Source organism: Pempheris klunzingeri, chromosome 1, assembly GCF_042242105.1.
Source record: "Pempheris klunzingeri isolate RE-2024b chromosome 1, fPemKlu1.hap1, whole genome shotgun sequence".
NCBI lineage: Eukaryota > Metazoa > Chordata > Actinopteri > Acropomatiformes > Pempheridae > Pempheris > Pempheris klunzingeri.
In genome coordinates this window covers 4,848,883-4,993,061 of record NC_092012.1, presented here as the reverse complement: position 1 = coordinate 4,993,061, position 144,179 = coordinate 4,848,883, and the positions used below count along the sequence as shown (strand labels likewise).

Sequence of the window (144,179 nt, the reverse complement as noted above, 5' to 3'; positions counted from 1 at the left end):
AGAAGCAAAAACATTATTACCATAATTAAACATTTCACAGGGATTAAGTGTTACAGCAAAGAGATATTCTAGTTTTCTTTATTTATTTTTTTTACAGGCTGTTGTGTGTGAGTGAGTGAGAGTAAGCATGTAATTCACGGACTACTGAGGGTGGAGCGCGTGGGAGATTTAGTGATGATTTAGTGCGAGCAGTCATAGCTGTGGAGAAGTGGAAATGTTTTCCTAAGGCTCAGAGCACTTAACAGCCGCGGGTTACATTCACAAACACACACACTCTCACACACACTCTCACACAGACATACATAACTCTCATAAACACACCTGATTTTCCCACCCGTTCGAGTGCAGCAATAATGAAGTGCAGATTGAAAAGCATTTGATGTCAGAACCTGGCAATTATGTGCGTTCACACAGAGACGAACCTACTGTACATTTACTCTCACATGTACTGTAACTATACTGTATGCAGCATTTTTAGCTGTGGGATATCATAAACAGCTCACAGCATGCCTGGGCTAAACATGACAGCACTAACAGTGATGACAAATATACTGGAGAGAAAGAGATGCTTAACTTTTCCACTGTCAACATCTTTTAGTGCCGTCTTCTCTACGTCCACCTCCCTCTGGAACTCAGCTCCTGGGCGCTTCCACCTCTAATCATCTTTCATCGCTCCGTCACACTGCTAAAGGCTTTAACAGCCTCTTGAAGGGAAAAAATCCACAATAAAACTCTAACGTCAGCAGCTCAAGTGAATCTGATAACAGCAAACGCTCGTGTTTATGAACTTCTGCTTTAAATTTCAGGTTAAAATGTCTTGGAGTGGCAGAAATAATGTTAAAAACAGACACAAATAAATGGAAGGCTAAATATTGTATGCAGTATATGCACTGCATGGCTAGTGAGCGTGCTACTGAGCTAACTAGCTGCTGTTGGGGTTTTAGTTGCTCAGTGTGAGAATCACATTCAAGTCTGGCAGTCGTGGCGACGGTTAGATTAAACAGAAAACTCAAGTGCTCAAGCAAAAGCAGTGTTACTTTCAAATTAAACTAACCCGAGCAAAAGTAAAAGTACAAAAAGATAACAATTTGAGTAAGAGTAACAAAGTATTACTAACAATTAGTGAGAAACTTCATTAGATGCAATTCATTACATCAGTGTGGGTCTATTACATTCAAACAGGTCCAACATTTCCGGTCCAATATGTATTTGTTTTCTTCTAGGAACGAAGTCGATTCCTACATTCAGGCTAACCTCCACCACTTTTTTTAGCAGTTGCAAGCAGAATAACACACAGGAGCTTTACGTTGTTCTTGGGAAGCTGCAGTCTTTACTCTGCTCGCACCTCTGCCCCTCGCTCTCTCTCACACACTTGCCATCACACCTTACGCCTTAAATGTATCAGTAAAAGGAGCGAGAAGAGTGTAGCCCAAGATGACAGAGTAGTAGAAGTACATGTATTCTATCGCTAATGTGCTCCAGTAAGATTAAAATGTATTCTGATGAGTGGTTCATGACACTAATGAGGCTAATCTATGTCATTATATGACATATATAGGGAGTTTGTTTGTTTCTGGTCTTACATGTTACAAAAAAATACTATAAATAAAACAGTATTTGAGCATCTATATGGTGTAACTACCAGGTTAGCAATGGTGGCAATTATGGTAAGCCATCTTGGAATGATGCATGAACACAAGATGGAGACCTAATTACCGTTCTTCCCACTACCAGTATTGTGTGAATGCACCATAAATGCAGGTCACAGGTGAGTCACAGTCAACTTAGTGAGATAATGGTGGCTGTGTCCTCAGTGCACTCTGTGACGGGCTCGGAGGACCAAAAAGTAACAAGAGGATACAAACCTGTCTTTATGAAGTTTCCTCAGAAATCGACAAAATGATTTGACGTTTCTTTTCAAAGCACTTTCACTGCAGTTTAGGAATTCAGTTTACTTTTCCCTGAATTTATAGCTGATAGTATCCCAACATCCATTGTGAGCCAGCCTTGTGTTTAATGGTGCATAAAAGTGGTCCCTGTCCAATTGTAAAGTCGGGTAACATCACACAACCATCATATTTACTGTTTATTTGTCTTCAGGCAGTTATCGGTCATTTGTAGAAACATGACATGACTCATGAAAAGCTATTAGAAGATGTAAATATTGGAAGCTGGGCCGTTTGTTCAGCCCTTCACATCTTGTTAGTCGTATTCAGTTGCACGTAAATGGAAGTTACAGTGGATGGATATACTGTATTTACTATTACTACAACGTGAAACATTGTATGTCAGCTGTTCATCCTACGTTGCAGTGCCACCACTTACCTTACCTTATTTGGAAAGAGGGCACAGATTCAGTTTTCATGTTTTCTACAGGGCTCACCAACTACATGGAGGCCCATGTAGTTTCTAAACAACAGCTGATTACACCCCTTGGATGGCATTGTCGAAATACTCTCTGGAGAATCAGTAAGTGGAGTAGAAGATGCGTGCTGAGGGGTAAGCAGGTTTACCAAAAATTAAATTTCCAAATCATCAGGAAAAAATTAACTCTTGAAATGGACTGAACATCACAAGCTGATCAGATTCAACTGCATTAAAATGATCTGAGGGTGAAATTGGCTTCCCCAATGTGGATACCTATTTCCAAACCCCCTCACAGGTTTATACACCACTGGTTTGCCCACTGTTGTGTAAAATTAACCTGAAAATGTTTTCCCATCATGAAATTTGTTTCTGTGTTATTTTTCAATCAAAATGCGCGATGAGCAGCTAGAGGCGATTCCTGAATAATTTAGACTTGATGCTGCTCTATCACCTCATCACAGATTCAGTCACGGAAGCAGGTCACCAACCCTCATCTATAATCCACAAAGAGGGTTTCCCCATCCATTAACACCCTCGCTGCTGAAAGCATGCAGGCCTTAAAAATCCACATAAATGACATGAGGAGGTGGTGTGTATGTGTTTGTGTGGGAGGAGGTTGTTGTCGGGGGATGCGATAACGTTGGGATACATTCAAATTGGATTTTTTTTCCCCTTATTTTTAAGCAAAACTGCAGCCATTTCTAACGTGGGCTGTATTTTGAAATCTTTCCCGTCATCCTGGTCAGTTATGGCCAAATTCTTGTCAGTTGCTTCAATATAAAACTTCTTCAGTCTTGTTTGACTGGGTGCATTTCAGCACAACAAACCCCTTCATGCTCAAATAGAAGTGAAATACAGAAGTCAGCTCTGCAGGATATTGCACATCCATATAAGAAAACATTTTATAATGTTATGACTTAATGTAATAACTTTTGTATCCTGTAATTATGACCTCTAGCATCTGGCATCTACCAACTTTAGGAAAACAATCTCATAAGATACAAGATAAAGGTCTCATGATTATGAAATAAATCTTGTGATTATATTTTCCCCGCAATATGAGAATGATCCCATAATTACATACCCTATGTCTTCATTAGAAGATACAATAATCATGAATACAAGCACAGTTCCCAGATGTTGTTTTAAGTATAAGTAGCATCAGGATGTGTGGCCTGTTCAAGATCATTTCCTACAGGTCAAATTAAGACAAATAAAAACAACAGCAAGGACACGGTGTTGGTACTGAGGTGAAACACCACTCTAACATAGACAGCCTTGTGATGTATAATGTGGTGTGTATGTGGGCTGGTTGAAGTGAATTTTTCTAGATGAAGTAATGAAAGGCTGTTCCTGTTCAAACATGGTAGCTGCTCTGAGTTTAGCTGTGGTGCTGTACTGGATGTGGTTCCTGCTACACTGCACAGCTATATTAAGAATGAAGAAATATGTTGAATATTTCTGTTTACATAATCACTGCCTTTGCTACTTATGATATCAAGTGCCAACACCTTGATCCATCTCTCTCTCAGTCTCTCACTCACTCTCTCACTCTCCCTCCCTCCCTCTCTCTCTCTCTCTCTCTCTCTCTCTCTCATGCACACAGACTTCCCAGAGAAAGGGATAATGTTGTTGCCTGACAGTGCTCAAGTGCAGGATTTCGAAAACCTGACCTTGTTGACTCCAAGTTTCTATCAAGATAAGACTCATCCTGCAGAGGCTTTGGATGAAATGCCAGGAGATCACCAAAAATCATCAGGATTCATCCCCTCCCTGGGGACCGTGGATGTCAGCACAAAATTGCATGGCAATCCATCCAGTAGTTGTCAAGATATTCAACTGTGGACCAAAGTGGTGACTGACAGACCATTATTGGAGCCATTCTTCAAGAGTGGCTCTAAAAATGGTAACAATGGTGAGACACTGCGGCAACACAGCAGCACAACACCCTTTTTAAACACTGCAATTAGCAAACACACCCTCGTTTTGCTGATGACTTGCCAGTTGTGGAAAATCGACAACCTGCTAATCATAAGTCAGAAACAAACTTTCACAATATACCTTAAACTAAAAACTGGAAAAACATGGTAATAATCAACATTTTTCAATAATTGGTTTAATGTAGTTAATTTAGGGTTAGGCATTACAGCCCAAATTATATTAGTACATTAGTATTCCTATCACTCTCTTGCTCTACAGTAAGCAACCTGCCACGCCAAATGGTTTGTTTCATAAAACAACCTCGTGATTGGATGAGCCAAGGAAGATGGATATTCATGTGATGGTGATCTCATGACTCCAGCTGCCTGACAAGGTAACTATTGAGTAGAAAAATTAATGGGACTTAGTCAGTGCATTCTACTGATTATCCTCTTTAATTCTGTTGTTGTTCGTTCCAAATCTATTTGAATGGCTAGACAAACTGGAAATTGGACAAATTGGAAATCATGCAGGTTTAAGGCTCTTCTGCAGTGGCTTTGAAGAAAATGTCGACCAATCAGAGGTTCGTTGGCGGGATTAAGATCAAGCATGTTATCTTCCTACATGGATATTTTATAAAAATATTACAGAAAAGTGAAACTAAGTGGTAATTCTGTCTAATTATCATGGTAGACAGATCAAAATAGATTGGTTGGAATATAATAGTGGGGATACACCATTCAGGCTCAACAAAGGTGAGATATCTGCTAGAGCAGGGGTGACCAACCAGTCAGAGACTAAGAGCCACGATTTTCACTGTGTTACTGTGTCACACACGCACCCGTTTCTCCTCTTATCACTGTCTCTTCTCTCTTTTGCTCTCTGCCTTTGTCTCTGCCTGTCTCCCTCTCTCTATATTTTACCCTCACACACATGCAGAATGAAAATAAAAGAATAAAAAAAATCACAATGCTTGACACACACGCATAATCACAGACATAACCTCCCAGAGACACACACTCCCTCACACTATCACCCCCTTACACACATACCCACACTCTCACAGAGACACATGCCTCTGCTCAGTCAGATTTATTGATTAATTATAAATAAAATATTAATACAACACCTCAAACTATTTTGACAGAAATGGACTTGAACCTCTGCTGGCAGACCAGGGGACAGTCAATGTGAACATTGTGTGCACCTCTCACACACGCAAACTCTCAGTTCAATCAAGTCTGCACATAAAAAAAAAAAAAAAACTTCAAAAATTCTTTCTACCACGTCGTTCAGGCATTTTTTAAATAAACTCCCCCTTGTTATATGGCTTTTTGGCTCGTGTAATGTTCCACGACACTTGATACGAAGCAAGCGCCACAGTTTCTGTTTGCTTGGTAAATTTCACAATTTACCTGCGCTGCAGATTTGGAGCCTTGAAATGCGCCAGTGATGACTGGCATAAAAGGCAAAAGGGCTTGCCATTGCGTACCACAAACAAATACAAACTCTCCCACTCTGTTAAAAACGCCCTGTGTTCATCTTCGTACTTGCGCTTGGCCACGCATTTTGGTAGCGAGCTGTTGCTATGAAACAATAGCCCCGCCCCCCATCCTCCGAGGTGATTGGTTCACTGCTTCGCAGGTAATTTCCTGATTGGCTCTCGGCTCACGTCAATATTAGACGTGCTGTCGTGCTCTCACTCTGCGTGCAAGCAGGCAGCGTCACACACACTCACTCACACATACTGTCCACATAGACACACACATAAAATTACATGAAAAATTCTATGAATTAAATGAGTCAAAGAGCCGCACGAGACAGGGCAAAGAGCCGTGAGTTGGCCAGGCCTGTGCTAGAGCATCTGTAAAACACACCAATCAGTTTCATATTCTAAGCATGCAAAGTCCCCATTATAGCATGTGAAACATTCATTATTATATGAAGAAGCACAAAGCATGCTTACTGACACTTACTGCCACTATCAACACAATAATCATTGTTGTGATGTATCATCCGAATCACACACAGCAGGCGGACATCTAGTAAAATGTTCTGTCAAGCATAATGACTGTAAATAAGATCAAAGTCCATTTGATGTGATTTATTAACCTTTAAAGTGCATAAAAAGTGCATAATTGAACAGATCAAGGTGATTACTTCTTGTTCCTTTGATGTGCCTCACAGCTTAGCTCACAATGTGGATTTATGAAGCCTGAATACTGGGAGGGAGAGCTTAATATCTCTTTCTCTCTTTCTGCCTATTCCTCCTTTACAACAAATCGCTCCATTGAGGCAGGTTCAGACTCGGGTCTTGTGCTGCTTCTAGCAGAGCTGTCCCCTGTGTGTGGGACAATCACTGACTGTTAAGGGACTGCTGGCAAGAGAAAGTGTGTGATAATTTGTGTGTATTCGTGTGAGTGTGTGTGTGTGTGTGTGGGTGGGTCTGTGCCACGGTAGAAGTTGCAACGTGAAATCCATCAGCGTTGGAGAAAACTAGCCTGCAGGATTTTTGAGGCTTTTGTGAGCTTCCACCTTCAGAAAAAAAACTGGCAGCAGCAAACTTAATCCTACTCCTACAGGGCAAGAGGGGGCCCGACCAACAATAAAGAAAGACAGAAAGAGAGAGAGAAGAACAGAGCGAGGGAGGAAAGTGAGAATTTCTAATGTCAGGGGTTCAGCAATCCAGAGCTTAACAAATCAAGTAAAGTGCATAAGACACAGTTTGCTTTCCCATTTTGGCTTTGTGTTCAGGATGAACAAAGCAAACATGGGCATTTTGATTGTGAATAAAAAAAATGATATTGTAGATCCAAAAGGACAAACATTAGTGAGTGCAAGACATCCTCAAACCAAAGAGAGGATCTGTCGATTTCCAACAACTCCCAGAACGATATACAGTATATGAGCATTTTTAACTCCCTCTATTTGATGGATAAGGAAGCAAGCAAATAACTTAAGTCATGCTACGTACATAATCTAACGCTGTGAAACGGTCAATGTTTGGTTAGGTTTAGGGTTGAAATAAGTATGTTAGATATGAAACAGAGAGAAGTGATGGAATTGAGCTACGTCACTTAAAATAAGTGAACTAACCACTTTGGCCTCTTTTCTCTGATAACTTTATGATTAAACACCTACAAAACCAATAGCACTCTCATTAGTAAAAGTTGTGGTTTGTGTTTTCTGATAATTAGCATGCTAACATGCTAAACTAGGATCATGTTAACGTAGCCAATGTGAGCATGTCATTCTGCTGATTTTAGCATTTAGCTCAAAGCACCACTCCACCTAAATGAAGGCCCATAAAGCGGCTAGCGTGGCTGTAGACTCTTAGTATTTGTCATTCTACACGTCAGAGTGAGGATTCCCTGCAGGCATGCTCTCAGTTTCAGATTTCCTGTATGACATTGATATGACACAGATACACATGACATGAAAATGAAATGGTGCTAATTCAACAGTTTTGCCAATAGAGATGAGTGTTTGAACACATGTTTACAATGTCAGTGATCTGTGATCGGTTTGTCTTTGGGCTAATTTTGAAGTCGTCGTCTCGGATGAGGTGTTTTGAGTGAGAAGTGACAAGCAGGCAGATATTCCATCTCATCCTCACATTTTCCTTACATCATGCATTACCACTGTATGATAAAGTAAAGTAACTTTTATTCATTCAGGAGGACTGATAGGAAGAAAAGCCTGCACAGATCCAGAATGATTATTTACATCAAAATAACAGGTGAGTGCAACGTCTGAACATAAAGTAACTGTGCGAAAAAAAAAACATGAACATGCAGTCACTTACCGCATTTTACGGTGTGTATAGCCGTGTGTACCATTGCCATGTGTAACAGACTGTTGCTATCGAAGCAGTTCTGATAGAGGAAGTAATAAGACAATGAAGATCACGATGATTCGAGAGCCCTCCGCGTCGTGTCAGGTCTTTCATCAGCCTGTAGGGGTTCAATCTGCAATAATCACCAGCTCGCTGAACATTATTCCTTACTTAATTATTTCTTATGTATATTAAACATTTTCTACCAGAGCAAGTCCTAACCAGACTGGATGCACTATTCACAAACAAAGTAATGGAAAACAAAGTTGAAACATTTATAATGAATAGTGATAACATGAGCCTAAAGTATTGTTAAACCATCTGGCAAAAGCAAATCTTTTTGATTTGGAAAGATCAGAAAACACTGAAACACACAGAGACCTCACTGCATCTTTACATGCAAACACAACAAGAGAACAGCCAAGATGCTGTTATGAAAAGATCACTTAAGCAGGGACAAGAAATTATACAAATGTTCCCTGCACTCAGACAAAACCACATTGTAATCTACTGAGCAGTAGAGGGAAAAGTGATCATCAGAAGGCTTGTTTACCATTAACGAAAAAATGCACAAACACTTCAGAGTGCATTAAAACACTTCAAGATGTACTGAAATAACGATGGTAAAGTCTAACGCACACAGACGTGTGCTAAAGCTGCTTAAGACATAAAATCATTCATATTGCAGCCATTCACATAGTACTATCATTATTAACCACTAACAGGCACTCTTATGTGTTCCAATATAAGCACAAAGCCCAAAGACCATCATCAGCTATACATCCAAACAGGCTGCTTTATGATGCTAATTCAACACAGAGGAGCTGGGCGAGAGACCACAAGCTTGTTGGTTTGAAAGCAGAGTCGACGTGGTCTTGAAGTCGCCCTGGCTTCGCCACCGAGGCCAATTTGCAGACATTCATTTCCTCCAACCTGTCAGGGCTGGCGGTGGGAGCAGGGGGAGCAGGAGAGGACGGGACGAGGGGCGAGTAACGAGAAGAAATAAGACTAAATGAGACTCTGGGGGATTGGAGACCACAGAGCCGCTAGCTGTGTTCCTTCCACTTCTAAAGCTTGGATCTATGAGGTTCTTCTCTTCTTCCTCCCTTTTTTTACAGCTCTGGTGTCCAAAGCAAAACAACCTCTTCACACTCCCACTACCACCATGCTGACAGAGCAAGGATTAGCATTCAGGCACTGGTAGCAGTGCCCTTAAACTCTCTAGGGTCAACCACCGCAACTGAAAGCAAAACTCAGTTTGTGCTCTTCTTCCTCCTCGCCTCAAAGACCACATGCTTTTACCCGTTGGTACATACACAAAAGGTGTTACTGGACATACTGGCTTTATTATTATTATTTATTTTTAGAGGCATTTCTGACCTGAAGCAACAAAAAGTTAACTGCTGAAATGTCACCCATCACAGCAGTGATCAATTTATCTGTGCGTTCTCACCACCTAAGATATTCCTTTATTGGTCCCACAACAGGGAAATTTACATTTTTTTAAGGTAAGATAACTGTGGAGTTTTCAGAGCAAACCAGCAGCAACTAGGTGAGCGAGCTTCACAAGTCAACAAACACACAAAGATGTTGAATACCTGAAAATGTTGAGCATTTACGGGTTCCAGGCTCTAAAATGGGAGTTTTTGCAGCATTTCTTTTCATTTACTGCATATCTTCATTCTGAAATCCTTGTTGTCTGACATTTCATTGACTAGTTAGTCAATTAAAGGTGTTGATGTCTGCTTTGAAATGATGCTGACCCCCAGAGATTTTGTTACCTGTGGACAAAGTCATTGCAGATTTCACTCCCAACAGTTACATTAATACCTAAAGATTATGCACTTGCATAAAGCTGCAACTTAGCGTTGCTTCGGTCATTTGTTATTCTGTTTCCAATTATGACGAGTGACGAGTGTTCCCAGTCGTGTGACGGCCATAAGAAGCTGTATTCAGAAATATTCAGAGCTGATGTAAAGTCATTATTGCAAAACATGATCCTAATATCTCATACTGTAGCCGGACTACAAGCTACAGACAAGATAAGTGTTGCGGCTTATTCGTGGTATGTTTCATAAAGCTTTCATTCAATTATTTTTCATGTTTAATATAATGGCAGCACTAACTTGTTATTCAGAGGATGTGTATGCAGAGTTGTGTTGCGCTGACCTTGTGGTTACAGTAATGACATGTTTAGGAGGACGATGGCGCCAGACAGTTCAGTAGACCCCTACCACACTTATAATTCGAGAACAGAATTGTTTCGTTCAGAAGTGTTCAACACATAGTTGAACCATATGAAAGCAAACAGTCCAAACAAATGTTGTGGGCCACAGTGCGTGTTTATGAATTTTTCGGGAATTTAGGGCAACCATTTGCAATATTAGGTAGCGCAGACAGTGTGTAATTACTGTAAATGTTCCTCTGCAGTCTACAGAGAGGCAGCAACAGCAACACTGAAGCAAGCAGAGCTTCGTGTTTCAGCCGATACTCCTCATTTCTTGTCTTGCTCAAGGACACGTGGACAGGGAGTTTCAGGGATCAAACCTGGGTGACCTAAGATGGCCTCTCTAAGCTTCCCTCCCCCCACACTCCCTTAGATAAAACAAGTTCAATTTGACACAGAGGCTGGCTGTCCAACAGATTAATGTGTTTGTGCTACTGTTCGTATTGGCTTAATTAGATGCAATACCCCATATAATTCTCTTCATTTAGTGCCTATCAGATAATCTGTAATGAATTATGTGAAGATTCTGTTCTTATTTCACGCATTGAATTATGCATTAATAGCATTAAATGGACTTTTTAAACATGTTTGATTAGCAAACAGTGAATTATCTTGACCACTTGGAGGCAAAGGAAAGAAGCTCTGAGCATTGGCATACAGAATTGAGGCAATATATGAATTTGCTAGCAAACAGTTACTCATTTGCACAACACCCAGGCAATCATATCATACCATAGGCTCTCATTCAGCATGATACCCCTATGGTCTCTGTTTCATGGTTTTTACTTGGACAGCCATTGTTCCTATGCTGCATGAAAGACTGACAATCTTTCATTGCAAAGTGTCAGAGAGAGAGGCTCGGTCTTCAGCACATTGGTCAGGGGGTTGGTGAACAACTCGTGCTTTGGCTCAGAGGGTGCTTGCTTTGCGTTGGGTTGTTCACAGTAGGTAGACTCTCTCAATTAGACTTCGGCTCAGGGAGTTTGTACTCATAAACATATTGGATTCTATAGGGGTGCGTGCGTCATACTGAGTAGCTTGCTGAACAAGAGTCTGTCGCTGAGCAGGAGCTCTCACTCATTCTTTCACTCAGGGGGTGTATGCAAAACAAGCAAATTCCCGTGTCGAGCTAATTTCCAACTCAAAGAGACTGTGTGAGTCAGAAGTAACAGGATTTTGGATTCACTTCCTTTTATGAATCAAGTTGTTCCTCTTTAAGAGTTGTGCAAATAGAAGGCCTTCACATCAAACATCAATAGCTCCCATTGTGTCTGTTTACTGCTTTGGGTAAATATGTCTGCCCAACTGATGAGACGACAACTGTCATTATTGTATATAATATAAATAGTCACTGTTGATCAAAACTCTCTGAGATCTTGTGTATGTGTCTTGAGGGTGTATGTGTGTGATATGGATGTGTCAGCATGCTCGCCCGTCCCCACCCACCCCCCCAGACCCCACTTGTAAAAAAATATGTTTTGTTCACGCTGGATTCAGCAGCACAATTATTACTGCTGCCTTTTCTGTCTCGGCTCTTTAGGCCAAGAGATGAAGCATGAAATGAATTCTGTGGCCAACAGTCGGGCCAGCTGGATTTGGACTGTGCCAACACAATGGCTGGGGCCAGTGCCAGGACCTGTATTTGGTTTTGCTATTAAGTTGTTTCTCTTGGTGTTTAATGAGTACTGTCAGTGTAAACTTCAGGTTATAATGTCTTCAGGGCTTAACCCTCGATATGTCTGCATTCCAACATTTTTAATTGTTGGTATGCTCAGTTACAGACGAGCTAATCACAAATAATAGTTGTGCTTCGGCTACCAAAATATTTTACCATCAAAATATTTTATCACATGATGATGGTGAACGATAAAATAGAAATATAATAACTTGTAAATAAAAAATACTTATTACATCTTTAAAAGTTGCTTCACCTCTGTAATGTAGTTACATAAATTCAGTACAACAATCAAAGTATGGACATTTTATGAAAATTGTGGATAAGCTTTATATGTAATTGTGTACACACAATTGGAGCTTCCACTCCACCAGACTTGCATGTTTGGACAGTAGGAAACTATGAGAACATTTAAACTCCTTATTTCATATCATTTAAGAAAATTCACCCAAATTAAAAAAAAACGAATTATAATTTAATTTTATATACATATAATTGTTGTTTTATTTTAATTTGCCCAGGTCATATTTAAGTTGAAATCAGTTCCAAAGAAAAAAATATTTCTTCAATTTAACATTTGTCCTCTTTATCCATCATTTTGTCCTCATCAGGGAGAGGAAGAGCGGTATGATATGCAACAGAGATCCCAGCCAGGGATCAAACCAGGGGCACATTACACAAAAGAGCATCACTTACATGTAGATCATAAATAGTGGCAGCAGGATATTTCACAAAGGATTGCTGCTCGCAAATTGCAGATAAATATATAAGTAGTTTGGGGCTCACATATGCTGATATATGGGTGGTGAGGATGCATTTGTTACCAGAGAAAAGTGTCGAAATGAGCGAAAAGAAATGATCCATGTTGGAAATTGCAGCTCATATGTGACAAATTGTAGTGAAATACGCTCTTGGGACATTGGTAGATGTATCAGGCCACCAGAATGCACAATGGCTGCTGAAACTTTTAAATCAATTAAGAGAATTAAATTTTGATCAAAACTTGGAAATCTATAAAGCAAAAACCTGTGTGCAACATTAAGTGCAAGAATACATATTGTTTTAGTAATTTGGGAAAATGAGCACTTATCAGCTCAAATGTAATCAAATATAATGTGGAATATTATGCAATAATTAAACATTATAGTAGAAAGGACATTGAATCACAAAATGAATCATGGTTCACCGTACAGTGATGAGACTAACACTATCAGATGGAAAGAACTACTTAAATTTTCTTCTGCTCTCAACTCTTCCCATCTTCCTCCATCATTACTCTTAACAGTTTACTCGTTCTGCCAGAGATAAGACTCGCCCAAGTTCACAGGGTCCATTTACGCAACAGGTGCTGCTTGTCAGTCAACAGGTACACGCACACACCTTCACCACACCTTCACACCAAGCCGTACCAACCCCCCCCCCCAAACACAGGTGTAAGACCTTCTACAAAGAGCAAAGTGTAAACAGGCCTGTCTTTTAGCCAGGAGGCCAACATAAAAGGCAGTTTGCAAGGTTTTGAGGCTGCTTTAGGATTGCTCGGTAGCCTATTGACACAGCTGCAGGCCCCACCTTCCACCCATAGTGCCTAAAGAAAAGAAGCTTGCATGGAAGCCTGCATGCACCGCAATCTGTTATTTTGAAGGTTAAAAAAATCCAAGCGGGTAGAAGACATTCTGAAGAAGCCATACAAAAACCCAACAAGCCTACATAAGCCCCAGAGGATCTGGAGCTTTTGTAAGCAGAAAATTAGGATTCTCTGTGTACACGTGCATGCCTGCACACATACAGTACATGCATACATACTGGTGTGTGTGTGTGTGTGTGTGTGTGTGTGTGTTTTCGATTATGTGTGTGGAATCTTTGTGTGAACTGTCCCTCTCCAGCTGTTGCAGGGAAAGTGCTGTTGCCTCGAAAAGAAGCGGCACACAATTACAAGTTCCATTCGGAAGAGAACAAAGAGAACGCAGCAGTGGACTGCCTGATAGAAAAAAATACCTATTTATAGTGAACTCCTGGGCATTTGCAGCAGACGACCAGCTTTGTATTTGTGATGGAACATGTGGATGAGGGAAATTGTCACGTAATTACACCCTGTTATTACGCGTCTGACCTATCATTTTGCTGAAATGTGAAAGGGGCGATTCTGCGAGAGCTTTGTTATCAACGATGGCAGAGACTTACGAGCGAAAGGAAAAAGGGTTTAAATCAAGTGCACATCAATCAGTGTGTGATTTGAAGGACACACACACTTGTACACTGGAGTACATCTCTGCACTCTGAAAACACATCGTTTTTTTTCTGTTTTCTGCTTTCATTCACACATAGTGGATGTTTTTCCATCCCAGAAAATATAGCTTTTGGAAACAGTTCAACAGAGTCAGTATATCAAAATGCAGTCTGACATTGCATATGGAAAGCAAAATCTCAGATTCTTGTACTGTATGATTGTAATCTAAACCACTGCACCAAAGGTTACATTCAGTGGTTACAGGTACAGATGAAACAAAATCCAGGATGTCCAGTTTGAGTAATAGATACGTGGGAGTCCATTGATTGGCCAACACAATATGTTTCCACATGAAAAATTGAGCAAGGTTGATCATTTTTATTGGATGAGTCCTCATTGAAATTAGTGAGAATGCTGCATTTTTGATGCAGTGCTATATGTGCTATAGGTGCTATGTTCTGTTTCTGCTCTCAGACACTTGCATGTATATAAAATGGTGAGTTGATGGAACAGGTCTCAATGTAGCGATGATTGGTTGACCCTCGATCAAATGCATGCAGTCTTCTGGTAATTGAATGTCAGTATCAAGACTGAGATTGTGCCTTCAGCCACACTTCAGTTCAAAATACTCTGTTTATACCATCAGAGGAGACAGAGCACAGTTTCACACAGCTGAGAGCAAGCTCAGTAACCAGCCATATTTGTCTAAACAGGCCATCCATTCAGCCCCATCCCTTACGAGATGATGACAGTAATGCCACCCGAAAAAGAGAAAATAAAGAATTTAACGGCGCCCTGTGGATTTTTTCGTGTAAACAAACAAAAGTTGTGTTTGCATGGAGCGTTACGCACCAAAACACTTTGTGTGCATTGAATTTCCACCCTCATTAAACATTTGCAAAGCTGATATTTTGGAACATCTTAAAACCAGCATTGTTTACATCCATGTTTACTTGTTGGCAGTCCCATTCTTTACTCTGTCTACGAGCATTAATGTCACCTGTGAATCAGTGGCACAGTGTGAGACCACTGGCAATAATGTGTATCATGTCACCTGTGAACATACGTTTTATTGGTACACTACAGGCCTCAGCTGAGTGGAATCATCAGGCCCTGTTGCTGAAAGGTGCTCTGGGAAATGTAGGAATTTACAAACTGCACTTACTGCTGGGGCAGGTTGAAGGCATGTGGCTTTGACAAGGAGGGAACTTATAACACCACACCTAGAATGTGTCAAACACATATATATGTGGTGTGAGAGGGGATTTTCCAAAAACATACACTAACTGTAACACTGTAACACTACTGGTTCTGTTTAGTCAATATCTTTGTTGAAGTGGGTCTTTGGCAGGTTTGATGTAATGCGGCAGTGCTGAAGGGGTGAACTGGGATCCAGACTGAAATGCAGCTGAGGCTGCTGGGTAAGCAGGGCGAGCAGCTCAGTGGATGCAGGAACACTAAATCACCGGCGGTCCTACGGTAAACATGTGAGCTTTATAGCAGCTCTGGCTTTCAGAGCTGGATGTCAATATTTGGTCCCATTCCTTGTGGTTGGGGCTGTGACGCATTCAGCCAGAGTTGGATTTGTGCTGCAGCCCTCCACAGGCCGCCCAGCCAGCAGCGAACAAACAAGCTGCTCTACATTAACCAAATACCCATTCCAATAGCAAATACAATGCCTTATTATCTTATTGCCCCAAACCACAAGCCATTATGAAAAACACTGTCATAGCAGAGATGACTCTTTGTGATCTGAACACAGCTATGAAACGTCATTTCAATTCAACTGATGACGGAAATTCCCATCTTCAGTTTCTCTTTCATTGTTAAAGGTCCCATATGCAGCATTGAGAACATTTATATAGCAACAAACAACTAAAGATACAGAGCAGAAAATAAAGTCACACCCTCTGAGTGTGTTGTAAGCTGAGCTTCACTGTTCTCTGTTTTGGTAGCCGTGCATGTTAATAATGTGAGGGTCTGAAACTTTCGGCTGAAGGCGACCGTCTTGAATTACCTCCAACAAAGAGGTCTCGTTCTTCGTCCTAAAAGGTTTCTACTGCCTCCACTGGAGCTGCACCATCTGTGCACCTTGTGCCTCTTGCTGCTCTGCCCCTGACTCCTCTGCTTCTACCACCTCATCCCTTTTTCTTGTCCCTGAGATGCTCCTGGCTGCCAATAGCCTTGTAAAAATCAATATTCCAACCAATGAATTAATCGCAAAGATGTATGCCCTCTTGCTTGCCAAGACCACTTACCTCGTCACTTGACATCGGTTACAGAAGGGTAACTTTATTCCGTTGTTTATTTTGTTAGAAGTTGTATGATGTTTTGGTCTGAGATTGTGCTCTCGTGCAACTACCAGTGGTCAAATTTTGAACCTTTAAATTTCAATATATGGAGGCCCAGAAGTAACAAAATGTTTTTATTACCAACTTTTAAAAAAGTAAAGAAACTGAGTGAGTAAAACACTGATTGAAAAACAAATTAAAAGTTAATTTAAAAAAAAAAGATAATTATACACAGTTGATCAAGTAAATGTTAATTATAAGCAATTGATGAAATACATTTTAATGTAATGTATTTTTCTTTTCATGTGTTCTTTTTACAAGATATTTTTTTCTTTTCTTTTCCAATCCACTTTCTCAGTATTTTAACATGCTTATTAATTTATCTGTCTGTCTGAATCTGTCAGTTGTGGTGTCCTGTATGTACCCATACTCTCAGATTACAAACCTCCACATTTTAACTTAATTTCTGATTGGTATCCTGTTCCCTCACAGGACATCTGAGGATTCATTATTTCAGAGACAGCACTGCATGTGTGCATAAGAGCCATGTATGCGTGCAGTATGACACTTTGGGAAGGCACAGGATGATTAGCAGCAATTCATCCTACTTTAGAATCTTAATCTCACCCTCAGAGATAATTCTGCCCACAAAGCCATATCAAAGCTCTTAGCTTCTGTGCCCATCTCAGTGGTTTTAACAGAAACCCGGGCCCTGCCCCATCCAGAGCCTCCAGAAGTCACCATAGCTTCACCTCTTCTCAACCCAGGCCTTAGTGCTCTCCCTCTGGGTATGGGGCCTCAGAGCTGGGGCCTCTTTGGTAGCAGCGGCGCCCACGGCACTGTGAGTCATTGAAGATCTGATTTCTTTCTAATGAGCTTTTAAGACCTGATGCCAACAGGCCAGGTGCGAGAGCCTGTATAGGTGGGTTTTGCAGCATGTGTGCTTTGTGCTGGGGAGGAATGTGCGCGTGTTTACCTGCGTGTGACCGCGCGGATTCATTCAACTCATGTACACCTGCAGGAGCAAGTGTGTGTTTGCTTGCGTTGGTGCTGATTGTGTGCATTCATGTCTAAATCTGTCTTGCGTCTGCTGCTAATGTTAATGTTGGATCAATCATGTTGAAAGAAGTCAGCATGAAGAACTGATTCTTGTAAAATGCATTTAATGTCGTTGTGTTTGTATAGAACTTACAAACCAACCAAGCCCAAGTAACAGAGACTGAATGTTTTAACAGGTGAAAGTGATGCTTTGTCAAAGGGAGATATTGTCAGTGATCCAGGTTTAATGTGTGTGTGTATTCTTGTGTCTCTAACAGTAAGAGTTGGAGATATTAGACTTGAGATCAAGCTTCTTATTGTCCTTCTTTCTTAGTTCTTAGTAATCCTCAGGTCCTCATATTTAATAACAGAATGATTCAACCAGTGCTCTCCGAAGTGACGAGTATGACGAGTTTCAAACACCTCTGGTTTAACAATTTTCTGATCTTAACAAAACATTAAGTGTGGGCAACTAAAACTAATCCAGTAAGATTTGTTGAGCAAAAGCTGACGTAGCAGGAGACGAGACATAATTTGTAGACTAACATACGATCACCCAACCATCCACCTGACCTCCTCCCTGATTTCAGACCAATATCACTTCACTGCCATGTAATCACCACAATCGGTGGTTTCACTTGTTGAGGCAATGTAAATTTGAGCATAGCTTTGGCATGGAGTTAAATCTGCCCATTTAGGAAACTAAGAAAACCTTAGTGTTGAAAAGCCCTGAAAGAATTACATCTACCAGTTCTTATTTAGGGCGTCTTTGCTGACTAGAACAGCTGTTCAGTTCAGCGTTAAAAAAAAAAAAACAAGCTTCCCAAAATCTGATTACGCATGAAATGTAAGACAGAAGTAAATAGACTGTATGCTCTAAATAATACCAGTATTCTCCTTTAAGACAAGTTATGATTGAATCCAAAATAACGCGAACTTGCGAAAATAAAGGCCCTTCTCATTGCAACCAAGGACAAGCCTGTGGTCAAAACCCGAGTCTCCATGCTTCGAAAGGCCAACAACGAAGCGAGGCAAAAGCCTGCATCCATGTCAGCGTGTGTGTTTGATTTTGGCCACATGTAAACGAGCCCATTGTACGACGAGAACATGGAGAGAGCAGAGCATCCACGAAAATAAACCTCACACAGAAAAGCCCTGTAGTTAGACGGGCCACAGAACAGGCTGCTGGGCTCCGAACCACACCACATCAGGACGCACTGTGTGTATATGTGTCTGTATGTGTGTGTGTGTGTGTGTGTGTGTGTGCAGCCAGTCCTGGCTATGTGGACTGTGGTGTGGTCAGGTTCCCCTGCTAAATTTAATAAGGGTGTCTTTGGTTACATCATGGCCAGGAGAAACAGAGAGAGTGAGTAGAAAGGGAGACAGGAAGTAGAAAAAAAATCAGAAGTCAGCATTATAATATTTAAACAATCATTCTGGTGGTTTAGCGTGTTTAATGTAGATGATTAGATGAAAACCGTAACGTAAGTCAAAGCTGCATTCATATTTTTTTGGCCACTTGGAGGCAGAGAAAGTCCACACCAAAGCTTCTAGCAACGCTAGCAATAGTAAAGCAATAGTAGCATTCACTTGTAGTACTTTTTCTGTTGAACAGATGGATACAGTCCAATATCCACTCTCCTTTTAGCTCTATTTTGGTCTCCACCAACTCCTGAGAAGAATATCTGGGTGTTTAGTTGCTAGATGTTGCACCTCCTTCACCAGCTACTCACTAATCTTGTCTGCTTTTGTCTCCTGAAACTAGCTGCCGAGAGCGCTGAGGTTGAACCGTACAGTGAATGTGCTGCCAAACGCAATGAGCTAAAGGAGCCGAGAACCTCCTTAGAGCTGCAGAGTCGATGCTGATTCCCTGTGAGTTAATCACTGTGAGTGGCTGCCTTCACATTACACACGATCACCTGACATATATTAATTAAAAAAAACATAATTAATAATCCTGTATTCAATTATCAATTACTAATTAAACGTTTAGTTATTCATATAAAATATAAATGAGTAGCTCTGTTCTAATTCTCTGTGATTGCTGTCTGGTATATAGCTTTTTTGATATTGCCACTGGGGAGTACCAGTGTTGGAAATTTTCAAATTCCACACATAAAGTCTTTGAAAATTTTGGAGTAAATACATTTTAGATGGACTGTAAGGATTCAGATTTAATTCCCGAATAACTGATCAAATCGTGGATTTAGATTTGGTAAAGTACTATCAAACTCAAACTGCACATAAAAAGCCAGCCATTTGCTTAAGACGAACATAAATTGTTACATTCAATTACCTTCTTCATTCAATACAACATGAAAATTGGTGTATAAAGTTCTAACATTTGCTTGAAATTAGATTATTCACTTTTTGATTATTTACAAATAGAACTGACTTCACTTGAAGTCATCCACTTGTCTATTTATTGTCAGTATCAAATAAATGCAGTTGAGTTAATGCAGTTTAGACTATTTTAAACACTGCTTTAATTATTAACTCACATCAGTGATTGCTATTCATGCAGTAGCCAAAGTGACATCTTTTTGTTCATGTTACTTTTTGCTAATTTTTTATCCTCTAGGTTCAGCCTCCTGACAACGTGGACAAGCTCCAGATTGCAACATTTGACTCGGATTACAGAGAATCCTTGAATGCACCAACAATATTTAAGGTTACCTTTTAACAACTAATACTGTAACTTTAGCTAAACATACATACAAGACATTGTTCGCAGTGATAAATAACCACCTATCCCAAACAGGTTTCTCTGCAAGTTGGTTTTCACAATGCACTGAAATGAATGGAAACAAATGTCAGCCTGGAATGCAGGAAGTCAGTCTAAAAACATGGCCGGCAATAATCTTATAAATATATTAAGTATAAATTAATGGGCTAAACCATGCAAAACCACCAGTAGGGTGGCAGGATTACTTCTGCATAACTGAGCGTCTTTTTCATGCAAACATGTGACTCCTGTTTCAAGTTACTCCAGCTCTACACATGTCTATGAACTTGTACGTATGTGTGAAAAAGCAAGATGCTCAGGAAATTTATCAGATCCTGTGTTAATCCGAGAGAGGAATGCTCATACGAGCAAGTGTTGGGGAGGGAAGGTCATATCTATGTTTCACACACACACACACACACACACACACACACACACACACAGATATTATTGTCAATATACTACACATACAAGATAAAAATAAACTTCCAACACCTGCCTGATCTTCTATCTGTGGCTGCTTCCTCATCTCCCAGCACGCTTCTTTATTTATCAGCGGAGGCTAAAGTGATAAGTCCACAGCTGTTCTCCCAGCACCTACGGACACACACACACACACACGTGCACACACACAGTTATTCTGACAGCCATATGTTCCTCTGGCCAAAAGGTGTCGGATACTGGGGGTGTCTCGGAAAGAGACAGAACATAAAAGTCACAGGAGCAGTGGTGTAACTTTTTGATACTTTAAGTGATAAGGTTCTTCAATAAGATTGTTGAAACAATGCATACTAGCGTATACAAAGTCAATATTAGTGTGTGTGTGTGTGTGTATGTGTTTGTGTGTGTGTGTGTGTGTGTGTGTGTGTGTGAGGCCTGGACCGAAGCCCTCAGTGCTGTGCAGACAGGCTCCTGGCCCACTGTGGACACATTAATCACAGGTTATAATTAAATGTCTCCATCTCTTCACCCGGAGACAAGATGGGGGCTGAAAGGGGCCACAGCTGCTATCCGCTCGCGCTGCAGCCCGGACGGCCGCCCAGAGTTCAGCCCGTCTCGGTCCTGATCTTGGATCAGCTCGCCCCTCAGTCACCGCAAACCGGCAGCGTATCGCTCAAAAGGGAAAATATGTAAAACTCATCCTGTCCCCATTTTCATTCTCCACATTCTCCTAAAGCCTCAAGTGTGGGCTCTGTTGGCTTTGATTAGTATATATTTAAGTATATCAGATTTGATATTCTCACAGGAGATTAGGATTACTTATAGTGCATCTTAATGATCCCTGGAACTGTCATGACAGCAGTATAATATTGCTAAAGAGAGTTATATCGTGTCTGTGGTGCTTCATTGTGATGATCTTACATATAATACCTCAGTATGCACCATAGCCTCCTCCTGGCTGCATCACAATCACACTTCTTCCCCAAGAACTTTGTGTATTTTGTGTCTTTTTAGTGTCAAACTGTTCAAACGCAGATGACGGAGCTCTTTTCTGAGCGGTTGAATAAGGAATGGAAAGGAGAGCTTGAGAGAGTAATAGTTCACTCCTGGTCAATCACGGCAGAAAGTGTGAATAGTTGAATGCTACCCCTCTTCTTGTTCCACGTGAAAGGCACTTTGTTTGAAGCATACTCACGTCTTTTGGATTTGAAGAAACAATCCTTAAGTTTGTGATTAATTCATGTTTTGCCTGTCGTACGACATTGGCTCCTTTATTAAAACGATGTGGTGTGATGAATGCTCTCAGCCCGTGGTTTGTCTGGCTGGACTGGACAGATCTGAGACTTCCTTTTGTGTTTCTGGGAGGCATGTTTGTCCCCAGTGGCTGATACAAACATGATTTAGAAGTTAACACTGGGACCTTTATAATTAAAATGTTGTTGTGATCAGTAATTGCAATCAACCAATCACCCTTAAGGTATATTTTCACTTACAGTCCCTATTCATCAAGTATTCATAAAGAAAGTTTGTGTTTTATTGTACTCTACATGGGATTTGTCAGATATGGTTTGTAAACACAACATTCAAAGTTGGCCTATCCTTCCTGGCTCAGTGACATCAGAAGTGCAGGTCTCCTCTCCTTCAGTGCGTGCCAGCCAGTGAAAGCCAGCCCCAGATTTACTCTTGATTTGGAAAGAGCTTTGTCTGTTTGGAGTTTCGCCTCAGTATATGTGTTTTACTGCTTTCGTAGCTTCCTCACGGATGCGTGCTCACAATCTTTGAATCTGTGCTGTTATTGGCTGGGGGCTACACACCCACTGCCCAAAGGTTGACACCCAGAAATGTCCCAAATAACAGCAAAATATGAAAATGCAAGCAGAGGACAGGGTCTGTGTAAATACAGACAATACTACACACTTCCAGTTGGACGTAAGTGATGATAATTTATGGACGAGTCTATAAATTCTGCTTATTTGGCCTTTAATAGTATATTTGTGCCTCTTATTTATTATTCCTCTTAAGGGATCTTACAATCTAAAGGTATAATGACTAAAAACATAGATAATATAACGGTAAACTGTTCAGTGTCTGTATGATTTTTCATGGGACTGTACAGTCCTTTGTCCAAAGCATGGTTCATTAAAATGCTCTGTATCTTTTCAGGAATAAATGACGTTTGCACGCCACTTTTATTGGGATGAAATGTAATACTCTGATGGATGCACCACAGCAGCGTGGCGGGGAGGCGTGCCCTGAATGATGATGTCCTGTTTAGAGAACGAGGGAGCTCACATCCAAACTAAAGCTTTCTCATAATTAGAAAGTGGGGTCTAAAGCCTCTAAAGAGGGGAGACGTATGCAGACTGTGAAACAATGCATGTGTTACTGATTCAGTCATTTAGTGGGGACAAAAAAAATGTGATGGTACACTTAATATTATATTAGAATATTTTAACAATGTCAGTTCATTATCACAGCCTCATATCACACACACGTAATTTATTTTTGTTGAAATGCATGTATACCATAAAATATCCTGCAGTAATACCAGAAAGACCTTTATGAGCTTATCACTTCCAACATTTGCCAATAATCATGACAGCCAACAACATATCAGTATAAATAATCATCATCCACAGGCAACATTCACACTGCAGACCGTAATGCTCAGCTGTGATTTGTGAAGTCACAGCTACATTCTGCAAACCTACACACTCAAACGTAACCATGCGGAAATATGACTTCATAGGTTTATATGGTGTGTGACGTTATGAGACCTAAAGTGTTGTTTTAGTCTCTCACACCCTCAAAGCTTCTTATACGAGGTTGTGATTTACTGTACTTAGTTTATCCTTACTTTAGACTTAAAGTATGCTGCAACTGTGGTGCTGTTCCACTATTCCCGTAAGAACAAGCGATGAAGAGTTGTTTATGGCTGATGGAATCTCTATAATATTCCTTTGTGATTGTGTATATTATAGTTAAAAGTGAGTTTACAGTGACTTTTTGGACTAAACTGCATGCATAAACTTGCAGTGTAACCATACGAGCCCTTTTGGAAGATCTGGTAATCCTGGAGAAAAAACATCCATGTGTCCACAGTGACCTTTTTGGATTTAATTGCATTATAATATAACCATAATTTCCCTCCAGTAACTTTTTGTAAATCTGTGGTACTGAATAATCACTGTGTAATGACCTCATCTCATGGTCATTACACCCCACTGTGGAAACCACTGGTCTGTCATTTGCCTCCATTGACTTAAGTGACAACAGAGAAGTTTTTTTTCCCCCTCTTCTTCTTCTTTAACCCACATTGTGTAAAAAAGAAAAGCAGAATGAGAGGGGGGCAGGAAAGAAGTTTTTTTTTTTTTTTTTCCACGCCGTGAGGAGAGCCACAAAGTGTTTACTCATGCCTCCAGATGCTGTCTGAATTTATCCTTTGATTTGCTGACCACCAGCCTCTATTTAAAAAAAACGCAATTTAAGAAATGACACAACGAGAGCAGAGATTTTGGACGAGTCTATTTCTTGCGGGATAGGGGAGTGTGGAGAAGGGTTAGATGGAATAAAACGTGAAAACCAACAGATATGCAGATTATTTGCATTTTAAAATGAGCTAAGTGAGTTAACGTGACAATAGTTGCTCGTCGTTGCTGATTTGCTCTTAAATTATCTTAACAATACCGAGGAGGACACAACCAGCTCCCCCTTACTTTGCATTTGGTACGGCCCACAGCTCCTTTTGGTGGCTACAGCGCAGGGAACTGGAGCACAACATGTTGGAGACCGTAGCCGAGCTGCTCCCCTCAGAGTTAACTTTTTAATCCCGGTTTTGTCGCGTTATCGCACACAAGTGGAGGAGGCGGAGGAGGTCGGGGAGAGAAAAGCGGCGAGCAAAGTCAGTCATGGTATGAGGTTAGCGTGAGAGCCGGAGCTTCTTCTTGTTAATTAAACTGTGAGAAGAAGAAGGAGAAAGAAGAAGAGGAGGAAGAAGGGGGAAAGGGAAGCCCGGAGAAGCGAGAGAAAAGCGGGGTACAAGATGCAGCTCGCCGCGGTGCTGTGGGGCTCCCTGATAACTTTGCTGCTCAACCAGAGTCCAGGTAAGAAAATGTCCGTTTAAAATAAAAAAAAAAACGCTGCAAAGTGGAGTTGAAACTGCATGTGAGTGTGTTTTGGAAGAGGTGAACCGAGGTTGTATTTTTTTTTTCTTTCTTTTTTGCACCACCGGTGTTTGTTTGTTAGTATTTCTTTTTAATTTCCTCCTCATCAGCCCCGGGGATTGCTTTGACTCTGCAGCCAACTTTCCCCCCTTATTAGACAGCGCAATTTAGCTGGTTTAAATAGAAACTGGAGTGGGGAAATGTGTCCAGAGTGACAATGTTCATTCTTTTTTTTTTTTTTTTTTTTTAAATCTCGTTTGACAACATGCTTGTGTGAGTGTTGAGCGATGGCCGGAGCTCTCAGATCTGCAGCAGTTTGCTTCATTTCATTGATTTAAGTCACAGAAATGGGGCTTTTAATTGTATAGATTGATTTGTGAGGGCTTTGCAATCTTGAGGCTTTATTTGCACTATTTACCTTATTTATAGTGCCATTGGAAGTATATGGACATGACAGGCTGTGGTGTATTAAAGTGTGAGTTTTGCAGGTGTTTCTTGTGTTTCATGCAGATTAATCTGTTTGTGCTACAATATAAGGTTTAGGTTTGCATGCATATGCCTGGTGTCCTGTCAAACCTCCACCTTGAGGCAGATTGCTGTCAGTTCTGGCTGATGTGGGAATAAAACCCCAAATCCTTAAATCGCTCAGAATGCGTTTTTAAGCCGTGGCTTGTCTTAGGATGCCGAGAAGCTGAGAGTGACACATGAAATGTATGAAAGGGAATGTATGAGGGATTTTGTGCTCTTGCATGGGTTATAAACCGGGTCCGAAAAAGTTCTGTGCAGTCAAATGCACTTCTCAGTCATCTCGTCTGCTATGCAAATGATCAGCAAAACAGAGTTCTTGGGATATGACAGTGATGTTAGTGGATACAGCCTTTAGTTTTACATTCAGCAAACAAAAAAAACCATGCATACTGCTCTTGTTGTTTATCTATGATAACCTACATCCTGCCCCCTCCCACCCCCAGCAGCACTTGTAATAGGTCTGAGTGATTTCCACCACCCCCTTCCTATGTTTTCTCTAACACCTTGTATTTACAACATGTTAGAACAGCCGCTGGAATGCAAGGACCCATGGAAGCTATTTCTAAACACACACACACACTCACACACTCACACTGGGCAAAGCGTAAAACACACACACACACACACACACACAGTCCTACGCTCGGGTGCTGTGCCCTCTGACATGACATGAAAAGATTTACCCGACAGGATGGCAAAGACTGTTTCTGTAAATTGGCTGGTTGGACCTCAAAAGGAGGTTGCTGTAATTGTGACAACGCCTAAATGTCACCACAGGACCAACTCCAAAATGTCAACCAGATAAGGTTCGATATCCAATCGAAAACAAAAGCCCCCTTGGATGATCCGCATCCTATTTTTAGTTGCGTCTTTCATCCTTTCAGATGTAGTTATCAACGTTTTCCATCACCTCCCCCCTTTATCTGGGGCGGGGGGGTTGTGCTAGTTTGATTATGGACTTGTTCTGTCATAAAGCAATTAAGTCTGCCAGGCCTGCATCATGTCTTAAACACATCATTGTCTGTTGTGCATGAGTGTGAGATGCTGCTGCTGCTGGCATTGTGACACAAAACGTATAGCTCAACGAATGCTGCTTTTGTAAGGCCAGCCCCTTTTGTGGTGCTGAAGCTGCTGATAGGTGGTGTTTCATTCCAATTTTTGATTCAAGATCTTCACATTTTGTTCGGAATTCCAAACCTAACACTTTCCCGTCAGCGTTTTGTTATTGTCTGGGTGGAAAACCCTCATGTGACAGTTACAGTCAGGCTCGCACTAATGACACTATTTTAGGGCTAGTGGCTCTTAAAGATGGGATCTCATACCACAGCCATCCAGTGGCTGGGAAACTCCAGGACACATGAATGTGTCTTTGAACAGCTAATTAACTAAATAAAATGTTCAAAGCAAAATTGAAACTGCAGTGGGTCAAGAACGAAACCTTTATCATATCTGATCTGATGTATCTGAGCCTTACCTATCAGCTGATTGTTCTTTTTCTTTTTTCGACTTTACATTTCACATTGACATTGTGGGTTTACGGCAAGATGAATTAAGGCTGGTATACACTATAATTTCTGAGCTATGTACAATAAATGGCATCATAAAGGCCAGCTGCCAGTCCAGCTAACAGTTGATATCCCGGAGCTGCGATTTATTACTCCTCCTTTGTTTGTGTGTGTGTGTGTGTGTGTGTGTGTGTGTGTGTGTGTGTGTGTGTGTGTGTGTGTGTGTGTGTGTGTGTGTGTGTGTGTGTGTGTGTGTGTGTGTGTGTGTGTGTGTGTGTGTGTGTGTGTGTGTGTGTGTGTGTGTGTGTGTGTCCTAACATGTGAGTGAGGTCAAAATGCCTTCTCAGCCAAGTCTGGTGGCCTTGCATTAGTTGGACTAATGGTGTGTTGGAGAGTGTGTTATGCAGTTTAATGATGTCATCTGGGACAGGACGGCCCCTCACCCACTCCAGCGATCCCCACTGAATCCTCCTCATTTAGTAATCAACTATTGATTGGGCTCGCAGGTTAACTCAGAACCCCTACTGTGGTTCCTCAGTGGGGCTCTCTGATCATTAGATCACATTTGTACTTATACAGGAAAGCATTATTGGCAGGCAAATCCATAATCCAGTAGGAAATGGGATTAAATTTACAACTTGCATGATGATTCTTCTGCTGCAGATCTGAGCAGGACTAAACCGACACACTGCTGCTGTATCAGGCAGCTGGGCAGCTTTCCAAAAAAACTCCTTCCTTGAGTAGGGCTGGTTGGTTGTAACTCCTGCAGCCAAACAAAGACCAAGAAAAGAGAGGGCAGTAAAACACAAGGAAAGGAGGTGGGCAGCAATGTGATTATTTACATTAGTGTAAATGTCCATTAGAGTGTCTCAGCATTCAAAGCTACATCTTCAAATTGCTGGTTTTGTCCAACTAAATGTATTCAATCTAAAATGAACTGACAAAAGTGGAACCTCCCTAACATTTGACTTGCTGAAAGTGGTGCATGTTTGACATTTCTACTGAACAAATGGCCAAAATGTGTTTCCAGCCGTGTATTATGGTGCATGTACCTGAAACAAAGAGCAGTACGCTTTTGATATAAAACAGTAACCTTTGGGCTACAATCTCTGAGCAAATCCCTCATCCAGATTCATACTCAACGTTACTTCCACTTTCTTCTGACAGTTTGTGATTTGAACCATGATTCTGCTGTAATTCATTTAGGAAAAGTTGGACGGCTGCTTGGCCACACGACATTTGAGAAGTTTGGCTTCTTTTGATTAATGAAACAAAGGATTTGGTTGGAGAACATGCGTATATTAACTAAGGTAAAGGCACTAAAAGGGCTATTTAGATGGAGAACAAAGTAAGTCAGGAGAAGAAAGTCAGAGATGTGAGAGCAGCTTACAGTAAGAGCAGGAAGGACGGAGAGAGGCCAAGAGAAAGTGGTTTGAAAAAGGGGAGGTGGGGAGTTCAGGCTTGTGCTCGCTCTGCTGCCCCTGTGGTTCAAGTTGCTGCCGGCCTTTGTGCCCTTCCCTGCCGCCCGTATCCCCTCGTCGGATTGATTAGTCCCCTGACGTCGCCCATCTCATCCTGGACTAACACACACTGGCACACTCTCATTAGTGGCATTTCCACAGTTCCTGCAGGCGTGGTGTTGCGTACCCAGGAAGCATTGCAATGTTAATTTATTACTTTGTCTTGCAAAATAGCTCCTACACCACATTTGATTAAGTGTCCTCAGAGTAATTGTGCTGGTATTAATGCTGTTGCAGTGTTGATATTACTGAATAACTCAGCCTACAGACAGATTTATGGCTTACCATGAGTTGTTTTTGGTACAGATTCCACTCTGCAGGCGACAGTACTTTTCTCCAACAGGGTAAGGTTGCTTTGGAGGATGTGGCCGTGGCTCAACATCTCTGAAGAGGAATTCCTTTGTCTTTACTGGCAGAGTTTGATTGTTTTGGCATATACGCATATTCACCCTCCCGCTCTGGTGACTTTGTTGCCGAGGCTGGGGCTACAGGGGGAGCACGAGGGTGAAAGTTTCATTAATGGATCTCAGACTGGAGCTGCTGCACTGGATGAGTGCACATGATTCTTGTATCCTAAATGAGTGTGTGTGTGCCCTCCTCTGGTCTAGCTGGTTAGGTTGGTGTCAGCCAGTCTTTTGCTTTCACCAGGGGAAGGCAGGCTGGGCCACCCGATACCCCCGCAGTGCTTTGTGCGTTTCTGCTGAGGGGATGGAATTGCACCTCCAAGGTAGCAGTGGAGGTAACCTATGATTACTTGATTCAAACCCCCCCCCCCCCCAACATTCCCATATGTATAAATGTCAGACCTCAGACCCCCCTCCCCCCACTCCTCTCCTAACGTTCCTTCACCTTCCTATAAATCACCTGGCTCTCTCCTTACGAAGCCGACCTCTTCTGCGAGAGACCCCCGGGGCGGGCTCTCGTGTTTGGGGTCGTGTCTGATTTCAGAACATGATGCCACGGCCCCGGGGGCACACGTCAATTACGTTCACAGTGCTAATATATGTCACAAATGTCGGCTTCAAGAACACATTAGCAAGCTAGCAAACAAACAAAGTCAACCACTGGGAGCCCTCAGTGCAGAGAGCAATGGTCGGTGGTTTAGTACCAGACGATAGAATCTGTCTCACGGTTTTAGTTCTCTTCTACGGTTTTAGCTGACACTTGTACACAATACAGGGATGATGAGACATCACCACCTCTGTGTGTTTGTTTATTTAAATAGCTTAATGTTTGAGGGAATTTAAAGTGCAGTTAGTTCCTAGACCAAAGGAAAGCTAAAATAACGAATATGGATTTTAACAGGGCCAGGGACAAAAGTTGTCCAGAAAATTAGACTGCCAAGCTAATTCTGGGTCATTTACAGCTTTTCACTGGATCACTCAGCATTGGGTTGGTGGGCAGCTGTGGCTTAGGTTGTAGATGTGCTGTAATTATTTGTAGGCTTAGTGGTTTGATCCTCACCTCTTCCAGTCCACATAGCAAAGCGTCATTGAGCAAGACACTAAACCCCAAATTGCTGCTAACAGCGGAGCAATTGGCCATCGGTGTGTGTGTGTGTGTGTGTGTGTGTGTGTGTGTGAATGGGTGAATGAGAGACGGTGTGCTATATAAATGCAGTCCATTCTCTTCTGGGGACGGTAACACAAGTAACCTGATTTTCTTTAAAACGTGTATTATCACTTTGAGTCTCAGTTTAATGAAAACTTCTTGTTTGAGTGCTTGGAACAAAAAAGGCCCAGAGACAAAGTCCCATCACTTTTTGACAATAAAGTTTCTCAGAATCTGAAACCTCAGGTAACACAAGAGATACAGCCACAGGGTAGAAGTTTGTCAAATTACGTCATCCGTACAGCAAGTGTACTGTGATATTGTTACTGTCTAATGTTACTGTAAACTTTTTGCGACATGATGTTCAGGCCACGTCACTGCAGAAGTTTGGTATCGAAAGGGATGTTCGTCGTTTTTTAGGCCATGTAGTATGAATCTGGGTTCCACAGGGGTTTCAGATTATTGAAGACTGAAATAAACTCTGGTTCTCTGTCTCTGCGGGGGTCTGCTGTAGAGGACAGAAAGATAAGCAGGGCTGGAGACTCGCTGTCTGAGCACAACCAGGGGAGGGGGGCAGGGACACAAAGACATTTTGAAGGACACACACTCACACAGATCCATAGTAACTTAATTCTTCAGAGGCTTCTCTCCTGTCTCACTGTGACTTTGGGGGAGGAAAGCATCTGCAGGAACGTTAATGAATTTGGAAGGAGACATCAGTGTGAAACGATCGTGGTTTCGGCAGATTTTTGTGATGAAAGGCCTCTTTCCGTCCCTGAATGTGGTTTCAGCCATGCATTAGAAATAAGCCACTTACTCTTGTGTATTGTCTCGGTAACCAAGACATCATGGGATCCTCTTTGCAGACAAAAAGAAGACATTTGTCTGATGCCAGTGTCTGTATGGGTTCTGTCTTAACTGAGTGGCGACTGGGAATTTGTGCTGCCATATTTTCAGCGTGTCTAATGGCTGAAATTGCACAGTGGGCCACACACACACACACACACACATCAGGTTTGGAGCTGACTTTTGTCTCTGGGGCAATAGAAACATCTGAACTTTTTTTTTCAGTGCAGGGCAGCTGTCCTCGTGTCATTTCTTGAGGAAGAGGAAATGAACAGCAGGTTCAGAAAGTTTTATTTTTGAATATACAGCAACATGATGATCATAGCTTAACAACTGATAAAACCCCTTCGACTAAACATTTTTATGTTGCTGCAGTTACATTATGAACTTGATTATTTAAGATTTTCCTGGATGTTTCTGAGACTAAATGCAGTGAGGAAAGCTTTTAGAAAAGTTGAAAATATGGTGATATTTTATTATATATTTTTCTTATTGGCAACAAATAACATGAGAAGATCAAGTTGATCCTTTTTAATATTGCCTGTGTAGCCAACTATTAAAAACACACAAACAAGGCGACATTTTCTGTGATAACCATGAACACAGCCACTGTACTGTCTGGACAGAGTCCCACATACAACATTGTCACTAGACACTAGAGCACTGTGAGTGTGTGTTAATCTGCTGCTGAAAATGGTCCCTAACAAGTGCTCAGTCTTTCCCTGTTTGTGTAGTATTTGTTATCAAGTACAGTACGCAGCTGCTTACGGGATATAAATAACTACTGAGACAGACGGGCTTCTTTGCTAACTGGACATGGCCTCATTCACTACACAGAGGTCATAGACAGTGTGTGTGTGTGTGTGCGCGCGCGTGTGTGCATACATGTGCTTTCTACTCACAAACAGCCAGAACTTCTTCACCAGCATTTACACACACACACACACACACACCTACAGATACACACTTTCCATTGTATTTACCATGTCTTTCTCAGCATGCTTTTATTGTTAAACACTAGAAACTTTGGCTGTAAAAAGTTTGTAGCTTGCTCCCAGCTTGCTCTAGCTTCAGCAGCCTCAACGACGGCCATAATCGTGGCAAAAAGGCATCAAAACACAGAGAAAACCTTTCAGAACACTTCTACAGTACAAGTAATGAACTCATCCTGCGTTGATCCATAAGTTCCAAACAATTGTCACTTCACCAGAAAACTGCAAAATATGGCGGAGGTGGAGCTTTTGTGTTATGAGGAGGCGACAGCATCAGCGAGGAGCATATTTTGACATTTGTTACAGTGGTTTGTGCAGTGGCTCTGTCACCTTTTAGAATCCATTGTAACCGCTGTGATTTCAAGCTGACGACAAGTGCCAGAGTGAGCTGCAAACTTTTCAGAGCCACCTTCAAGCCCTCATGAGGTGAGTATTTGATGCTCAGACCTGCATAACCGTTTCTGTCCTCATGTTTCTCAGGTATTTCTTTGTTTTTTTTTTTTTTGTCACAGCTTCCTTTAATCTCACACTGGATTGTTGTTTTTGTGTTTCCAGATCATATCTCTGGTCCTCTCATGCTTCGCACCTTTAAACTCTTCCTGGTTGCTTATGGTCACCATCTTTAACTGTCTTGCCCACCCTCTCTGTTCACCAGTGGGGGTCCTGCAGATGGGGGGCCTGCAGCTGTCTCTTAGATTACCTCCAAAAGGTTCCTGAATGAAGGCTCCTCACCTCCTTCAACATGCCTTTTATGCAGGCATGCAGGCAAAAGCCTGTTCAGCCATATGTTCAGGAACACACACAAACGCTCACAGCTTCAGTCTCAAACTTCAGATAAGATTAGAGTGCGATATGATTTGACTGAGGCCCCCCCACACACTTAGCTCAGCACACTTTCTCCCAAGCACACACTGGTCAGTGTCAAATCCTGTAACACATCAACAAATCCTGTCTGTGCATTTACACTGTTAGCATCCCACTGGACTTAAGGTGGAGCCTTAAAGCCTCTAAGGCCTGACGTAGCCTATCTATGTGGTGAACAAATGTACATGGGTTATTATTTACAGTTGGTGTACCTCAAAAATGAATATTAATTTAATTAATTTAATGACAATATTTTACAGTACAAATATTCTATAGTTTTACTGTTCTTACTCTGAACTCCGGCTCATCTGTAGCTTAGTCAGCAACTATATCTTTTTCCTGCCATTTGACCTGTTTACTGTAACAGTCTACAGTAAACAGGTCAAACTGAACTGCAAAGCAGGAAATAAATAATCTTTGCAGCATTTCAATATACTGTGAAATGCTGCATTTCATACCTTGGGGTGGTTATCATTATCATAATATCAGTAACTCCACGGTCAATAGAAGAAGTTCACCAAGAAATGGGAAGCTTTGAATAGAGCTAATCAACCTCTCTTCCATTTTGCACCTAATCGGCAGAGTTGTGCTCATGAATTGAATCATACTGATTGCTACAAGAGGAGGCAAAGATATCTAATCAGTTGTTAATGGCTGATGACTGTGATTAAGTTCATCAGTGTCCAGCACTTTCATTCAATTCGCATCTTTAGCTGCTGTCCACGTACCAGCTGACGTTGATGTGTCACTCCGCTCTAGAAAAACAGCTGAACAGACTTGGGTGACTTTTTGATCACACTGCGTACAGTATGAGCACATGGTGTATCAGTGTCGCCTTTTCCTCCCACACCTCCCCGACTCCACAAGTGTAGGGAAGCACCTGCTACATATCTGATGTCCTTCTAGCTGTTGAAAAGAGTAGGAGGCACGCTGCTGCACCTACAGAATTAAAAACATGTCCACAGAAATCTCAAACACTCTCAGAAACCCGCTTTCGATGTGACACCGGCCACCAAAGGCTGAAGTGTCTGTCGAATATTTGGCAATCAAGATAAAAGTGTAAGCAAGGATACCTGACAGCTTTTGGCTTGATTTTAATCTGTGACACAACAATGTATACCTAATATAGTTGCAGAAATATACACAATTCAAAACAGTGAAATCTACCCATTGCTGTTTTCCCATTCTAGATTTACATACATAGAAAAGGGAAACAGCAAATCCTTACATTTGAGAAGCTGGAACTGAACAATATTTGGCATTTTTGTGATAATATATGACTTAAAATATTCATTGATCTATAAAAGCTGTTGGTCGTTTCACTACAAAGATTTAACATTTGTACACAAAGACAAAAATATACAGCACGATGTGCTTAAACGTGAAGCATGCATAACATAACCTGTCCCCATAGTAGTCCCAAGTTCATGATAACTGACAGACTGATGTGCCTCTGGTGCAGTATAGACTTGGCACATAGGGCCTACCCTGCCATAGGTAATTTACTGCTAGCTACCGGAAAACTGAGGTGTACAATCACCACACTTTTACTTTCTCACAGTAATTATCTCCAAGTATAGATCACATGTACGCTCACAGAGGCAGCTGAGACTTCCTCAGGGCTCATATGATCTCAGAGTGCCTTTGCCCTTCTAGAGTGACATCTCTCACTTTTGTCCCCTCGATACTGACGCACAGTGATGTCACCTGAAAGTGTGAGAGCTGAAACCTGACTCTCGACACACACACACACACACACACACACACACAATGCTTGACTTGAGAGAGTGTGCTTGCCTCACAGCTAATCGTTGATGCAGGTGAAGCACTGTTTATTTCATGGAGGGGAAAAACTGTCTCCCACATCTTCCATCTCTGCCATGTGTCTTCACGCATATGCCACTTCTTTACATCACTCTCTCTTTTCTTTCTTTCTTCTTCTTCTTCTTCTTCTTCATTTTCTTTTAATGGACCCTTACCCTACAGACATGAACTCAGCCAAGCTTGTGTTAAAGAAAATGGAGGTGGTAGTCGTGGAGGTGCTGAGGGTCTTTATTATACAAACAGTGAAGGGCTTTGGAGGCCCCATTGAGGCCTGGAGCCGGAATGGGGACGCGACTGAAAGCGCTGCACTCCCTAATGAACTCGAGTGGCCCATACAAGCGGGGCCTTTTCACAGAAGCCAAGGAGGACAAAGTGTCAAAACAAGCCCAGCCCCTCTTCGTTCACAGGGGCTAAACGCCGCCTTTTGACTCTGTGGAGTGTGGGCATCTGAAGGGGAGGCCATGAGGAGAAAGGAGGGGGAGGCAGAATGTACTTGTTAAAACAATGGCCTCTTAAATCAAGTACCCCTCCTGCCTCTCTTCTTCTCCTTAGCTCCTCTGCTCCCGCCTCCCTAACCCCCTCCTTGTATCGCTTCGACTTCCAATTAGACCTACTCTTGCACAAGCAGTTGAAAGAACTGTATATTGCAGGGGCCTCAAAGGAGAGGCTTTGGAGTTGCGTCTCTGTAGCACTGTTGCCTCTATGAAAGGTCTTAGTATTCAGAGGAGAGCCCTGTTTGGGCTCCTAAAAGCACTCGATCTGCCACTGGGGACTGTGTACCATCATGTCCCCTCCGTTCGCTACCTCTGCACTCCCTTTTTCCCTCTTTCTGAGCCACTCCACCCACTCCATTCCTTGTTTCTCCCTCTCTGTCCCACCCTAAGCCAAAACTCTTTCTTCAGTTTGTGACCCCTCTGTTCCTCCTCCATGCTTGGCTGCCCGCAGGGCCGGGGCAGGAGCCGTGCACGGCCGGGGCCCGAGCGCTCTCTGACTCCCTCCCCCTTAGTTGTTTAGCCATGGATGAAAAGCGGAGACAAATATGTCTGTGGTTCAAAGTCCATCCCGGCAATTACAGTGACTGATTAAAGAGTTGGCCTACACAGGCAGCTATGTATAATACTACAACTCCCACTCAGTGTTTCATAACAGCACCTTCAGAATAGAACTGAGCACAGCAGCGCCTGATAAGGGCCAATGGCTGGCCACTGTTTACGGTGCAGTGATCGAGAGTTGGTGCCATAAAAGGGGCCACGATTGTTTTATGGCCAGGGTTTATAATAAGCAGAGCAGACAGTGTTGTTAATTTTTCATGCACATTAAACTGACAAACAGGGCAGTAAACTAAAAACTGCAAAGAGTGAAAACAGTTCAGGAATCGATGGCTAGACTAGTGCTGCAGCAGTCAATCGATTGCTTCTTGAATATGCGCAATTTTCCATTTCACTGTACACTGTAACAACACTGTTATAACAGACTTAACAAAACAGTTTGAAGACATGTCTAGGATTGGACTTTACTATCATTTGTAACATTTTAAATGCCAAATTAATAATCAGTTGATCCATAGCCCTAGACTGGACTGTCCAGGAAACTTGTAAGTCTCCTTTTGTGTTCAGCACATAGTCACCATGCTATGGTTTGCTGCACTAAGTGTGAAATGTACATCTGTCCTCTGTCTCCAAACAACTGCATCAGTCTGGCAGCACTGGAGCTCTGTGTTATAAACAAAAGCCGTATTGTTTGGTGTTGTTTATCTGCGATGTTGTACTCAGATGTTTGATTTGCCTTGGACTTCCCTGTCATCATAGCTTCATCATAGCATAGATTACAACAAGGGGCAGTTTTGAATGTCAAAGTAAACGTAAGGAAAGCTTGCAAGATCTTTTGAAATTGTGAATGCTGTTCAACTATGTTCCAGAAAACAATTCACACGCAAATAATTGAGGCTAACATTGTGCAAAAGAAAGAAGTGATAATCTTGCAGTGCTTTCTATGTCTGGATGTGTTTGGAGAAGTTCAATAGTTGGATTTTCAAAACCCTTTAAAAATACAATCAAGAAGCAGTAGACTTGCTGGAAGGAGGAAGAGAGAGAGCAAAGGAAAGGAAAAGAGGATGAATAATGAGGGCTACAGTGTTACACTGACTTTGCTTGAGGATTGTAGTAGCCACTCCCAGAGCCCAGAGTAAGTCTTTATTCCCTTAAGCAAGCCTAGGGGAAGACAATAACAGTAACAATAACAACAAGACTCTCCACCAGAACCAGGGGAACCATCTGCCTGGACTTAAGTGAACTTAGGCGGGCCATAACAATACTCTACTGAGAGTCGGCACTAATTGGGTCAGCATGATTTTCTACTTTTGTTGCTAGGTGGTTGATCTATGGGGCTTCTATTCTGAGAAGCGCCTACTTAAGTTATTGTATCGGCCATCAAGAGACAAATCCATCTATGTTGGGCGAAGTCCATCGTCTCACATCGCCCTCATTTCCATTTAGCCCTCATTTTTTTAGAGACCTTGATCCAAATCACAGTCATTGCGCAAAATGAGCTCTCCATCAAAGGCTTGTTCCACTTCTCTTGTGATTGTTGTGCATAAATGGCATTTAACTGGGAGGCCTTGGCCTTGAGTGTCCGCTTTCTATCGCTGTCAGATGGATGCAAGGACACCGCAAGCTCATGGGGAGAACCAATGATGGGCCCTCTGGGTTGTGGGCCTGTTGGTAACATGCTCTGTGGTTTTCCTAAACCTAATCAATACAGTATGCCTGTATTTTTGTCTGTGATTAAAGGATATAAGATAGAAGGATAGAATTTGCCTGTCTTGTCATTGAAATGTTTTATTTATGCTGTTTCTTGCTCTGATAGGAGAAAGACAGAAATCTTGAGCATGTCTTCGTGTTGGTGACGGATGCTGAGTGTGCTCAGAGCTCCTGAGTTATAAGGTGGTTGGGGACAGAGCAGACAGGGATGTTTTTGTCCAGACCTGGAAGACTGCTTACAGATCCTGTCCAGGTGTTAGCCTGGGAGGGAGAGGAAATCTGGGGCACAGTTAAATCCGAGCCAGGCCTGGACCCAGGCCTGTAGGCTCTAGCAGCATGCTGGGGTTGGACTGGACTATTGAAAAACTCTGGTCAGCCTGTTCATTTTCTCTCTTTTACTATCCTTGGTAGTTGGATGATTTTAGTCGAATTCATATATATGCATATAGTTTCCATAAGAGCCAAACTATTTGCAGCATCCGAAATTTGCAGCTCACTTTTCAGTTTCACCCATTTATTGTGTGGTTTTAAAATGTTAGTGAAAAGCCACTGTTCATGTGATGATAGAGATCAAATGAAGGACCATGTGAATTAACACATAATTTAATTTCTGAATCCAACCAGGGAAAGCAAATTGGACAGGAAGTAAGCATGTTAGATAGCACCACCGTCAAATGTGGTTCAGGATTGCCAGAAAACTAATTAATGCGAAGCAAGCGAGGCATCCATCAATTTTGATGGACGTTGATAATATGAAAGGGAGTGCTGTGTGTCAGATGTCAGGATGCATATTGAAAAGGTATTGGAATGCCTGCTGCAAATAAGATTTAGCAACATCAGATGTCGGCAGAATTTGTGAATGACTTCCATGATGTTGACAGGTGTAAATTGGGTCAAAGCTTAATAAGATATGTTGCGCTTTGAGAATTTGACCTCATCTCTCTTGCCAGCCTGTTAACTTTTAGATTGACAATTGCCTTTTAGTCAACCTACACTTCTAAGGATAACTTACTGTGTATGTGATTTACACAGCCACCCTCCTTTTGTGTACTATACATAGACTGGCAGTTAGGGCACACTTACAAATACCTCCTGACAATGTCTGTCAGTGGCCTCTCTGACTACCTGTCCTCCTACAGGCTGCTGTAGATGCTCGATTGATTGCTGTAACCTTGGTAGCCAGCAGGAAGGTAGGGACACATTTTAGAGCAGCGTTCATAAAACACAGCCGCTTCTGAAATTGCTCACTTAATAGGATGCTGTGGATCCTGTGTGGGCTCTTGCTCGCTTAAGAGAGCAATACACGGTGCACAAGGATTTAAAAGCATATTTCAAGTTTTTTTTTCCCCCCCACTCTCCCTCTTGCCCTGCCACTCACCGGTGAAGCATTCATTTTATATCCACGTTTAGGGTCACGGTTAGGCTCAGAAGAGGCTGGCTACCAACTGGTTAGAGCTCAGTTGTTCTGAGCTGTCCTGTCTAAGTAGAGAACTATTAGTTTTAGTTTTAGAACAGGGAGGGAAAGGTCGTGACATGTGGCTTCAGGATATCCGAGGTGTCTCACTCCTATTTTTCACACAGTGATTCATGGTAAATCCTCGACAGGTGCCGCGGCTTAATCCGAGTTTCTTCCATACTACATGCATTTGTCTCTGTTGTGTGCGTTTTCATGTTGAGGGTGTGTGTATGTATGTGAGACAGGTGCCAGGGTGTAGACAAGTTGCCCAGCAGTTGCAGCAGCGGGCTGAAATAAAAAGGTTCAGCTGGCGCCTGGCGCCCACAGTGCTCTACTCAGATATGTGCGTCTGGCAGTGTGCCACAGAAACACACAGCAACCAGGAGCCACTCAGCTAACCCTGTTGATTGTAACAAATACACACATTTACTCCCAAACAATCACACAAATATTTCTCTGCTGATTTTCCTCCTCTCTGCACCCCCGGCTCTTCTGTCACCCTTGCAGGTTCAGGTAGACACTGTCATCAGGCTGAGTGGTGCCAGCCTGTTTTTTAATTGGATTTAGAGTTGGCACTCTTCCGTTCCACCTTCAGCCAGATAGCGGTGATTTATGGGGGAGGCCTGGGAGACTGTATGTGACAGAGCCCAACAAGCAATGTGCTGCGCTGAAGGCTTTGTTCCTGTTGTTAGCTTCTCCTCTCACTGAGCGGAGTGGTGCCATGAATACCTGGACATACACTTACTACTAATTTAGATTAGTGTGTGTGATAGCGGTTTATTACTTCTCCTTATCTGCTAAACTGATTAAAAGTTAGTTGCAGTTGGTCTGCTAGTATTACTTTTCTGACTGGCTGGAGAGCTGTGATGACTCTGGCTTTGACTTTGTAACTTGTGTGTTTGTCTCATCAGTACAGCCAATAGCGTTTGATTGGATTTTAATGCATTATCAAACTTGCTCATCAAATCAGAATCTTTGTGAATCCCATATAGAATATTTTAGATTTTAAAGAACTTAACCCTTTAACCTTCTGCTCAACCATATGGTAGAGCACATTTTGACTCACTATATCTTATTGAAAACATGTTTTACTTACGACATCTCAACCGTTTGGTAGAGGCCAATATTTCAAAAAATGTGGGGTCTGTTCATAAAAAAACATTGATTTTTGTAATTAGTGCCCCAAGGAACTAAAATATATAAAGAATACATTTTTTCATTGCTTTTTTCTTGGTGAGGACGTTAAAGGGTTAAACTCCCAGATATTTGATCTTGTGTTTTAGTACTTTTTTTACTAGTAGACGAGACTTTGAGCTTAACAAATCCAGGTGTTTCAAAAAACTTGGAATCAGATCCAAAATTGAACCAGCTATCAGAGCTCAACCTTCGTCACCATTCCAGTATCTACTTGAAAGCTGGATGCCACAGAGGCTTAGTTACTGTAAACCCTCCACACCCACCCTCACCCCCACCGTCCACTCAGTCTTTCTCCAGTGTAGGGTGTCAGCTCCATGCGTCCTCCTGCCTCGGGGTTTTGGGTGCTGGCTATTTTTGGCGGAGGAGTGTGCTTGTCCACTGCCGCGCACCCTCGCCCCATCCCCACAAAAACCCTTTCCCCGCATCAGATAACCTATTAGCCTTCAGAGGAGGACGCAGAGGTTATGTACCTCCAGGACTCACAAACACTGATTGTCTTACTACTTAAGCCACATAGAGGCAGCCCTGGAATGCAAACAGACACTCCCACTGCCCTTGAACTGCCTCTGACCTCTGTTTGTGTTCAGAAATGGAGTGATTGTCAGGGTAATGGGTGGATGCTGTACCTGTCGTCCACCGTCTGGAGCAGCTTCTCTGCAGAGCAACTGGAGTGTGAAATGTCCTTCGTCTGGTCCAGTATAGAACGGAGTCTATTTTTTTAATATCAGTCAGCTTCACAGCTGTTAGTCCAACACAAAAGCACACAGTGTAAAGGTGTGGTGTGGTAAGCTGTGGCGTTTGCCTAAATCTCACTTGATTGCAATATCTTGGACAGGCTTTGTGATATTTTGGTCCATCATAGCTGCACTCAAAATGACACTCATCAATCACAAATGCTCACAGATGAAAGCTGATTATAAAAAGTTCCTAATTTTGTGTTTCTGTATTTTTATCATTCTTATAACTGGTTTTTATGGCTGTATACCACAAGGATGCCAGTTCCTGAAAAGAAGGGTGAGAGATTCCCAGTTGCAGGTCAACATGCACATAAACTGTCGTTTTCCCGTTTGTACAATTCGTTTTATAAACTGGTGACCCCCATCAAAGATGTTAACCCTAGAAGGAATACTGAGCCGCTGTCAGTGGTGAGTCACATGATGAGACGAAGCTTTGAGATAAAACTGAGACAATGTCCAGGGAACATCAAGTGCTGACCTCGTGTTCCTGATCAGTCAGACGGCTCAGGGCTTGCTGTTCTGCAACAGAGCCACCATTCACTGCAGGGACAGACAGGCTAACCCAGTCGCTCCCAGATACAGACACTGCTGACACAGCTCTAAGACAAACACATGATGCACTCCTGAACCATCCTAATGTATTCAGATGAACTTAAAACGTGCACCGTTATATGAAGGGCATAAACTCTGCCAATCCAAAAAAGCCCTCAAATTAAAATGATAACTTTTTTGTCTTTCAAAGTTTTGAATCCTGTACTTGCTTGTCCTGTCCAGACTGGACTGAATGAACAATAAAGCACTAAGTGCCAACCTAGGAACTAAGCCTAAAAAAACCAAGCCCTGATGTCTTGGATGAAAAATTTGCACAGAAGAAACCACTAAAACTCTGAATCTTAGGTGAACAGAAACAAGGATTTTAGGTCAGTGGTTTATTTGTCTTTCCGCTAATCACTGCTTACTATGCACTCGCAACTTAATTTGCTCAACTGCAGCACTGACAATGAAAGAGAGGATGAGACTAGACGAGACTCTTGTAATCTTTTGTAATGCACACAACATATCATTTGCAATAAAGGGGCTAGAAAATTCCCACATTGGTTATTGGCAATAGTTAAAGGAAAAAAGTATTTCCGCCCTCTGATACACTGCATTTATATAACTTTATGTTAAACTGATTATTCTTTGAGAAAGTGTTGTAATTTACGACTCACTGTTCATACAGTTTTTTCCTTCACTCTGCCACATCTACTGCACAAGTTTATGGTTTTCTCAGTTTCCCTGAAGCATTTTGAAAACTCCCAGAGAAGAGGCCTGAACATGTTGCATTCAGCAATATTCTTCATGTCTTCTCAGAGAGAACAATACTCGTAGTGATTGCAATGATAGTGTAGTTAAGAGCAAGTCATTGACTTGCTCCAGTCAAGTAAAAAAACCCATGATCCCAACCCTCATTCAAAATGCAGATTGTTGAGACGCTGCAGTTTTTAACCCCATCACATACATCAACTCTTATTTACTTCTTTTAATTCTTTTAAGTGCCTTAGTTTGACCTTGTAAAATATACATTTTTCAGGCTGAAATCAAACCACGCTGCAGAAACGCCCCATGCATCAGCAAGAATAACAGAGCAGTGACGACTGTTAAAACGTTGACTGTAGCCAAGGCTGAGTGGGCTTATTTTCACATAAAAGCTACCACTTCATCGAATATGCTCCACGTTCTGTATTGAAATTGCTTTTCTATTTCTAAAGACAAGTATCCTGCTCCTGTTAAAAGCAGCAGCTCAGAATCTCTGTGCCAGCGCTGAGTCATGGACGTCTTAATGGTGTTGTGCCCCGTTTACTGTGTTTACAATGTCCTTGCAGATATTTCCATTCCTCTGGGAGATAGAAGCACTTCTTATCTGCAAAGCAATGACACTGGAAAGGGGGAGGGAGCGAGTGAGAGCAAGAAAGAGAGAAGCAGGCAGAGGGAGGAGAGGGGAGAAACATCAAAAGGAAGAGATGCTAAATATACTCATCCCATTTTTGGCTCTACATGTGCATCTATATCTCGCTGTGTGGGCTTCACGGGAGGAAGCCGAACCATCAGCATGTAACTGATTGACTCTGCTGGGAGGTTTTCAACACGTTCCCATAGTAAGATGCCTTTGGAATAGGAATTGATTTATAATTCAGTGTCAGATTCAATCCGCTGATAGCAACACTGTGGCACAACCTGGACATGTTGTACATTATCAGGCCATGTTGTGCTTTAATTATACCTCAAAGTAATATTTGGGGTATCGGTTTAGCTTCTTTCGTTCACTTAATAATCTAAAGCCAACTTTACTAACTGATATGTGTATCAAACTGTCAAGTACAGAAAGTGCTCGAGCTCTTCCTTAAGTTTTTGTTTGATTTAATATCAAGTATTATGTTTCTTAAAGTAAGGTATCCATTTATCACATCAGCAGTAAAATCAAACATTTCAAATTATACAGATCCCTACCAATATGTCCAGTGTTACTGAAAAGGTAAAAGATTACCAAAGCCATTTTTAACTTTATATATGTTGTCCTCACTATTAACGATCTTAGAAACTGAAACATCAGAAGATGGAGGGGGAAAAAATGAAAGCATTCAAGCTGATCAATCCGATCTTACAGTTTCTATGTGGTATCTTCTGTGTCATGCAGTTTTTGAGCAGGGACCTGTCGGCTCTGGCATACCCTATGGTGGGGCTTTATCAGGCTGATTCACAAGTCTAAATCCAGCTTTATGGCTGCATATCAATGAGGTAAGTATAATGAAAAGTGAAGGAAGGGGAAGATCAAGTTTTGCCTCACCCATGAATCTATACGCTTATTCACTTACTCTCGTTCTCTCCCCTTTGCCTGCCTCGCATCCAGCCACTTCATTACTTCCTTATCCATCACACACCCATCTCTCTATCACACTGTTGACTTTGCCAAAGGCTTATCTGAACTATTGCCAAACACCAGTGCTTTGTGTATAACTCTTTCAGGGACACTGGGACAGCGCCATTGATAGAGTAACATGAATGTTATCTGTCATGCTGGACTTTGGATTGAACGCGGCTCAGATTTTAGGAGCATTTGGCACTGCGAGGAAGAGGACTGGAGGTTTGCCAGACTCTCCCTTCCTCAGTCGAGTCTGGCTGTCTGGTTCTTCATGTAACCTTGACTGCACTGGAGATCGTTGCGCAGACTGATGTCAAATTCCAGATCTGCTTTGAGCCAGGACCAGCACGCCAGACTGTAATGCCCAGACAAGAGCCACTGTCTCCAGTTTGGCCTTACCTCATGCCCTCTGAGGCTGGATGCTGAGCCATAGAGCTGTGAGGACTGAATTTAGGTGCAATGAGTGGAAAGCAGGGGATGGGGAAACATTCTGCTGATGGTAGCTGAGGATCAAGACCTTGATACGCATCCAAAATGCTGTGTTTTTCATATTTGTTCAGATTTTGACATATGATACACCAAAATTATTATACACAGTTCTCACAGCAGCACCTTTTCCAATTTGGCTCCATTTTTTTTTATGCATGTTGGAAAACCAGAGTGCCCCTGGCAGTTGGTTCTTTGTTGTTCGTGAACGCAGCCAGCTGTTTATAGACTTTTTCTGCCTCTGCCTTTAGTCCTGTCAGAGGCCCGTTTTTCCCTCAGCTGCAAGGGCTCTGTGTGCTGCTGGCTGTGAGGCTCTCAGATCTTAAGGGGTTGACCTCTCAAAAAGGCTGGGCTGGACTCGGACACAGTTGTGGTCATTGTGCTGGTAGTTAATGATTCTGCCCCTCCATTTTCACCCTCAGTCTCCTTCAGTTCCGCTGCCTCCTTTATAGAGTCAGGAAATGGCTGCCCCGAATGGACGTAACTTCCAGGTCAGTGGACTTGGGGTGAGGGGTCACGGTTGGGTTAAGGCAGCCATAAATTGGATGACTGGGCAACTTTTTGTACTACTTGATAGATTTGGAATCTTTCTTGGTAAGCTCCCACAAATACACGAGCAGATTTGTGTGGCACGTGCATGAGAATGTATGAATATAGGTTTATAAATATGCAGCGATGAGAGAACACGTGCACCCAGCTCTCTTTTGCTGATCTCTTTTTTGGTTTTCTCTCCCCTGCTCTCTTCCCACTGTTCTAGCTTTTCTCCTGCTCACTTCTGTCTTCACTCTCTCTCCTTCTTTTCGCCTCATTGCTAAGCAACAATGACAGCCGTGACAGATCTGCGCTTTGGCTCGCACAGTGTCACATCTGACTTTAGCCAACCCCCTCCCACATAAACACACATACACACACATGCTATACAACCAAGTGCCCTGCTGGTTTGCAGTTTATGATACTGAAGCTCCCTCTAAAATGGATCCCTGGTCGACACCCCCTCACTGAGGTGACAGGAGGGAAGCGTCCAGCTGGATGGAGCTGTTGTGTTCCTCTCCTGAGGGCTTTGATCCTTTGCCCTTCATCCCCCAAATCAACGCCTGCCCTGCCAGCCTGGAGAGGGGGCTGGGTTGCTTCTTGATTTAGCACTGTTTCCCCTGCCCATGGGGACGGAGGCCTGACGAGGCCCGAGTGTTGGAGAGGTTCGATGCATACTTCTGTGGCAATGTGACAGCTGGGACAAGGTGGAGGCCCTTTCTCTAGCTCGGCTGCCTCCTGCGCCCCACCCGCCTACCTCCCTGCCTTAACTTCCCCCTAACCAGTGCTCACTCACAGTTCCTCTTTGCTCCACAGCGCAGACTCATTGTCTCTAAGCCCCTGCTCGTCTCTGGGGAGCTGAGGGAAAAGGCTGGGGCTCCGCACTCACCCCTCCCTTGGTACCCCCTGATCCCGGCCCCATTTTTTAAGGCTTTAAGACTGACCTGTCAGCCTCTCTCTCTTCCCCAGAGTCAATGCAGCCCGGCCCCCTCAAAGACCCATCCGCATCGGCCTTCTGTTTGAACAGGCCCCACCAAAAGACCCCTTGTGCTGCCCTTTATGTGCTCATAAATAAGATCAGAGTTAAAGTCCCTGTGCTCTTGTGTCCAGAGACGGGCCCTGTGGGCCAGGAGGACTAATGCTGCTTGGCAGGCCTATCGATCACAAAGCTCCTCCCAGAATGTTGACCAGCTCTGCAAATGCCCTAATGCCCAGCCTTTTACACAGACCTTATAGATATACAGGATTGTAGCAGGTTTGTGAAACTAGAAAAATATGAACGTTTTCTTTTAAAAGATGCACCGTATAAGATTTGGCCAGAATTTTAGTTTAAAAAAAAAAAAAAAAAACTAGAAATACAACAGATTGTGAAGAAATAACAGTATTGATGTTGCGCCATTGATGTTGTACTGTGTTGCAGAGATATCTACTAGATTTAGATTGCAAACCAGCTAACAATAGCCCTTCCTGCCTTGTAGCATCACTTAGTACCTAAGAAGCGATAGTGAGTCACTGAAATGTCCAGTCTGCTCTCAGTCCAACATGAGAGTAAGACGTAGTGCTGCCCTTGAGGCCTTGTCAGTCAAGTTGAGGTACTGCCCCTGTTTGTCAATCAATGGCACAGTAAACATAACAATGGTTGAAGTTCTTTTGTCAGCGATCATAATCACCATCCCAACTACCCGCTCCTGGCAAGAAACTGCTTTTGGCAGCAAAAAGATGAAGTGATATAGAAAGAAACAAAACAGGAGCTACTGTTGGCGTGGCTTTTCACTGATGGAAATAGCTCTTAGTGAGTAAAGAGATGATGTTTGAGGTCATCATTTCTGGTGAGTAAACACCAGCAACAGTTGCTATTATCAAAATGGATCGTTGGTTCAACTGATGACGACACAAACCATATCCAAAAACATTTCAAATGCCATGGCTGTTTGCTTTTGCTGTAGCTGTTTTATTGCCACTATGGTCCTGTTAAAGACTGAGCTAAAGAGGCTATAACGTAAACTATAGGCTGACACCTCGCAGGAACACTAGAAGATGGCAGTGTTATCTTGACTCTCAGAGTTTCAGGTGTTTGGTTGAAACTTACCCATTTCTGCCCTGCTGTGAGTTAGTGTTTGGTTTATTTTATAACCGTTGACTGTAATGTTAGATTGTATGCACCCAGTGATAGTAGTAAACTGAAAAAATAGCAAGCAATTCACCATTATTGTAAACACCATATTGTGATTCATATATTGAAATATAAAATGACATATTACATACGCACAGATAAAAGATTGTAACTACATAACCTGCCCAGCCATATCACATCACATCACATCATATCACAGCGATGCCCTTCTGTCTTTGACTCACTCCTTATATGACACCACTTCAGCTAAACCCTAGCCAGACCATCAAGCCCATCAAATCTCAGTGTATCCCCGCAGCTTCTGCCCAGTCCAGGAAGCTGTCTTTTCAGTCTAAATCAGCCCAGATTTATAGCAGGGCTTGGCTGGAGCAGAGCTCTGCTTAAACAATCGTCTGTCTTGTAACTTAAGAGGCAAATAAAAAAGGAGAGTCTCCTATCCTGGCGGCTGGATGAGATGTCCCAGAGCTGGAGGCCACCACATGTGCCACTGGAGAAAACCTGGCTGCTGTAAAATCTGGTCTCATTCTTTAATGACAGACTGAAGAAGAAGGAAGGAATAAGTGAGGAGGGTAAGAGGAAGAGGAACTTGAAGACTGAATAGAATAACAAATAGACTAAGGTTAAAGGTCTAGTGAATGCAGAGAGGAGGAGAAGGCAGATGAAACCAACCGAAAGACTGGAGAGGCCAATGGGCTGCAAAGAGAGGAAGGGAGCAGGTTATCAAGGCAAGCCATTACGAGTGGATTAGGTGAGGGGAAGCTGAGCTTTAGCAACAAACCGGATTACACAGTATCACTGGCAGCTCAGTTAACTATGCTTAAAGATGCCTGAGCCCTCAGCTGGATGGAGAGAAGCTTGTGGTTAGCTGGTTGAAGAACACAATAAGTCTGTGGATATTTCCCCCGGGACTGGATGATGAAGTCAAGACAGAAGTAATGACACAGTGTTAGATATGTTTCTAGCATTTTTTCCCCCAGCTTTTGAGTTCTGTTTATTTCCCACTTTGTCCACAACTTTGGGGCTCAGTACTCTTTGCTGTGGTGTTTTTGCACTTTTCAGAAATCACATGGGACAGGATGTGTGATTTGTTATTCCTTGGACTCTGTTGATAAAGTGTGGCTTTCTATTAGAAGGACATATTTTTCTGTCCAAGGACACTCACGGTCTGTACAAAATATTTCAGAATACAGTATATTTCACAGGGTGCTTCTGAAGAAAGATTTTTTTTTTTTTTTTTTAACGTGACCAGATGTTAAAAAGTCAAACCAAGTTTGCAGTGAATGTAAACCAGACGCTTATGTACATGCACATGTTGTGCACTGAGAGAGACAATTGTCTAGCATGATGTCAGAAGATATCGTATGTCCTTGGGTGAGAAGCTGTTTGCTCCAGGTCCAAATCCCTCTGTCATGATGATTACATGCGTGTCCATGCGTCTGGAGCCACTGGCCCACCTGTTCTCATTCCTTCTTCATCAATAACAGACAGCAAGCCTGGCATGGGGTAGATGGGGACAAGAGGTCACCACTGTTGTGGGGTTTTACAGTCTTGCAGCCATATGAACGCACTTAGCTGCACATTTAGGGTTTAGTAGCAGTCTGGACGGATGTGAAAAAGCTGACAAATGTAATTAAACAACAAAACATTTATACAGCACAATTATATAGCATAGAACACAGCAGTTATGAGTGCTACAGTTCTTTTGCAATATAGTCTGAGTTATAGTATAAAGAGCATTACAAAGTCCTTCAAATGTGTTTTACAGTTCAGTAAGTACAGAATCCGTCATTGAAATGAGAAAAAGTACAAGATAGTATCACAGAAAGGCTTTAAGGCAGGGAATAACAGGGAATACTGCAAAAGTTAGGATAGCCTTGGAGCTGAGGATGTGGGAACTACATAGGCATCACACTAATTGTGTGGAACATCAGCAGTATAAATGACACAGCCATGCAAAGCTTTAAATGTAAGGACTAAGATCTCGAAGACATCTAATTCTTACCGGCAGCCACTGCAGTGAGTAGGAGAGATCTTTGAGATGGGAATAAGAGCGACATACAGGGAGTTGCATTAATCAAGTCGAAAGGAAACAAAGGCTTGGAGACATTATTAAAGTAATCTCAAAAAGACAATGTCATCCAGTCACATGTTTAGCACACTTTCTCACCTCTGCACGTTTCAGAAAGTTGAAAACGTTGTTTGACACAGCTTCTGAAGTTAGAATGGGGTTTCAGACGCTGTTCGATGATCCGACAAGCACTTCAAGCATACTTGGGACTCAAGCTTTCTCTTGGTGACATGCTGTGTCATTTGCAATGGTGCTGCAGCAGAAATATGTGTTTGAGGTACTTAACTTAATATCAAAGTCAAAATCAGTATTTATAGTTTGCCCGCAAGTCAAAAGTTGCTGGATTCAGTCTCTGCTTTTTGGCTGGGCTCAGAGAGACGTTTGGTTTTGGGAGTCTTTATAGAGGAAAACTGCTTTCACCCTGACAAAATGCTTCTAGCAGCAGAGGAGTCACCCTTTTTCTGTTGATGTATGTGTGGATGGAGGCCTTTGGAAAAGGCTCTTTAACAAGTGTGAATAGAGTCATCTCTAGCTTCTTCTGTGTTTCATGTGAGACTTGACCATTTTTCCTCTCTGCCTCTAATCAATCATTGAGACCCTCTCCCTCCCTGCCCTCACTATTTTTCTTCCTTCTCTCTGTGGTATAAGAGTCTCTTTTTCCCCCCTTGTCCGTCTTATGAAGTGAGAGGAGGAAGGTGGTGGCAGTGGTGATGGGGGTTGAGTCAGAAAGAAAGAGAGGGAGAGAGTGAAATACAGAGAGAAAGGAGTGCATAAATGGGAGAAAGAGTTCCTCCAGTGTTTCTTTAACATGTTTAACTGTGGTGCAGGCTGCCTGGGGGCTTTTGTTTTGGACCCACAGATCCCCACCGGGCATTGTGGGAGTAGCTCAGGGCCGCAGGGGATTGTGGGGAAAATCCATGGATTTCCAGTTGGATAACTGATAACTGGAAATCCAGTTAAAGGGCTCAACGAATGAAACAGAATATAGAACTGAGCTGCACCATCAGCACCATCATACATCATCACCATATAGGTCTTATTCTGCGAAAAGCCTTTTAACGCCAACACTGGAGTTTCTTCAATTTCATGCTCCTCTGTATGTGCAGAAAAACAACCTTTGCTCTGAAGCCCATTTCAGAAGAAAGTTGACCAGTTAAGTGCGAGATTAACTCAATCAGTGAATAAGCCCTGTATTGCCATTTTCTATGTAACTACTGATGGTACATACAGCAGGGAATGATTAACTGTTTAAGAATTTACTGGCAATAAGAATTTTTGACCAATTAATACCATCAGTTAAACAGTAAAAATATTTAATTGACAAAAGTTTGTTGCATGGCAAAACAAAAGTAGGCCATACAAATGCAACTCATACGGACGACTTGTACAACCACATGTGCCTTTTATTGGGAACGCTGTACCCAAGATTATGTTTCGCCGAGCAAAATAAACTATGTGGGACCATTTCGCCCGAAAGGATCACAACTAGGTTACTTGTTATATGTGCAATGCAGTATTGTATAGCGGTTGTACAACCCTGATGCAATTCCACTTCCAAAGCAAGCATCCACAAGTACAACTGTCTTTTCCCTCTATGTTAGCAGGGAGAAAATGTGATGCGCAGTGGTCTGTGGAGATAACCTGGAGAATCAGTTTAATGGCGGAGAAAGAGATTATGCCCGTCAGCATGGTCTGTGGCAAAGGTTTTTAGGAGCTACTAGGCTTTACCAAGGCTAATTACAAAATCCCATCAAGGCAGACTATTACCAGTTGACCTAATGCCTGTGTGTCAGAGAGAAAAAAGAGCTTATAATGCAACTAGTGCTAAGTTTGAGGCTGTCACAACGGACTGCTGGACGCTGCTCACAGTGGAGAGTTACATGACGATTACATGCCACGGTATTGATGAGGACTTGCAGGTTCAATCAGCCGTCCTACAAACACAGAGTATATCAGGCAAACACAGAGCTGACAACCTCACAGCTAAACTAATTTATGGGATGGAGACTTGGGGTCTTTTTACTCCCAACACAGGTGTATATGCAGGTAATGTGGTGGTGTTTGGTTAGATGGGATGTTGTTGGTTTAGTCCCAGCTCACTGCCCCATGTTGGCCTCCTGTTGTTGGAATGCCTTGACAGGAGGAGGAGGAGGAATGGAGTATTATGGGGGATGGGAGTTTGGCTAGTGATCTCTTTCTTCCTCCCTTTTTGTCTATATATCTCACACACGCACACACACACACACACACACACACGCACACCCTGAAAGTGGCCGTGCGGTTAACTCTAGCTCAAGTTCATTGTGGCTGAGTTCCGGGAGGCGGTGGTGTTGGAGGGCATGGAGGGGGGGCGAGGAGGAGCAGTAATTAAAGAGCTTTGAGAGAGGGGCCCCTGCGCTCTGTTAGATGCATTTCACCTCCCCCCCAACCCCCCCATCCCATAATCCCCACAGGAATAAACAAATTGGGCTTTTCAGCCTGCAAGCTGGGCCTGGGGGCTCCTGTAATGGGATAGACATGAGGTGTATGCATGTGTGTTGGACAGGGAGAGATTGGGTGCGTGAATACGAGATATGAGAGAGAGAGAACATGTGTTTCTTGGTCAGTTTTTTGTGTGTGTGTGTGTGTGTGTGTGTGCCCCACCGCAAGTGCAGTAAGTGGCTAATTGCTCCCAGCTCAGTGGTGAAGTGTGCAGACGGACAAAGAGGCCACAGCTTCATTTACTTAATCCACGGGTTTGGTATCTGAACCAGATTATACTGGGATACACCTGAGCACCCTGTGTCTGTGTCTTTATGTGTGTTTGAAGCGTCTGCACTTAAGCAGACTTTATTCCTGTAATTCTGGCCATGAGTCCGAGTTATTATGAGGTTTTACCCGCCAATTTAATGGCTTAGTTGTGGGCAGTGCTACAGGACAATTTTCCCAAAACTTTGAACTTGTGGTCACTTTACAACCTTGTAAAGCCGATCGTTTGACCACTTCTGTCCCTGCTCTTTTTGATGTCATTGCAGAGCGGGCATTTCATCCTCAGAGGCTTGTTTTACACACCTGCTTCCTCTGCGAAACTACTTTTCCCCTTAATTATTTTTTTCACATTCACAACTTGAGGTATATTCCCCAACCTGAATCCTCAACTGGTACTAATCCAGATCTGATTGCGGCGGGCACCTCCAAACGTCCTAATCGGATCAGAGGCGCAGGAGCATGATATCAGGCAGGCAAATGAAATGAAGGAGGGAGAGTGTATCTAAATCCTCATCTTGAAGCTGAAATGTGCCCAGCGTCACATGGTCGGCTGTCTGTCGCTTAATAAGAACAACCAACACAACAATTTTGTTAACTAATGAGAGCTGTGTGTGTGTTTTGCCATCCACAGCTGATCAATTTTGAAGCGTGTGTTTTCTTTTTTTCTTTGGTAGGTAGAGAGAGGTTAAATGAAATCAGGCCCTCTCCAATTAATGAGCTTCAAGCACATCTCATTTCACTGGCTGTTGCACTTAAAAAAGAAAAATAGCCCCTTCCTATCCTCCTCCTCCTCTTCAGTTCCTCCACCTCCACTTCCAGTCTTTCAGGCGACTTCAGAGGGTTCTGCCATGCAAAGCAGCCAATGATTTACTAAAAGGTCCTTTAATCATTGCAGGTTTTATTCCCCTGGCCTGTCTGGAGGTCAGTAATCGTCTCTTTACTGCACAAAAGGAGCTCTGTTTGTCATCGGGTTGTTGACAGCAGAGAGAAGGAGGGGAGTCGAGAAGTTTCAGCTTGTCGTCTTACAGGTCTGATGAGGATCAGCGGGTTGTTCATTTAACATCACTCCAAATCTCAGCTGCTTTGTTGTCCCGGAATGTAGATACACAGATGTTGTTCTGTCACTAGGAAAGGCAGGAAAAAAGTTTCTGAGATGCCAACAACAGAAGAAAAAAACAAAACCAGCGCTGAAGCTGGCATCCTGCTGAAGCCAGTCCCTCTCTGCCTCAAAGCCGCCTTGACTAAAATATCTCTGAAAAACCTCATCAGAGAGGAAATGGCATCGGCTTTGACAGGGAGAAAGCACACTTCTTCACGTCCCCGTCCTCCTCTCCTCCCCTTCATCACCATCCTTCTCGTCCTCCGTGCAGCTCCCCCAGATGCCGGTTCAGTGAAAGCACGATGCCTGCCTACACCACCGGGTCACCGTCAAGTCATGAAACGCTTCCGTTTGCACACACACATTCCTCCGATTCATTCACTTCTTCAACTCTACATAAAAGTAGAGAAAAAAACTGGGCTGTGGGACGTGGAGCTCGGGTGCTTGCTGGAACAGAGGGAGAACAAGAAGAGGAAGCCGGTGGTTGTGCTCTGATCCGCCTTTAATCAAAGTTGAGAATATTCCATCAATCCTCCTCCACTCTCCTCTCTTCCAAAGCACTGTGGTTTGTAACTCTTTCTGCAAGTCCTCTTGTTGTTTTTCCCTTTTATTTTATCTCTAAAGTGGGTTGCATCTGCCTCTGTGTGAAGGTAAATATCTTCAGATGCGGCAGAATGAGGGAGAAACTTCACTGAATGATCCGTGACAGCTAGTGAGCAGGACGGGGGGGGGGGGCGCAGTGAAGTAAAGTGATGTTTGAAGTAGGGAAAACTGAGAATATTAAATTATCTTTCTCTGTGCCAACTCTGATTTCTCTGCTTGAGCAACGCTTGTGTTCCACTTTCGAATTGAATCTACTCTCTTGGCCTGTGCGATTAATCATAGATATCTTGGATTGGTGTCATCAATAATTTCTTACTTCGGGGATGCTGCAGTGATTGTTATATAAAAGCGGGGGCAAATATTTCTCTTTTTTGATGAGAATCTGTAAAAACAAAAAGCAGAATTAAAACAACTTCTTTGGCTGCTGCTGCGCTGAGAAATAGCACAGAGGGTTTCGATATTGTTCTCAATTTAACTCGTCAAATTCACTTTCCATCAAATCCAGGTGAAGGTAAAATTAAAAGGGGAAAAAAGTGAAGATGAAGATCTTTAGATATGATGGAAAGCTACAGAATAGCTACCAAATGGAAGTTGCAGCTTGATCATATTCTGAGCAGGATGTATCATGAATGAACTTTGAATCGCAGCTTATTTTGGCCACTTGTTTTTACTTTTCTTGGATGCGTCAGTGGACTGTGGGGGATTTAAACCGGTGACTCAAGAAGTCATTACTGGAAAAATATCGAAGACAAGATAACGTGGTATTCTCCCACAGAGATTTCATCTTGTTGCATCATTAAGACACTTGGTTTTATGTGAGGTTTTGCTCCTACGTATATAACAGAAGCTCAGTGGGTCTTTGCTTTCAAGCTTCAATTAGTGGAATTAAAATCTGTGTGCCTTGATGAATGTCCGCTTCTTTGAAATTTACAGCTGCCCTACATTCAGAACTGGTTTTCAATATGCAACGCAAACGGAAGTGAGTAGAAATATGTGAAGGTGGAATTAAAATAATGACTGACGGTCATAATTTATAACCCTGATCGCAGTAATTTGCAACATACTCTGTCTGTTAGAGTTGGATGAGGCAGGATGTCGGGCAGCAAGGTTCATGGAAAAATTATATTTACACCAACATTAGTTTTATTTATCAAATGAATCTTATGTAATGTTCACCTGACTGATGGCAACAAGGAAGCAGTGTGTGCTGGTCTCTGAGTGTGGGGGTTCTCGGTTGTCGGCCAGCAGCCTGCAGGCATCTGAGCCGGCAGACAGGCCCAAGCAGGCCCAACACTAAGATCAGACCTCAGGCAGCTCCTCTTCTGTCTTCTCTCAGTCTGGGCCATATCACTCTGCCCGTATGGTGTGTGTGTGTGTGTGTGTGTGTGTTGCAGTGGCCCAGACAGGTCCATTCTTTTAATCAAGGCTGGCTGAAAACAGACAGGAGTGATCTTAACATCACGCTTGCCAGGGGAAGAGCTGTCAGTCAGTGTCAGGAGGGGACAGCGAACAGGGCTGGAGTGGAGGAAGGAGAATGAAGAAGAGAAAGGAGGGATCTGAGGCATTAATAAAGCAAGCCGGGGATTTAGGGCAGTAAGATGGAGGTGTGGAGGAGACAGAGAGGAACAGATAATTGAGGCGTGTGTGCGTCAGGAGAGCGATTTACTCCGACCTAACAGTAAAATATTACACTGTCATTCCATTTGTCCGAAGGCAGCCGGTCTCTGAGGCACCGTTTGTTATGGCTGTGACCGAAACAAATTTATCTGAATGAAAGATGTGATGACTGCTAGACAGACACATCGTGCACAAAATGTCGATACGTCGTCAACAATAATGTGATAAAGAATGACCTTCATCGCCCCCCCCCACCCCCGGATGAAGACGGGACGGAACGTGATTTTGCAGCTGGAACTGGTGGAAAACTTATTTGGACGAAAATATCTTGTTTGGCATGAACGTACATAGCAAAATATATTCTCACAGCCCCACCAATTTCCCCGGGAAAGTCATACCGTGACTTCATGGATAAGGGAGCGCTGTCCTCTCGAGTTTCACTTTATTATAGCTTAGGTTTTATTTCCGTAGTTTTTGCCATCATTTTGATAACAGTGTTCTCACCAAAGTTATTGCTAAGATCTAAACTTAGATTCAAATATTTTGATTTGATTTGAGTTTGTATAAACTCGATGATCTTTATGACTGTGTGGCTGCTAATATTTCCTGCCCCATTAGACCTATTTTTTTTTGTGATATTGCCATGTTCCCAGATCTCAGCCATTATCTCTGTGAGTACGATGTGATTATCACTGACGGCAATAATGGCCCAAACCATAAAACAATACTAAAGTTGTAATAAACTTGAATTATCCTCGAAATGTCTTCTTTTGTATCACCCCCTCTTTGTTCTCCCCTCATTCTCCCTCAATAAACTCGGCCTGTTTTGGGTGATGACTTGATCTGCTGAAGCCGCTGTCATAGACCGATGGGGGGGCCACATGAAGATTGATGTCTTCATATTCCGAAATGCCTCGGGCCAAATTAACGTTTATTGAGTTACATCATGATTTTCCTCTTATGATGATCTAAAACAGGATACCAGTTGCATCATTCCAGGCAGTTATTAAACAGTAGACTGCGGCTTGGGAGTGAAAAATACACAAACACACACACCCTTGATTGTTTTAACTGTTATTGTTGATCAAGGTGGACCACTTAACTGGAAGAATAGGATTATATTGTTTTGATGATGGCAGCGTCTACAAATGAAACTTTGATGAGGGTTGTGCTTCCACCTCCTTTCTGCCGTCGATGATCCATTAGCCAAACTGTTGTCAAAACACCGAAGCATAATTATTCCTCAGCCAGAGGGGATACATAACTGCATCTTCAGTCCAACGTGATGTGAAGGCTGCGGTGCATTGAGCTCCTCAGACTGACACAGCAAATATTTGTGCTGTCTATTTAAGCATGAGGTTTATTAGATGCATCAGAGTGAGCTGCTGTCAGTTCCATTTGAGGACGTGTGAAAGGCTTTCTGTCATGTCTAATTTCTCCCCCGTACTCAACCTGAGCCGTGGAGCTGCAGAGCCCTCTGGCACCAAGAGCGAGGACAGAAGCTCAAGTGACTGCCATTGTTTCAGAGCCAAATTTACCAAAACCTCAAATGCTGTGTATATATTTTTTTAGTCTTTTTTTGACATCCCTGGTACACAGATAATGGATTATGTGCACCATAGCAACAAAACCAGTTAGAGACGGCCTATAATTAGCCTAAGTGAAGCTGTACCTCTCCATCCTACACACACAGTGGAAAATTGAAAAAAAGTATGTATAGTGGGAGCTTTCCATTGCCCTGCTGGGGTTGGAGAGCTGCACATTTACTGAATTGTCTCTAATTTAAAAAGGATTGAGATTAATCTGTCAGTGGTCTATGATGGACTGAAGATTGGACTGGTAAAAATGCTTTAGTTTTTCTGTTTCTGGACTCATTCTGTTGTGTAAAAACATGTACGCTGCACTCTGGTCCTGGCTTATATGAATTTAGGTGCCTTGCTCTTGAGTTTGAAATTGTGTTGCTGGGTTTAGTATAAAATACAAATAAGAAACAAGGAGAGCAGTAACACTTTTCGCCCATTTTATGGCCAAAGAAAGGAGGAGGATGAAATGAGGAATTTTGTCACTGCTTGTTGTCATCCCAATTTAGATTTAGATTAGAAACGACACAAAGACACAAGACTGTATAACTACACCCCAAGTATGCAGAGCTGTGTCCCTCTGAACTCAGAACTCTTGACTTGAGGAAATGATTGATCCAAGGAGTTGCCCCTACTCTCTTTGTCAGACCTCCATGAAGCTATGCGAGACCCTGGCATCTTCTTAGTTTACTCAAATTATCAATCAGCCGGACAAGGTTCTGACTCTGCAGACGCCTCTAATTTCCTACAGCGCAACAGATCTCCGGCGCTGCCCTTTCTTTGCTCCTTTTCTGTTGCCTCCTTCCTCAAACAGACAATTGGTTTGTATTGATTTCCTGAGCATCATTCCCAGATGACTCATCCTCTCGCCTTGGGAGTCTGGCTCTGTGAGAAAACGCTTTCTTCACATTTCCTGCTCTACTTTAGATGATGCTTGTCAAGGTGGAAGGTCCTGTCTGGGCTTTGAGGCTCAGAATAGTTGCTCATGATAGTAGGTGGGAAAGATTTATAGTGTATTCTTTCTTTAAAAAGGAATAACAACGTCTTTAGTGGGGCCAAGGCTGGCAAGAGGTGTGCTGTGGCGCCCCTGAGGAGCAGTTGGCCTTCTTCGACTGTTTTGTAAGCATTTGACAGGTGAAATAGTGTGGGAACTGCGGGGAGTGTTTCTTTAAAATGCTTTTTGTTGCGCTTGTCGGGGATGTGGAGGTGCCTGCTGAATGCTCAATAGCTCTGTAGGAGCCACTGGTGAATGGTTGAGTGCTGGGGGGAAAATGGCTTCCCGCAAGAGCTGTGCAGATTGTTGCTGGGGCTCCTTCTGTGGGGAAACTGTCCACATTTCTTTCTTCCAACTTCTGACTCCCACAGAGATGTGCAGAAACAGTGTTTTTTTTTGTTATTGATTGATCAGACTGGCATGTACTTTGCCTGTTTCTCAGCCTGAACCAGTTGGAGAGTCGCCATGCGAACTGATGAGCCACATGTTCCGCTAAACCCCAGCTAGCTCTCTTAACATCCCCCGCCTGGGGAAAGAGACATGCTATGGGGTTTATTGTAATGGCACAAAGCTGTCTTGCTGTCTACACTCATTTTCATTGTTTTCACTGTTGTGTTCCATGTGTGTGGAAATCACAGTCAGTTGTAAATTCGTCCCTGACAAATATGGTATTAATCAGACCAATAATTACTTTGTTCACCAGCTCTCCCGGTTTTGGTCCAAACCCCTTCAGGCGGTAAAGATCCAGTAGGGCTTTTTTCAAAGATGGAAAGATGGTAGGGGTGAGGCATGGTGATGGAGGATGAGTCATCCACGTTTTGATGATTGGGGCAATGGGAGGGTCAAATGGGGTCCTGAGAACCCAGAAAAATGTGGGGGGCTTCGTGCTCCCCTTCACCTTGATTCAAAGTGTTTGTCTTAGTTTTACCAAAAAGGAAGATGAGAAGAGTTGAGGCAAAGAAAAGGAGAAGATTTTGAGGTAATAGAGACGGGAGAGAAACAAAGGGGAACAAATGAGAGAACCGTTTACGTTGAGGGAAATGGCTGCTGACGGACGATATTGGATTGGTTTTGCGGGAATAGCTTGTGGTTGCTTTTAGAGACGGAGAAAGTAAGGCAGAGAGTGAAGCGGAGCGAAGGATTGTTCAGAGCCAGCGCCTGGCGAGGGCCATTGTTCATCCTTCCCTTTTGAGCTGAAGGAGACAGGAGAGTTTCACACGCCACTCGCAGGCATCCTGCTGGGCAGCCCCGGAAGGGGGCTATTGCAGCCGGTAAAGAAGGCCTGGCCATAGGGATAAATTACTCTGAATGGAGCGGTCTGTGTTTGCCGTTTTCTCCTCTTTTCTAAAAGGAGCCAGAGAGGGAAAGAATTCAACCCCAACCACAGGTTGTCCGCTTCGCTTCTGGAAAGGCTCTGCCTTCCAAGTCACCAATTTAACATCCCTCCACCCACATCACCCTCCAAACTCTCCACTCCCACCTCCCCTGGAATGCTTCGGGGTTTTGTTGTCCTGCAGGGACCAGGGCGTGTGCGTCTCATAAGGTTTCGTAACTTCAAGATGTGCATGTATTCTCATTAGAGAAAGGGATACGAAAGGAATCATTCTAATTACCTTCAAAGGAATGAATTCACAAACATTCTTGGTTTAATATATCAATAAATCTATGACACAGTGTCCCTCTTTAAAAGCAGAATATAAACAGGCTATAATTTCTCATGTCTTCTGTCCAGTTTAATCATTTCATATTTAAATAGACTTCTCTAATTCAAATGTTTCAGCATGAAAGCCTGTAAAGAAGCTGCTAGTCCAGCTAATAAAGATGCCCTGAATAAGTAGAGTGTCACAGTGGTGTTCACTGGGCAACTTGATTTGAATGGATTATGTCCCGGTAAAGAATTTGATTCCCCAAGTGTCAGATGATCTACAGGGATGTAACTCAGCACTAATATAGAAACACACTGGAGCTGTTTTCACTCCCTACAGTCATAGAAGAAAAGTAGTTTTTCATTTTGACAATTAGAATCCTTGATATCTAAAAGTACACTGATTTTGTATAGACACCATCTTAAGAAATGGAAAACTAGAGAATTGATACTGTTTTTGTTTTTACAGTCAGAGCCTGACTTGTATTATATTTGCCCCTATATTCTATTTGGAATTGTAAAAAAAAAAGATATGTACGTTTGGTGGTGTCATTGAGAATAAAGATTTACTGTGTGAAATATCTTTACAGATATGTAGCAGTTTCTTGAGGGATCAGTTCATGTTCTGTGTCAAAAACCACTGCCCAGTGATGATTGCTTTTGGGGGAAGAAATGATTACATATAACTATCAGTACCGGCCTTCAAACTCCATTACCTGTTTCTATTCTGATGTTTCTTGACCAGTTTGGCTGATTATTAGGAAGGCTTAGATCCTGTAACTGCCAGACAGTGAGTGCACAATGCACATTAAACCAACATGATTGTGTTTCACGTGTGTGTGTGTGTGTGTGTGCTTGTTTGAGCCCTCCTCACAGTTAGCAGCTCATTTTAATGGCTGGCTGATGTAAAAAACAGAGAGGTCAATATACTAAAACTGGCAAAGTCTCACTTGGAGATCTGAAGTTTACAAGCCCGGTTTTTGCCCCAAATCCCAAATGTTAACATCATAGAGCGTCTGGTGCCAACATGAGGGAGGTTAGAGCTGCGGAGTGGAGCCCTTCATGCTGCGTCAGTTTATAACTGGATATTATAGAGCTGGACCTCGGTGCCTGTTCTCCTCATCCAGTCAAAGCTCATAAAGTGAGTTACAGCTCGCCCGCATGGAATAATCTCCTCTTATTACACTTATCCCTTCGCTGTGAGTTCACATTCACAGACGTGGCCCAAATGGAGCTGCTAATACTGATCTGGCATCTGGAGCTGCCATGAGGCCTGTTCAGGAACACCGTACTTGCTCATGTTCAAAATTTGACCGTTCTGGTTTTGGTGCCTTACAGAGCTCAGACAAATGTTTGTACAGGTGAGAAAACAGTTTGCACTGGTTACATTTGTGATTGAGGTAAGTGTAGATAACACAGTTAAATGTAGATAAGGGTATAATGTGATTTGGGTGTGAAATTTAATGATAAGGAATTTGATAATGACTACATTTTTTCACCTTAGATTCATGACTTGATTTTGAAATTTACACTACAGTTTGGAAATAAAGTCATCAAACTGTAGATTTAATTGTTAATGTGTGTTCAGTAGATTCAATGTTACGTAAGCACCGATATGCTTGGGAAGTAGATTGGGAAACTGCCAGTTGTGACCAATCAGATACATTAATTCAGTCAAGAGGGACATCTTTCTGTAAACTTTTAACTAGAAGAAGAAGAACAAGAAGTAACAGGATGTGTCATAGCTTGTTAGACAATTTTTGCCACCAGTGAACAAAGCTTCAGAGCAAAAAGCCACAGATTTTGTCACCGACACTGAGGAAGTGCGCTCACTTTATCTGGAGGATTCTTTCATGAAGATTTGTTCATTGTTTCATCATGTTTATAACTAAAGATAGCAGTTAGGATGATTATTCTTAACAGACTCATGCTGCCCAAACGAAATGTAAGACGACGTTGATGCTGTTAGAATGAAAGATGCAGTGCTTGTTTTTGTAAAACGTATTCTGCTCTCTGTCCTGGTTTGCGTTACCTTCGCCTGTATGCCGCCACGGTCTGAGTTTAATTTGTACGTGAGATGGATTTCAGTCTGTCAGCATGCAGCCCAGAACAGGTGATCGATAAATCCCAAGGAGAGGTGCTGATCCCTGGGGAGGGGGGGTGGAGTTCTGCAGCATGAAGAGTCCAGACTGGAAGTTTTGGCTCAGACAGGCGGCTCGTGTAGCACTTAAAGGCTGACTCCACTGGACTGGACTCGATCCAGGCACCAGTAACACACTTACAGAGTAAACATCTAAAACTTCACCAGCAGTCCACTGTTGCTGCATAGACGTCCGGCTGGAAACAGTAATTGTCCCACACACACAGATTTAAGACTCCAGTAGACGACCAATTCATTTTCCCTTCACCTCTCTCTTTTTCAATAATTCTGCGTTTTTCTTCTACTGTTCCTGGACTCTGGTACAAGCCCAGCCATGTTGACATTCTTGTTGGTTCAGCTAGTTTAATTTGAGCTGAGGGAGGTCCACTCCTTTACAGCCCAGAAACATGGTTTTGATTTGCCTTCACAGAACAATTGATGTTTGCAGTGGAAACGGGTCACTTAATTTGGGTTTATTGGGCATTTTTGAGGTTTGCATCCCATCGTGTGGATGCAGGATTCTGTTATTTTTCCACTTTTTGAACCTCAGTGTAGAACAGTAATGCATGAATCATGGAGACCGCAGTTAAATAGACAACTGTTTGATCCATGTGCTTTTAATTTAGTTGATATCTGGTTCAGGAACAGCATTGTTTACATACTTTGTGTTTCATCAAGCATATCTTCTGTAGTAGTTTTGCAGAGTGATGCAAGTCAAACTACTGCTTTTCATTGGTAAAATGTCAGAAATAGTCGAAGGTGTCGTGTTTTAAATTGCTTATTTTGTCAGATCAACAGTTGACGGTCTGTCTGGCTGAAACCAAAAAATATGAAGTATCTTTTTCTTGATAAACGACTAAAACCAGTAATTCCCACCCTGTCAGCTAAACAATAGCTGGAAGGCACCAACTCTTGATTGACTGAAAACCTCTTTTTTTTTAATCTAATCAGGTGTGGACAACTCAGAAGAGTTGGGAAATAAGCATCAGACTGTGGGGAGCTGGGTGGGGAACCACTGACTTAAACAATTAATAGATTATAAAGACAAAAAAACGTGGTAATTGCGGCACCCAGAGTCCTCACTAACACCAAGAAGGTGGAGCATATCACAGCGGTTCTTAAATCCCTCCACTGGCTTCCACTGTGCCAAAGGATAGATTTTAATATCCTATTGCTTGCCTACAAAGTACTAAACGGTCTTGGGCCCAAATACGCTATGAGGCATCCAGAACTCTCAGGTCATCTGGTGCAGGTCTACTCAGTGTTCCCAGAATCGGAACCAAGCGAGGAGAAGCAGCTTTTAGCGTCTATGCTCTCCACCTATGGAACAAGCTCCCCGAGCACCTGAAGTCTGCTAAAAGTGTTAGCTCATTTAAATCAGGTCTTAAAACATTACTGTTTGTTGTGGCTTTCCAATAAATGAGCTATATAACTTTCTTGTAATCTCCAATTATTCATTCACATGCTTGTCTTTTAATGCACCTTCTCTTAAGCTTTAACTAGTTATTTGCTCGCGCTTTTATTATCTTTTATATGCAATTTTAATGTTTCTGTGTCTTTTGTTGTGTTTTATGTCCCTGTAAAGCACTTTGAATTGCCTTGTGTCTGAATGGTGCTATAGCAATAAAAGTGCCTTGCCTTGCCTATTTAGTTTACATAGAACATTTAATGTTAAACCACACATTCACTGAGAGAAAGTACAGATGGAAAGATGGATCTTTAGTTTTTAAGAGTTGACACCTCATAATCATATTGAAAACTGGAGAATCAGCTCACTGCAGCACTGAGCTCTGGGCTCAGCTGAAGCTCTGACCCGTGTATCCCTGACAGAGGCCCCTGTTGGGGGATTTTGGGGGTTAAATTCGGGATGGTGGGGAGTTAGGGGTGTGTGTGTGTGTGTGAGGGGGGGTCAGCTGGCCAAAGAGACAATCTGTGGATTAGAGAAAGCTTGGACACCAAGTGCTCACTCAGCACATTACCCAGCAAGTCTAGTGTTCACAGCCAGAGGCAGAGCTCAGAGCTCCTCTGTGTTTACACTGCCAGGCCTGACACACACACACACACACACACACACACACACACACACACACACACACACACACACACACACACACACACACAGTCACAATCCTATTCACACTAAAGCCAATACAGATCTGCACTGAAATGCTCAAAGTCTCACATTCTACTGTAAATCTGCAGTGACGCTCTTTGAACTCTAGACACAGAAGAAGCAACACTAAATGAAAAAAAAAACAAATTTAAATAATTTAATAAGGAAGTTTTCAAATGTTTGTTTTCCAAATGCAAGAAGTCACACAAGAACCCCACCAAAATAAAATAAACCCAATAACTGGTCAAATTTGGAACTAGATAAGGATCAAAGCCCAAGTTAAGTCCAGTCATCTGACCAGGCAGTCAGTGTCAACTTTTGATCTGTTGATCTTTTGTTTCTGATCAAATGTTTGTTTAATTTGTGCAATGGAAGCATTGAAGTCGAAACCACCTCTCTTTCCCAACAGCATCTCTCTTTATCTCACTGATGCACGGTCATCGCCCTGCCGCCTCAGCGGCTGTTGAGCAAATACACGGAGCTTTCACTCTCCCCATCTCTTTTTACTCTCCCCAACCTTTCTCTCTGACTCTACGCAGAACACTTGCTTTCCCACCCACACTTCATAAAAACACCACAGGAGTTCTCTCACACAGACTTATGACAGTCAGCCGTACGTCTGCCTTCACTCGCCCCACGTGCAGCCCCCATCCTGTACGGCGGCTTCATCATCAGCATCGACATCTTGTATGTCTTGAGTTTGTCCCTTTTTTAACATGCGTGTCAACTTGGTGGAAAAGCAGTCGCAGAGTTTCCCATTCGGTCATTAAATCCTTAAAACTCACGTCCAACACAGAAAACAGAGTAAATGGAAGTAGTCATGATGGAGCTTTTATGTGTTTTGTCTTTGATCATAGTACAGAGTCATTCCCTCATCCACATACTGTATACAGTTCTCACTCACATGTTCACATACACTCACACGTATTGAGTCCCAAAGCCACATAAGTACAGTCTGTGGAGGCCAGAGTCATCACAAAGGGCTGACAGTAGTGGAAAATGAAACGTCGTACGACACACTCACCCCTCTCCCTCCTTAACCCCTTCATGGCCCCGTGACCAGACAGACCACACAGCATAACGCACACAGCATGACGCGGCCATCCAAACACTGACCTCATGTGCTATAGAGGTTTAAAATCCTTTTCTTTTTTTAAGAAAAGAAGTAAAAGTTTGTTACGCTGGGGGAAAAAGTTGTACTTTTCCCAGTGTGAACCAGTTTACTTGTGATCGAGACATCCCACAAACCTATAAATGTGTTGGATGCATCTCCTTTGGGCTAAAGATATTTGACAGCATTTAGGATTGTTATTATTTGTCAGCAGTTATTGGTTTTAGCTCTGTTATTTATTTAATGAAAATTAGCTAAATCGAAACTAACTCTCATACAATTAATCAAAGGACAACGCTTATGTTCACATATATTGTACATGGTACCACACAGATGCATCAAAATTAGCACATAGTACAGTAAAAAAGACAGTTGTACAAAACACAACCAGTAAATGGAGACTAAAAAATCACACTAACTGCTCCTGCTGAATAGTTCAAGTCCTAAGTTGCATGCATATATTTTCGTGTACACGTCTGTGTGCTAGCATGAACAGTGCTGCATTCACATGCTACTGTTTATCATCCAATCTAACACGGCAGGTAAATGATGAGGAAATATAAACAGGCTGCAGCTTTGCACCTGTGTGGGTTTTTCCAGTGTTGGTAGAGGTTTTCACTGAGTGCATCCTAGTTATTATGTTTTAGTTTGAGATTTAGCCACTTTGCAGAGAAAAAAATAGATTATATTGGATTATCTCAAAATGCTGGCAGATGTTTTCACTTGTTTTTAGCAAAATACACCAAAATAGTTGCACAGTCACTGTATGGATATGTCTGCCCTCTTTCTCTCTTTCTTTTTTTTCTTCCAACTCTGATGTAGTCCCCCACACCTGCCCCCCACCCCCTCTGCCAGTGCCAGCCCACATGCCCGTCCAGCAGCCATCCACTCATCCCTGGCCAAGTCAGTGTTATCTTTGAACTGACTTCAGAGAGACTGCTGGCCAGCCACGGATGATGGCTGTGTGTGTGTGTGTGTGTGTGTGTGTGTGTGTGTGTGTGTGTGTGTGTGCTGTATACAGCTCCATAGCAGCACTATCCTTTCATTCCCCCCCTCGTTTGATCTCTGAGGCCTTTATTTTTAACCCTCAGCAGCAGGACGATGATATATCACTAAGCGTGTAATTATGTTGTTTTCGCTCATTTCAAGAGAATAAAGGACAGTATCCTCCCACATGCTTTCGGGTCGCACTTAGTTAATAGGCAATGACTTGGTTTGTGTGTGTGTGTGTGTGTGTGTGTGTGTGTGTGTGTACGTGCCTGGCACTGTGTGCTTGAATGAAGTACTGCACCAATCAGGTTGGGGGAGTGTTAACATGGTTTGGCCTTAAAGACAAGCCAACAAAACACACACACACACACACACACACACACACACACACACACACACGTCCCTGCTGAGTTGCGTCACAAGAAAGTGATTGAGTGCTACAGTGTGATAAGACTGGAGTTTTAATGAAAGTCTGAGATGAGCAGGCGCGAAAAGAACCCCGCTGCTGACCAACTGCTGCACATTTCAAACACTCCTGTGTGTGTTTTGTGTGTGAGTGAGCAAACCGGAGGGATGAGCTCGTGATGACGGGCCTGTCCAGGAAGATTTTTAGCAATGCTTTGAAGATTTGGCACCAACTCTGAACTTGTTTGTCTGGTCCTTTGTTTACATATCTGAGCGCACAAACCAGATATTTTTAAGCGATTGAAAAATTTCCCTCCGGTTGAAAAGTGGCACATGTGTGCATCTGCTCATACACGGTGTTCCTCCACACTTGTGTCTCTTTTCCCAGCAGGGTTCAACATGTGTTGCTGTGGTTACCAGCTCGCCGCATCAGGGCGGCCTGACCTACGGTTGGCAAATTAGTAGGTGGAGATGAGCTGACGGAGGAGGGAACGGCTTGCTGTTTGGCATCTTCGAGCCAAGTCTTCGGTGCACTGAGCCATCATAACCACAGGGAATTTAGTGAATGTGTTGAGTGTTGGAGCAACTTTAGAGCTTTCATATGTTGTAATGGGGAGAAATATGCATAATCATTAAAGCTCTAAAGCTAAAGCCAATTAATATTCTATGTAGTGAATGAACTCATTGTGAATCATCACCTCTTTATGGAGCTTTTTATCCCTTTCAAGGTCATCATTTTAGTTTATGAAGCATTTACTGTATTGTTCAGTCTCACTGTTTTCATCAGCCTGGTTTTCAGCAGCGGGCAGCTATTTTCTGCTAAGAAAGGTCGGAAAATCCACTGTACACTACCTGCCCGGGACCAAATGTCAGGCAGCTAGGGAAGAGTCAGTGAAGAAACTGGAACACCGAGTAGCTTTAAAGCTAAAGCTTTTAGTCAGAGCTAAAAGGAAAGAGAATATTGGAGTTTGATGTGGATTTCTGGATGGGAACAGAAACCTCCTGCTGAATGCTAACGTTACTTTGTGTCTGCTTGATACAAAAATCAGGGACGGTTTGCCAGCACACATTAAAGCACCACTGGCTCTGTTGGAGCAGGAAGAAACAGAATTCAATAGCTGCTTTATGACAGGATTCCACAGCCCATAACACACAAAACTCATCTGTGTCATAAAAGTCTGGTTGACAAAAAAAAAGAAGAAACCGTTCTTGCAGTGAAGCTGCAGTGAAGATACGAGCTAAGATATTGGCTTTCACCTCTGATGCAGATTTTTAAATGAATGGCATGCAGCTGTGTGTTCGACTGAGAGCACTTTGACTCATCAGTATCATTGTGATGTCAATCTGCTTTGTGGGTGGGATCTCATTACAATCAGACAGGTTTGTTTCCCCCTGAAAATAACACTGATAAGCCAACGATTGCTTGCTTTGCGTGTAGAAAACGCTGTTTTAGTGTTTAGTCTCATCCACCACAGTTTGTGTTGATTTCTCCTACATACTGTGTGTTTTCCCTACATTATCTTAATTATTGTGTAAACTGCCAATTTTATGTTTCATTTGCTTTGTCTATTAAATTCATCAGCTCTTAAAGGATTTTTGTGGCAAGTGAAGCATTTGGAGTAAAGTGTCCGTCTCAAAATAACTACTTTCAGGCTTCATTTGGTGGAAATGTAGGACAAAAAAAAGATAAAAATAACTGTTTAATGCAGCCTCTTCTCTTCTCATTGAGTATTCTGTGTTAAAGGAATCCTAAAGGACTCAACTGAAATTTGGAACTTCCTGTTTATGCAAAAGATTTGAAGAATGGTATATGAGGCTGTTATTTTTAAAAGTCTTTACCTAAAAACAGGTGCGTCCTGCAGTATTTTAGCCAACAGGCAGTTATCACAAGTGAACAGCAGTCCTGTATCTGTGATCAGTCAAGCGTCTTGTCCTGTCATTTGTGTCGCACGGCGAGGAGTGACGGAGGATGAACACTGTTGCCTGACAGTGAGGCGGGACGCCAGTTGTGTCCATTCTCATTGTGCAGCGCTGTGCGACGCCGTGCGGTGCAGCTGAATGCAGCTGGTTTGGAACAGTTTGGGCTGAACAGTTGCTGACATGCTGAGACGCAGCTGTCTCTCTGAAGCGACGCTTTTACTGCTCCACAACAGCAGTGGAAGGGTGGCAGGAAGACATAGGACGGACAAAAGGCTTGACTCATTCCCTCCATGCTCCCATCTTACCCCTCACATTGTCAAATGGTTCATTTTTCCCCCCTCAATTTCCCGCTTATCACTTTTTATAGCGGTACACTCCCGCTGAAAGAAAGACGCAGCTCCGACCCTCCAGGTAGTCTCCAGGGAGGTCCACGCCTAATTAACTGGCAGCCTTTTGACATCGTTCAAAGCGTGTGGCCACCCGTTCACCAGGCTGGGTTACCATTGTGTGTTTTGGCCCCACTGCTCTCTCCTCAACTCTTCACACTCGTCATTTAACCATTTAACAACAGCAAATAGTGAGATGGTGAAACAGAGGTTGAATGCCACCTGGTTAGATCTGAGACTCCTACGACGTGGCAGCTTCCGGCTCAGTTTGGTTGGTGAGCGCAGGCTTTTGGTGACTGGCTGCTGCTGTAGGTGGGTCAGGTTTAGGCGTGGCGTCAGGGTGGGTTTGCGGGATCATCTCTGTTTACCTTCGGGGGACCACCTGTCTTGTTCCACACCAGGCCTGTTTAGACAGTTTCAGACTGCAGTAACCAGAAGTGGAGGATCTTTGGTGGTCTTTGTTTTCTTTTTCCCTACTGGAGGTTCTCTCTGACTCACAGCTCACACGTTGGCCTCTGGCAGCAGCAGGTGAAGTGAGAGTTTAGTTGTCTGTCTGTCTCACTGTTTGCCTGGAGAGCAGTTTGAACATGTCGGCCTGCATCACCTGTTACTGGATAGAAACGGAGCGGTCCTCCTTTCTCAGCGGGTGTGATCTCTGTTCATCGCCCGGCTTGTTTGTAAGTTTGATGTGGCGGAATTTATTGATTTATGAGCAAAAAATCAACTGTCTGTCAAACCTACAAGCAAACTAGGAAGCGTACGCCGTGAAATAAAAAGGCTGTAGCAACACTTATCATATTTGGAACAACTGCAGGATTTTACATCTCGTTAACAGGCTTTCACTACACCACAGTTACTGCACGGCATTAATCATCTGTTATTAATCATCAAATGCATAGCAGAGATCGGAAAGATGGACTCAAGCTGGATCTAAAGAAATGTTTCGATAATTATGCTGTAGTTCAGAAATAATCCATGATAAATGTCTTTCAGAATAAAAGGGGCTGCCTGTGAGGTTGTCTGTAGTGCTACAAAACCCCTTTAATATTTAAATAAACTGACTTGACTCAAGTCAATAAATGTTTAATGACAGTTTCTCCTCAACACTAAAACTAATTACTACAAATTACTTATATAAATGTCAAAAAAGTCATAATTAATCTGGAAAGTAAGCAACCGTTTTTGAGTCACCAATAGTCTAAAACCCGTTTGCATTCCACTGAGTGTTCCTGCGGTGCCTTAACGATACAAACGATACACTGGGAGGCTTTTGATGTGAAAGTCAGCTAGAAGAAGCACGATAACATCAGAGGAAAAGTTCAGAGAAGTTCTACTTGTCTCACAGCACTTGGTCCCTGTGATGCTTGAGTCAGCTTTCCAGGCAGTTAAAAGAAATCCTGCTAAAGACCAATTAAAGCTCAGGTGGTTCTACTGTACGTGCTCCACTTACACGTCTTTTAATAGGCCGAATGATGTATTGTTGCTAAACATGCACTTACAGTTCAAAGTGATCCGCAGTCTGTACAAAACAGCCCAGCATGTGATCTGTTATCTGTGTGATGCATCAGAGGCTCGTCATGCTGGCGCTCTTGAAAGCGCTGGGCTTCCATGCCCGGCTGCTGCTGCATGGTGTGTGTGTGTGTGTGTGTGTGTGTGTGTGTGTGTGTGTTTTAGAATGCGGCCTTGCATAACAATCTAGTGAGTGACGACGATTGTCTCTTTACCTCTTATGTAGGCTCATAGTCTCACTATAAAGGAGAACTTAGTCTGTGGGTTGGTTCTGAACCACATTCATTCAACTAATTGTTTGTGTGTTAATCTTTCACCAATCATTTAACATCAGGGTCTTTTTGCCTCCTCAATGTGGGACAACATTCATGTGAGAGCACATAATGCAAATTCAACAATAACATTTTTCAGCTTTAAACATGTTTGTTAGTTAATAAGCATTTACACTCTGTGGCTGTTATGCTTGTGCATACACACTATGTATCTATCAGTGGTGGGACTGATCATTTCTTTTGGCAGGTTATTGGCACCAGTATGACCATCATTTCTGGTGCATACCTGAAAAACAGGTGCTTCTGTCTTCATTTTTTCTTAAAAGTTATAATCAACATAATGATCATGTTACTTACTGTGTCAAAATGACTAAACTTTGCCGATTGGTACAGTGTTTGATCTAAAGTACTTAGAATAACCTGTGAAACTGTGTAATGTAGTCAATAAATACGGTACAGATTGAATTCTTGCTTCATCAGATCTAATGTCACATCAGTGCAGTCTGGTTCAACCAGAAATATTAAAGGGATGGATACAGCAAGAAACAGCTACCTCAAAGTAGCAAATCATAGGTCGAGGTCTTGCTGAATATATCGTCATCTCTCCGAACCCAATTTCCGCTGCTGGTACATAACCATGCATGTGCAGTGCAGCGCGTATGATGGTTTCCCACCAAACTCTGTAGGTTTCTTTGGCTTTGGTCAGTGACTTCTGCTTTTTAAAGCATGTTTGACAAATGCACGGCCTGTGATGTGGCTTCATGTTGACACAACTTCTGTTCCAGCTCAAAGATTAATATAGCTCATTGCAAACCCACAACACACATATCTGAATAAAACGCACACATGTGCTTAAAGTTACAAATGCACCACAACACACAACACTGCGAGTATCACACTGAGTATCAGGAATTGGCCTTTGTTGGGGGTTTTCACTTTTCAGTCTGTACCTGTCTGTGAACGTCCTGTCTGTCTGGCACATGTCATGCCCCAGGGGTCCAAGGACTGATGAACGACAGACTGCACAAGAAAATTAGAAAGGCAACTTAAAAGACAGGAAGAGTTGGATGACGCCATCGTCGCTTCCCTCCTGTTAGCGAAGAGTTCTGGAAACGAGGGGAGGGGAGGGGAGGAGAAAAAAGTGGGGGAAGAAGAGAAAAGAAGGGAGGCAGCTGAAGGGGAAGTGTGAAGAGGGGATGGTGGAAAGACAAGAATGAGGAGAAAGAGTGGGAAATGAAAAGAAAGAGGCCATTAATTTAGAGCTGTGGGAGGGATCTGAAGGTTACTGAGCTCTCTCTGCCAGGCCCTCCTGGGTTGACTGATGCCTTTGTGAGGAGGCCAGGAACCACACACACACACACACACACACACACACACACACGCACACGCATGCATACACACATGCGTGTTCCAAGAAACTCTGGGTTGGTTGCAGCAGGCCAGTTCAGCAAAATAGACATGCATGCACACACACACTGACACACACAGATGGTCATTAATGGGCTTCAAAGTGGAAACAAAATTATTTATTTCCTCTCCTGGATGTGATTTGCTGCGATGCGTCTGAAAATGTGGTGACTGTGTTTTTTCTCTGCTGTGGTGGGAAATCAGGGCAGAGTGAACGTATGGGCCGTGTCTGTATGTGTGTGTGTGTGTGTGTTTATGTTTTTTATTTTACTATATTTGTCTGTGCATATGCACATAGTGTGAGTGAAACAGGCCATATTAAAGGGCCAATAAGCAGCGTCTTCAGCTGAAGCTAATTGAAAATGTTGTTTCTTTTTAATCAAAATAAGGTGAAGTTGCAGTTGAGAGCGACTGAAGACATTTTATAGGTGTCAGAATAGATAGAACTATCAATCCTTAGCTCACAGACCATTAATCACTTCACTGATCACTACTCTGATAGGAGTCATCGCTGTCTAACAACAGTGTCACATCAGCTGGTTTTTGAGGACGAGAATGAAGCTTTCAGGGGAAAATCCACAGAATAAATCACTCAGTGCTGCTTTTAAAAGGCCGTCGTTCTGCTTATCATGAAGGATCTCAGCTGGAAACATTGTAGTACTTGTTCTCACATGCAAATGTACAGAGATTTATAAAACCCTCTCACTCTGAGAAGCTAAAACTACCTGAGGCTGTACAGCTGTATACTCCCAGTCTTATTACCATCCAACACACACCTTAGTGCTGCACGAGTAGCAAACAGCAGCAACGTGTCTGTATGTTGTTGTAGCAAACTATAATCATTTGTAGCATGTAAGAAAGGCTAGCAAAGACTGTGTATCCTGCAGAGGCCTAATGTCTTTGATGTTTCTATTTTATAGATCTTTCATTGTGTCAGCGCTAACGTTTTCACCAGTATGCTGGTATGGCAACCTGGATCTACAAAACAAAGACGTACTGACAGCAACAGTCCACCTTGTCCAAGCCAGACGTACAGGGTTTTCAGCTCAAAAGTGCAATAGATTTTAAATTTCCCTTTCTCTCGAGTACATTATGCATGTTTAACTTGAACAAAAAGGTAATTATTACCTGGCACCTATGTGCATTTTGCTTACACTAAACACCATAGTGCATGTTTTCCTGTAAAAATACATCTTGTCATAGATCTTATTGTTGTACTGTTTTGCATTTACTGTCATTGTTTATCTGGGCTCTGCTGCAAGTCGGATTTTCCCCAGTGGGACAATAAAGAACTGAACTGAATTGAACTGATGTTCCCTCAGAGGAGATTCATTTAATGAAAACCATTCATATTAAGGTCGGGCATGTTTATTGCTCTCTTTGAATGGCAAACATTGTTCAGCGGAAACTGTATTAATCACTTTCACATAGGCAGCAGTGTGACCACAGGCTAGAAGGTTTGCGAAGTGGATGGAGTGTATTAGGCTGTAGTTTACAGTACAACTGCTGCTCGTTGGAGCAGTGACAGAAGAGCTGCATGGCAGAAGGCAGCCCAGAAGAATGCTGCTCATATATCGAGCCCCCTAAAACAAAGAAAACAGAAAGCATGAACATTGCTTAGTAAAACAGCCTGATATTCAAACTGAAGTGCCATTTTGTTAACACGGCATTATCTTAGAATTACATTACGAAACTTTTGAAAATTACAGTGAACCTGTAATTGCCTTCAAGGACTTAAAACTTGATTTGGGACCTGTTTTGACAAGATCTAAGACCTGACTTCAACTTGTCTCCACAAACTTTAGGCTTCATTTGGCCTTCCCAAAATAGATGTAAAGACTAGCCTGCCAGCTTCTTTTACTTTGTCCTCCATCAACGGACTGCAAGGATTTGACCAGCAACCCCCATAAGTTAAACAAAAGAAAATGGAGGCCACCAAAGGCACCTCTCTAGTACCTGGTCTATTTACAGCAGTGGATTTCATCTGTGCTTGTTGGCCAGCTTTGAATCCTGCAACAAACTTTTGGTTGTGGGCAGTGATTCAGGAAAGTGTAACTAAGTTGGTGTTTATCCGTCCCAGACAGGTGGATTTTAATGCGGCCTCATAAATCAAACAGAGATCAGATCACATGAAAGCACACAAAACAGACCACATGGATGTGGTTTCTGAAAGTGTTGTCACTCATACAGAGGAGTATGTAGGGAGTAGTTAAAAGGGCTGAGCGTGTCATAGTTAAAAAACAAACCAAGAAGTCACATGGATAAAAGTCATTGTTTGAAAATGCAGCTGGATTTGTGGGTTTGGCCTGAGAACACACGGAGAACACAATCCTGTCATGTGTGTTACAGTGAACCCCCTCCCTGTCTGAGTCCTCTGCAGCCGGCTTACTCCTCTGCTCAACGTTGTGTTGCCTGAATCAGAGTTCAGAGACGTGTCCACCTGCAGATTTGATACTGTCACTTCACTCAGCGATGAGCGGATAGATGGGAAAATGAGCCTGTTATGTGTAACTGGCAGAATCTCTATTTGCTTATGCAAATGCCACTTACACAGAATGTCAGTGAAGCTGAACATGTCTGATCAACCTCTCTCTTCCTCTGTGTGTGCAGGAGTTCAGGGCAGCGCTGAGTGCTCATGCGGGAGGAACCACTTCACATGTGCGGTCAGTGCGTTCGGGGAATGTACCTGCATCCCGGCCCAGTGGCAGTGTGATGGAGATAACGACTGCGGGGACCACAGTGACGAGGACGGATGCAGTGAGTTCCTCGTCTTTTCAAGTTATTCTCCTCTTTCTCTTTTTCTCTCTTTTCCTTCCTCTGTCTGTCTGACCCTTTTTAAGATGTATGGACTCTGAATTGTTCAAGTTTGAAATCAAATAAGACAGAGGAGACAGTGGAGAGTTAGATTTTACTTTGAAGGTCCACTTTGAGTATCTCAGAAACCAAAAGGCTCCATGTTGAATTTACCCTGCCGACCAACTGCAGGCGTATACGTCAAGATAGTACTGAGGCCAAAGTAGTGAATCCTAAAGGCCTGTCTATTAGATTTGATATGATTGCTTGATGTCTCACTCTTCGTTTACTTTGCCTCTGCGATCCAGATGAAAATGATGCTTGCCCAATTGGTGACAGATGAGGTTCGACAGAAAGTTTGGCAAATTGCAAGTTTGTCTGGCAATCTTTTAAACATGCTGAGCTCTCTGATGTCTCTGATTTCCAAACATTTGTCGTAATTGGTTAGAGAACCCGATGTGTGATCTGTGAGATTGTAATTAAAAGTTGCTAAGGCTTTCCTTGATTAATATAAACATGGTTCCCCACAAAACTATTTCTTTCCACTAAATAGAAGTAGCCAAGCTTCTAAAATGTTAAATGATGTTTAAACACGAGCTGTACAAGATTGAAAGTAGTCTTTAAGTCTTTAAAAAGGGGTATGACCAAAAATACGTGAAAAACAAGTTCAACCAACTTGATAAGTGTGGTTGTATAGAGTAAATCAGCAAATTTGAGCTGCATATTATCAGAGTCCCCATGAGCAAGGCCTTAAACTTTCACTGCTTAGCCAAGGCTCTGGTTGAGCTTGGCAGCTCCTTTTTGCAAATTTGCGTAAGTGCATGACTTCTGAATTCTGCTAGAAAGGTGCAAGCGTGCTCGGGCAGAGTTTTCCTGCATAAATAGTCTAGAATAGTACGAAAAAAAGTATAATTGGGCCCATATGGATCCCATCATCACCCAGTGAAGCCGGGAATGGGTCACTGGTCCAGGCAGGGTTGTATTTCTGATGCAGAAGCAGAACGAGGTGCTCCGCGTGGTGTATGCCCCGTGCAGAAAAATGCTTGAGTGACTTTTGGCACCAGGCAGCGTTTGGCTAGAGGGAAGTCTTGGCAGCTGAGCCAGACAGGAGTATTTTCCTGCAGAGCATGTCAGTTTGTCAAGCGGGGGAGATCTTCACCACTCCTCTTTTACACTTCTGCGTATTGATGTGAAAAGTCAATGTGAGCGTCGTCGTCTTTCTTTTTCCTGCTCGCTCATGGAGCAGAGAAGCAGATGCTGCCCTTTTGTTTGACACTTCCTAAGCCTCTTTGAGAGGTGTGCGCGCGTTGATATTCTTCCCCCATCAGTCTTCCTCTGTCACATTAAGCTAGTTAGGGGTTGGGTGAGGGGATGCTAAGTGTTATCGATCTATAGCCAGTTGAATGTTCAGTGATTCTGATCGCCATGAATCGACCTGCGGTACGTTACTTATTTAAGGAGACACATGGAAGCAGCTGACAGATAACAGAGCATCTAGGTGGACCTTCCTAATCCATTAGTGCTGTCTGATCGATCCCCTGTTCCGTCGCTCTGCAGTCACACACTCGTCCTCTCAGACTCACTCCAGTCAATCACAGAGTTCATGTGACAGAGATTTATGTTGTGCCAGCCATTGAATACCATAGCTGCAACCCTTCAGTATGTATTCCCATGCAAATGTACTGTCATGTTACTCTCTTAGCTCATCCAAACACTTACCAAACACTCGTCTATTTAGTCGTACAGAAGGGGTCTCAAGATGACTAAATGGATTAAAACAACATGTGTTTTTCATTATTAGACTATTTTATCAAATCTGTAGAAATGACGGAAAATTTCACCCCCTAAAGCCTCTGAAAATCTTTCAAATGCAACAATCTGTGCCGGAAAAATCATTTTTACACTTCTGAGTTGATCTTAAGATCAGGTCTTAAGACTGAGGGGTTGCAGACAATTTACCATAGGTCCAGTACAGAAGATCAAACTGATGTGCTGTACAGACTTATGTCCCTAGTGATAGAGTATGAACTTTTCTGTAACTTTAAAGATCAGGCCAGAGTACATTCAGCAGAGAATAGTGCCAACTCCTCAAATACTAAATTATGATTCAGTCTTTTGATTGAAAAGAGTCTTCCAGCTGTCAGATTGTCCTCCGCTAACAGAAAGATTGATTTCCTCAGGCACAGAACTATGCCAGTATCACATGTTTGCCTTTTGAAATTAAATGAATTCTGTGTGTGTAGGCTGAAAGCTCTTCAATGCAGATCACGTAGCCAGAGGTGTGTGCGCTTGAGCATGTGTGTGTGTCAGGGAGGAGAGTCAAAGCCCACGTGACTCGGCTTCTATTACACTGATTGAATTAAGGATCGTTGAGGTCGGATTGTAAAACAGTGGAGTGAAATTTTATGGTTTGTTCCGACGTTTCCGAAACACGACGAAGAATAGAATTTATCATGGCGCAGTTTCAACGCACGGTGGAGAGAGAGCGGTTTCCACAATTCAGCAGGAACAACAGACGTGTGTGTGTGTGTGTGTGTGTGTGTGTGTGTGTGTGTGTGTGTGACCGTGAGAATGTTGAATCACAATGGACACAGTAGAATTGTTGCAGTGTTGTTCGTGGAATCCTGACTTTGTTTGAACTTTAATATATTTATCATTTATACCAATTTAACAATTTCCAGAGAAAGCATGATTATCCTGAGTCACCCTGGAAGAATGTGTGTGTGTGTGTGTGTGTGTGTGTGTGTATTGTGTGTGAAACTCAGGAGAATAGGGGCAGAGGCAATGCGGTCGACTGTCTATGAAGCTATCCGTGCAAACTACTGATCTAATTAGGATGTGTGAATCATGTGGAAATTGTGTAGTGCAGATGTGGCTGTTTTGTATGTGTGTGTGTGTGTTTCTCTGTAAGTAAGTGTACATGCTTGAGTCTTATGCTTGTGTTCCCCCATATAAAGTTTCATAGCAGCACAGAGACTAAAGAGAGAGTGGAGCAGAGCATGCATGGATTCTCTTCACACATTTTATCCTTAACTCAAACATACACACACACACACACACACACACACAGGCCTGTACGGTGTTGCAAATGTCATTGCAGGAACTCTATTTTACTGGGAAGGAGTTGCTGGCGGGTCACAGTGAGGAGGAAATGGTCTTTACAGCCGGTGGTTCTCCTCTTCACCCCACATCTAACATCTGTCTGTTTATTGTGGGCCACACTGGGTTGAGGGGGCGTGTGGCTGGGGTGGGGGGGGGGGGTCTTTGGTCTTTGCTGGATGATCATAAATCCACCCATTTAAAAACAAACATTCGATGTTAAAGGACGATGCCAGTATGTTTACAAGTCTTACATTCTTAACCACAAATCCTGTATTTATTACATTCGATTATTTCTGCACAACTGTTTTACGTTATTCCTTTTTTTCTTTATTGGTGAAATACTATTAACACTAAAGAGTGACATGGGAGAAAAATAAGAGACGTTATAGACGGACACACAAACAATATCGTAAAGCATTTACAAAATATACGTGATGATATGTGATATGTTTGCATGAGAGGCAGTGAAATTCTTGTTTATTGATCCTGGAGAGATTGGTGTATGGAGTAAAGAGTGTGGCCTATAATAGCATTGTTATCAGAGTAATAGTAACTAGTTTTATATCTTTCCTACTGTTCCAGACAGCCATTGATCTCCACTAATTTCTGTCCATGAGTTTGAGGGCTTATCCAATGCCAAAACGCTGCAGAATGTTTTTTTTTGCTTCTCGGTAGTCTGTAAAAAGATTTCATGACTCACCCTTGCTGCAGTTATTGAAACGTTTGCCATGGCAATCACTAGGTAAACAGTAGAAGTATGACACTCACCACCACCACAAATATCTATGGATGGATATCATCCCCCAATATTGTTTCAGACTCACGTATTACATAAATGTAATTCTCCTCCCGTGACCACAACTCAAACATAAGAGGAGATTTAAGAAACAAGATGTGTCGGGTATCTAAAACAGGCATCTATCATGGATACCAGGTTATCTACCTGTTTTAATGCCTCACTAGTCAAAGAGCAGGACGAGCACGTTACAGGGTCACACATCTCAAGGTTAGAACACCCATTAGCTCTGAAGAAATTAATTGAAGGCATAACTCACATGCGCTTCACCAAATTAAAAACACTCCCTTTTTTTCCTTTGACACAGCTGTGCGAATTCATGGGGCGTACACAGGATGGCACATGGTCACAACAACGCTCTTCACTGTTTGATTGCAGTTCAAATACACAAGATGTGAGAGACTCTGACATGACGTTCCGCTTAATTGGAGGAATACATGTTTATGTTCTTGGCAGCCGGCTCCACGTCCATATAAACCCTCATAAGGAGGAAGGAGGAAGGTTACACGCTGCCTTTGTGGATCTGGTTCCTATGGAAATGGCAGCGAGCGTTCATTGTGATAAAGGCTGCGCAGTCAGAGGAGGCAAACTCAAGTGGAAAGTGAATGAAAAGGGAGAAGGACAGAGGGAGATGACTGCTTTCATGTTGTGGTCAGAAGCTTTCAGCTAAACCTCCCACCGCTCTCTTCATAATCCACCCTGTACCTCACGGAAGCTCTTCTCGCAAAGGTTGTTAAAAGAATCAATCTTTTAACAGCACAGCCTTTTTCTTGGACTTGCCCCAAAAGACATAAACACACCCCTGGTAGTTACAAAACTGTATCATACTTCAACATTTATCTCCCTGATTTATAGTCTTAACTTAAATTGGGTTTTATTACTCTTCAATTTACTTTTGTGTTGATATTTGTGTCAAATTGATCCCACATACCATGTTGTAGCATGTTCTTTAGACCAGTCTATCCATGACCCATGCACACAGAACAGTCTTTTCCTTTGAACGTGGCCATCTGAACTCTGCCCTGAAAGAGGACACTCTAATTGGTCCTGACTTATGTTTTTGTCTCCTGTCATATGTTATCTTGCTCTTAGTTTTCTTTATCTTTCCTCCCAGTTCAAGGCAATAAAATTTATGACGGCACACTGATTCGAAATGTTCATAACAGCAGTAACCACAACAGATAAGGCGCGATAACCTCACACATCCTCTATTCGCCTTCTGCGTACTGCCACCCCCTCCTCACCCCTTGCTGTTTTAGATCATCCCTCAAGTTATTTCTCACTCTGCAAATCACATACATTGAAGTAAGCAGGATGTGAGCAGACACACTCACACACTCACACACTCACACACGGGGCACATGGGCTCAGTGTTGGATTCCTGCTGAGTTGAAAGCAGTTGCGGTAGTGAAAGAGTAAATGCTTTGGGCCAGAATGAGGAGACGGGTCTGCCGAGGAGATGGATGTGAAGGGGTGTGTGTGTGTGTGTGTTGTTGGGGTGGATGTGAAATGAAATGGAAGAAAATCTCTGTGGTGCGTGATTGAAAGCGCTGCATGAGGGTTGGCTTCCCCCGCCGTCGGCTCACACAAGTCTGTGAGGTTTGGAAAATGGGTGTGTTCTATGAACGCAAATACACACACAGATGTGCACTTGTGAGAACCCTCCATTGGATGCATTTCAGGGTATTTGTCAGGTATACCTGGGCCTCATGGTGACTTATATTTACCATATATATGAGAAGAATCCATTGGCAGTGGCGATTATCAGATGTTTTAATTTCTCTGACAGGAGGAGCTAATCTCCAGGTGACAGTCTTTGTCTGTGTTTGTTGCAAAGTCTTTCAAGAGTACGTTTTGAAAGGTTTTTGAAAGGCCTTGTTTCTGGTGTAGTCTAATATTGACCCTTAACCCTAAAAGCAAACTTGAAACCAGTCAGAAAAAAAAACAAGTGCGAAATGACTGCAGTGTCCTTGCTACCAATATCTTCAACTTAAATCGATTCCCTCAAGGGCATTGATACAAACTCACACACACACACAAACCCCCAAAAAATAAGAAATACCCCCTCCGTCCTTTAATCCACCACTCTTTGCAGTTTTAGCCAATCGGAGCGGGGCTGCAACTGCGGGGGCTCAGCCGATCCGAAAGCAGGAGCGGAGAAGATTAGGACCCCATTCCCTCCTTCTCTACGTGTCAATTTCTCTCTCCATCCCTTCATCTTTGCCTCCATCCGTACCTCCCTCTGTCCTTGCATCCTTCGTCTCCCCGCCCCCCCGCCCACAGGAAACGTGCAGACCTGACTCGCCTTTCTTTTTACCCGAGACTTTCTCATTTACTTCTCACTATGTGGCAGTTTGTTCCTTCGCTTAGTTTGTCCTCTCTTCCTGTTTCTGTCTCTCTCTCTGTCTCAGGATACGACCGTAGTTGTTTGGACACATTAGCATAATCCTCCTCCTCCTCCTCCCGATGCTCGCTCCGTCCTCTCCTCCGCCTCCGTCCTAAATATTTACTCCCAGCTTTGTAAATGAGGGGAGCACACTTGTTCACACATAGGAGGACGTGGCTAGAGGCTGATTGAGGGCAGAGACAGAAGTAAGACGGAGACAAAGAGCTTGTTGCTCTGGGGTCCTGCTTTACCCTCTTATAGGCTTGTTTGAGTAGGTTTTAAATATGTTCTGTGTGTAAGTTAACACAACAGAGGTGATGGATTAAAGTTTAAAAGTTCTATAATTGTTATTCCGTATTCCAGATATTATTTGTTATTATGTGTCCATAATACTGTTGTCTTGTGTCGGTTAGTTGGAGACACTGAGTTGGGACCCCTGTTGTTCACACACAGTGAAAGTGGAGGCTGCTTTAATGTTTGCCTGAAAAACAACCTAGACTTGCTGGCTTACCTCTTTTTAAGTGTCTCAAAATCCACACTGGTCTGATTTGCATATTCAAAAATCAATAGGGACATTGAACAGGAATAATTTGGTGAGAGATGTTGGAATCTAGCAAGTGTATAATTTTAATTACCTGCCTGCGCCCTCACAGGTCGGAGAGGTTGGAAAGATTGTAAACTGAAAAGAGTGGGCCGCTAAAACAATAGAGTTTCTGCTGTGTGGATGCATTTCAGGTTTGTGCCAAAACACCAAGGAACAGGCTGCACTGGATATATCCGTGTGATTCACCTGATCAAAGTGTCAGCCATAGATCGTGTATTTTCCCTCTGAGGACCAATCACCCACTAACCACTAACTGCCTACAAAGGAATCCAATAGATTTTTTGACAGCCAGACTAAATAAACAGTTTGCAGACATCACCCGGGGCTCTTAAACACTTGTGGTATGCACTTGTGATTGTGTTTGACATTTTATAGGTGAGATTAACAAAGGGCTAATTGAAAACGATGATTGATAGATTCCTTAACTGCAGTCCCAGACACGGCTCCACCTTTACACAAAGGCAAAAACAGCTCACCTCATGCCAGGTCGAACCACTGTTGATGAAAAAACACATTCAGTTGCTGAGGTGTGACTTTCTGTTGATGTTATTCAGCATGTTTGGTTGGTGCTCACACGTAGTTTACCTGTTTTTTTCAGCTTCATATTGAATGAGTGAACTTTTTGGACATTCTTTTGACTTGCTGATCGTATCACTGGCAAAGCAGGTTAAGTGTTGACATTGCTGATGTCTGAAGTAGACAAATGCTTTCGCCTGATGGCACATAACAAGACAGACAACCGCAGGTGTGTTTGTTTGCACTGAGTAACCTTTATGTGCATGTGTGTGTGCGCATGTTTATTACCTGCCTTAACTCCTCTCAAACTGCCCTATTATCTAAAATCGAAGCTGCACTGACACACAGAGTCAGCTATTTGGTCCCGCTGGTGGCTTAAAGACGGTCGCTTTGATCCATGATAAGATATCCTGACAACCTGACAGATTATCAAATAATATGATACGAGTGTCCCCGTGAACAGAGAATGCTGATTTCAATGATTTTGGTCTCTGTCTCGAGGGTGGACAGCCATGGAATCAGCTGAGCACATTTATTTAGGATTTTATTTTAATTCCCCTTTTTTCTAGCCCCACTGTTGGGACATTCTTTTTCCTGATGGCCCGGCTTACTTCAAAGACCTTGCAGCCAACAGGGGAAGCTAAAATAATTTCAGACGTCATCTTTTGTTAGTAAAAAGAGAATAAAGTTGATAATAATGAACTATTTTTGAGTTAATTAGCCATTTCGTACAGGATTTTGTGTGTAATTTCTCCATTCTGCAGTTGTCTCTGTGCGTCTTTTGTAGCTGTTTCCTTTTGCTGGGGACTATTAAGCTGTCTTTTCGACTATTACTCTCTTATCCTGCTTTATACCTGAGAAACTAATTATCCTTGACCAGTAAACTGTCAAGGAGCCCATGTATAATCTATGTACAGACATTAATTACCTGCTGCAGCTTGGTGTCCAAAAGACAGGCACGGTAACATTAGTGAAATTATAACCTCATTGAGCCACTGACACATAATCATAATACTCTTCTAAAGTCATTATTAGACCACATTAGAGTATTTCTTGTCATTCTGCCTCTCAAGGAGAAAATGTGTGGGTTGTCTGGATGACGGCACTTGAGTGGTGTCTCACTGGTGTCAAGCACCCAGCAAAAGTTTGTCATAGCAACGAGCAAGCGTTTCTGTATAAATCTGCTTTGATGGACGGTAAAATGTCTCGTGACGACGGTGTTATCGCAAACCTTACAAACACACACACACACACACACACACACACACACACACACACACACACAGGCATCCAGCTGCACATGCAGTTCAGTCAGCACTTTTTTATGTTTTGATGCATTTGTACTTTAAGAATTTGTTTCTCCTACACTATACCTTTTACTTCACTACATTTATTTGACAGCTATACTGGGAAATTTTACTCACAAATCACATGTTCAGATTAGAAAAGTAATGACAATGTGTCATTATAGATCGAACTACCCATCAAGAATGTCCTCTTTGACCAACTATAACATTAACACCATAATGAATCGGTAGTAATGATCCAATGATGTCAGTCCACTTTGCATAATGAGTACATATCAAAATTCTGCAGTGAGCTTTTGATGGATCTGTGAGTGACATTGTGGCTGAGGTGAGGAAGGAGGTCTGTTTACTGTTAAGGTGGAGGAGGACGGAGAGAGCCCATCATACAGGCCGCTGCCGCACACACTGCCAAGAAAAACTCTGCTGGCAGCGCCACTCCAGTGACACACTGAAATATGCGCTGGCTACCGACCAGAGCTGCCCAGAATCAGATAAGCCGCCTCTGTCGGGACCAGCTATGAGAGGAAAATAAAGAGCGAGCAAAGGGGGAGAGGCTGACATGGATGAGAGGGACAGAGGGGTTTAGTTTGAGCTGGAGAACGGTGTTGGGGCAAAGGGAGATACTTTCAAATTCTAAAAAAATAATATATTGTAATGCTTTACAAGCTATTTAAATATGCAGCACAAGCTTTTCACCATGTTATTGTGGGGAACGACAGTAGTGATGTATACTGTTTACTTTCCTAAAACAAACTGGACTTAATTTCCCCCGATCAGGAAACCATTCACCTGATGCTACCCATTATATTAAGGTCTTCAATTAGACATGTGATGTTTGGTTTTTTTTTTCTTTTTACTTTGTCTCCCTTTGAGCCTGCAGGGAAAGAAATCTGGGAGATAGCACACAAATATGAGGTGTAGAGGAAACGTGAGAGAAGTGAAGTGAGAATTTCTTAACATGCAAGAACATGAATAATTTGAGTGTCAGATGTGTAAAATAAGTGAAGGCATAAGAGGCAGTTAGGAGATTGTTTTGCCTGTTAGCTCAGCTTTAGCCCATTTTAGCTCTGAAACATTGGTGAATAAAGTCATATTCCAGACTCAAGTAAAGTTGAGGGCAAGTCTCCAAACTCGTGTCTAAACCCACTTTGTCCTCATCTGCTGCAATCGAGCTCAGGCATGCAAGCGTGTGTTTGTTCATAATGGCTGCTTGATGTCAAACATGGAGGCAAAATAATAAAACTAGACACAGATCTCCAGGTCACTGCCGTGAATAAAAGTTTCCAGTGGTGATGACAGTAATCTGGAGGATATCGGATCTGTTTTGGACTAAAGGAGAAAACCTTTAATAAAGGCCCCTCGGATGAAATATTCTCGTTAGACTTGCAGACTCCTCTATCGCTCTCTGGGGTCCACATCTGTTTTTCAGTCAGACAGAGTGCCCACATAGTCTCTCCCTCTCTCTCATCCGTCTTCCCATCCGTTGAGCTGGTGTGATAAGCAGTGTTTAGGCAGATATATCGGTCCCATTAGAGCCACTTGATTCAGATGCTCTATAGTAAAAGGGAGGCCATTAACTCTGCTGCTCAGGGCCACTTAACGATGCACACACAAAGCACATCTTCCTTAAGACGTGGAACACACACACACACACACAAAGCAATAGAATAGTTGTAGCATAACCAGCTAACTAGTTCTTTTGCTTAGTTAAAGGGAGTGTGGTGCCTAATCAACAGCTACGTTTTGATTTCTTCCTCCCTTGCTGTGAGAGGACCTTGTTACTGCAGTGATCAGCAGATTGATGGAAACAGAAAACACATCAACTTTTGAGTATGTAGGGACATAAAATCTTGGTGAAAACCAATCTGTTCCTGTGAAAAAATCCAGAAGTTTGTCATTAAAATCAAATCTGATGAGCCTTAAACGACTCATTCCCCCCAGATTACACAAGTAGACATTTTCTCATTTACAGCACCTGTAGGAGCATCTAACCACGCTCATAGTTTGGGTTGTGTTCTGCCAGATTTCAGATATTGAGCATTTAGTTACATTAAAAGAACAGAACAGCTGTATCTCTCTCCAGGAACAGTGTCCATGTAACTCTGGACTTACCACAGATACTCCATTAGCCCATTACAGTGGAGTCGACACAGAGGGGTCTGCAAGTCTAATGAGAATATATTCAAGGAGTTTGAATAGAGGTTTTCTCCCTCAGTCCAAAACCTCCAGTTCACCTCCACATTGCGCTCTGGAGCTCCGTGTCTTTCATCACACCCTCAAAAATGGTGCACTGAAGAGTGTGTGTGAGCAGTGTTATGTTCAATGAATTCAAATTCATATATATACACACTCCACCAAAATAGTATTCTTTTGAAATTATTGAATATTGATTCTACTGTGTCTTACGTGTGTGTGTGTGTAAGTGTGTGTAAGTGTGTGTGACCTTTGGAATGCAAGTGAAAATTCTGTAGCTCGGATGAGAAAAACCCATTGGTGAAGGTCAGATTGTGTGTGTGTGTGTGTGTGTGTGTGTGTGTGGCCGTTATTGGCCAAATAAACTAGTTGAGCCTGTAGTTATGCTTTAAGTTTTAACATTTTTTTCAGAAAGTTGGCAAAATTAAAATGTGTGTGGACTCCAGCTGATTTATGACCATGCTCAAGAGGAAATGGATGAAATGAATGGAGCACCACAGTAGCAGGAAAAGGACCACAATGCAATGCAGTGCTGTGCATCGGTCATCAGTAACGTCTGAAATCTAACACCATCTTTGATCCGGTTTTGCCGTCAGCGGTCTACTTCTGTCAGCGATCCTCTGTAGATATCACCAGTGTTATGGTCAACTTAAGCATAGTGAGGCTGAATTCAACAAACAATGCACAGTGGACAAAGTTAAGGTTAGCCAGGCTGTTCTGAGTCTGTTAATTAGTGTGTGTGTGTGTGTGTCTGTGTGTGTCTGTGTGTCTGTGTGTGTGTGTGTGTGTGTGTGTGTGTGTGTGTCAGCCTCTGACTCAGAGGAATGCAGTGGTAGGAAGGAGAGCAATGCTGAGCTGAGCAGAATCTGTGTGATAAGAGAGATCAAAGTGCCTGGAGACCTCATCAACCTTCCCAGCATGCACCCTGCTGATCCACCTAATGCCAGTATACAGGCCCCATGTACCACTTGTCAGTGTGTTTGTGTGAATATTGGTGTTTGTGTGTGTTAGTGAGAGAGAGAGAGAGGGAGAGAGAGAGAGAGAGAGAGAGAGAAGAGGATTTATTTGCATACATTTTGCATCTCCTCCAATTTGTGTGCCCAAACAATTCCGCACTGTGGACGCGTGTGTGTTTATTTAGCGCGTGCAGCGACAGTTTGCTTATGTCTGCATGTGTGTGTTTGTATGTGTGAGTGTGTGTGTGTGTGTGTGTGTGTGTGTGTGTTAACACCACGCTCTCCTTCTCTTCAGATAAGCTGAATTATTTATTAAAATGTTGAAAAGCAGCGTTTTTCACCTCTCGTTGAGGCCACAAATCTGCTGATGCCCAGTCAGGTATGCATCCAAAATGCACCGGACTGGTTCAGTTGAACAAAAAAAGAAGGTTTTAGACGTTGTGCAGGTGTCAGGACTCTCAGGATGTTTCATTAAAGGATCTGAGCAAATTTTACCTTGTGTTCAGTTCCAGCTGATTGCAGCAGTTCTGCCAAATACTGAACTCAAGCTTGGCTGAGCTTCGTCCTTTGAAAGTGAATAATTAGCGGAGACGGAACTGCTGCAGCTCGGCCTTAAACATATAGGAACATACCTGCAGCGGTGCATGTTTTAACACACTGGGAATCTTTAACCGTTTTACAGTTGTGGTTCTTTGGGTCAAAATTCAATTTAAAATCTATGGCTGCAACTGATGGCTATTTTCCTTATTTATTAGTTGGCTGATTGTTTACTTGATTAAGTGATTACTCGTTTGGTCTATAGAATATCCAAAACATTACAAAATCTACCACCACTGTGCTCACAACGCTGTTAAGATGTGACAGTACATTTGACAAAAATATAAAGGTCTCTGTAAATTGATTTTTTACACCGTACTGAAATGAAGTGGCTGCCTGGAAGCAAAGGAACAAGTGATGGCCTCGATAACTGTTTGCAGAAATGCATTATATGTGCAAACTGAGCCAAAGCATCAGGAGAGAGAGAGAGTTGTCTTTGCTTCTCTCTCTCTCTCCCCCTCTCTTTCTCTCTGTCTATCCTTTTGTGTTTCTCTCTGAATAATGTAATATCAATGCAGGGGTATGTGGGTCAGTGGGGCTTTACTTCCCCTGGAGACCAGAGCCACACCCCAACACACACACACACACACACACACACACACACACACACACACACTAACTTAATTCACTCACTGAGCCCTGACTAGTCTGCCTGTCTGCCTCGCTGGTTAAGTCACTGTGTGACGTCATACATTTTTCATAAAGTCTGTGTTGCATGGTCAATATTTCATATTTCATATTGACAGGAGGGTAAGAGTCCACGGTAAGGAGTTGCTGCTCCCTCTCCTCCCTCCTCCACCCCTCCCTTCCCTACTCCTCAATCTAACCCTCTCTGGCCAGTAATTAAATTAGCTGTGTCTGCGGATGACAAAGGGCCAGTCATTCGGGCTCTGCTTAGATAGCAAGTAGCTGCACTTAGAGCGGATATGAAGTTAAGGAGGAATGCGCTGAGCTTGGCTCAGTGCTGCTCTCCGGGTCTCAGAGTAAGAAGGTGGCAGAGGGGAGGACGTGTGGGTCCGGATCAGGCTCAGGCTCTGGTTGAGCTGAGACCAGACAGAGAATAAACCCTCATGCATTTAAACTATGTCTGTCAAACTCTGACCTGTTCTGCTGCCAGCAGACGCTCAGGATTCATGACTGAAATCAGCAAAAGCTCCATCACTGAGTGGGATGGACTTCACATAACACACAACACATTAATCGCCGTCTTCTCTCAAAAGAAAACAACATTGAAACAAAGCAATAGTCTGTAAATTAAACTACAGTCTAGCATTCATTTTGTGAGGCAAGCATATAAATGCTCATTTGACAATCATGACTTATTAAGATATGACAACTGTAACTTTAAAAGACTAAACAGAGGACCAAAGAATATGGTTATACGTGTGAGAAACATTTAATAATACAGCTACATGTCCTCTATGATAAGCATACCGTTGATTTTATTTAGCTTTTTATATGATAGAATGCAAAGTTTGATGGATTGTAAATATGAAAATGTTATCTCACATCACTGTGTCTGTTGCAATTAAACACGAAGGCTTATGATATGGTGTGATGCATGATGGGAAATACAGTTTCAGAGGGAAAAGGGAAAATGGCGTAAAAAGTAGAGTAAAGTAGCAGGATTCCTCTCCTCTCCTCTCCTCTCCTCTCCTCTCCTCTCCCCTCTGTTTGTCCATGCTAACAGCCTTGTTTTCTGGCCTTGTCTGTGTGCAGTGCTTCCCACCTGCTCGCCGCTGGACTTCCACTGCGACAACGGCAAATGTATCCGCCGCTCCTGGGTGTGTGACGGAGACAACGACTGCGAGGACGACTCAGACGAGCAGGACTGTCGTGAGTGCACTTCCTCTCTCTTGTCAACACAAACACGCCAACAGACAGCCGCAGTCACATTGATATGCGCTGTGACAGACACACACACACACACCCAAACATTCACGGACACACACACACACACACACACATGCACAAACACACTCTCGACCTGCTTTGAGAGTCTCAAGGGGATGAGTTATTAAAGTGGACAGATGTTTGAGGCAGCCATGTGTAGTGAGGTGTTTGTTTTTGAGTCTGAAGGAGTTGCTTGCTGTCAGACTCACACATACACTCAAACACACACACACGCCCAAACACACACACACACACACACACACTCACACACTCACTCACTGGCGATCGGGCACCACTCCCACGGTCACCACACAAGACATTCTGACCTTTGCCCTCGGTTTATCCTGTTCTTCTTTTGATGTGTGGCGCTATCTGTGTGTGTGTGTGTGTGTGTGTGTGTGTGTGTGTTTGCGCATGCGTGTGTATGTTCAACCCAAAATATCCCTCAGCTGTTTGCCAGACAGAATGCGGCCTGCAGTGGGTGAAGTAAGGAGTGTCTATTTCTGCAGGGATATTCACGTATCTATGCATTGCTGCCTGGTGGTTAGATTAGTGTGTGTGTGTGTGTGTGTGTGTGTGTGTGTGTGTGTGTGTGTGTGTGATTATGTGTGCTCCTCTACTTCTATCTTTGTGAGGACTATTTTAAGTTTGACACTGATGACATTTTAGGAAAGGAAGAGCATTTTGTCTGTTCCTCACTTCTTCAAAGGGCGATTTAAGGAGTTTATTATGCATTCACCCAGTGTCAGCGAAATTGGAAGAACAAGAGTTATTCAGACTCGGGAGTCTTAATTCATTATTCCAAGATGGTCGGGCAAAGTTCAAACAGACATCAGATGTGCGTGAAAGCAACGCAGCCCTCTCCCTCATTTGAATGGAGCCTGTCTGTTGACACAGCAGGGGTGTCACCACGGGGTGCTCCTGCAAAGCTACGCAAGAATTGCACTCTATTGCTATTGCTCTTACATGAAAGGGAATGTAAGACCAACTCGGTATCAAAGTACCCTCAGTTGACATCTAATGTGTGGTCAGATTTGTAATCTTTTTTACTAACTCTTTATAGAAGTGCTAAATCACTGGAGTGTCCCTTTAAGGCTAGAATTAGGTTTAGGTTAAAGGGTTGGGGGTTATGAGGTGAGGGAATGCATCATGCCACAAGTGTAGAGGTGCAAAAGGGTGTGCGTTGTTCCATTAGTCAGGGTGCAGTTAGTGGTCAGATTCTGCGAACACATCATCCACTTTTAGCCTCTGTGTTTACCCATGATGACTCAGAGGGCTCCATATGTGCGGTGCGATCCGTGTGGATGTACACTGCAGGCCAGTCGTTCCATCACACTGTCAGTGTCAGTTTGGTCATTCAGTTTAATCACACTTAACACTCAGGGACAGGAATAGTCACAGGGAGTGATGTATTCCTGGCAGAGGGAGTCAAGCAGTGTCCTTTTAGTGACTAACTTTTATCCAAAGATCAATACAGGGTTCTTAATTCCCCACAAGACTTGAGTTTAAAGGCTCGTCAGCCACCAAACATGTCGCTTAAGTCTTGCAACATTTTAACAGATAATTATCTGGGTTTTTTTTGTTCTGTATTGTTGATTTAATAGCAGCTTGCCCTTTGTCTAGCTCATGAAAGATTGATCATTTGTTTGATAGGCTGCTCACAGTTACAGAGGACAGAGCTAGCGTGGGAGAAGTTGACCAGTACAACTGAATTTTGGTCAGAGAGGCTGAAAGGAAGAGAAGAAAGATACCACTTCTGTCTGTACTGTAAACAAGGAACTACTGACATTACCCTCTTGTCCTAGCTTAGCATACTGTAAAGACTGGAAACAGGAACTTCCTGGAGTCTTGACATCAATCTGAGATTGCTAAGCAACCACCAGAAACAATTTCTTGAAGTGAAGGAATTACTGTGGTTATAGATGTACGGTTCAGTTTTGTGGAAAAGGCTGCAAGGTTGTTTTTTTTTGATGGATCTCTCAAAGAATCTGAAGAGGAGAACTGATCCCTCCACACAGACACATACTTGAACATTAGATTTTAACGAAAACACCGAAAGCTTAACACATAGGCACGGTGTTGTTGTTGGACTTCTACCAGCTGATGGTGAGATGCATCGTGTGACAGCAGAAGCTGCCAAACACACCTGATAAACCTGAACATCTAGTGAGAGGGAGCTTCGGCTGTCTGGCTGAGGGTCTCCTCCACGAGGTCACAATTCAGCTTCTGGGATTTGTCTCTCACGATGGGGGTGACGAGGAATCTGAGTAGATGACAAAATGATTATTGTGGAGGTGGCTGCTCAAGGCTATGGCCATCAGGTCTCTTTTGTGGCCAAACCACAAAAGCCTGCGGTTGAAAACCGGTTGGAGAAAGCTGCTGAGCTCAAGAAGGAAGCTTTTTGTGTTTGTTTAGCTCAGGAATCTCCTGAATCAGTGGGTAGGTGTGTGCAGGCCAGATGGACAGTCAGCTAGCAGCAGTACGTACCCAACTCACCAGGTGCTCCAGTTCTGTCTTCTATTTTCCTCAAGTATCTCTCTATTTTCATCTCATCAAGTAATGCTAGTTTCATGGAACAGAAGTTTTTCACCCACGCTGACATATTTTAATTCTGTGTTAATAATGTGTATTTGGCTCAGTTCACCCCAAACTTTTGTCTCGTTGTGCCCGCTTGTGTCTCTGCCTGAGAACATCATAATGCTACTGTCAGCATGCTGATTCTAATGCTAGTGTGTCAGCATGAGGAACTTGGTGGTTGGTCAGTGTGACTGGACCAAAGTGCCTGAAAATCAGAAGAAGACTCATTTGAATGATCTAGACTATTAAGTAGTAATATTGGCATCTGTATGTAAGGCAGCGTCCTTGCTTCAAAAATGTGGCGATGCCATGATTAGAGGCATCTTCATGCTTTAACTGCACTTAAATAAGATCTGACCTGTTTTAGTTTGGGTGCTCAGCGGGTACAGGTTCGCTCTTTCTCTTCAGAACGATTTATCTTATCTGTCTGCCAGCGAGTGATTTCTCCTCCTCCTCTGTTGACCCACATACTGTATCAGCAGCCAGACATTGAATCACTTCCTGATGGGGGGTCTGTCTGCTGTGAGCCGGGTATGAATTTTTCATCTACAAGCCCAGTAAATTTCCCTCCTTCCCTTGCTCCCCAAACTACTTATTATTTCATGCTTCTTTCTTTCTCCACATTTTTCGCCCTGGTCTGTCTTTCACCTCACATACATATATTTTGTTTCTCCCCATGATGCGCTGGTTTTATTTCATTATTTAGAGACGTGGAGACAATCCTCCACGCTCGGCTGGAGCTGAAGCAGTTGTCAAGATTTCAGACAAACACGGAGAGCGAGGTGTGTGTCGGTGTGGATGCGTGTGTTTGAACATGAGATGTTCTGAATTCTTGAAGTTTAAAAGACATTTCACAGAAAAAAAAACCCTGACACCATTTCACCACGCACTCACACAAACACAGACACACACATGCTAGGAGCCTGGTAATGACTTCCAGCGCCCTTTGCCCTTTGACGTTTGGCTGCTGTGTGAATGATGAGCATCTTGAGGGCTTGTTGACCTCCAACCTCCCTCTGTTTACCCCGCAGATGGGAGGGGAGAGAGAGCATGGGATAGATGGAGTGAGGGAGCGAATCAATACTTTTTCTTACAATGTGAATAATAGATTGAATGAGTGTATTTGTCAATAGTAAAATTAAATTTTCATTTGGATCAGCCGTCGGGCCTCTGTGGTTTTAAAGCCTTTTCTTTTTCGGGGGGGAGGGGAGGATGTTCTGGCTGAGGCAGTGTCAGTGTGGGCGAGGTCAGCTGTGGTTAAGCAGTTGAAAATAGAGCTGATAAATCTGCCAGGCTGATATGCTGGGTGATATTTTCTTATCACCCATCATATCAGTGTATAGTATATGTAGGCAGATTAGTCACTAAAAATAAAATGCAATACTGAAGTGCTATGTTTGGTCTTTGGATTCGCTTGGCTAACCTCGATATTGTTCTTGGAAAGGCGTGTTGCTGTTGACTTTATCAAGTGTAATCTGTCAAATCTTTGAGCACCACCAAAGAGATTCCATTCACATTCTCTAGTGTTGTACACCAGCTGAAATCCCAGAGGCTAATATCTGAAAACAAAAGCACATACAACTGAAACTATCTACGGTAGACATCACCAGTGGTAAGGTGCAAATGTGTATTTTGTTATTTGGGTGAAATGACCCTTTACCATTAATGAAACTGTGCTCTCATTGACTGCTTCTCAAAACCCAGTGCCTACGACTCTATTTGGAAACACACAAGTGGTGCAGTGGTTCACAGAGAACGGACAATAAGCTGCCAGTGTACAAACACAGGAACTTAATTTAATTATTATTTTGTCATGCAACCTTCATTTAGTCATTATATAGTAATACAGTAGAATGTATGTGGAGTCCAGTGATTTGAAATGATCTCATATGGTAGTATGCAGAAATATCCACTATCCACAGAGGCCTACACACACACACACACACACACACACACACACAGGCTCTGGGGGCTCATATCACGTCACTCATCTCAGAAGGTGGAGTGTGTCTCCAGCGGCCTCGGCTCCCGCTGTGCTGTGATGCTGCACCACACCTGAGAAAAGATGAAAAATGTCACTGAAATAAAGGGGAAAAAAAAAAAAGCTTCATCTCCGTCCTCGTCTGCCCCTCTATTGTGTGGGCATCCTTCGGTTTCTGTGTCTCCTTATCTCTCTCTGTTTGTCTCAGCTGTCTAACACTCACACACGGCTGTGATAAATTATAGATTACCTCCTGCCAGGGGCCATCCATCATTGGTTCTCCTTGACGAACCTGTTTACTCGGCCCCAGGCAGGGCATTGCTGGGCTTTGCCATCGATTGCGGCAGCAACTATAGAAGGCGGCATTTTGAAAATCAATTCGGTCTTTTATCAATGGAGGTGGGATTAAAGACGCAAGGTGGAGGAGTTGTTTGGCTAAATGAAAGGGTTTGTAAGTGAAACACTGTCAATGTCACTGTGCTCAAAGTTCACTAGTGGGAGTGACTTCTGTCCAACTGTGTCGTCAGTGCTGTTTGTATGAATGACAAATGTGTCTTTAATCTTCAGGCTCAAGGTTAACTGTCTAGCGAAGAAACATTTCCCAATGTACAGCAGTCAGTTTATTTAATTAAGACATAAAACAAGCTGCTGGAGCTCAGGTTCGGGAGATTAAACCCAGAACTAAAACTTGTTTAAAATTTAAAGGAACTGGGGATTCCTTAAGAAATTCAGCTTTTTCAGCTTACTGACTCCTCAGAAAGCCTTTTGAGCCGAAAAGTTTGGACCCATCTGTGCTGCATGTTCGTACGTGCTTGTCAGATTTTAGAAAATACAGAAAATCCAACTCAAACATTTGTCTTGTGCGTAGCACGATGGACTATTTATATCGTCAATACGCTGCTGACACTCACGTCTCTAACAAATTACAGCTAAATGCAAAGCGTCTCGATCTTTAGGCACACCCCCATCGAGCTCATTAAAACCCAGACTCCTGTTCCCGATCCTTTGTTTTGGAACGTTCTAGGATCCATTTGCACGTTCGGACAGTTGTGGGGGAAGACATATAACATACTGACCATGCAGGTGGACAGTGGAGTTTATTTTTGTATTATTTATTATTAGCATTATTTATTCATCATGAAAGCTTGTCGCTACTGGCATCGTTGGTTACCATCATTAGCTCAGGCTGACCGCTGCCTTCGTGTCCACTGAGGGATGGATCATCACATTTTTAACAGCTCCCTGTTCACGTGGTTTGGTTTCACGTGTTTTTGTGAAGCATTTGTTACACATCTTGGAAAAGTGCTGTATAAATAAAAGTATTATTATAGCAAATGTTTTCTCCCTGATCAGCGGCCGTGAAGACCACCACACACACACACACACACACACACACACACACTTGATTGATTTTTGTTAGCCTTCGTCCTCATCGTGTTGCAGTAGCAGTTGATTGGACCACAGGATATTCAGCCTGTGAGTCTTTGAGCTCTGGACCTGCAGCCCTGGGAGAGTTCAGCTTGTTTACGGAGAGGAAAATCTCTTGTTTCTTCTCCACAGCTTTCTGCTCTGAGCCTGACATTAAAGGTCAGTGCAGGGAGAGCTCAGGGACAGCTGCCTCTTATCTAATTCTTGCACAGTGTCTGCTCTTTGCTTTTTGTTGTATCCTCATTATTTGTCTTCTGAAACCTCTACCTTTCTTTTTCTCTTTTTGCAGCTCCCAGGGAGTGCGAGGAGGATGAGTTTCACTGCCAAAATGGCTACTGTATTCGCAGCCTCTGGCACTGCGACGGCGATAACGATTGCGGGGACAACAGCGATGAACAGTGCGGTGGGTGCAACCACGCCAACACCAGCATGCGAGCGCATATTCATTCAGACTGTCTAAAAAATGTGACTTGTGAGTTTGTTTGTTTTCTTCCATACCAGACATGCGTAAATGTTCAGATAAGGAGTTCCGCTGCACAGATGGCAGTTGTATCGCTGAGCACTGGTACTGTGACGGAGACACGGACTGTAAGGACGGATCAGACGAGGAGAACTGTCGTAAGTTACTCTGAGCAAGTGTGTTTAAGACAGACATAGTAAGAAACGGGGCTTGTCGAGTTTAAGTTCCTACACAAATGGTGAAAAAACAACCTTTTTCTCCCCATTTTGGGCCTTCATCTGCAGAGAGCTGGTGTTTCATACCACATAAAAACATAGATTGTTAAACTTATTAGCATGAACACCTATAGACACAGTGAAGTGCTGCCTCGTAGCAGCCAAATTCAGGTATTAATTGTCGTCGCCAGCATGGCTGATCAGTAGAGGTGTTGAAATATCTTAACATCTATGCTGTCATAAGACTGCATGAGCTTAAAATGATGGCCTCAGTGTGCTCTGATGAAGGCCGAAGCGTTGGCATGGCCAGAACAGATTAGTGAAACTGAGATTAGTCGACTTTGTCCTGTCTGCTACCTTCACCTTTGGGTACTCAGTGGACTTAATGTGTGTGTGTCCCCACAATAATATTATAAACACGTAACATTTCCATACCATCCAGTCTTCTCACAGTATTATGGGACAACGGCACACTTCCTTTTGGGAAAAGAAAAACTTGGTTCTCAAAAAAAGTTTGGTATGTATTTCTCTAGGGAGCCGTATTTATCTGAGAGTGAGCACAAGAGTGTCATTTCATAATTGGGGTCAATTCAGATAATTTAGTGGCCTCATGAGAAGCCTGTGTGCCCATCAATCAGTGTGTTTACGTGCACCTAAGTGGGCTGTTTCTTGCTTGTAAAAGTCATGTAAATGAGAAACCCAACTTCCCAAATCTAGGTCAGAGAATCCTGGTTAACATGACAGATTTTTTTGTAGTTTTTGAACAGGGTTTCTAACGAGGTTTTTTTTTTGTGACAGTAAGAGTATCACAGACACTACAAATGGGGAACTTATCTCTGAAGCAGCAGCACAGCAGGATGAAAAGAAAAGCCATTACTCCTCCTTGTATTCAGAATAATGAAAACCCCGACTACAATTCAAAAACTGAAATAAATGATTCTAACTGAATTGTCCATATCTGAACAGTCTTTTTTTTTTTGTCAAACAAGATAAACTATCATAAAAGAGTCTTTTCTCTAAATGCAACGTCAATCCAAGCTCTCCGTTCAAAAACTCTTCAGGCTGCAGCGTCATTATTCACAGCAATGGCCGCAAGAAGAGAAGAAATGTGGTTACTGACCAGCTGCTTGTAAGATTCTCCAGGTCGTGTAGAGTTTCTGACGGACACAGCAGAGAAGAGCCGCAGCTTCAAAGAGTGTCAAACAGCCAAGCGCACCTTTTTTTCACAAGCTTCAGCATCTGTTTAGCGTGCCCGTGTCTCTGTGTTTGTGTCTGTGCAGCCTCAGATGTGATGGCAGCCACCTGCAGCGTGGAGGAGTTCCAGTGTGCATACGGCCGCTGTATCCTGGACATCTACCACTGTGACGGAGACGACGACTGTGGAGACTGGTCGGACGAGTCGGACTGCTGTAAGCTCACTTTCGCTAACATAACAACACACTTCCAGCATTATGAAGACCCAAAAGTGACTTCTGGGGTTCGTAACCTTGAACCCCCCAGACACCAATGCACTGTTATGGCTGATATTTCAGTGCAACTGTTCCTTTAGCTTGTATTTGGCAAACCTTAAAGGGTTAGTTTGGATTATTTGAAGTGTGGTTGTGTGAAGCACTTATCCATAGTTAACACATCATTTACAGTAGATTGGGTTCAACATGCCCCCAGTTTTGAGAGGCAGGCAGGAGTCTCAGCACTGATGCTAAGCTCAAAAAAATCAACATGAGTTTAAGTGTATTAAGTGAATATTTTCACTGCCTTACTTTCTGTGGGGAACTGAAGCCATACTTCTCTCTCTTTACTCGCTTCAAATCCGCTAGACTCCATTCACAAAAACAGCGATATTAATTTGCAGGATATGGAAGTTGTCTACCGCTGCCTCGATCGGTTAGTTTGCTTCTGTCATTGTGTGACTTTTAGAGTTTTAAATGGTTAGTTCGGATCTCAACGAACATGTTTATTGATCGAGGCAGTGGTAGCAGAATCAGAATCAGAATTCTTTTATTGTCATTGTGCAAGAAGCACAACGAAATTGAAATAAAAACAGCAGCTCTCATGGACAGTGCAAACAACAAAAGGTGCAAAATACAGAATAGTGCAAAACTGTACAGTTCGGGAGGGGGGGGGTATTTACATTGGATTTTTGAAGAGTTTAGAAACAGAGCACAACACAGTAAATGAACATTCCTGTTCTCACATTCTTAGTTGTATTGTGTTGTATTGTTCAGGGTGTATTGTTGTTATTATTCAGGGCAATGACAGCTCGAGGGTAGAAACTGTTCTTTAGTCTGTTGGTGCTAGACTTTATTGCCCTGAAACGTCTCCCTGAGGGAAGGAGTTCAAAGAGGTAGTGTCCGGGGTGTGAGGAGTCCAGTGTTCTGGAGGGAAAACGACTATTTCTGTCAATTATTTCTTTATTTTTCTTTAACCTTTATTTTACCAGGTAAAATCAGTTGAGAACAGCTTCTCATTTACAATGATGACCTGGCAAGAAGGAGTCTGGTGGCTTTAAAGCCAATGCAGAGAAGGAGAAAGTGTTTTCAGCTCTGCGTCGATAAAGCTGTCAAAATATAGTGTGCACTTAAAGCTTTAGACTGTGGGCAGAAATAAAGACTTGGCAAAACTACATCACAAAAACATAGCTGTTGTTAAGATCTGAAATGCAAACTCGGTGGAAGTCCAAGAATAAAACAAAGCGCATTGTCACAGTGGAGTGACTGATCCAGCCTGTCCTGCTGGTGTAGCACTCACAGTGAGCTGCTGCTGTCTGCTTAAACACACACACACACACACACACACACACACACACACACTCTCTGGCTCTCACTAAACAGCATCTTGTGTAGGAGAAGAAGATGGAGCTCCTCTGGGAGATCAGTCCTCCGTTATGCCGTTAGATAAGAGTTTCTTCTCTCCCTCCTCTCTATCCCTTCTCCTCTGCTTCCCTCTCTCCCTCATTGTACCCCTCTGGCACTGCTGCACACGTGTCCAAACACAGCAAGCCACCGTCATGCAGCTTATAGCGCTAGTTCAGCTGGAGTTTAGAAGTACATTATGGGCGAATCAGGAAGTCTTAAGTTTAGGCATTAATCATTTTTAGTGATTACACCAACTGAAGCAGACGCACTGACTCAACATAGCGACTTTTGTAGTGTCCATAAACCCAAAGATAGTCAAGGTCACAAGTCAAGGTTTAAGTGCTTTAAGAGATAACTCACACGTCCAAGGTCCGACTGCACAAAAACACAGGTGCAGTGCCAAACGAACTGTTGTCTCTTCCCAACATTTAGTCTCCACTACACGTTTTTACATCCAGTCGATGTCAGGTTGAGCTCTGGAACAGCTGCTGTTTGCACAGCATCTGTCAGAACTGGAAAAGACTCTGTTAGATCTTTTCTGTCACTTTATCTCTCTCTCACACACACTCACACACTTTCATGCACATACACAGAATGAAGCCATGGTCCTGATTAACACAGACTATCATGTTTCGCTGTCCTCACTCCAGAGACGCTGCCTCGCTGCTGACAAATCTCTCAGCATCTCCTTCCCTGCTCTCTCGTCTCTGATTTCTCACATGCTCCTTTCATTCGCTCATTGTCTACAGCCGCCCACCACATCTCTCCCCGCACACACGCACTCAAACGCTCGTCCACGCTGGTTTCCCCCTTTGATGTGTTTAATCTGCAGCGCGATGAGCACAGCTTCAAGGTTCTGTGACATCGTTTGGTTATGTTTGTCAACTGAGCTGTTTTTCTTTTTCTGTCTCAGCTCCTCCCACGTGCAGGTTTTTTTAATTGCTGCCTCGCTTCTGAGGTTAAACCGTTTTTTTTTTTGTAAAGTTGAGCAGGCATCAGAGCTTTAAAACAAGTGGAAAAGGAGACAGAAGATAGACCCCCTACATCTTAGATATACTAATTAATCAGGACACACACACATACACACACCGTAGTTCTTGTGGAAAATCTTAAATGGTAGGTGATTTAAGAATAGACTCGACTCGAACACATCAAATGCCCTAAATCCAGTTAGCAGCCCTCCTTTTTAAGAAAGCAATGACAGGAGAGTTTGGGCTGCACGTTCACTTTCGGATCAAAAGCCAGCAAGGATAATAGATCATACTAATTCCTGTCTGATGTTCTGACACCGGCTGGACCGCATGTCCCCTAACTATTCATTTCCTGCTGTCATGTACTCTTAAACCACCCATTTATCATCTGAATTTATATTACTTTGACCAGCATTTGTCCAGAGTGCGAACATCGAGATCGTTGCGTTTAAACTGTGATGTAAAATCGGAGTGAACTGGATTTTTGAACCAGTTTGTGGAAAACACACACACGCGTGCGCGCACACACACACACACACACACACACACACACACACACACACACACACACACACACACACACACACAGGAGGCATTCCTCAGAGGCACAAGACAGCCCATCCTCAGACAGCATTCCTTGGCATCAGCTCTCCAGACACATGAAGGGCGCTTTGTTAGAGAAGAAGCCTCTCTCCATCTCTCTCTCTCTCTCTCTCTCTGTCTCTCTCTCTCTCTCTCTCTCTCTCTCTGTCTCTCTCTCTCTCTCCCTCCTTCTCTCTCCCTTATGTGAAAGCACACACACATCCAAAAACACTCACACTTGCACGCCTCGTTACCGCTTGTGAACACTGATACTGCTTTCGGCTTCATAGCTGAGCAGATGAAAGAGCATAGTTGGTGGGTAAGTGTGTGTGTGTGTGTGTGTGTGTGTGTGTGTGTGTGTGTGTGTGTGTGTGTGTGTGTGTGTGTGTTTGAGAGAGGGGGAGAGGAAGAGAGAGATTGGATGAATCATTTGAGTGTATGTGGGTGTCAGTGTGTCCGTCGGCGCCCACGATGATTCTTGTGGCCTATAAGTCTCTCTCTCTCTCTCTCTCTCTCTCTCTCTCTCTCTCTCTCTCTCTCTCTCTGTGTCTCTCTCTCTGTGGGAGAGCCACCTGCTGTTTTGATCATCTCTCTCTTCTCTCGCCCAGCTGATAAGCCTGCACTGGGATGCTTGAAGTTCTACCACGTCGCTCTTTCTTGCCTTTCTTGCCCTGCGTTCCCTCGTTTGTCACTTTGTCCCTCCCTTATCTGACGCCCACTTTAGTTTTGGTGGGAGCCGACTTGTGCTGTCAGGAGGAAACGTGTCAAAGGAATACACACACATAGAGCCTCACACACTCACAACCTCACACACACACACACACACTCGGGATTTAAGACGCTTATGTTTGATTCAGCTTTAATCTTGTGGTCCACCTTCGTCCTCATCTGCTGCCAGTTTGAGCTTCACTTTGATCTGATCACATGTAGAGATGTGGTGGGAGAATTAAATGTGGGACAGCTATGATCATAAGGCAGCTTAGCTAAACAGAAACAACTCATGTTTATGGGGAACTTGCCTTTTTTCTTTTTAACACTTTGTGGACAGCATTCAGAGAGACAAGCAAACTAAGAATTTCATTATAGAGCGCTCACTAACTCTCTGTGCATATGACAATAAAGCTTTCAATTTTGCGTCAGAGGACTTCACAAGTCCTTAGTTTGGATCTGATCTCACACAGGCTCATGGAAAACGTTCCTTCCTCCAAAAAACCCCGATGTGAATGGACCTGAGGATAACTAGAGCTGATCCCAAATGTGGTCAACCTGAACAGACCCAAACAGAGAGAACAGACTGACATTGGCAGCAGTAAAATGCTTCACCAATTAACAAGCAGCCACAGTCTATACGAGCAGCGATCCATGTCATTGTTTTTCCCGCACTTCACGGTTCAAACTCCCTGAAAACAAATTTTTCAACTGTGACGTTTATGACACATCAACCACTTGGATGTTGGATATATATGGTAAGACAGATGCAACAGGACACCACCCGCCCCAATCAGACTGGGTATAATTTGGACATATAACTCCACCTTGTATGTTAACTTGAATAAACGGCAACAAGTCTCAACTTTTTGGATGTTTTTTCTCAGCGCCTAAAACTTCCATTGCTGTATATTTTAAGTTTAAGTTTGCTAATTGTTAAGCCTATAGTAATAGTATGTCATAATTTGTTGGATCAACAGTCCAAGAACTTATTTATACAGAACTGAAAAGAACTTTAACCCTATAAAAGTGGTTAAATTGCAGCTGTGTTGCCTGCTGGGGTTGTCATGTTTCTCATGTCATTCTGTGTGTGTGTGTGTGTTTGTGTGTGCGCAGCTTCCCACCAGCCGTGCAGATCAGTTGAATTCATGTGCAGCAGCGGGATGTGCATCAACGCTGGCTGGAGGTGTGACGGCGAATTCGACTGTGACGACCAATCGGATGAGAGGAACTGCAGTGAGTAGCTGCCTCCATCAGAATTACTGAACAAATGCGGTTATAGCACTCTTTATGGGGTTGTCAATCTAAAAATAGTATGTTTGTCTTTTTTGTCGCTTATTTCTGTGATCATTTATGTCAATTTCAGTCTTTTATCAGACTTGTGGCTGGTGATGGAAAAACCAGGCATTCACTCTGAATGTCTCAAATCACCTGATATAAGAATGAACGAATAAAGTTTGTGTGTGTGTGTGTGTGTGTGTGTGTGTGTGTGTCCTGCAGCCACGTCCATGTGCACGGCTGACCAGTTCCGCTGTGGGACTGGACGCTGCGTCCGGTTGTCATGGAGATGCGACGGCGAGGATGACTGCTCTGATCGCAGTGATGAAGAGGGCTGTGAGAAAACTGGTAAGACTGTGGTTGTTATCTAGTTTTCTGAAGCTAAATATAACACAGGCTTCAATGGTTGCCATGACAACGGCTCCGAACAGCCTCCCTCTGCTGACAAACTCACTTTTTTCTTTTTTTTTTTTTTCTTTTTGAGAAACACAGTTGCTTTCAAACAATAGACTGATCACTTTGGCAGGTCCTTCGCTGGTGGAAAGACAAACCACAGACGCTGGCCTGCATACTGAGATACAAATTAACTATGAACAGGCAGCAGGGAAAAGATGGTAAAGGAGTTCCAGATAACTTTACAGTGAACCTCTTGAACCCTTCTTGAATTTCCTGTAACATCCCTGCTTCAAAGTTCATACATTTTGTATCCAGTCCATACAACAATAGTTTTTTTTATGTATTTGCTTGTTGCAACATTTCATTCAAACCCTTGATATTATTCTTATAGCTGCATAGTTGCATCAAATCAAAATGTCTGGATTGTCAGGAGTCTCTGGCTGCAATTAAATCTCTGAGACTTTATCGGTAATTAAATGTAATGATGGACTCAGGTGGTGGGCCCAGTGTGGTAGGAGAGGTTAATGGAAAATCAAAAATAAAACACTTAAGCTCCCCTCATAAATGTTGGCAGTGTACTTAAAGCTAAAACATTATTTTTTGGGACGTACCATATTGTATACCGTATGAGGCACAAGAGTTTGGTAAGTTAAGGGCAGAGTGGGAGATAAAGAGTTGTTGCTATAATCAGACCAACTGCGTGTGGGAGAGAAGTAATGGAGAGTGTGGAGACAGTTGATGCAGACTGGATGTTGGACCAGTGCTTAGTGTCGTCTGAATGATCCCGCAACAGTCGGAGTCAAGAGTTTAGATGTAGCTACAATATTCTACAGTTATAACAAATGGATAAAATAACGAGTATATATTTAGCCAATCTCTAAAATGAAGTGCCTGACACACCGACATCTCTTATCGCACTGATCTCTGATATGTGTCTGGGATATATTATCTTCTCTCCCCACAGAGAGTCCCCCATGTGCTCCTGATCAGTTCCAGTGTGGGAACGGACGCTGCATCGGTCAGAGGAAGGTGTGCAACGAGGTCAACGACTGCGGAGATGGGACTGACGAACACCCACACCATGACTGCCGTGAGTCGATATATCAGCATCTGTGCCGGAGCGTGAACACTGAACAGCGAGGCTTTAAGCTTTGCCTTATTTCCGTGAAAGCTAACACAGAATCTGAAGTAACACTTAATTGACTGCCACAACTATGTCAAAGTCATGAAGACTGACGTGAGCATTAAACCTAATGAGTGTTAAATGAGATGCATTGCCAATTGTCATTGAGTGTTCAGATTTGACACTGCTTAAGAAACTTGTCTGAAGCCAAAGGAACAAAGCCTCTTATTGAAGGCTTTATATATAATACAATCTTTTAAACTTATCAGGTGTGATGAGTGTTATTACTGCAGTATTACATACTTTTTGTAAACTTGCAACTTAGGAGGGAGTCTTGTTTATTCCCCTGAGGAGTACTGATGTGTTCAGCAAATTCATATTGCTGTCTGTCCATTAGATTAGGAAATTATAGTAATGATTGTGTGCGTTTCTGACATTTCAACTTAAAGATGTAGCAAAGGAAAGCCCATGGAGCGTCCAGAGTGGAAAGGATTCATGAATGTGTGCAGTAAATTGCATTACTCTCCTAAAAAAGAGCTGGTGAAATTTAAGCCTCATGGTGGCGCTAGAGGAAAGGTCAGGCTGTCAGCAAAATCATTCATTCAGAAGTCTGGATCATGAAGATTAAAACAAATGAAGATTAGAATATATGAAGATTAGAACACATTTTGATGATGACAGTCTGGATTGTATTTGTTTGGAGATTTCTGAGCCTGGACCCGACTAGCAAACATCCCCATCCTCAAGCCTTGCTGCTTGTAAGCCTAGAATATTTAAGACTCAGTACCAGATGAGCGATGATACTCTTTACAGTGTGTGGTTGTATTTACACTGAATCAGCGCGCTGTGTTTATGTTCCCGTAATGTTTCCGGCGCTGCACACAGGTCCGCGCTCCAGCGAGGGCAACTGTAACCAGAATAACGGAGGCTGCTCCCAGAAGTGTCAGATGGTCCGAGGACTGGTCCAGTGCACCTGTCACACTGGATACCGACTGATGGATGACGGCAAAGCCTGCCAGGGTACTACTGAGTGTGTCTCTGTCTGTGTGTGTGTGTCTCTGTCTGTGTGTGTGTGTGTGTACACCTTAGAATCTGATTTCAGTGTCTGCATTTCAAGTGAGTTAGCAGGCTGAGGGGTTATTATTCATGACCTCTGCAGTGTTTGACGTTGTGTTTTTACAGGTGATGGCTTCACCGACTTCCTAAATGACTTTACTATCAAATGACTTTCCTGTTGCTAGTGATGTTACATCCTTTTATGAGCCCAAGTTGGTCCTGGTGAAGTGGGGAACATAAGTAACGTGAAGAAGATAAGGAGCTATCTTCTTGTCACAGAACCTTTTATTGCCCATAATAGAAGTTAAGATTGGATGTCAGGAAGAGCCCAAGTTAACAGCTCAATCAAAGCTTTCAAGCAGGATGAGGTCAAAAGGTCAGCAGGATGTTTCCCAAAAGTATGAACACATTTCCATATAACTTTTAGCTCCAGGCTGAGAAATTATTGATTGGAATGTGACGTTGACCTAAATCTGGGATTTCTGCCACAAGATGAAAGTTTTATGGCCAGAATTTTCAAACTCATGGACACACAATCAAATCTACTTGATATTTGTTTCCAGGTTCTAATGGTGTGTTTGCAAAGTCAAGACACTGATTTAAAATGTGCAGAGTGTAACAAGAAGTGGGATGTGTTCCAAAAGTTTTTCACCTCTGTGCTGTTTGCTTTGCAGCTTGGATTAATTGTTAACCCAGTTTGACGCCTGTCTGCCTCTCCCCTCTTGTCTTCTGCCTTTGTGGTCCGTTCCAGATATGGACGAGTGTGCTGAAGAAGGTTACTGCAGCCAGGGCTGCACCAACACGGAGGGGGGGTTCCAGTGCTGGTGCGTTCAGGGCTACGAGCTCCGACCTGACAAGCGCAGCTGCAAAGCTCTAGGTAAAAACCACTGCACTGTATTTCAACCTTGACATGTGACCACAGAGTCGCCGGCGTTTGACCTCCAATAAAAACATGGTTGCATAGTGTTTATATTTGCTTCAGCAGTAACTGTATCCGTTCCTCTGCCCCGGGGTCTTGGACTCAAAATGAGGTTTGCTCATTCTGAGGGTCTGGACTAGATTTAGATATGCGGTGAAGGTAGAGTGCAGGCCTGGTACAGCAGCCCATCAATCTGCTGCAGACCAGAGTTAAACCCAGGTCAGGACTGTGTGTCAGGCAGCTGCCAGGACTCAGACCTTCACCTCTAGTGAGATTAATGCTCACTGTTATTAAAAGTGACCGTCGGTCCTAACTTTTTTGTCTCTTTCCTCTTGTGTAACTTTCCAGCTTTCACCTCACGTTTGGTCTCTTGCTGTTTTCCTCTCCACTTTAATTCACATCATTGCCGTTCCCGTCCATCTCTCCGTCTTCTCTAAGGTCCAGAGCCGGTGCTGCTGTTCGCCAACCGCATTGACATCCGTCAGGTGTTGCCGCATCGCTCTGAGTACACCCTGTTGCTCAACAATCTGGAGAATGCCATCGCTCTGGATTTCCATCACAGCCTGGAGCTGGTCTTCTGGTCAGACGTGACGCTGGACCGCATCATGAAGGCAAACCTCAATGGCTCCAATGTGGAGGAGGTTGTCTCCACCGGTCTGGAAAGCCCAGGTGGGTACCGTGGCCAGTGGGATGTAGGTTCAAATGCAGGACAGCAGGCTCATTCATCATGTATCCAATTTATTAGACTGTGCTGCTTAGTGTTAAGCTACACTCTGCGCTCACTCACATCATCCATCACTTTGTTCATATATGAGTCCAGCAGTATGGCATCAATATTGTTTAAACTAGGGTCTTTTTTTGTTTTCTCTTTCTCTTATTTTCAATCTCTGTGTATTTGACAGTCTCGTTACAATACTTTTTTCTAAATTAAAGAAGAGATCTAACATCAGTTAGTGAGCTTTAGAGGTGCTGGTAGGTGGTTTTGTTACCTTTGGAGAAAGCCAGGCTAGCTGTTTTCCCCCTATTTCCAGTCTTCACGCCAAGCTATGCTAACCATGTCCTGGCTGTGGCTTCATATTTACCGCACAGACATTAGAGTGAAATCGATGTTCTCATCTAGCTCTCGGCAAGAAAGAAAATTCACGCAGTTCACAAAACAGAACACAAGCTGTTCCTTTAAAGAGAAAGAAAAAGTCTCTTTCTTTATCCCTCCCTGACATGTTTTATTGGCAGGAAAAGGGTTGTTGCCCCAGTAAAACTTTTCCAAAAATAAGAACACAAGTAACAAGTAAACAAACAAAAGACAGAAGAAGAAGTGAAAACATGATATAAAACCATAAAATGGGTTATTATTCAGACAAATTTAAAGTGTTTTTCTCTCCTTTAGGCGGACTGGCGATAGACTGGATCCATGACAAGTTGTACTGGACAGACTCGGGGACGTCCCGTATCGAGGTGGCTAATCTGGACGGGACGCAACGCAAGGTGCTGCTGTGGCAGAACATGGAGAAGCCCCGAGCCATCGCGTTGCACCCCATAGAGGGGTACGAGTCCAAACCCACACACACAAACTGTATAATTCACTGCAGATGGTTTAAAATTTACATACACTCATGTATGTATATAAATATATATATATATATATATCCCCCCTGGATGTGTCCCAGTTGTTGTGTAGCAGCAGCAGGGATTAAAGTTTGGCAGCACAGCAGTGCCCACAGGCGAGCATCTGTGTGGAGCAAGTATTCATGAAAGGGGCAGCAGCTAAGTGTGTTTTCATCCCCGTTTTCATATGCTGCAGTGGCAGGAGAGTTTTGGATGAAGCCCTGGAGAAATTTTAAGCTAGAAAACTCACTCAGCTTATTAGGTAGCTCATTTGCATGGGATAATTGAAAAATATCAAAAAAAGTAGCTTTTCCCTCTGAGGCTGGTCAGAACAGATGAGTGATGATGAGGAGGACATGAATGTCAAGCACAGAGGAGACTTGTTATATCAGACATCTGGCGTGTCTTGAATGCTGACAACAGTTTGTGTTTACCTCTCGCCTTCAACGGACGCCGTGAGGATCAGCTCATTCTGCGCAAACAGCTTCCCTCCCGCAGGTGTAAACAAGTAAACTAACCATGACTGTCCCACTTTTCCTCCTCAGTAAGATCTACTGGACAGACTGGGGCAACACGCCTCGCATCGAGTACGCCAACATGGACGGCTCCAACAGGCGCGTCATCGCAGACACGCACCTTTTCTGGCCCAACGGCCTCACCATCGATTACGCCGGCCGCCGTATGTACTGGGTGGACGCCAAGCACCATGTCATCGAGCGGGCCGACCTGGATGGGCGCAACCGCAAGGCCGTCATTAGCCACGGTAAACAGCCACCTGCTATCTGTCTTTCACGCCTCCTTTATCAGACTCACAACCCCCCCGTTGTTCTAATGAAGCACACAAAAAATGCCAAAAAGAAAAAATGTTAACGTTGATGTGTGGTAAGCACTTTCTTTAGTTGTGGTTTTTTCATTTCCTGCCTTTACCAACTTAATTATATAAACTTAATTATACCGAAGAGCAGGGGATTTCTGATTTTCTCATTGATAACGTGTCAATATTTAAATTTAGATTCATATATTATTCTGTTTAAGATAAGATGACCTTGTAAACCTGAAACACAACGCTTTATCAGTCGTTTTTCTTTTCATTAAAAGCTCTTAGTGAGCTGAAGAGAAGCAGAAGAGATGTTGTGTTGTGTGAGGGATCTGGCCGGGGTTCAGTTTCTCATTAATTACCCCCCACACACACACACACGCACAGAAGGGGATAGATATAGGAAGTAGCACGCTGACGCTACTTCATCATGCCATATGGAGTTAATCAATGCCATACACCCATTAAAGAGCACACACATGTGCCTACACACACACACACACACACATGCACACAGACGTCATAAATGACAACATAAAGCTGTGTATGTTTCTGTTTATGTTGTTGGTTTCTACAGTGAAGCCCGAGCACTAAAAGCAGGGATCTGGCGTTTAAAGATGTAAGCAGGCAGGCTAACGACGTGTCTCACACAAACACACTTACTACGGTTAAGCAATGAAAGCAACAAACCAGCAACAGATCAGGTTCTCCTGCTGGTTCTTACGCGATGGAAGCAGTCCGTTTTTCTAACTTTTCAAATGAATACAGTTTGATTTCCAGCTTCAGATCAGTATACCCTAACGAAGCAGGGTTTTTACCTCCACTGCTGCCTGGCGGTGGATCATTGAGTTATGTTTTTACTCAAGTTTATCAGCTTGTACTCGTCTGTCTGTCAGAATGAATGAATTTTCTTGACATCTTGCGGACAGTCTTGAGTCAGAACAAGGAAACGCAAACTAGAAACGATTCCATTCTGGCTGTGATCCCGACAACTTCAGCTACTAGACAAACTTCTTTGCAGTGACTGTGAATCCAAGAGACATAAATGGTCATTTTCAAGGTGATGAAATCGATCTACCGTGGGCTCAGAAAGGTGCAGTGTGTGTGCACAAGTTTCAGCCTACAGAGTGGCGTCCAGGTTGGGTAGTTTTTTTTTTGTGTGATGAAGTGAAAAAAAGAGTGTTGAAGACATCAGTGACGAACAAGCGTGTTTAAGAGTGAGAAAAGAGAGAGAGGGACAGGGGAAATGTTTGATGAGGGTGTGTGTGTGTGTGTGTGTGTGTGTGTGTGCCATCAGCCCTGTGAGCTCTCCTTAATGATGTGTGCTCTCAGGATAAAAGGCTGTAATTGGCCCTGTCCTTCCTCCACAGCCTCTTGTTTGCTCAGACAACACACAGGACAAATGGGACGTGTGTGTGTGTCTGTGTGTGTGTGTGTCTGTAGTTACATTCAGAGCCACTGTGTCCAGGAATGTTAACGAGTGTCTGTCTCCCTTCACCTATAGTTTTTGTGTGTGTGTGTGTGTGTGTGTGTGTGTGTGTGTGTGTGTGTGCTAGCTGGATGTGTGCCAGCTCCTCTGTCACTGGACCTGGACAGCAGGCGGGTGTTAGGCATAATGCTGCTATCCAGTCTGCACACCTGTGCACCTTGAGGTGGGGGACAGGAAGAGAGGGGGCTGTGTGTGTGTGTGTGTGTGTGTGTGACTGTGTGTGTGTGTGTTCCAGGTATTACTATTGTTGTGGGGACTGTTTACATAGTCACAGTGTGAAGAATCCCTCCTTAGATTTCTCCAGCGAGTCAAAGTAAGTCACTGTGATGTCCTCAGAAGTGATGGACACGTGTGTATGCGTGCGTGTGTGTGTGTGTGTGTGTGTGTGAGATACATCTTCACGAGGACAAATGCTGTGTACTGCAGTTAGTCTTTATTTATTTGGATCCCCATTAGCTCTCTTTGGGGTCCACACACATAAAAAGCATGCAAAACAAGACAAATGACTCGTGCAAAAATAAAAAATCAATGCCTCATCGTCAATGATCTGTCTGCTGCAGGACCGCACACTGGAAGTCCACTCGTCCTGTAGGAAGCAATGAGGCTAGATCAAAGAAACAATGCCCCCTTGTGGACATCTGCTCAGCTCACAGGTCTTAACACGACATCTTGAATGTTGATTCTGATTAATTAAAATATTCATTATTTATCACCAAGTACAAACTATTTCAGATAAACCTCATGTGTACATTTTGCTGTCTTTATTCGTACCATTTATAGTTTTAGAATTCATAAACCCTCATCCATACCCAAAGCTATACGTTTTTCAGTTGCCTTTCATGGTTATTTTGTTCATTTGCTCATGTTTGGTGTTGTGAATTATAATCAGAGTATGAACTACAACATGACATTCAAAGTGTGGATGGAGAAGTTTTAGTTAGTTATAGATAAAACACATGACAAGTCTGACATGAATAGTTTTACTTGGTTTGTCGTTTTGTGAACGACATAACAAGCCAGTTAGCCTAAAGAGGAATGTGATTCAAAAAAAGATGACCACTGAACTTCCCCTACATTATAAACCAAGCAGTGTTCTGTCCAGCTGAGTGTTATTGCGCCAATGACCTGTAGATGGAGAGTGTGACAGATCCAGTCGAGGCGTGAAAGTACCGGGAGGTGCCACATGCAGATTAAAGGGGACATCACTGTGGAGGCTGGGTGGGACGTTTGATGCCCTGTCGGCCTGCAGCTGCTCCTCCAGCTGTCCCGGAAAAAAGGAGCAGGCGGGGTGGGCTGGGGGGGGGCGCAGAGACGACAAGGAGGAAGGTGACCGTATCACAACCAGGCGCCTCGTAGCCGACGGTGACTCAAGAGGAGGGAAGAGGGTGCACTGTTGTCTCCCTCATGTTAGGATAAGATCAGAAAACACACACGTTTAGCCAGCATCGCCTCACACACACCTGGATGTGTCTCAGGAGGAGGCACGAGGGGAAATGTTCAGACGTGATCTCACTGTTTCCAGCTGTCTCCATTTATTCTTGAAAACTGTCTTTGTACTTTTGACTTGACAGGTCCTAATTTAAATAATAATCTAAGTAATCTAATTTAAGAAAAGCTTGTATTTAGACAAGCAGCAATGACTTTGGTGAACTTTGGATACTTAACATTGAGAAATCTCTAAGGGTTTTTCCACCAAAACCCTTTTCTCATTTAACGAAAAAAGCCGAACAGCACTGTTTTGGGATTAGTACTGAAACTCAGGTCCTATCAGCACCCTAATAATACCCAGCCCTACTTAGGACGCAGTGCTAACATGGAAGTAGTAGGCAGATGTAATATGGAGAAAAGAAGCCTCTGCACATTCATGTCTAATTTTAGCATTAAACTGCAAAGCCAAGTTTTCATTCACTGTCTTTACAAAAGGAACGCAGGTCACAGTCGTAGTTTTTAAGGTCCAAGAGGTCACAGGAAACGTTGCTGAATGAAATGAAAACAGAGAAAGCAAATCAAATCAAAGTAATAAACACAAAAGAAGTAAAACAAGTGAAAGGTATGAACACTGTGTCAGCATGTCTTTCTGGCATTTCTCTACTATCACTTCTTGTTACTTATCAGCCCACATGTGCTGGTGCTAACAGAGTTCATGTACTGGGAAACATTTCCTGGATTTTCAAAGTAAAATACGTTTTACGCTCATCTACACTAATGCAGGTGCATTCACAAGGGCATCAAACAACTAGTTTGTTGCTCGTAAAACGAGTTAAAGTGATAAAACTTTTGTCTCATTGAGCGTTACATTGATCTTTATGTCTCATCATTATTCTGGTCTCTCTACCAGTTTTAGCCATTTACCACTTGACATTTACGCCGTGCTGTAAAACACTGTCATTAAATGAGCAGCGCTGTTTTTAAAAGCCCTGCGCCAGCGCACTCGCTCCACCACCACCACCACCACCACCACCACCGCAGCGGCTCTGTGTAGCAGCGGAAATCACTTTTTCCATCCATTCGGCGCTCTCATCCAACCGATTGTGCAGATACTTCAGCGGAGGAGGATTAAGCCGGAGAGAGAGAGAGGACATTAATTTGGAGTGTGGAAGAGTCACCCTGAACAGATGTTCCCAATAGAGACAAATCTGTGAGGAGTTCCCACTTACACATGTTAGTATTTAGGCCAGGGTTCCACTGAACACTGTGAACACTGATACTGACAATTTTCAGCACAAGTTAAACATTTGTACAGAGACTCAAAGCCTTGATGCAAATTTGTAATGGATCCAACTTTTTAAAGGCTCATACGTATTTTCGTAATCTGCTTCTTACTACAAGAGATGAGTTTTACATGAACACATTATTGTCTGCCAAAGGTGGAGAGAACACTGGCTGTGTTTCCCTAGCTTTAATTCTGATTATTGCTCATTTAGACTAATGTTCAGTAGACATTCTGTTCTTAAGTTACAAAAAATGGTCTTGTAAGATGACGAGGACAATAAAAAAAAAAAGAAATCCCAAATTTTTAGGGTTTCCACCGAAGCATTTCCTTGGCTAAGCTCACAAAACTTCTAAAACAACATTTAAACGCATCCAATTAACCTAAAGTTATGAGATTGCTTTTGGATTGGAGCACATGCTGAATGCACTCCTTGTAATTGGTAGATATACTATTGTCCTCCATCTTAAAATCTATAATCAAATTTCATTGTAGACCAAGACAAGAATCTGCTGGTATCTGTCCCGTATCAGTCTGGCCCAGTTTAAAGGTTCCCAGTCTTGCTTTCAGAATGTGGATTCTGGACGGAAAAGTCACATTACTTAAGGAAACCAGCGGAGCGCCTCTGCTTTTGGCCGCTCTGGCCACAACTAAACCAGCTACAGGCCAATGAGAGGCAGAGTAATTGAAAGCAGCTTTAAATGGGGATGATATGACATCAGCCGAGCCCACAGCGCTGAATGGGAGGATGTTTGGAGAGAGATGGTGGAAAAGGCCAAATGCAGCATTTGTTCTTTCCATCTTTTTTGTCTTTGGGTTCAAATGTCCCCATGAACCCCGTACAATCAGCATTTTTTTGCTCATTATAAAGGTGTCAAACTTGATGCTTGTGGTTGAATGCTTTCATAGCACAGAAACAGCTCAGCCTTTCATGACAAATGTCATCTAGCAGCCTGTCTGTAATCTCTCTCTCTCTCTCTGAAGGTCTGCCCCACCCGTTTGCCATCACGGTGTTTGAGGACAGCCTCTACTGGACTGACTGGCACACCAAGAGCATCAACAGTGCCAATAAATTCACCGGCAAGAATCAGGAGATAATTCGCAACAAGCTGCACTTTCCCATGGACATCCACACCCTGCATCCCCAGAGGCAGCCTGCAGGTCAGTACGCAGCCATGTCGGGAGCTAGATTTAAAATTTCAAGTTTATTTAAGGGCCCTGAAATGTCCCAGTAATCCGCAGTAGACTTTGTGAGTGAGAGTAGCCAATGTCCCCTGTCGGAGGATCAGAGGACAGATGGGGGCTAAATGAAGTGAAAGGGGAGACTGCCACGTTGTTTAAGCCCGTTTCACCACAGAACACACTGCTCTGTATTTTCTTTTCAATACGCTTCATCAAAAGCTGCATTGTTGTTATGAACGTATTTTTTTTTTTCTCTCTGTTGTCAAATGACAGCCACGTCTCTAAACAGCGACTTGAATGAGGGCAATCAATAGAATCACAAAGGAAGAATTCAATACATTGTTTTGATCTTGTAGCAAACAGCAGCAAGAAAAAAAAAAGCAAAGAGAAAGACTTTAAGTCTGCGGCAAAAACACAAAATTATGAGTATTTTGACCTGTTAATTATGCACAGCAGTAATGGTAAGTGGAATAGTTGTACTACTTTTGGTTACAAAACACATTGGCAGAAACATACTGTACAGTAAATGGACAAGCGGCGGTGCAGAGATATTCTGTAGACAGTTTCAGCTTGAACTGAGGGCGAAAGAAAACCAATGTTCTCCATTCATGAGGCTTGGACGCTCCTTATATGGCCGTTTGTTGTTTTTTGTTTTTTTTTAGTTTTTTTTAAAGTGAATTCTGGTTGAGAACAATGGAGCCATTTTCAAAACCGCTATGTTTGCAGCCCGGAGCAGCGTTAAATCCTGCCATGCAGCAGGCAGCAGAACAAAATGCCGAACAACAAAACATCAAACAAAAACTCAACATGGGTTGAGGGCGGAAGACGAGCTGGTTGAGGACAGCCACGGAAAACAGGAACCTTCTTTAAGGGTATCATCGCACAAAGGAGTGAAAACGTTTCCCACGCGGTGGCACACCCAGAGATGATAGGGTGATTTGCTGCACTAGTATTAAACCCTGTGGTGAACTGGCCAGTCGACGTGTTTTATCAGCACGACAGCGTGGACTTGTGTTCTTTGCAAACAAACCATGTTGAATTTGAGCTCCGGCCAAGAGAAAGCTTTCGATATCATGCTGATAAAATATAGCAACAGTCCGACACTAATATGAACTCCAAGCTGCCACTGTGTTGGCAGAAAGAGGTCAGGCTCTTTGCTTTGTTCAATTGATGCAGAGTTCAGCTCAGACATGAACCTACACGCCTCACTGAATCTCAAGCAAAACAAAAAGAGGCTTCGGAACGCGTACTAATGTTTGGAAAGAAGACTGAAGCTCTGCAGTCGATGTGTAGTTCATTATATTTTTAGATTAAAAAGTCTTTTTAGATTTGTTGCCATTAAGAAATGCATACGATGTGTGCTGCTGTGCTTCGTAGTCAAAGCGATCGTTTTGAGAAAGAGTCAGATGAAAGAGTCTGTAACATATAAACTTATGCAGATAATAAATATAACAAAGTGGTTTCCACTTTAAATACCTTACTCTTAGACTCAACTCTCCGCTCCAAAAAAAAAAGACTTATCATTACACTTTCCTCACAATATCAAGACTATCGGCCGCGTATGAAATGGGTGTCAGTGTGTTGCGAAGAGTGTCTAAGTCCTCAAATATCAGCAGTGAAATCAGTGAGCAGAGTGTCAGCATTTCCTGTCGGGAAATAGGAATGGTGTGAGCAGCACCATGCAAACAAGAGCAATGGCGTCAAAAATAACCTTAGAAAGATTGTTTGGGATTGTTGCTTCACTTTGATACCGCACAGCAGAGAAGCAGACAGTAAATAGGGAGAGAGAGAGAGAGGGAGAGAGAGAGAGAGAGGGAGAGAGGTGATGACGACATTCAACAAGTAAGAAAAGAATAAAAAATAGCATCTTCAAAACATTTCTCACCACATTAACCACCAGATACTGAGCTGTGTGTCTCTGTCTGTCCTGTAGGTGGCAGAAATCGCTGTGGCACCAACAACGGAGGCTGCAGCCACTTGTGTCTCCCCAGCAACAAGACGTACACCTGCGCCTGTCCCACCGGCTTCAAGAAGGTGGACCACTACAACTGTGCCGATGGTGAGCGCCTCAACACCTGCAACTCTAACATGTGTCATAATGACTTTACTATTTATTACTGCTTTAGACTGTTAAACAACTATTGAATGCATTATGGTTCGATTTAATATTTCTGTATGTAGTTTTAAGTGGTTACTTATTTCATTATAAGATGGTATAAATTGGAAAAAAAAGAAGTAGTTTTTAAACTTCTGATCTACCATCTTTGGTCTTCTGCCAGAGGACTTCTGTCTCTCCTGTGGCTCAAGAAACCACAGAAAAGTTAAAGTTTAAAGGCAAATCTTTGCAATCATCAGCAGTAGTTTAAGAGACAACTGCAATGTTTTACTGATTTAACAGTCGGTCAGTGTTTGGAGGCTAAATAGGAAAAGATAAACCTGTAGGTTGTGAGAGGAAACAAAGTTTTAGAAAAGAAAATGTACATCCACTACAGTGAAGTTTCAGTTAATGGAAATTTAAACAAGTTAATTACGTGTTGGAGTTTAGTGCAGTTAAAGACAACTGCAATGCACTAAAATGGGCTTTATTTTGGCAAAGACTGGCAAAGTTCTTTCACTATCTTGTAGTCTTTAAAGAAACATCTACATTTTATTATCATCATTCTATTTGTAATTCTAGATTTGCCCGTTAAGGGTTGTTAGTTGTCTGTGTGTTAGTGCTGTTGTGCTGTGTTCACTGTTGACCCCACTGTTAAACCTAGAAGACTGACAGAAGACCTTTGGTCTTTAATCAGGTCTTGACAAGTTCCTGCTTTTTGCCCGAAGGACGGACATCCGACGAATCAGCTTCGATACAGAGGACATGTCCGACGATGTCATCCCTTTGGCCGACGTACGCAACGCCGTGGCGCTGGACTGGGACGCCAAAGACGGCTACATCTACTGGACAGACGTCACCACTGACTCCATCAACAGAGCGCTGTGGAACGGCAGCAAGCAGGAGGTCAGTGACATCTACAGTTTGACTGAAGTTAACACAGTTTGTCATCTGTCTTAACACTGAACAGAAGGGAGAGGAGTTCTGTTTATGCAGCACTGCCATCTACTGGAGCTGATGTGAAGGTGCAACAGCAGTCAAGGCTGCTCTGTTTTAGGTTCTAATTTTCATTAAAAAAGGGATTTGTGAAGTCATTTCAAAACGCAAGACAAAGCAAAATTAAAGCAAAAAAACAAATTGTAACATTAATACAAGAAGCTGTCACTGTCAGTTCTTTCAACAGATGGAATAGTGTCTGTGAAATAGTGACTTTCTCTTCACACTTTTGATTCATCAACATCGGTGGCTGATCTTAGCTCGTCTGAGGGCTCAAAGGTTCAAAATGTCATGTGAGGCCTCGTGGAAACTAGAATTCAGATCTGTGATGTCTCTGTTTCTGCAGGTGGTGGTGGACACCAGTCTGGAGAGCCCAGCAGGTTTGGCGATTGACTGGGTGACCAGCAAGCTCTACTGGACTGATGCTGGTAAACAGCCTCTTTTCACATATTGTCAGATAAAATCATACTTCTGACACATTATGGACAATCACCTGCATGACAGTATGTGCTCCTGGATTTCAGTCAGTCATGTCATGTCTTGTGTTTCTCAGGTACAGATCGTATCGAAGTTTCCAACGCTGATGGGAGCATGCGGACTGTGCTGATATGGGAGAACCTGGACCGGCCCAGGGACATTGTTGTCGACCCGATCGGAGGGTGAGATATTTAATTTAATTATTAAGTTTTGAGAAAATATATGAACCCAAACTTCACATGGCACTTACATTCTTTCTGATTCATTTTCTGCTGTAGTTTCATGTACTGGACCGACTGGGGAGCCAACCCAAAGATCGAGCGCGCAGGAATGGATGCATCCAGTCGCATCGTCATCATCTCATCAAATCTGACGTGGCCCAACGGGCTCGCTATTGACTATGAGACCAAACGGCTGTACTGGGCCGATGCTGGCATGAAGACTATTGAATTTGGCAACTTTGATGGTTCCGACCGACAAGTAAATGGACTTTTTCTAATTATTCCTTCTGTTTCCACACTCATTTGTTGGAGTAATTCTTAAAACTTCAGTAGAAGGAGTAATGTATTCTTCTTTATTTGAAGTTTGCTTCCTACTTTTCTGTTAAATTAGAATCAACTCAGTAATATGCTGTTTAGGAATGGTTACACATCTCTCAAGACTTCTACTGCTGTCTTCCCGTACAGGTTTTGATAGGCAGCCAGCTGCCTCACCCCTTTGGCCTGACTGTACACGGGGACAAGCTGTACTGGACAGACTGGCAGTCCAAGAGCATCCAGAGCGCTGACAAGCTCACCGGCTTGGGCCGACACACACTGGTGGAAAACCTGGAGAACCTCATGGACATTCACATGTTCCACCGACTACGCAAGACAGGTCTGTGTGTTGGTATTCTAGATCACTGAGGCGGGACAACGATACGTATCTTGTCGTTTGGTCTCTGTGCTGCGGAACATTGGCTCTGAAATGAATGAAATGACAACTATGAGGTGTCTCTGCAGAAGCCTTTTCCCACATTGTTCATCCAGAGTGGATGTGAACACTTGAGCACAGTTCACTTCACTCATAGCAGGTATTTCATTTCAAATCCAATGTGCTGCAGCACAGAGGCATGAAGTCACAAATAAAAAATGTGACACTGTCCTTACACTCATGAACTACCCTTAACATGTCCTGCTGGGTTCGTGTAGTCTATTGTGTCTGTGTAAAATAAATCTCCTCCTGTCACTTTCTGCCTTCCTGATTTTTGCCGCCTTATCTCAGAGCTCAGATCTTTTGTCTCTGCTGACGCTGGGCGGATTACAGGTAAACTGAACCCAGATCACTGGCTGAGAGGGCAGAGAGCCTCAGGGGCTCATACCAAAGTGAAACCTCACTGATCTCACTGATGTGTGGGGCTCTCCTGTGTTCCCCGAAGGGTTTCACTGTCTGTGTCTGCAAGTTGTGTTTTTTTGTTTGCCCCAATTTCTCCTATTCCCTTGCCATTCTTTTCCTCTCTGCTGACCTAGAAAGTAGGACGGTGGATGAGCTGAGTCTGTTTGTGTGTCTCCGTCTGTAGTGCATAACCCGTGTGCAGTAAATAATGGAGGCTGCAGCCACCTCTGTCTCCTGGCTCCTGCTCCAAAAGCCTCCAGCTGTGCCTGTCCCACTGGGATCAACCTGCAGACGGATGGAAAGACCTGCACGCCCGGTAACAACAACCCCTGTCTGCATTTAAAAAAATATTTGAAATGATTTAAAACGCCCATAAATGTGCTCTAAAACTCATATTAAGAAGATGCTCCTCACAGTTTGTTTCTCATAATCAACTTTAAATGTTATCTTCAGTGTCAGAAACAATCCGGTTCATTGTTCTCCACACATTCATGTTTACATTTCAGCTAGTGCAGAGTGACTGTTCGTGGTGCAGTTTAACCAAATCCAAAGATGTGTTGGCTAAATAATGAAGCTCTGGTGAAGCCCGCAGCAACTGTAACTTGTTTAGACTTTATTAAGATAATGGCATGATGGGAAACGTTGTGCCAAATCCTCCAAACGTGCTACACAAAAGGAAGAACAAAATTTCTTTTATGAGCCTGCAGATAAAAGGGGCGAAAACTTGGCAAAAACAATGCAGAGTTCAAAGTGTCAAAACATGTTGCTGCCAGGAAGATAAAAGCTTGTCAGGCTCCTTTGTATTCTGACAGGAAGGTGTGTGTGTGTGTGTCTGTGTGTGTGTGTGTGTGTGTGTGTGTGTGTGTGTCTGTGTGTGTGTGTGTGTGTGTGCAGGGATGAGCAGCTTCCTGGTCTTTGCACGGAGGACTGACATCAGGATGGTTTCTTTGGACATCCCCTACTTCGCTGATGTGGTTCTGGCCGTCAACAGCTCCATGAAAAACACCATCGCCATCGGGGTCGACCCCAAAGAAGGTTTGTATGTTTTGAAATGCCGGTTTCAAAGAGACAAGGGATGTAGAAGTGAAGAGTCCTTACACGTGGCTTCTCCTGCAGGAAAGATCTACTGGTCGGACAGTACGCTGAAGAAAATCTGCAGAGCCAACATCGACGGAAAAGAACATGAAGAAATCATTTCTACAGGTGAGAGGGGTGGCTTACCTGCAAAATGCTACTCAGCTTCACCCAATCACAGTGTGAAGACTCCATCTGTGCGTCTCTGTCTGTAGGCCTGATGACAACCGACGGCCTGGCAGTGGATGCTGTTGGCAGGAAGATCTACTGGACGGACACGGGAACCAACCGCATTGAGGTTGCCAACCTGGACGGCACCATGAGGAAAGTTCTCGTCTGGCAGAACTTGGACAGTCCTCGAGCCATCGCTCTCTACCATGAGATGGGGTGAGGCTGCTCGAGCGTGGTAGCTTTTCATTTTCAGAGCATTTGGTAAAAATCACTGGTTACTGTGGCAGAGACAAAAATAGAGCTTACGTTTCACTTTAGCACTCAGAGATAGAAGAAGAAAGGTCATAATAATGATTATTACCGCTAATGACCTTACAGGATCTGTACTCTTGTCTGACTTTCAATCTTCTTACACTGTCTGACCTTTGACCCTCTCTCTCTCATTCTGTCTCTCTTCTCCAGGTATTTATACTGGACAGACTGGGGAGAGCACGCCAAGCTGGAGCGCTCATCGATGGATGGATCAGACCGCGTGGTCCTCATCAGTAACAACCTGGGCTGGCCCAACGGCCTGGCCATCGACATGGCCGGCTCACAGTTACTGTGGGCAGACGCTCACACTGAGGTCAGTAGTGACTCCTCGTGGCACTCACAGGACTTTTCATCCCATAAGCCATAAATAGTAAAAGGATAAAAGTCCTGGTCTCTCTTTTTTAAGCATGTGTAATGTTATTGGACCACAATAATAACACAAAACCATAGTAATAATGATAATAATTACAGCCAAAACCTACAAAGCACTTTTCAAATAAGTGCTTCGCAATGAGACACAACATAATGATGCAGACACCAGCCAGTATAGCAACATAACTTTGGACAATGCGAAGAAAAGATCCAGTAAGACGAATCAAATGAGTAACATTTAGAAGTCTGTAGAAGTCAGTGGACACTTAAAGGCTAAATGCTTAATGGCTAAAATGTAAAAGCATTAAAATGAGAGGCATTAGCCGTAATGGAGTGTTGATGGTAATCCCTCTCATCCCTCTGGTCCTCTCTAGCGTATAGAGGCGTCCGACCTGAACGGGCAGAACCGCCACACCCTCGTGACTCCAGTCCAGCACCCGTACGGTTTAACCCTGCTGGGGCCCCACATCTACTGGACGGACTGGCAGAGCCGCAGCATCCAGCGAGCTGACAAGAACACGGGGACCAACACCATCACGGTGCGAGCCAACCTGCCAGGCCTGATGGACATCCAGGCTGTGGACAGGGAGAAGCCACTGGGTGAGTCTGACGACAGGAAGTTGTTTGGCCTAATTGAACTGTAATTAAAATACTGTCATTTTACTTGACTCGTGGTTAGTAGCCTGTGAAAACAGTCGCTTAATATCTTTTATGGCTAAAATAAAGCTTCTGTTTCCTGAATGATGTGTAGTTCCCCAGGTGATAGACAAAGGATCATATGTTGCCTAGAAACAGCTGTTTGTAAACAAATATCCACTGCGACTACACACAGATTTTTGTGTGGCAAAGTGTCTGGGTCTGATTTTAAGTGCACCTCCGTCTCCTTGCATCAATCCTTCTGTCTCCGGCCTCTTCAGGTTTTAACAAGTGTGGCAGGAGGAATGGAGGCTGCACCCACCTGTGCCTGCCTCGCCCCAACGGCACGTCCTGCGCCTGTCCCACCGGCATCTTGCTCAAGGGAGACGGCAGGTCATGTGACGACTCCCCAGAGACATACCTGCTCTTCTCCAACCGCGTCAGTGTGCGCAGAATCTCTCTGGACACCAACGACCACACTGACGTGCACGTGCCGGTGCCCGAGCTGCACAACGTCATCTCCCTGGACTACGACAGCGTGGACGGAAAGCTTTACTACACCGATGTCACCCTGGACGTTATAAGGTGCGAACACAAGCGTTATCTTCCTGCACACTTTGCATTGCTCTTTATGTTTTTGCTTTCATTATTTTTGTTGCATTTTTCTGATTGTCTGTATCAATCAAGGTTATTGTGTATCATCTATAGATTATTTGATTATTTGATTAATTTTGTAGAGAAAGAAAAAACTAGTCAGACAATGAGGCTGAAAACATCGTCAATACTTTTCTCTCTAAAAAGTGAAATAAATGAAAGTGTTTATGTGCAGAATAACTAACCCAATCAGTAAAAGGATCAATCTTAAGACTGAAAGGTTTGTTGACATTAAGACACATCACTGTGTTCCTTAGGCGTTCAAACCTAGACGGCACAGGCATGGAGACGGTGATCAGCCAGGGCCTGAAGACCACCGATGGGCTGGCTGTCGACTGGGTTTCCAGGAACATGTACTGGACTGACACCGGGCGCAACACCATCGAGGTGGCCCGCCTGGATGGAACGAGCCGCAAGGTTCTGGTCAACAACAGTTTGGATGAACCCCGAGCCATCGCTGTGTTCCCAAGCAAAGGGTGAGAGAGGGGAATGAACTGGGCTTCACGCTCCAATTAAAACGAGGTTTCCGATTCACAAGATGTTTTTGGAGCTGTGTAAAGCCAACTAATGAACTACGCTGAAATTAGCAGAGGAAACGTTGTGAGGAGTTATTTTAGTTTGAAAGAGTTTGCCGATATTTTTTTCAAGTTTGTTTGCACAGCAGAAAGCCTCCTCACCAGCTCAGCCTCGTGTCCGCAGGTTCCTGTTCTGGACTGACTGGGGTCACATTGCGAAGATCGAGCGATCTCACCTGGACGGCTCGGACCGAAAGGTTCTGATCAACACCGACCTGGGCTGGCCCAACGGTCTCACGCTAGACTACGACACACGAAGGTCAGGGGCAAAAGCGTGTCTGTGGAAGGAGACACAGGAGCCTTGTAGATTAAATTAGATTAGATATTGTGAATGTTTCATCATCTAATATCTACTCAGATTAATCCACTTCATTAGAGGATTCTGCATATTTGACCAGTTCTAAGACAAAGTGTAAAAACGTACAATATAATTTAATTCAGCCTGTTAATATAAGCTTCAAAATTCAGCTGTGGAGCTTAAACCTGACCTGATAACATTCTCTAACTCTAACCCATGTTAAGATGGTAACAGTAAGTATGTTAGCAGGCCATGATAGCGAGTGCAGCTGAGGAGTAACAAGGTAATGTGTCTTTATGAATGTGTGCTGTTCTCTGCAGGATCTTCTGGGTGGACGCCCACTTAGACAGGATCGAGAGTTCGGACCTGAACGGGAAACTGCGCCAGGTCCTCGTCAGCCCAGTGTCCCACCCGTTTGCCCTGACACAGGTACCACGCCCCCTCCCCCAAACCCTCCTCACCCTCAGCTGTCAATCACTAGGCTGACCCTTCCTCCTGGCTGCCTCCTCCACTCACCTGCTCTCTTTCACTCATCGGCTCAATGTGTGACCCTCACTGGTCGTCTCCCCGTCCTCCAACTCATACTGAACTCATTCGACTTAACCATTTCTTCTTCTTCCCTTCCACTCTGACCCTCATTTTTCTTCCTCCCCTTTCCCCTCCCTTTCTTCCTCCCATCCCCCTGCTCCTTGTCTGTGTTTTTCCTCTCCTCTCTTCTTCTCCCTCGTTTCCCCAGTTGAAGCCGGTGTCCTCCCCTCTAACTCCTTTCTCCCGACTCTCGCAGCAAGACCGCTGGATCTACTGGACGGACTGGCAGACAAAGTCCATCCAGCGGGTGGACAAACACACGGGCCGTAACAAGGAGACCGTGCTGGCCAACGTGGAGGGCCTCATGGACATTATAGTGGTATCACCTAACAGACAGACGGGTAAGGGCTCTTCTTCTGATGTGTACAGGTGACATGGGAGACGCCAAGGTCACTGATGCACACAGCGCTCGTCCGCTGTCTGCTTTGATGAACAATGTTTGCCACAGAAGAAGAAAACAACCTTGTGTCCAACACACACCTGAATATATTTAACTTGCCATTTAACACAAGAAATTACACAAACGTGTGCTAATATGAACTAAGCATACACTACAAGCAAGTATGTTAGATTGAATGATGTTTGTCAGCCCCGTTAAAAGAAAGGTTTGGTGATATTGCCACAACAGCAGCACAAGCGTCAGAAATGAGCAGTGAATTTAATCAGTACCTCTCACAGTCTCGACAAAATCAAAACAAAAATTAACCTAATCAAATTTTTCTCTGTGTGCTTGTGTCCCCGTGGAGCCGCGTGAAAATGAACTAACACTGTAATTAGAAGTCATGTGGATGTACAAAATCGTGTTAATTGGACAGAAGCTCATTCGGGAACAGGTCCTAACATGATTAAGATTGTTGCCACAGGCGTGGTCAAAAGACATCTGATTCCACTCGCTCTAAATTTATTAGGTAAATATGATGGATTTGTTTGAGCTTCCTTTATGTCATTTGCTAAATGGAAAAGGTTTTTTAGTTAAGGTAGCCTCTGGTGATGAGTTTGAATTGCATTTCAATTAGGACCAAACTGCAACACAGTTCTCTTTCAGTAGAGCTGCAACATTAGTTTTTTTTATAATCCCAGTGCTGTTCCTTGATGCCAGCAGAATTCAAATCCGATCATTTTCACCTGACAAACTAAAGGAAGAAACTCTTCCAAATGAACCACTTGGTGCCAGCTGTGAATGTTCCCTCTCCTCCCATTTAGGCACCAACCTCTGTGGGGTAAATAATGGCGGCTGCACTCATCTCTGCTTTGCCAAGACTAACAGTTTTGTGTGCGCCTGCCCTGATGAGCCAGATGGGCGACCCTGCTCCACCAGTAAGTGACCACCGTGATTGTGCAATGTGGACCTAACAGTCATATGTGCTGACTTATTGATGTCCGACTACAAAGAACCAGGCCAACCACTTCTAACTGTATATAAGAAGTGGAGGTAGACACCGTGGGGTCACACATTGGCTTGTGGACTGCATTCTGGTTGGGTTTAGGCATGACCTGCCTCTGATTGGTTAGTCATAAGGTGGTCCTGCCCTAAGCCACGTCCTACTTTATAGTCTGTTTTACTCTAGATGGGACCATAATTTACAAAATGAACATCACGTTGTATTAAAGTGTTTTCTGAGGTGATACATTAGGTGAGTCTGGAAGACTTTCACACAGTCTCTACAGTTTCTTAGCCGGTGGAGCTGCCTCCTGCTGGCCCGTAGAAAGAGCGCAGGTTCAGGGCACATGAACACGTTGGCCTCATTTCTCAGATCGCATGTCCACGTCTTTTCTACAGTCTGTTGCCAACATGTTTCCATGCTGCAGCCCACAGCCCACATACTTGGCTAATAAGGCATTTTCATCGTCACAGCAGGGTTACGGTTGTCACAGTCATCCCAGGTTTAAAAATATATTGATATAAGAAGTAGGAGTAATTAAATCTTAATGACCCAAAGCTACCAGACAAAAAATGAACAGAAGTATGTAAGCTTGTATGTTCCAGGTTCTGATCAGCACGTGTTTACCAGTTTCAGGTTACATCCCCACCTCTCCTGCCAGAGGAACCAGCAGCACTCCTCTCCCCAACAAGATCCCCAAAGCTGCAACAGACAGTCCACACAGAGGACCAGCACCGGTCAAGTATGTCTTTGTCCATTTGAATAGTTTTTTAACAGGGAAGCTTTTTGAAGCCGTTAGTTACTTGACATGCGCCAAAATGTAATTATTAACTAAACTCTGTTTATAATGGTTCTTTCACATTATCCCACTGAGTGTGGGTAGTGTGCTTGTTCTTCTGCCAAATATGTTGACATCACTGCTTCACAATAAAGGGCAGCTTCATGTAGCAGCATGTTGTCCACACAGTATGCTGTCATACCTTCTGTTTTACTTCTTTTCAGCATGTTCATTTTATTTGAAGAACTACTTTATAAGAACTGGCAATATTTGGACAAGCAGTGTCGCTTGTAGCTGCTCAAAGAAAATATTCTGAGCGCTCTAAAGCCTTTATGTTTTCCACCAGCAGTAATACTACATAAGCTTACAAACTAGTCTTCCCTATAGGGATTACATGTAGTATTAAGGACATAATATCAAGTGAGGTATCCTTCTCAAGCTGTGTCGGTCTTGTTTTTACAGCTGCACTGACAAGAACTTAAACGAAGAAGGCTGCTTGAGCAACGTGGTGACAGCTCCTCATGGTCAGTATATGGAAAAGTTTTCACTTGATCGCACTGCATGTATTATGGGAACAGTCTAACATTTGGGAAATTCACATTTAGCATGTAACCTACAGTAAAAAGGCAAAGGGAATGTGATTAGCCTAGCTTAGCTCAAAGACTGGAAACAAGGGGGAAAATTCCTAATAATAATAATAATAAGTCTAACATTTGTATCATCTGTTGAAGGAGAAGGACTTCATATCAGCTATGTGATTGGTGGAGTTCTGACCATCTTGGCCATTCTGATCCTCATCGCTGCTTTGATTATTTACAGGTCAGTCCCCAGCTTTTCTACTTCCTGGTCTTAAACAGAGGGCATTAGATACACAATGGATAGTGCAATGTGTAAGCAATATGCTGTTTTTTGTCCTGTTTTTAACCGACAGACATAAAAAGTCAAAGTTTGCTGACCCAGGAGTGAGCAACCTGACCTACAGTAACCCCTCCTACCGGACATCCACACAAGAGGTGAAGATCGAGGCTTCACAGAAGCCTCCAATATACAACCAGCTTCGATATAAGAAAGAGGTAACAGACGGTCTGAACACCAAAGTGAAAATGACAGATGTTTTTTGTTTAACAGATGAATGGATTTAGAGAGAATCCATGATATTTTCACTGTGTGATCACAGACTATGTAGGTGTATGGTGGGTAACCACAGAGACAAATTACTGTTTGTCTCTGGCCAGACAGATTGTATGGAATATAATATATATACATTATATTACATAATACAGACACCAGCGCTCATCTGTTCTTCCCCCTCTCTCTCCTCACTGCAGCTCTCTCATCCCTACAACTCCCTCTCTCCCTTTATCTTTTGAACCACTCCCGTGGAGAGGTAGTTACACAGCATGAAGGAGTTGTGTCCTTTCCAGTTCTGTTTTCTCTGACTTGTCCTCTGCTGTCTCTTTGTTTTCCTTCGTTTCTTCTGTCTTTCACTGCATGCAACCTGCTTTCCAAAGTAATAAGAATAATGCCGTTTCAGATATCTGCGATCAGTAGCATGCCAGTGTTTATACTACTTGTCAGGAGCTCTTTGACAAACTGACATTTCTTTTTTTTTTTTTATTCAATTATTTGAAATATAAAAACAAAAAAACGTGAGGTCATCATGGGTGTTACATTTAAAAGCTCAACACGTTTTTCTCCATACATCATGTCATACTATTCTAAACAGAGTGCATACGTAATCCATTTTCCCCCATTGTTCAGTACATTTCTCTAACTCAGGTCTTAAAACAAGAGTAAGTCTCTCCATACAGTAGATTTCTTTCACTATCCCACGCCACTGGGCCAATGTTGGAGGATCAACCTGCAACCATTTTCGGGTTATAGATTTCCTGCTGCTTGCCAAAAGAATCTTCAATAAATATTTATCTTTGCGTAGGAGTGTTTCAGGTGTTTTACCAAGATATAAAGTAAGAAAAGAATAAACTAACTCCACTCCCATTATTTTGTTTAATCTCACTACATTCTTCCAGCCGAACTCTCTCAACGATCTTGAGTTTGCAGTGGTTGTTTGAGTCTCACATATTTCCATCCAGGTCTCCTCTCAGACAAACTGACATTTCTGTTGACAAGGACTCTAAACGTGTGGAGAGATTTAGTTAAAGGTGCCACATGTATCACGACTAAACATCGTTATATCACTCTCAAATCTATAGTGAAGCTGTGAAATAACTGCGATATAGCGAGACTACACTTCCCATGAACCCTGTTAGTTCCTACAAGTGCAAGAAAGATGTTGCCATTTGTCAAAAGAGAGAAAACAGTTATAGATGTGAGGGATGTCTGATTTTTTTTTTTTGTTTTGCTCATCATTAGGAGCTCTGTATATGAAGCCAAATCCATTTCCAGTTCTCTGTTTATCTCATCCCATCACTCCAGCTGTCTATAAAACCCTTCAAAATACTGAAACGTTGTTGCTGGGCTGCTCATGGGCTGCTTGTTAACACAAACAAACCCCACGAAGCAGCTTTCAGGTAAGCAGGCTGACACTGAGTGATGTGAGCAGAACTGCTTTGGCTCATTTTGCCTCCGTGTCAATAGCTGTACCACACCTTCTGTATGTATTTTTTCTTATGCTGGAGATGAAAAGACGCCGTCCAAATTATTCCATCTACAACAGACTGAATAATTTGTCCTTTAGAATGACACACCGCACTGCAGCATAACTCCATTTGCTCTGGAAAAACAACACCATCTCCTTGTTTAGGATCAAATAAGATAAGGTAGAACTTTATGTGTCCGGCAGCAAATTGTTGTGGCACCATTTTTGTGCCATAAAGCAATCCAGTGTATTTCACTCCAGATTACACATTCGGACAATCTGGTGGGTTTTTTTAAAAAAATGTTTATGCTATTTATGTACCTGCATCATTTTAATCTGAAAATGACTAAACTAACTCCGGAAGAAAGCACAGCATCACTAAAAGAAGCCAACTCGCTGTGCATGGGCTGTGTTTGAAGGTGACATTTGTTCTGGAGTGTTGTGCAGTTGGTTGCTGATTAATTCCAAGAGGGAAATCCACCTGTGACAGGCTGAACCTTTGGGGTTGACATCAATAATTAACTGATATTATTCTTTAAAAAGGAGCAAGGGGGTATGGAGAGGGAAGAGGGAAAAGAGCAAGAAAAGGATAGAAAAGTGCATGTAACAAAGAAATAAAGGAGAGCCAGGCCACGTGTCACATCTCGGTAGCCAGTTGGCATTGATTACTTAAAAACATCTAATCACAAATTTACTCTGTTTAGTTTAAAAGACTTGGGTGGATTTTCCCATTAAACTGCTCATATGAACGCCGCCACTCTGACTGACTAACCGTGTCTCTCTGTCCAGGGGGGAGTGGACGGAGGCTACACCAAGGAGAAGATCCGCATTGTGGAGGGCGTGTGTCTCCTGTCCAATGAGGAGCTTTACTGGGATGACCTAAAACAAATCAAGCCGTCCCGAGGCGGCCTGCACACCTGCATGCGTACAGACACCGTGTCCCTGCAGGCCAGCAGCGCTTCGCTAGACGATGGCGAGACGGAGCAGCTCCTCCAGGAGGAGGCATCCGAATGCTCCTCCATCACCACCCTGACCCCCTCAGCCATCACCCCGCAGCGCCACGCCCAGCACAGCCTGCCCGACACCGGCTGGGCCTCCACGCGCAAGCCCTCCACCGAGAGCGAAGTGTGAGGGAGGCCCCCTGCCCTCCGTGCTTTATCTCAACCTCCGTTACCTAACACACGTAGACGCTCCCGTATTTATAGCTGGTACAAACACACAAAGAGAAATAGGTACAGATACAAGAAGAGTTCCATACGTAGAGTAACGGTACATAAGAACCTGGTTAGACACATCTTAGCTCCCAAAAACACAACTCCTGTCTCGGAAACTGGGGCTCCGTCCTACTTGTTCGCACACACACACACACATGCAGCACAGTCCTCCAACAGTACCCTCAGTGCTTCTGCCTTTAGGCAAAATGATAAACTAATGAGCATGCTGGAATAAGAAAGCAAAGGACTCTGGGGAGGAAGTGAACAGAGAGACACAAGCGTTATCTGGAGCCTTTTTAAAGGATGCAGACTCTCATCGTGACAAACGCTTCTCTGTGCTCAACTTCACCTTTTTTTTTAGTTTTTTTTCTTTTTTTTTTTTTTCTGGACGAAGCTAAAACGACATACTCCCTGGACGATGTAACCACGATGCTCTCTCTCTAATGCCACTCATGTCTTTATGAACTCTATTTATGAACGTTTTTGTACTTGTGGAGTGGGTTTGCTGACTTTCAGAGAATGGCGAGAGTGTTGTGTTAGAACTTTGTGCAGCAGGACCTGAGTATTCAAGAGATGTATTTATGACAGTGCCAAAGGGTGGGGCTTCAAAGAGTCCCCATGCTTCTTTCTGCATTTACACTTCAATAGAAATGTATCTTAATTACAGGATATTTGTTTCATTTGACTGAACTGACTTGCCCTCACCGGTGGGAGACCTCAGTGATGACACCATCTGCTTCTGATTCACAGCCTCCAACAGTACAAGCGAGGACTCACTGTAGCTGGTACTGCTAGTTGGCTGGTTGCAGAAGTCCATTCATACTTAACCTGAAAAGAGCCTGTGTTTTTTTTCCTGTTGTTTTTTTTTAAGTTGTAATTCACCCATTGCTGACCCTCTGGAATAGCAGAGGAAGCCACGATGAAGTAACAGCCTAAGTGCCAAACATATTTCGTTCTTTTTTTTTTTTCCTCCTTCAGCTATATATTTATTTTTCTTAGAGGTTTTAAAATGTTAGTGACGTTCGTTTCACTTGGGTTTGGTCACCTAAATCACAGAAAAAACGTAATTTTTCAGACATATACCGCTAGGGCTCCTCAGCCATGCAGATAGTTGTGGTTTTATTAACCCAGGTGTTAAGATATATGTCTCTGGGATTTCTTCTGCCCAAAAGCACTGGGGCTTTCTACTCTCTCAGTGCAATCTCTCATTGAAAGTTTCTTTCATTAGTCTTTCCAAGAAAGAAATGGAAATGTGAAACATGTTCCTGAGGTTTACGATCCAGATAAATGATTATCTTCGGCAGCACTTACTATTAGAATTTGAAGCTCTTTGATACTTCAACAATAATTCATTTTTAGCGCTAAAAAAGAAATAAAACAGGTTTTTTTTTTAATTACAGGAGTACATATTATACATTGTTGTCACCAATTTTCCATTATGCATGCGCTCCACCCACATTTATCACTGATATCACGTCTCCAACTTTTTAGCAGTAATCTCAGTAACTCTCCTTTTTCGATATCCGTGATATCTGTGGCAAGTTTCAGAGGCAAGTATATCGAAAACTTGGCACATACAACCAAACGTATCTGCGTGGCCAAACACTACTAGAGGTATATGAAAACATTCGCTCTTTTTGTAATTTGAGTTTCGATCTATTAACTCTAAATCTGTAATGCAAACGTGTGCTGGCAGTATCTGCCACAGTACACAGCGTAACATATGGGTGACTTAGGAACACTGTGCATGTCTGACCCCATCAGACAGTGAGGGTTATAGTTTAGAAATATATCACTGACAACTTACTGAAAAATTAATTTAATACAAGTACAGATATTATGCATTGCTTTAACCTTAGAGTACCATTCTGTCTTGTTGAAATATGGTACAAGGAAATACTATATTGCTATATAGACAAATATTTCGGTTAGACTTTACAGAACCATATATTTTGAAGTATGTGCTACAAGCTCAGCAACATGCTGATTTGCTGCTAGATGAAGCACTGAGGCCAATGAAAAAGGGTCTTGGCAGCTACATAACTATGGTCTCTGACGGTTGGTTGACAGTAGGCCTACAGAGCATCAGAGCGACCCAGTAACCAATCATCCTGGCTCACAGTCCCTCCAACTCTGCTGCAGGAATGCTAAAACTGTACAGATTTTATCACAAGGATATAAGCAAGCCTTTCTGTTGAAGATATTGTGTTGATTAAGTTGTATAGTCTTTTGTACAAAGGGATTTCATGACCGTTTTTAGACTTGTATTAATTTTACTCACTGGAGAAGAACATTTTTTTTTTGTTTTTTTGTTTTTGCTGGATTATTTTAACCACTGTGTTTCCAAGCCTTGTAAATGATAGGGAAGATACCAGTTATTTAATAGTGCTCTTTTATCTTATGAAATACAGGTCGCGTATAGCTGTTGTAAAGTTAACAAAAAGAGGTATTTATGATTTCTGTTTGGTTGTCACTTGATGTGTAAATATGAAAAGACTGTATATGTATTTCCATGGCAGTACTAACAAGCTGTGTTGTGTGATATAGTGAATTATCCCTTTGCTATCTTTTAATATAAAATTGCATTTGCATTTCAATGAAATTTTCGGCTCACTCATCTATGCACTCTTAGACAAATGCCTTCCTTATCAGACATAATGATCCTTTAGCAATAAAGGAAAAGCTGCTTCCAGAGACATAACAATGGGAAAGTCACAAATCCGTCCTTTGAAGGCTTTCTGTACAGTGAACACTACTTTCTAACGTCAGACTCTACAAGGACGAATCCTTCTTCCAGGGAAAAAACAGACAACCGTTAGAGAAAAGCAGCAGTGGTAGAATAACCTTATGAATTGACAAAGCAGGTGAAGTGCATAACTTTAAATAAATATTAAGTGGAATAAGGTAAAGAATTTCAGGCATAGTGTCAGAATGCCGTCAGTGAATAATGTCAATAAAAGGAGATGTCAAGAGACATTTACATCCACAAGACCACAAAGACCACCAACTCCACTCCAGCACAAGGATCTGGAAAGAGGACCGACTCCACAAAGGCAAAACAAAAGGATGGCAATCACACAGAAGGAGAAAGGCAAGATGCTTCAAGAGGTTAGACACACACATTGGGTACTGTGTATACCTGAAAATACACATCTGTTTACAGATGTAAACAAGCTTTAACCGGCACTGATTGTATCTTGTGTTCGGCTCTTGTAATAAAAGATACAAAAATACATAAATAGATGAACATACAGCAACACACACAATGAATCTTAAGGTTTTTATAGTAAACATGGTGAAATTCTATCACGTGATGAATGGTGAGGAACATAGAGGCCTGGTTAACCGCCACATCCAAGGGTTCAAGTTTAACCTTGGAGTGAGTCATTGGGTGTTTGCAGTCAATTTTTAGGCACATGCATATAGATAAGATTAGGGAATATTATTATTTCAAATGTGCTTTATATTCTGCACAACACATTTATAGTATGTGAGAGAATCTCAAATGGAAAATATGTAGTAAAATGGAAAGAACTTCAGAAAAACACCATTTTAAGATCTGATTAATCTGATGATACTGATCAGAAAACTAATCTGGAAGAATTACAAACACGTGTGAATCTGCAGAATTTAGGGAAGCGAGTGTGACCATGTGACAGATATGCAACTTGTGATTGGTGGTTCAACAGGAAAAAATTTTTCATCTGGCCAATCAGGGCCCACTATCGTTCTGCGGTTTGAACCAATCAGCGATCAGCTTTTCACAACGTTCTCGTTTAAAACGGGAAGAAGTTGTGTTGTGTGGCCAGACGAGTAAATCAGACGAGCAAGAAACCCCAGTAGAAATGTTTATTACGGAACAACCGCTATGGCTACTCGGGTTTATAGTGAATTTATACAAGCTGGTCGAACATTTTGTTCTTGGAAGACATTTATCAGAAACTGCGGCAAATGTTAGCTAGGTGCTAGCATTGCTAACCAGCTAACGGGCTAACTTTTGTGCTTTGAGCAGCGTCACCGTTTGTTTTCAACGTTTTACAAAACAATGTTACTGCTGACCACAGTTACAGTTTGTTCCAGTGTCCGAAATGCCACTTCAACTCAGTTTAGTTTAGTTAATCAGTCGGGAAGCTAATCTCGACCACGTTTTTAGCACATGGCTATGGCTAACCTGCTTGATTTGCATGGTTTGTCGTTGTACGCAGGCACGACTTCAAACCGTCACTGACTTCTCTTACTGCAGTGTCCCGAGACTGGATGAAGCTACCTGTGTGGCACAAGGTGAGCACAAACCCAGCAGCCTCGACTCCGACTCATTTATAATGTGAGTTTTTGAAGTCAGAGGGTGTGAGAGTGATGAGTTGCACTGTTAATCAGTTGGGGTGTGGTGCAGTGGCACCAACACCCCAATCCGACCCAACCTGGGGACACTCACTGTGCACAGGGGCCATCTGACTCCACCCTCTGCCCTATTTGTAAGTGTGTTCTGTGCGGATGAACATGGAAAGTATGTTGTTATAATCTGTTAATTTACTGTTTTTAAAAGTTTAGGATCTGGAAATGGAGGGATGTTATGGAGTTCCTCCCCCTCAAGCAGCACCATCGGCTCACTGACCTGAGGGCCAGAATTAAGGCTTCACTGATCAAGGTCTGTGTCTGGAAGCATCTTTTGTCAGCAAAACAATTAATTCCCCAGCTCTTACCGACGGGTTTCTTATTTTGTTTTGGATGTGTCACCCACTGTGCATGTAATGAGCGTCCCTGCATCAGTTATTTTTCCCATGAAACATAACATCCGCCACAAATGGTTAGAAATATCAGTCACTTATCCTAAGCAGTGTTATTAGCTGGGACCCGTTTGATTTGAGACATGGCATGTGCATCACCTGTAATCTGTATGGTATCATCACACTTGTCGGCAGTTAATTTGTGACTAATTGAGCATATAATTGCAGCCACCGAGCTTTAGATGAGTCGGTTAAACTGTTTGTTTTTTTTAATAAAAGACCTCTTTATGATGGCACACCTGTATCCTGCGCTCCTGTAACAAGTGATGACCGATGACTTTTTTTTTTTTTTTTTTTTAGGGTTTTAACCTAACCAACCCCAATCTGACCAACTAGGAGAACCAGGGTCTAAATATAGTTCCATGCCCTACTTGCTTTGCTCTATTGTTGGCAATTTCCCTATAGCCGAGAAACTATTGGACGAGTTTTAGCAATCCTGACAGTTCAAAATAAGTCCTTGAGGCTGCGATAACTCTTGTACAGCATGCAGGCTGTTGCCATAAGCCGACTACTCAGCTACTGTGAAAGTGTGACGACGAGTGAAGCTAAACTTTATTTACTGCTTTCTCCGTTTAAAAGATAATCCTGCTATACTTTGTGTGTGCTTTAGAGAGCCACTGGGGTCTGACAATGATGAGTTGCACCATTAGTCAGGTTGCTGATTGCAGTTGCACAGCGGACCTGTTCTGACAACCTGTGGTGACACCAATTGTGCACAGGGGCCATCTGAGTCACCCCAACACTTGACAGTGGGTCACTACTTTAAATGGTTTTTCTCTTATCATTACCTGACCTACAACTCTGTTTGTCCTGCTCTCTTGTTTCCCAGCCTGAAGATGGGAGACTTACAGGACGTTCAAGCCATTGTCAACATGAACAAAACACGTCCTGTCAGCAGGTGGAAGAACTCTTACCTGAGAGCTGGTGAGGACATGCAGCCTAATTCAGTCCTCTTTTGTCGTCTTTTGGAGATTGCAGATCATCAAAAAAAACATACATCGCCCTGTACTCCTGATACAATGCTGTACATAACCTTATGTCCCTTTTCATGTTTCTGTGATGTTGCCCTGTTTTATTGTATATTTGAATGTGCACCTTTTTACTGCTCATTGCTATGTTCAGTTTATCTGCTTACTTTTTTCACATGTTTTTATAAATTGCACCTTAGTGTTGCCTAGTTTGCATTTATATTTGATACTGTAAACTAATATTTCTGACATTATGTATGTTTGCGCCTCACTGATCTTGATGTGTGATTAGGATTGCACTTTACCGTTGACTAGTTCACACTTTTTGATACTTGCATTAACCCGTTACATTTCATTTGGGTTTGCTCCTTGTGGATTTATTCTTATTGTTGCACTCTTTGCTACTTTGTTCTGCAACTTCTGTTCAATTTTCCCCCAGGTTAAATAAAGTACCATCTTATACTTTATCCTCTCATAATTTTGTAACCACTGTATTAATACTTAAATCATTACCTCGCCGCCTTGTACAAAATCTTCTTTTTTAAAGCAATCAAAGTCCAATTGGGAAGGACAAACCACAGGATGTATCGAGTGAATTGGGCACAGTCTTCCGAGGTGGTGCCCTATATAATAAAAGTTGCTCAGTGAGCACATGCACCCAAAAAAAGTTGAGGCCTGTGTTGAGTATGAGCGCAAAATATGATGGCAATGTAGAAAGATGGTTCAACCAGACACATTTGAGCTGTAGGAACCATGTAGTGGTGCACAGATGACTGCAATTGTTGATGAGGATACTTTGAGAACAATCATGATTCGATGTGCATGACGGTAAACGTGCTTCGTCACCTCACTGATGTACCAAGGCACCGCAGGCTATTCAGTCTCTTGCACATGACTTTGCTTCTTACCGTGATAACTTGAAATATTGAGTGTTTATCATTAAACTGCTTCCATGAGCAGGCAGTCTCTCTGTTGGTCACTAATGACCCAGTTAGAAGGCCGACTGTGATCGGTGGCCCAGTTGATAGTTGGACTCTTGGTGGGTTTTTTTGGAAAACAAACTGCCCACGATAGCGCTTTTCTTGCTAGGTTTTCCATTTGTCCTGATTACTTTGCTAAATCATTGGCTCTGCTTTTAAATTTCCCCTGTCCTCTTTCTGTCTTTTCTCCCTCCTCCTTTTGTCCCTACAGGCAGCCTCATGCTCAGAAAACCCGCCAGCCCCACAGCAGCAGCCGCAGGCGCTGGTACAGTGGCAGGTCACAGCCAAAGTTCAGCCTAGACTTCCACCTGCTGCACGTATCGGCTGTCCTTGATTCCTGAGCTGCTGCAGCACAACCTGAGCTGACCCTTCCTGATGCGAGAAAGTAGTACATTTCCAGTATGTGTGCTTGCTCTAAAAGATTTTAAAGGTCTTGAGATTGAATGTAGTAGAACTTTAAAAGATAGACCAGTTGGGACTTTGAGGATTAAGAAAGGTAATGCTTTTAGGTCTTAGATACATATACTGAAAATTGATCTGACTTCCTGAAGTGGCTCAATGTCAAACTAGGAACATCTGCAGGACAGAAGACCTCGTTCACCACAAGAATGTGTGGACTGAAATAAGTCTAAGAATCGATATCGCATCGTCCACCTGAAAGCCATAATTTAACTCCTTTAACTCCCCCTTTAGAAAGAGAAGGGGGGGGTGTAGCCGTAGTGTGTAGGGCGCTGTGAGCCTCTGTCATTTTAGATCAGATTGAAATGACACCAGGGGGCATCTAATGTCAAAATTGCCACCCCACAATGGTCTGACTCAGCCTCAGTAATGACTTACTGTGTTTGGGGGCTTTGTCTGCTTCCTTCTACCCATTGTTCCAGTGAAACAAGATGTGTTTAATGGAGTTTAAACGAAGAGAAACAAATTGAATACTGAGCTGCTTTTGTTTTGCCAGAAACCTTTAAACTGCAGAAATAATTTAGTTTGAGAAGTCTTTCCATTTCCACTAAGCCTTGTTTCTGTTGCTCTGAAGAAGAACCCATCATCCATCTTCTCTTTACTTTGCAGATGGACGAGTTTTGGACCTGATCGGCACGTCAGAAGTGATGGTGAACATCTGCAGCTGCACGTCATCCGAAGCATGAACGGTGACGACCAGTGATGAGCACCTCGGGAAGACGCCTCACAGCTGCGTTATGGGCTTATAGCTGGTGAGCAACACTGAAGTCCACTTTTGCTTCATATATTCTCAAATAAATATTGGTTTTACTGTCATCACCAGAAATAATCACGGTACAGACACACACACTGAAGTAAATATGGACAAACTTTATCCTAAATATTTCGAACGGTCCTTGTCAAAGAATCCAGCTGTCAAATCTGCTCATAATCCTTTGAGTCGGAGCAGTGGCGTGCATCACACTAATGGCTTTTACTGAGGCTGTTGTGGAGAGAGGGGACTGGAATGAGTTGACTGTGGATTCCTCTGAGGGGATTACAGTTTTTGTGATTGCCTTGCATCATCAGAGGCTACAGCTCATCTTAAATATCTGCATGTTCTCTGTGGTTTTGTCAGCCAGCAGTGGGTCTCTGGCCTGACGACGAGAGCTTCTTGTTCGATGGTGGGTCTGAGCAGTATGACATAAAATACATGTCATGACAGTCGCACTCCAAAGGCAACACCGTTTTAACACCTGCGTGTACGGTTCTCTATAAGGGAACTGAAATTCACTGCTAGACTGCAGACCCTCATATTGGATATATACAGTGTGACTGAAAATGAGTCACGGGTGCACCAGCTGTCTTTTATTCAACTGCAATTGTAAAGTACAAAAGGATTGACTGTTACTGGCACAACACTGACCTACTTATACAAGCTCATGAAGAATCAGTAAACCTGCAGAAAACTGCTTTGTACTTTTATCATTTCACTAAATAAAACTGAAAAGTGAATTTTACTTTTTTTTTTAAGATGAACGCAGCAAGATGACTTGAAAGCTGGATATTCATTATGACCACTACCAAATATTGGTAGCTTTTATGTATTTTTCCAGCCCCCTGCAAATTCTAGAGGCTAGTTTTGGCTACAGTATACAGAAGATATTGTTGGACTGGCTGACAATGTGCCTCATTTGTAATGGGGATGCGTTGGAGAGAAGGAAAGTTGGGACTGAGACTTGCTGATGTTGGCATGACTAGTTCTATGAGAAAATAAAACTATTAGGGCATCATAAGACCTGCACAAAGTTTAATCAAGACCAATAGAAAACCTATTTAGGTTTGAAAGTGAAGTAAAGTTCTTCTAGGAGTTTGTGCCACATCTCTGTTGCACAACGGCTAAAAGTAGCATCGACTTTTTGGGACTTAATTCTGGGAACAATCAGTTGGAGACAAAGGGGAACAGTCTTGTAGGCTTCCCAAGAGTAACCAGTCTGGTCACCCTAGATAAACTGCTCCCTCGAGCAGAGGAGAGCTCTCAAACTAGTGGAATGAGCAGGTGGCCCGTGGGTGTCCACTTCTGCTGCACGGTGTGACTTTAACCACCAGGTGGCAGTTGAACATCAGCGGTTCCTCCCGTCTGTGTCCTGGTGCTCTCTGTCACAGGTGTGTAATAAGGCGACACATTTCCCGGGTTTATTCTGTTCCAGAGGCACCGACGGCTCCTGCAGGGAACAATGTCGAGTAAAACTACTGCTGCAATAAAAATAACCTTTTGTCTTGGAGTTTACACAGAAAGTTAGTACATTTGTATTTTCCTATTTTTATTCATAGTCATAGAGGTTTTCTGTCCAAAGCCTAGTTTGCTAAGAAAAATATTTTCAAATGAAAACCGTACTTTATTTTCCTGATGTAACACATTGTATTGATCTGAATGTGTAAGGTTAAGACTGTTCAACTGGACTTCAACCCTTCATAACTGGCTCTAGTTAGACTTCTATGTATTTTTTAACAAGGGCATTCAACATGCATCACACTTTGTTTATGGCCAGAGTGACTATAGATAACTTAATGTTTACATTTAACACAAACCCTTTATTTAAGGACATAATGGTACGTGTCATCCAGTCTCTGTGCCAAATACCACTCAACCCACCACCTGTGAAGCTAGAACAGGTTCAACATAAGCCATTGTTCTCAAATGGTCCTCGGCTAATTCAGGGTTTAGTTCACATTCTGTACATGCTCCTTCCTGTTGACCCTTTTTATTGGCTCCTCCCAGTCAGTACAGACAGACCTACGCTGAATGGAGCACACTAAAGATCAAGCTGCAGTGTGGATATTTTAATACGGGTGTGACAGTTTCGCCTGGAGACAGCAGCAACATTTCCTTTGACCTCAAAGGTCTGAGCGCTCCGAGAGCTCGCCTGGTGTTGGTCTGCGTGTGTGTTTTGTGCGTGAGATGTTATTCTAGTGGGGGAAAAAAAATCAAATGCCTGCAGTATAGTGATGAATATTTCCTCCTTCACAGAATTTTAAATCTTTAACTGCAGGGAACGGTAATTAAAAAACATCACATGTGCAACTTTACCACATTCTGCAAAGCTTTTTGCATAGTGCAGTGAAAGTCTGCAGTGAAGGGCACTCGCTGACGTCATTTAATGTAGAACAAGAGATGAATCAATTATTCATTTTGCGAACTGTGAGCTGACACCAGATTCTCTTCAGAGCTGAGCCTCAAAGGTTGCATAGCCTTGTTTATGGCAGAGTGCTACTATTAACTTCAGAGAACGCAGTACACCCTTTTTTTTTTTTTCTTTTTCTGGATTCCTAGCTAACGTCAATTCAGTCGTCATTTGTCATCCAAACCTGTCGGCGTCAACCAGGCTGCCTGTCAGGTTCCTGTCAGCCTGAACCAGACAGTACTAGACTGTAGCCTGACACCACTGCTATAGCAACCAGAGAGCAGCAGGCTGTACTCTGTGTGTGTGTGTGTGTGTGTTGACAGGTGGAGGAGGTTAATTCAGCCATGGTGAAATGTTTTGTTCTAAGATATTTTCAGTCTCCTGTACTGAAATTTGGGCTGTGATGTGGCGTATGATCTCTTCACTGAGGTGTTTCCTTTCAGTCCTGTTTTCCCCCCCGGCTGTCTGAGGATAGCAGTCTTCCTCTCTGCCCTCCTCCTGCTCTGCACCGCCTCCGCCGCCTCCTCCTCCTCCTCCTCTTCTTCATCATCTCTGCAGCGGTTAGGGCAGCTATTTTCATTCACTGCACTGTGTGATCGATTCTCAGGGAGCACCAAAGTAATTACCTTCAATTTTCATCATTTTGTTCTCAAATCTATGGACAGGACATGATGCCTTGAATTTTATCGCTATGCAAAGTTTCTTTTGTTTTTTTTTAAAACTCTAATTATAAATTAGGAGTCATGTGTTCTTTAGTACTGACATGGCAAAGTCCTGAAACAATTTTCTTCTGTTTAGTTCATTTATAATTCACTTATTCCAAAAAGGCAAAATAAGTGTTTTTCAATAAATGGTTTCCCAGACAGGCGACATTCAAATGACCGGTGGTGTTTGAGTAACAGTCCAAAACCCAAACATTTAGAAAGAGAAGCAGCAAATACGGACGTTCAGCATCTTTGACAAACAAGGTAGAAGATTTACAAAGCATCAAGATTGTTGAGTCACTTTTCTGTCGATCGATTGATCAACCAGCTGCTTGTTTCAGCGCTAACAGGAGATCGGTTTAGTTTCCATCTCAGAGTTTTACAGGGTTTCTCTCTTTTCTCCAGGTTAGTCAAAGAATAGAAGCAGGAAAGGAAGGAACTAAAAACCTGGAAGGAGGAACAGAAACCAGAAAAATGATCATGTCTAACTTAAATCTAAAAGTTTATCTCCTGTCGAATATAAAATGTAGGTATATGTAGAGTAATGAACTTAAGCCGTTGGACAAATGTGGTTTTAAGGAGTAAAATATGTCACATTGAAATGTAGTGGAGGGAAAGTGTTCCACTCTGGACACATTTGAGTAACTGGTGGTTTTAAAGTATATCGCCTAAATTAATGTGTTTTTGTTACTCTGGCTTATTTAAAATGTCAGATCAAAAAATAAAAAATTCCCACCATCTTATTGCAGTGAATCTGAAATGATTACGCTTCTGGCCATGCTGTGGATGTGTGAATATGGGTCTCAGAGATGTAGGAAGGAATACAATGTTGGCATTCATGAATGAATAATATAAATGATAAGCTCTTTTTTTTTTTTTTGTCTGTTTGGCTTCATGTTAATAAACGTCTATTCCCAGGGAGACTGTGCCGCTGTGCGCTGGGTTAATAGCGGAGCAGGAGAGGATGTTGTGAAAGAATAACTGTAAAAATGTGCATCGACATCACCAGTCGTAGTCTGAAGATATGCTTTTGTCTTCCACAGTTCAACTCCAACCCACACATGAATTATATTTTCCCAAATTCGGCATCAGATTTAATATCACACGGCAAAGACCTTTGCTATTCAGACCTGTAAGAGACATTCCTAATGGTGGACTTGCTCATTTTCTTAATTTACAGGCCGTGAAATGACGACTTCCAACCATTTCTATACTGTTACATCATGCGCCGACTTTGTCCTCCTTGGATGTTAAAACTTGCTGGAAGTGTAATATATTTCAGCGTCATGTTCACTAAGAATATACCTTCTACCTGGATGTAAAGGTATCGGAATGTAATCTGACAATTTAGCATTGGCTGAAAAGATGGCGTCCTCCATCTTGGATTGCGTGGCCTTCAGAACTGATAAAACCTTTTTCTTTATTTTCTTTATTGTCCAACAGGCAACAGAATGACTTGTGAAAGTTAGGACTTTGAACTTGACACTACAGCTTTACTACACACATTTACTACAGGAGAGAAACCTTCCATCACATTTATGCCGCTCAAATGAGCTGAATTCAATGCAAACTTTTTTGACCTTCACAGCCCGACAGCTCGGCAGCTAAAAAGGCTCTGTGCCTGCACGCACTTTAGATGTGGTGTTGCTTATTTTGCTGCTTATTTATATTGGATGTTGGCGGAGTTGCTCGTCTCGCTGAATATGCCCATTTAATGTCACTGTGGATGGACTTTTAACATGGAAGAAAAACATTCATAGATGTTCTCGCACATGCCCGCGAGGGATTCGAAATGGGGCTCTTTTTTTTTTTTCCTCATCTCACTTCCCAGAGTCCCTGCGGAAAAGCGTGGCTCAGGGCTGTGATTGACAGCAGTGCAGAGAGTGATCGGAGGACCGATCGACTGGGCTTTGTGACCGAAGGGAGCCCTTGTTTTGCTTTTAACTGCTCTCATCTGAGAGTTGGGGACCATCCAGCTGCCGCAGATGTTTCCTGAGTACCCGAGGGGGGGAGGGGGAGGTAAAATATGTCCGACACCTGAGAGTGAAGCTGAGATGGAGGCATCTCTTTAGAGATAAATATGTTTGCGCAGCCTGAGGAGGCGGTAGTGCGAGTGTCCAGGCCCGGAGGGAACTCCACCTTTCAAGATGCGCTGAACACACTGGTGTCGGTTTTGCTGTGCAGATGTGAGCTGGAGATCAAAGGAAGGTTAAATGTTAACAGCCAAAACAGCCATTTCTGCCAACCAGGTCATGTTGATTTGTTTAGCCCCTGAAAGTAACCCATCAGGGAAGTAACCTGGGGCACCGCTGAACTGTGCACATGGGTGTGGAAGTATACTGGTCTCACGTTTTACCAATGCATGTTAATGTTGGGAGCCAGCTGGGTATCACTGATTCATCGCACAGAGTCACAGTCACACTTATTTTTTCTCCTTTTTTTTTTTAAGTGCTTAGCAGATAATAATTAGCCCCAGTTGGGCCCCCAAGGCACACTCTGTTTGAGTAGTACTCCGCCTTAAAGGCCCTTATCAATCTGTAATGAATATGTGAATGTGAGTCAATGGCTGCATTTCAGGTTTAGTGGGTAGCACCACTCAAACAGTTCCAACTTCCGCGGATGTGTTTGCCCCAATTTTGTCCCGTCCAGATCAGATTTGCAAATTCGCATCTTCAGTCTAGAACGAAACACTACAATGCCTTTGGGGGACTGATCCAAAATGAATTGAAAATCTGAATGTGAACTGGGTCCTTGAAATGATCCAAAAACGCCTACAAAGCTTAGTTTGTGACAAAGACTGAAAACGGCTCGCCTGGCTCTGTCAGATGCTTGGATGTGGGAAGTAGGGGAGCTGAGGGGGCTGCAGCATCAGTCCATAAAAAAAAAAAATGTCATATTTTCCCCCTTTCTGCCAACAGACTTGACAAACTCAACTGATCCACAAGGCCGGTAAAGACGCGGGGGCGGAGCTGGACTATGGCGGTGATGTGAGGAGGATGCCACGTGCATAGGCTGTAAATAAGAAGTGGACGTGGTCGCTGTAACGTCACCCGTTGGTTTGTGGGCTGCTGTTTCGAAGCCTTGAATTTTGCATAATTGGCGTTGCCGTTTAGTTTTTTTGGAGCCAGAAGTGATGTTCGCTCCGAAGACGGCCTCTGGGCAGTCACAACATGGTCCCGCCCTAAAGCATAACCTGCTTTGTCGTCTGTTGTCCTCTAAATGGGACCAAAATTTATTAAATGAACGTCATGCTGTGTTTAAGAATTTAAACTACCAACTGAGACCATAAATTAATCAGGAAAATGTTTAGAAGTGGGATCATTTTCCCCTAGACTTCCATTCATTTGGACTTTTTGCAATCAGCAGAGTCGCCCCCTGCCGGCCATTAGAAAGGACGCAGGTTTGAAGCACGTCTGCATTGGCCTCACTTTCTAGAGCCGGAAGGTACGTCCACTTGTTTTATACAGTCTATGGTCACATGACGTCCTGGACGATGTCTCCCACTCACTACACGATGTGTGGACCAAGCACAGCAGTTCATTCAGTGCAACACTCATTCCTCCAACATGCACCAGAGCGCCACAGGAAGTCCCTCCTGCCCGTGGCCATCAAACTTTTCGGAGTCGTGCTGACTTACTGTCTTACTGGCACTTGGACTTCTTCGCCTCGGTCAGCAGCTCTAACCCCTTTAGTTTATTTTAGAATTTTTATTTTCAACTGTGCACTACAGACTTAACATTACACTAATTTCTTTTAATTAGCCCGTGCAGTACATGAACACTTTAGACTGTACTTTGTCACTGATGTACTGTTGTATGATGCACATTTTTACATACTCCTAATTGTTATATTTTTCTTATACGATTTATAGATATAATAATATAATACACACTTAATACTAATTATAATTTCTCTCTGTGTATATGTAGAAACTGTAACATGACCCAATATCCCTGTGGGGATCAATAAAGAATTTCTTTACACTGTTTGTGGCAGGAAATAGTTTTTGCTTTTTAATCTGTTAATTAATATGTATTAATCTAATTTATAAAACCTCCCAATGCATCTCATGGAAGCTTTTCCATCATGTACAAACACATTACTGTGACTGTAATTACTGCCGTCGTATAGTGACGCCTATCACCTGACAACAGGACATGTGATTTGGTTTTAGCTCTTGATTATAAAACGGATCTGGTAACGAGAGGTCGGGTTAAAACAGTTTTGGAGTTGTGAACAGCGACTTATTTTTTGTCAGCTCACTCTTTGTTGTCCTGTTAACACAGACCTGGGAATTTAACACCCGCGGGCCACATACGGCCCTTTGGGTATCCCTGTCCGGCCCGCGGTATGTCAGTCATAAACACAAAAGAACAAGTATTTATGCTGTGCATGCAATACAACTGTGTTGCTTTTATTTTGAAAAGCCTGGCATTATTATTTTTTACGTAAGGACGCATGTATCTGCGTCTGTCTGCACGGCGACAGACGATGCTAGCCAGCTATCCCTAGCCCCCTAAAAATGTCGGCTCACGTTAAAAAACAGAAAAGTTGATTTTCAACAAGACATGGACTGCTAAATATTTCTTCACAGAAGTCAAAGGTGAAGCCGTGTGCTTAGTTTGTGGTATACAAGTCGCTGTGTTTAAGGATTACAATCTGAATCGCCACCACGTGAC

The 144,179-nt window shown here is 42.9% G+C and overlaps 1 protein-coding gene, 1 long non-coding RNA gene and 2 other non-coding genes across 5 annotated transcripts; all 4 read left to right on the top strand.

Annotated features, from left to right (window-relative positions):
• Positions 1 to 24,551: 24,551 nt before the first annotated feature.
• On the top strand, positions 24,552 to 129,826 carry lrp4 (low density lipoprotein receptor-related protein 4). The gene is made up of 38 exons (XM_070839227.1): positions 24,552 to 24,849; positions 73,959 to 74,105; positions 88,318 to 88,434; positions 94,767 to 94,880; positions 94,979 to 95,095; positions 96,433 to 96,561; positions 101,385 to 101,504; positions 101,769 to 101,894; positions 102,907 to 103,032; positions 103,951 to 104,085; positions 104,873 to 104,998; positions 105,479 to 105,709; positions 106,428 to 106,584; positions 107,191 to 107,408; positions 112,646 to 112,822; positions 114,777 to 114,902; positions 115,636 to 115,844; positions 116,281 to 116,362; positions 116,488 to 116,593; positions 116,690 to 116,891; positions 117,098 to 117,287; positions 117,970 to 118,101; positions 118,680 to 118,820; positions 118,902 to 118,988; positions 119,075 to 119,246; positions 119,493 to 119,655; positions 120,089 to 120,314; positions 120,632 to 120,935; positions 121,262 to 121,480; positions 121,704 to 121,838; positions 122,198 to 122,306; positions 122,662 to 122,806; positions 123,669 to 123,782; positions 124,478 to 124,589; positions 125,088 to 125,149; positions 125,357 to 125,444; positions 125,557 to 125,698; positions 128,014 to 129,826. Exons 1-38 carry the CDS (start codon positions 24,789 to 24,791, stop codon positions 128,353 to 128,355), a joined length of 5,709 nt encoding a protein of 1,902 aa, XP_070695328.1. The 5' UTR covers positions 24,552 to 24,788; the 3' UTR covers positions 128,356 to 129,826.
• A 2,420-nt stretch (positions 129,827 to 132,246) lies between these two features.
• On the top strand, positions 132,247 to 143,483 carry LOC139204719 (uncharacterized). 2 transcript variants are annotated; one of them, XR_011584445.1, is made up of 6 exons: positions 132,247 to 132,719; positions 132,990 to 133,086; positions 134,055 to 134,149; positions 135,385 to 135,572; positions 136,242 to 136,384; positions 142,419 to 143,483. It is a non-coding gene; the product is annotated as an uncharacterized lncRNA (long non-coding RNA). The 2 variants fall into 2 exon arrangements; XR_011584446.1 differs by having other exon boundaries at positions 132,985 to 133,086.
• LOC139206771 (small nucleolar RNA SNORD67) lies at positions 132,785 to 132,899 on the top strand. Its single transcript, XR_011585017.1, has one exon. It is a non-coding gene; the product is annotated as a small nucleolar RNA SNORD67 (small nucleolar RNA).
• LOC139206777 (small nucleolar RNA SNORD67) lies at positions 133,849 to 133,961 on the top strand. The gene has a single exon (XR_011585018.1). It is a non-coding gene; the product is annotated as a small nucleolar RNA SNORD67 (small nucleolar RNA).
• Positions 143,484 to 144,179: the final 696 nt, after the last annotated feature.

Excerpts from the sequence above, each read along its gene's own strand:
- lrp4 (XM_070839227.1), top strand. The coding sequence starts at position 24,789 with ATGCAGCTCGCCGCGGTGCTGTGGGGCTCCCTGATAACTTTGCTGCTC. Across the intron at positions 120,936-121,261 it reads GTCACCCTGGACGTTATAAG|GCGTTCAAACCTAGACGGCA; the intron begins GTGCGAACACAA and ends TGTGTTCCTTAG. Across the intron at positions 125,150-125,356 it reads CGTGGTGACAGCTCCTCATG|GAGAAGGACTTCATATCAGC; the intron begins GTCAGTATATGG and ends CATCTGTTGAAG.